We start from the raw sequence: 123,629 nt of genomic DNA, 5'->3' as shown, positions 1-123,629 counted from the left end.
CTCCTCCCCACTGAGCACCTCTGGGCCAGCAGCTGGTGGCAATGTGCTCATGACCCAGCAGCAGTGTCAGGTCTGCTGCTGGCTTGTGCAAAGTCCTGCCCAGACTCATGGGATGCCCCCAGAACCCTGTGTCTAGGTCTGGCAGCTCCTCCCCAGCACAGCATCCACAAGGCCATGTACACACGTGGGTACCAACTCACCCTCCTGCAGAAGTCATCTTCTCCATCTTTTCCAGAGCTTCTCCTCCTCCTCCAGCTGGTGATGGTGGCAGCAGGGGATGAACCCCGGGTGCTGCTGGCATCAGATCTGTGTGGACAGGGACAGGCAACGTGGTCCCATTTGCCACGGGTCCTTTTCCTGGTGCTCTCCACGACGCCAAAACATCCCTGTGGTCCTGGCTGCAGAGGGAACAGCTGATCCCCATAGATCACACCCACAGCCCTTCCCCAGGGCTGACCCCAGGCACCCCAGCCCCCCAGCTCCCAGGGGATTCGCTTTCACTGAGGGATTGCTGTAACAGAAGTGCAATACCAGCAAAAGCTGGCGGGGGATCCAGGGGCCAAGCCTGGAGTAAAATTCTGATAATGCTGTGTTTATATCAGGAATTTCTTTGGCTGATAAATCACGTGAGTGAAGTAACAGATGGGAACTAGCTGGAGACACTAACAGGAATTTCACTGCAGGGACAGCTCACCCTTGGCAATGCCACTGCCGGGGCCACCTCTGCCCACCAGAAGCCAGGAGTTTAAACAGGGACTGAGCAAAGCAGCACCCAGAGGCAAAGCTTCCTCCATCAGCCAGAAAACAAGAAATCAAAATTCCCCTGGGAGCAGAGGAGGGCTCAGGCAGGGCATGAGGCTCTGGCATGTCAGGCAGCGGGGGCAGATGCCAACCACCACCACCTTTGCTTTCCATTTCCCCCTGGCTGGGGTTCCCAGCTCCTCCTGGGCTGGGCAATGATTCCCAGTCAGCCACTCAGGAACATGCCACATGCTTGTTTGAACAGCACCAGCCCACAGCTGTGCCTGCATGCCCAGCATCCCCAGAGGCTGCCCCAAGGAGCCACCAGCTGCCAAGTCTGGCAAAGGGGAGGGAGCAGATGTGCCGGGAGGTGAGACCACAGAGGAAAGTGTGGGAAACACTTCCCTGGCCGCAGACGCTGTCTGCAAGAGGCAGTGGCCTTCCCATCACTTCCTTCTTCTCTTGGAGGGGAACAGGATGGTTCTGATTTCTATAAGTGCAACAAACCAAAACTCACCCTCAGCAGCAACACACGGACAGGAAGGCAGCACCAGTCCCTCCAGAAATGGTGAAGACAAAAGGCCCAGGAAAAAAGCTTTCCCCCACTTCTGCATCAGCACAGCTCTTGTAGCAGCACACACATTGTCAGGAGTTACTCCACGATGAGCTCTTTATGCTGTAGGTCCTGGGAAGGAACTTGTTCCAGCTGTGTGAGTGTCTCTGTGGCAGCACCCATGGGCAGAGGTGGGAACAGCCAGCCAGGAGCCTGGTGCCCTGGGAGGACCTGGTCCACACCTGCTGGAGTCCTGGTTCAACTGCTCCCCAGGTCCTTGCCATAGCTTCTGCAATAAAACTACCCACATTTTCACTAAGAGTGATTTATGTGTGCCACTGAGTTGTTTCAGTGACACTGCTGCCCTGCCCCAGCTCCACGGACAGCTCTGGGGACTCAGGTCCTGGAGCCAGCCCTGGGGCCCAACACCATTCAGGGTGAGCTCCTCAGGCTGCAGCAGTGGAACATATGGGACCTGTTAGCTGGAAGCATATAAAATTCAAAGCTGTATTAGTCATCAGCTCTGTCATGTTCGTTCCACCACTGGTAGACACTACTCTTGCAGAAGCGACCGACCACTGCTTGTGTTTCTACTGTCAGCTCCAATAAACAACTGTGTTTAATGCTGGGGGAGGGGGGGGCTTAGGGGCTCGGGAACTTGATCCAAAAATAACAATATTTAAGCACAATATCCTCACCACCCTCACCTCTCCCCCAGTTTGTCGTGCTGAGCAAGGGGGAAGCATGGTCTGGAAGCTGAGATGATCCACCACCAATAAATTACTGACCCCCCGTGTGCTGTCCCTGCAGCCCTCCCCGGGAGCCCTCTGCCTGTTCCAGCACGCAGGGCCCCGTGAATCATGTGCCATTAACATTCTCAGAGTGACATCTCCAAAATACTTCAGGGATAAATTGGTTGCTGGCTGATTTGCAAAGCATTTAGGCAAAAATTGTTAGGAGGCACCTTGGTGAGGAGCCAAGGGCCGGACCCCACCGGGGCTGCGCTCCCACGGTCACTTGGATGCTCACCCTGGGGAGCTCAGCAGGGTCCAGCTCACAGACAGCATCACCAGTGGGTACCCACGGCACAGCTCTGACCCTCAGGAGTGCCCTAGCACTGCTCGATAAGCAGGACAATGCTGAAAGCACAGGGCAGCTTGGCTGAGGCTCTTAAGGCACCTCGGTGTCTCCCCAAGCCCTCCCATGCTCTGCACAGCCACCACCAAGGACCCAGACCCCTATTCCCACTGCCCTGGCCACGGCCCTGCCACCCCCATAAAGGGGGACAGTGGAAGAAAAAGTGGTTTCCAGGAGTATCTTCCTTATGTTTTGGAGGCAATGGGGAGTTCTGAGCTGTTAGATGGCTGGGCAGAGCTGCTGGAAAACCTGAGTTAGGGAGAAATGTCACCCCAAATTTATTGTATTTACTTTCTCCAGTGTTTTCAGAATATTTTACCTTTCAATAGTTTATATTACACACATTTATCAGCTTGCCTTCAGGCTTTTAACCCCAGATCCACTGTCTCAGGTTATAGCAGAGTGATGAACTGGGTATTCCTGGGGCTAAGCTCTGGCATCCACTCAGAGAACTGGCTGTGGCCAAAGTTTAAATCATCCAAGGGACAAAACAGACCCAAAACAAGGGCTGCTGCACACTGAAATCATATGTGTACCTGTCACTGTTGGTGTCCCATGGATCTTCTCACCTCCTCTCTGGTGTGAGACTTCACAGCTCCTAGAAACACCCATGCATTGTATTACTGGCTCCATTGACATATTTCTTATTCATCAGCACTAGATGTTTTTCTTGTTAGGGAAGGGATGGGCAAAATCATATAACGCCCAAAGAGTTTTGTCACTAAAATGTCTTATTTTGTAGAAATCTTATTTTTAAAAACTACTTACAGCCCTCTAAGAAACCAAGGCAGCCACCAGTGCAACAAACCCCAGTGGGTGAAACCCGGTCAGGAGAAATCACAGAAGTCAAGGGAGAACGCGAGGAAAAATAGCATTTAAAGCCTGGCAGGAGGCATAGGTAACGAGTAAAAATAACTCCCTGGCTGTGAAACCATAGAACGCTGCAGCCCCGGGAGCGGACAAAGGGATGAAATCCGGGATTTCCCCGTGCTCCATCCATCCCCAGCACAGCGCCCGGGGGTGCCGGGCTGCCTGCCCACCTCCAGCTACTCAGGAAAGAGCCAAGGAGCCCACCCAGCCTCGCACCCTCCCGGGAGGTACACAGTGCCCGGGCTGCCCAAAGGGAAGGAGGTAACGGGGCTGGAAACACCCGCAGTGAGCACAGTGCCTGGAGGGGCCGGGGAACCCTCCCGGGCAGGGGATAATGCGCGCTCCCGCTGGCAGGATTAGCCATGGAGCAGGACAGCTGAATTAACAGGATTAGGCTCCCGGGAACGCCAGTGGAGATCCAGCTCAGCGTGCCCTGCAGCCCCCTCCCTTCCCACAGCCTCCTCCCGGTCCCCGGGCTGGGGTTTTGCTCCTGGTCTGTTTGAAAGGTGAAAATTCGGTGTTGGGCTGAGCTCCACACACACGCACAGGGAAGAGGCTCAGCTGTCCACCAGCCACAGGGGATTTGGGGGCCCCCCGGTATTCTCCCAATGGACAGCACATGGCAGTGCCCTTGGAGCTGGGATCCCATCCCAACACCTCCAGCAGAGCCCACTGGGAGCACAGGGGCTGTTCCTCAAGGCACTGCTGAGCACAGGGCAGGGAAGGGGCAGCCCATCACCAGGCACCACAACCAGACAGAAAATGAGCAGGACTGGAGCTGGAGAGTCCTCTCCACTTCCAGGTTTGATGCACCTGCTATCAAGGGCAAGTCCGTCCAGGAACTCTGGATCAAACCCTCAGTTTCCATGGAAACACCAGCCTTCAGGTGTCCAACATAAGGGTCTGTTCCACATTCCTCCAGGGAGCACAGATGCTTCCCAAGACACACTCCTCACCCACCAGGATCAGCTGGATGATCTGGTCAGGAGTGAATCCCAAAGGCAGCTCCATGAGGTGCTGCTCTCTATTTCCTTAACAGCAGATCTGCACCAGACCAGAGATTTTTAGGGCACGGGGGAAGCACTGAGTCAAACAGAGATGCCCAATTTCCAGCTTAACAATGATTTTTGCCTGCAACCCCCACAATAGCTCTAACACAGCAGCACACAGGTTATCAGAGCAGAAGCTCTGTTCTTGGCACACTGGGCTGAAAGCACAGCTTGCTGTCCTGGCTCCTTGTTGGGTTTCAGAGAGGCTGGCAACTGAAAAGCTGATCCAATTTAGCCACAGTTCATTATCTGACATAGCATGACACTGGGACACTTGCAGGCATAATCCAGCTTCCTCCTGCCCTGCAAGACAGGTTGACCAAAGGCAAGAAAAACGGAGCATTAATAGCTCTCTGCTGTGCAGATGAATCCGAGCAGCAGCAATGAGATTCTTTGGGCTATTTCTATCCCATCTCAGACAAGAGTAAATCAGAAGCTTCTACAGACTTCCATTGAATTTTTCTCCATTAATAGCAATGTAACAGGATCCTAATTTGTCCTTTTTTTTTTTTTTTTTTTTTTTTTTTATGCTTTTCTGGTATTTTAAAAACGGTAAAACTCTTCAGCTTCTAACTGAGCTTAGGATAAAAGTTAACCTCTGAACCATGCCAGCATCTTTCATGTTCAGCACAATGCAGAGAGGGCTTTTCACAGCGACTTTACATCTGTAACACATTCCAGCCTCTCTCTGTGTGTCCCCATCCTCACCTGGCTCCAGGAGCCAGGGAACAAGGACAACACCAGCTTCATGCTGTGCTGCAGAGGGGCTCAATCCTGCAGGGCTGCACAGGGGGCAGAATGAGCACCCAATGGTAAAGAAAAAGCAGCTCCAGGTTGGTGGGTGCCCCAGCATGGCCAGGGATTGGGTCCCAGAGGGTGAGCTGGGCTCCCTGTGCTGCCAGGGATTTAGCAGAGCTGGGAGGTTCCCACCTCCCCCCAGGCAAAGGTGAATTCCCCATCACAGAGCCCTGGAGGAGTCGAGCACACAGTGTGGGTTCATGGCAGCAGCACTAAATCCTCATCAATGTCAGGCACATGTCCGAGCTGCATCCGCAGCTCAGCAGCATCCCCCTCCCTATCAGCTGTGTAGGATAAGGAACTTGCCTTACATTAGTGAAATGATTATTCTTAATACTTAGACACCGATCATATTCCTGAGGAAAAGGAAACATAAATCCCTACTCATGCTGACAGTGACAATCTACATCCCTAGATACCAGGGAGCTAATTAAGCCTGGTCCCTCCAGCCAAAGCCCAACACTGTTTGCACAAGCTTTGTGGTCAAAGTATGTGCAGGATTTGGCCCTGTTTCCCTATTTTTATTAATCACAGGAAAAATATCTCCATTTAGAAACAATGCTAGAGATATACCTGATAGGTGTTTTTTTTTCTTGGCCACTTACCACTTGGCAACGGAGATGAAGTTCTGGCTCTGCAAAACATTTCAAAACCTGTTTCTGTTCCAATTCAGCATCACCCACCCCAAAGCTTACCAGGTTATCTGTAAAAGAAAACCCAGCGAAATGGATGGCTTGAAATGTTTCATCTGATAAACTCTAAATATATTATTTTAACTGTAATTTTGTTTTGCATTACAAGGAGGAATGAAAATGTTAACAGCCACAGGAACAAGAAGCCATTGGAAATGGCAAAGGTTGCTTTGCAAATGAAGAAACAGAACATTTCTGTGCCCTGGGGAGCACCCTCCCTGCTCCCCAAAGTTCAACAGAGTTTCACAAAATATTTTGAGTTTGATGTGCCATTTTCTGGGGGTAGCTGAACTTTCCCTGCTGAGAAGGGTGAGGGAAAGCTCCAGGAGCAAAGAAAACATCTGGAACCCCTGACATGGCACCCCAGAGCTGCAGCAGTCCCTCCAGCCAGGTCACGCTGGGCTTTCAGGGGAGGTTTGGTCCTCTTGAGGCCAGTTCCAGCTGCTCCAGCAGTGTCTGGATCAGGCAGGGATGTCCCAACAACATGAGATGGTGTCCTCCCTGGGACATGGGACAGAGAGGACAGAGGCTGCTCCACTCCCATGAAAACCCACCCCAAACCTTTGTCTGGTTATAAATAAAGCTGCCACTGACCTCGAAGATTAATCAGTGGGCTGGTGTCTCTGTGGGATGTCACCCCATGTTTTTCCACAGGCCTGTCAAGTTTCAGCCCTGTCTGCTCTGTTGATGACAGCCGTGCTCACGCCTGCCAGACAGCACTGGGACGGCCACGGCCGGCGGGAGGGAGAAGCAGGGAGCAGAGCCCAGCAGGATTTATGGCTGGTTTCTCCCTGGCGTGCCTCCTGCCACACACACCATACACAGATGCCTCTGGAGGATGATGGAAACCGGGGCTGCTTGCCGTGGTGCAGGTATTTTTAGGTGTTTTTGCTCCATTTCTGGCCTTTGGTGACTTTCTGACTAATGCAGCTGGATGTGCACATCAATCTGAACCTGGTCACTGAGCACCCAGCTGCCTCTCCCAGGCCAAGAGAAGCCCACCAGGAAGGGAGGGAGGGATGAGGCCATGTCCAGGATGATGCTGCAGCATGGGATGGGTCCCACAGTGGGGAACCAGCTCTTCCCAGGGCACCACAGCTGGCAAACACCTCTGGAAAGAAACAAAACCTCCTGGGTGTAAACCTGGGTCTGACACCTGGCAGGCTTTTATTTCCTCTATTCAACATTTACCCCTGATTGCAGCTGGACCTGCTGCCCCAACACCTTCCCACATTTACTAGCAGGAGTAGCCCACCTCCAGCTGGACACCAGCAGCACTCAGGGAAGGGGGGACTGTCCCCATATTGTGTGTCCCCCGTTATCAACAGCAGTCAAGGGTTTTACCAACACCACGTGGCTGCAAGGCCGGGTGCTGCGTGTCCACACAGCAATGCATCAATTAATCCGAGAAGGAACAAAGCAATTAACAGGGGAACCAGGGGATAGACTAACAAAGCCTGTGCCTTCCCTTTAGGAAAGGTCTGGCTTGTGCCTGTTTGTTTGGCTCCTGTTTCTATGGTGGTGAAGGCAGTCATGAAGGGTCAATTCATCGTTCCGGTTATTTGTAGCTATCCAAAATGTATTCTTAGCCTCTCAGACCTGGGAGAGATAGCCGGGGGCTAACCAGGGGGCTTGGCCATTGGGAGCTGTCATTCTTTTAGGGGATGAAAGACCTTCCTTTCATAACCAAGGACTGAAGTCATCAGGGCTCAGCACAGGTCCCCCACAGTGCCCCAGCTCCTGCAGGCAACTACAGGGCAGTTGGTCAGGGCAGGGGATGCCCCAGACTGTCCCCACCTCTGCCTTTCCCCCCCCCCCCCAGCAGTAACACCAACCCTGAGCTGTCCCTGTGCCCCTCACCACAGATCCATGCTGTGCAGGTGTGACACCAGTGCCTCCAGCAGCTCCCTGGCATGAGTAGCCACCACCTTCACCACTGGAGCGAGTCCCCAGTGACTGACATGCAAAGAAAATAGAGAGCTCATTCCTTTGAGATTAATGAATCATGAAAGCCTTTGAAAGCAGAGCCTTGTTTGTTTACTTGCCACAACTCATGGACGAGGTGCACAGACATCCTCAGCGTTCCTGATGTGGATGGAAGATCAGATGCAGGTCTCTGCCTGGCTGAGCCACAGCCAGAAGATCCAGGGCTGCCTTGGAAAGAGAAAAGTTCATGAAACAGCAACAGCAGAGACCCCAGACCAGGCCTGCTGTCTGGTGGGTCTTCAAAACAAAGCCCAGCCTTCCACGTGAGTCTGGAGACACCAGCCCTTTCCAGTGCAAGCATTTTCTCCATCAGCCCTACCACAATATTCCATGCAGGCTCTCAGACAAAGAGACAGCACCCCACCAGCACCAGCTTTGTGTCACTTCATTTTTCAGAGTTATAATTGGATTAGAACCAAGTGTGAGTTTCTAGTCCCAGTTTCCCTCTGATCTGCAACAACAGGAATGGGAAGGAAAGAGCAGAATGAGCTGAGCTGGGCAGAGAAGAGGAGGCAGCTGAGGGCTTGGGCAGTACCAGAAGGACATTGGTGGACCGTGAGATTTGCAATCCCAGATAATAAGGCATATCGGAAAGTGCCAGCAGTGAGAGGTTGCTCACTGCAGACTGCTGCCCTCTCACCAGTAAGGTGGGCAAGGAGCAGCCAGCCTGGGACCGGCAGAGGCAGGGCAGGCGTAGGAGACCCCTCCCGAAATCGGTGTGAAGAGGTGTGAGCCTCACCTGGGTATGGCCCTGGCCGGGGACATCACTGTCCCAGGGAGTACGTGTCCCAAGAACAGCAACTCTGTCCCCCGGAGAACAGCGGGGCGGGGGGTACAGCGCGCCTGGCGGTCCCCCGGGCTGGTCGCGTAGCCCCACGGAGCTCAGCCGGCACTTTCCCACCCTGCAGTGACCCCTGGTGGGGGCGAGAGCTGGAGGGGCCGCCCCAGCCCCCGCCCCGAGCATCCCGCCGAGCTGCTGCGCCCCTTCTCCCGGAGGGTCCCGACGGGGCGGCCGCCGGCTCCGCGCAGCGTCCCTGCGGGTGCGGGCGCGGCAGCGGGAGGCGGGGGGGAGGCAGGAGGCCAGGGTGGGCAGAAGCCCGGCGGAGGGAAAGGGGGCAGGAGCCCGGGGGGGGGGCTGTCCGACCTGCCCCCGGGGAGGTGGGGGTCGGTCCGGCCGGAGCGGCGGCTCCGCGCCTCTGACTCTGCCCAATGAGAGCCCGCAGCCCGCCGGGCGCTGTCAATATTTGGCCGCGGCCCCCGCGCTCCCAGCCCCAGTCCTCGCCCTCCGCCCAAGGCCCCTCCATGGCCCGTCCCGCGACGCTCGGGGGGTGCCGGCCCCGCTGAGCCCCCCGGTCCGGCACCCCGCGGGGAGCCCCGCCGCCCGGCCCGGCCCGGCCCTACCAGCCGCCCCCCGCCCAGCAGCATGAACCCGGCAGCGGGGGCCCAGCCGGGGCTCGCTCAGCGCGGAGCCGGCAGCCGCGCCGCGGGGCCGTGACGGGCAGTGCCCCCGAGGGGAGCGCGGGCGGGACCCCCTCGCCGGTCATTTCTCCGTCTGGACGTCGCCCCGGAGAGATATGCTCAGCCCAAACCGCCTGGAAGCGTCTCCTGGGATTGCCTTGGCCCCCGGGCGTGCGGAGTGCGGAGCCTTCCCTCGGACGGCGGGCGCGGCCCCCCGGTTTTGCCTCCCCCTCGTCCTCCTCCTGCTCGCCCTGACGCCCCGCGCCGACTCCTCGTGGTGGTAAGTGCCCGGGCTGCGGGATGGGGATGGGAGCGCAGCGAGCCCCGCCGAAACGGAGCCCGACGTGAGGCCGGGGCAGCCCCGAGCGGGGCTGCGGGAGCCACCGGGGAGCGGCCGGGGCTGCGCGGGAGCATCGCGGGTCCCGGTCTCGGTCGGGAGCCCTGCAGCAGGAGGGGGAAAGGCAGATGGGGAAAGGCAACGTTCTGTTCCTACCCGCCGCGATGCCGGGGCCGGTACCGGAGCTTTCCCCCGGTGCAGCGGTCGCTGGGCTCCCCGGGAGCCCCGAAGGCGCCGTCGCCACCTGCGGCTGAGAGACCCCCTGGCTGCAGCCGCGTTTGCCGGCGACCCCACGGAAAGCCATCCTTCCCCGTGCAGCGGCAGGGAACCGGATTAGCCCCTCGGAAGGGTTTAGACCTGGGAAGTGGCAGCAGCGAGCAGCTCTCCCGATCCACCCTCTGCATCCCGGGTTTCCTCTGGAGCTCCCGGATCCCCTCCGGGCTGCCCCGCGCACCGGTGTTACAGCTCCTCGTAAACCGCGATTAGCAGTTCTCCGTCTTTTCGGTAAATCGAGGCTTTGTAACATATCGAATGATGCCACAGAAAATACCCGCCTTCTAGAAATTAATTTTCTCCCAGCAATGAAAATTTATGTATACAGAATGACAGTAATTAGGAAAACAAGGACTGGGAAGTTTCCTAAGTGCCCCTCTGCTGCTTGAGTGGGTCAGTAACACTGATAAAAAAAACCTGTGCTGCAGAAAAGTTTCCCCCCCACCCTATAAAAGTCCTCTCTTATCTTGTGGAAAACACTGTTTTCCACACCAATCTCGTCATCATTAGCACATCACTGCAGATGAAGCTGAACTTAATCAAATTCAACCCATCTGCCACCGAAAGAGAACGGCGGTTTCTGGAATTCCTCCACTGCAGTGGAGTACATGGCGAGGGAGCACTTCACCGTCATGCCGATAGCTCAGGTATTCCGGGTGTTTGAGAGCGCGTCTGGGCGTGCGGCCGTCCTGGCCCCGCTGGCATCCATGGCAGAGCTGTTCCAGGGGGAGGAAGGAGATGAGAAGAGCTGTGAGTGGAGCAGGGAGCCCAGGGGACGAGCTCCTGGGGCAGCGGGATGCAACCAGGCACAAAAAGTGGAAGGTATGAGTATGAGGAGACTTTTTCCAGCGGGCTTGGGGGGGACACACAGAATGCAAACCAGCACGGCCATGCCCAGGGGACATGTCCTGCAGCCTGATTCAGTTCCACGGGGAACTGAGATCACTGGGCGAGAAAATGCGTCAGGGCGGGCGAGTGTCAGGTTGGTACAGGCGCTGGGCTGGATGCTCCCACCCCGCCGGGCAGGCGAGGGCAGGACAGCGGCTGTGCCCGGGTGCTGCTCCTACGCTGAAGGCCGAGGGAGGAGGCAAGTCTTAGAGCCGTGGAGAAACTGAATTATTTCACTTAATTGCCGAGGAGGCAAGAGAAGGAAGGGTAGGCTCGTTAGAGCTGAGAGGGTGCCTGGGGAAAAGACGAGGTGAGAGCAGTCAGAGCATCAGCTGCCTGAAGCTGGACACTCTGGTGTCACACTTGGATGCTGGCTGAAGGGTAGAAATCCTTTCTTCAGGAGGAGTGTGAAAAACACCTCTTTTCCTTGCTGTTACACCTCACTTCTCCCCACGCTGACTCCACCACAGTGCCTGCCCTAATTCCAATCGCACGTCGCTTCCCAACAAGCGGGAGGAAAACCGCCACATTTTAAGCCTCGGTAGCTGTGGCTTCTTTGGAGGGAGCTAGAATTAGCTCCCGCAGTAGTTTGTGTTCTCAGCTTGCAGACTGGCTCCCTGGCTGGCAGCCCCTGCTTCGAGGGAGGGAACTGAGCAGGAACAGGAGCTCAGGACCAGGCAGCTCCTCCGTGTAGCCCCGCTGGTTCCTCAGCCATGGGGCAGCCAGGCACGATGACTTTGAACATTTTCGGCAAGCAGAATTGGCCTCGGGGATCTTAACTACATGACTTTTAAACAAAACAAATTTAGAAATCAAATACAGTAAATTCTACAGTTCATATTTTCAATCCTACTTTCTCCTCTGTTGACCAGAACATTCCTAAGAAAAGCCTTAGCTGAAGTGAGTGCTATTCTGCTGGACATGTTAGTTGTGATAAAACAGCATGTTTAGATGAAACTGGGCTTTACTGAAAACTGTTTCAACCAGCTGTGGTTTGGGAAAAAGTTGTTCAGTGATTTACAGAGGTTTCCAAGCACATCTTTAGCACTACTGATATTGCAATAAATACATTTGGTGGTGCATCATCGTTCCTTATTTTTATTATTATTGCCAAATTCTTCTAGGGATTCACACACAATAAACTTGTGGAGCTAGAGGAAATGATTCTCATTTTCAGAGTCGACTTTTAAAGTAGATTAATAGAAAAAAATGGGTCAGTTCTGATCAGAGTACACGGCAAGGAAATATCAACCAAATGTTTCTTCTAAACAACTGCAAATTATTAATTTGCAGTGACGTCAGGCACGGCCAGCACTGCCTCACAAAAACGCCAGGAATTGGTGAACTCAGAAGTGTCTCTGGGTGCGTGTTTGTGTGCATGAGCTCAGAGCACGTAGCTGCTGGCAGGGGCAGAGGGGACAGCACGGTGATGGGTGCTGGGGATGGCCATGGTGAGCAGCACCCATGCAGAAAGGCTCCCAAACCATAACGTGTTACTTAGCAACAAAATACCAGCTGAAACACAGACGGAAATTAAGAAGGAATGCAATGGGAAAATCCCTAAATCCCGTTTACACTTGAGCACGCCGGGGCAGGGTGAGCGGCATCGTCCTGGGAAGGCAGCTCTGGGCTGGCAGGGCTGTGCCCCGTGTGCTGTGAGAGGACAGAGGGCCCCAAAAACGGCCTCTGAAATTCCTTCTGAAAGATTTGGGAGATGAGACAAATGCTGCTTATAAACATCAACTGTGCAATAAACAAACTTGGTGTAAATAACTAAGTAGGGTTTACTCAGGACTGAGAGCCCCGCTAGCTGCTCTGGTGTGGAAAGCCATTTTAGATCGAAGGTTTGGTTAAAGAAAAATGTACACAAAGCTGTGTGCACACACCCCTGCACCCCACCCTCACACATACCCACTCGCCTGAGGGCCCACATGAACCCCCCCAAACCCCAGCGCACCAAATCCTCATTTGCTAACTTGTTTATTGCTAACCACAGCCCTTGGAAACTACAAATATTTAATTTCATCTGGCATTGGAGCAGATGGGAGGCATCAGGCTCCCAAAGAGATAAAACAAATCTGTGGAAGGAAGACTAATGCGAGCTTGGGTGCGGGTCAGGGAGCGTGCAGAAGTCTGGCGGCCACGTGGGGCTCCTCCAGACATTGGGGGGCCACGGGGGTCCTGGGGAGCTGCTGGTCCCTGGGCCACAGTGTCTGGATGGCCACTCTTAGGGATGCTCTGGGTGCTGTGCTCCAGCTCCCTTCCTGGGCCAGGGAAGATGCTCCAAGGGCAGATGGTGCCCATCACACCCTCCAGAGCAGCCTCAGGGGCTGGGGTCAGGCCCTTCCCAAGGGCTTCCCCACCTGCAGCATGTGGAGAAGGGGATGTTCTACCAGGATGGGCAGTGAGGAGCTGTGGCTCTGAGGTTTGCTATCGTGAGGCCAGAGCTGGGTCCTGGCCCAGGAGCAGTGGATGGGCACAGAAATGGAGAAATGGAGCCACGTGTGTGCGTGGGTACAGCAGAGAGGGGTTCATCTAAACAGGCAGCACACTGAGGTGTGTGGGAGGGAAAATAGCATCAACAGGAATGCTTGAAAGTAAGCCAAGGGGAAGCCAAGGGCTGCCTGGTGAGCAGAGCAGGCAGGGCTGGGACCCCCCGGGCACAGGGAGGGGGTGCATTACCTTCCCCCTACACCCATCCCAGCAGAGCAGTCCCCCCCCGGCCCCCCAGGGATGGACTAGCAGGGGGTTCGGGGGGCATGGGGCTCCAAGGACAGGGTGTCTGCAGGTCCTGATGCCATCCCATGCCACGAGCCCTCCTGGAGGGGAGGTGACAGTGCTCAGGGACCACCGGGGGCTCGCACCGGCTCCACGTTTGTTGTTGCAGAGTGCTTTGCATGGCAATAAAATCAGGAGGTCAGCGACCAGGAAGTCTTTATCCTGAGGCCTCTGCAGCTCTGGCTGTCCGGGCAGCTGAGCTTTGAAAAATAAGTTTTAAAGTAACATCAGACTGATGGAGAATGAACCCTGTGGCCTTTGCAGCAGCCCTGGTGTTCCTGGTCGGGGTGTACTCAACAGATGGGTTCTCTCAGTCACTCTGCACCATTATAATAACTCTAATTGTGTTTCTTAGTCCATTTTTCATTGGGGTCACTTTCACCTATAGGAGATCTTTCTTACAAAGAAACGCAAAAGAAAAAAACCCTTCTGCTCTTACAGAATCCTTAGCTTTGGCTGTAACTAACAGGGATTTCAGCCCACCCTGAGGAGGTCTGTGTGGGGCAAGGCCTCTGCTCTGAGCAGCTCCCACCCAGCACATGAGAAACACCAAGGACAAGAGAAGAATCATCCCTCCTGCCTTACCCCCAGAGACTGTCTGTCTGACACCCCTCAGCAAACACTGAGATTTTAGGAGGGGAAAAATTCATACTTCAGGATAAAGCACGTTTTTGGTGAGCAATATGTATTGTATTTGTACATTGCCAACAATGCCTGGAGGAGCAGCTCTCACCCAGCACTGAGCAAGGCTTTCCCACTATTGCACAGTAGAAAATGAAAAAAAAAAAAAAAAGTATCTTGAATGGCACTGGTAGTGGCTCAGCATTATGATATTAAAAATTATTCAAGTGAGACCAACACTCTCAACATACAGAGTAGTGGCTCTAAGTGAGGAAATTAGGACTATTAATCATTCCAAGGCGTTAACAATTCCAGCAGGCTAGGATGGCCCCGTTCCCAGTGAGGCTTAATAAAATACTCTGGGTTTATAATAATAAAATAATATCTCAAATGTCTGTAGCACCTTGCAACCCAAAATGCTTTGCAGTTGGCTATAAATTGTCTGCCCACAACCAGGGAGAGCCAAGGAAGGAAAGTGCAGCATCCCTGGGAAGTATGCAAAGAACTGGAGGAGGTGAAATGCTGCCAGGAGCACTGGAATTTGCTCTTTATCAGGCAAAGAGGCAGAGATGTTGGATCTGATCCTATCTGAACGAGGTGTCTCCAATAGCTGCCTAGGGCTTTCCAGCCTCCCACCAAAAGATTTCGAGTTGATTCAATGGGATGGGAAGAGAGCAGAAGCCAAGCAAATTTGGCTCCCAAGTGGATCTTTTAGGACTATCAGAGCAGTTATAGGAGCGATGGGGAGGTGAGCCAGTTTTCCCAGGGGAAGGACTCCAACAGCCTCCGACAGCACCAAGAAGCCAGATCACTCTCTCACCTCAACCTCAACCTTCAGAACTGCTTTTTCCAAGACATGTTTTCTACCTAACATCTCCTGGTGGGTCCAGATCACAGGCATGGCTGCATCTGAGCCTGTCCCAGCCTCGGGTCTCATCAGCAGCCCCCCACTGCAGGAGCCAATGTCACCACCCTGCAGAGCCAGGGCATGACCCACACCTGGGCTAAGGCCAAGACCATCCAACAAAACACCATCCAACGAGGCCAGCCCTGGGCTGGCACCAGGAGGAAGCACAGAGCCTTCCCTGATAGCCCCAACTGGCTGCTATTTCCTTGCACCCCAACCCTGTGCAAAGCAAGCAGGAGCTGGGCACACTGCAGGGGTGTGACGAGCAGGGCTGTGTCTCTTCCAGGCTGACTTATCCACTCCTGGAGACACTGCCAGCAGGGGCTGGGGATGCTGGAGCTGGGTGCACTCAGGGGCTTCGCTGCCATCACCACTGCAGGAGAGGAGGGCTCTGCCCAGACCTCTAGGTCAGTCTATTGGGTTTTATCAATTAAACAAAGCTGCCAACAGCTCTGAGTTACAAAATACCCACAAAAATCATGGCTACATTGCAGGGGGCAGGGTGGTCACAACAAAAGGAAAACTGAATTCCCCTTTGCAGCATCCTCCTGCTGTGGTCTGCAGAGTTAAGAGCTCCCTCTGACCATTCTGCTTTGCAGAGCAGCCCCAAGCCCCTAAAAACACAGGCTGGTGCTCCCAGGATCTGGAGAGACCCCTAAGCAGCTGCTGGCTCACCTGGCCAGGCTTAGGCTGACATGCCTGGGGCAGGCTGCCCCAGGATGAAGCAGAGGTCTCCTTTCTCTGCCCATCACTCAGGTGCCATGGACTCTGGCCAAGCTCTTCATCTCCCACTGCTACACGGGGCATGCTGCTTTCCTGTCTCTTGGTCTTTCCTATTAACAAGCAACCAGGAAGCCTCATACACTGTGTTAGGGCCAAAGCACAGCTTATTGATCCAGAAAAAGATTCCAGCACAGTGGAGATGTGCTGGTGTTGCAAGACAAACCTCTCTTAGTGTACGATGCTCCAAGGTCCAAGCAGGTGTTCCAGCCAAAACTCATGAACAGTGCTCTGAGCCTATAGCCCTCAGGGTTGACCAGCCTGGATCAGTGCTATTGCTCCAAGAGCAGCTGACCTCTCTGCTGGCTTGCTCTGGAGTGAGTTGAGCCTGTGCTTCAAGCCTCACCTTTTATTGGCCCCCTAATCCTGCTCATGTGCAGTGGGGGCCTGCCCTAATCAGGCACAGATGGGCTGAACACAAGCTCATGCCCACTACCTAGCAATTAGTGGCACCTGATTGCCTCATTTCACTACATGCTGGGATCTGAACCTCAGGACAGGAGGCAGAAGATCCCAGGAGCTCGCAGCCCACAGGGAGCTGCTGGGATCCTCTCCTCACCCAGAGGGTGGGAAGCTGCTGGGGAGGGAAGCTCTGGCTGCTGAGTTGGTCTGAGCTGAGGACAGAGGCATGACAGGGACCACACGGCTCTGTGAGAGCACCCTGAGGAGCCTGCAAATCCTTGGGGAAGGCAGGAAGGCTCTGGTGGGAAGCGCGGGAGCAGGACACGTCCAGCACGGAGGAAGCTGTGGAAGGGGGTTAGTGCAAAATGCACGCTGCCAAGTAAATAGATGCGTCTGCCTCTGATTTGCATGTTTATCTTAGAAGCAATTTAGGTTTCTCCTTGTTTACAAGAGCCGAAGTCAGCAGGCTCTCAGAACAAGAACAGCTCTGGGAGCCAACATGTGACAGTTGTCTCCTGTTCCCTTCCATCGTTGCTCCCGGGCTGTTGGCGAAAAGCTCAGCCCAGCAGCCCCGTGTCCGTGCCAGGGGTTTGTTCTGCAGGAGTCGAAGGAGGCTGCCAGGGAGCAGGGAGCACTCTGCCTCCCAGCTCTGGGAGCACCCGCCCTGTGGCACCTCTGCTGCTGCAGGAGGTGGAGATGGAGGATGGAGGGGATGGATGCGGAGTGCTGGTGGCACACACGATGGGTCCGGGACATCCCTTAGCAGCTGGAATCTGGCAGCAAATGGGAAACACGGCTGGTGTGCAAGGAGAAAAAGCTGCAGCATCCTGCAGCCAAGGCTGGGCACCAGCCCCAGCCCCACAGACAGCCCTCAGCAGTGTCCCGGGGGCTTAATGGACACTGTGAGAGGACCTCACAGGAGGCAGCAACCCCTGGACTGCCATCTGAGGGGCTGGAGGATCCTTATCCCCACATGCACCTAATTACTGACCCCCTCCCAGCTCCCACAGGCTGCTCCTGCCAACCATGCACAAACCTGAGCAATCTCCAGCATCAGGAGCAGTTCCCTCTCACAGACATTTCTGAACACAGGGCTTGGGGCTTGGGTTTGGTTTGCTTTTGTTTTGTTTTTTCTGCTGTAAAAATACAGATTCCCCAGGAGTACAGCATTTCATAGATATTTGCCACTTCCAGCACAGCTTCATTTTTTAGAAATGAAGTTCTGATAAGGCCGTGGGGACTTCTCAGAACATCCATTGTCTTTCCTATTCCAGTGTTTTTAAAATGTCATAGATTTTTAGAAATTAAATCGGAAGAGTTGCTTTCACCAATCCAAAACAAATGTTTGCATTTTCTCCCCTCCCAAAATTCTGCTTGGCAGAATTTTCTGATGTTCCTCGTCTTGCTCCATTTCAGATTAACTGAACCCAACTGGAGCCTTTCTCATGAAATGGAAGATCTGGGTCTTGCCGAGATAACCACAGACTTTCCAAGACACACAGGGAATTTTCCCCTTGTTGTGCCATGGCTCTGCCCAGCAGTGCAGCAATCGTGGGGCAGATTTTGATACACAATCTGCCACAGAGGTCTGTGGGTACCACAGCAAACATGCAGCTTGCTTGCGGCCCCAAGCAGGGGGGGATGCAGCCACCAACCCTGGACCATGGCTGGTGATGTGCTCCCTCAGCAGTCACTGCCCTCTGCCCTGCTCCCCTTCCACTTTCTCCTACTGATAATGTTTGCTCTGCTCTGGGTATTTGGCAGGAGAATTAAGGAGAAGTAATTACCTCACAGTGTGAAAAAGGGAGTGCCTGGTGTTTATCTTGTCTGGAGGGTTTCCCTTGATCGCAGTTTCCCAGGGGATGGCATTAGCCAGAGCTTTCTCTGCCAGCTCTCCCATCCCCAGGCAATTCCTCGTCTCCCTGAGGCCCCAGGACCAGCTCCACAGCCCAGTGCTGGAGGTGGGCAGGGGATGGGGTCCCCACAAGGTGGTGACCAGTCCCAGAGGATGGCACACTGCCTCCCAGTAGCCCTGCAGCCCCCTTGGGCCGCTGGCCCGTGCCAGCTCTGGACCAGTGGCTCCCACAGCCCAGCACGAGCAGGGCAATGAAATACTCACAGCTGGCATTGCTTGATGAGTTCCTGATGGTTTTTCTTCTCTGAATGGCTTCTGCCATCTCCCTCCTCATCCCACTGCTGCAGGAGGGAGGGCTGAGAGGAAGCCCGTGAAAATAAGGCTGTAGGCCCTTGGAGTGGGGGCTTGCAAAGCTATGGGGAGCCGGGTTTATTATCCTCAGCTCCAGCCTGAGATGACCCTGTGCTTCTGCCAGCATTTAAACAAAATATTTTAAAAGAGGGAACAGATCCCGTTGCTTTTTGTGCTCGCAGGGCTTTCCTGAGCCTGCGGATGATGGAAGTGACAGAGCATGGCCAGAGAGGACAATGAGATATTGCCCAAGCTTTATTGCTTTCTATTATTATTAAAAGGAGGATCTTAATTCCAGTCTGGGGGGGTTGAAAAATTTGAATCCCACCCAAACCTCATCCTTTCCAGGCAGAACCACAGCTCCATGCACTGTGACAAGCATCAACCTCCAGCAGCAGCAGCCGCTGCCTGGCCAGGATGCACAGGGCTGACCAGGATGGAAAATTCCACGGTGCCGCCGGTGTCCGGCGTGAGACTGCGGGGCAGAGCTCAGGGTCCCTCCCCCGTGTCTGTGGAAAGCTGCCCGTGGGGTCAGCCAGGCTCTACCAGACTGTTGTTTGGTCATTGTCTTCCCTCTCCAAGCTCTGCAGGGAGGGGACTGGGATGCAGGCAGGGTACAGGCAGGAGAGGAGACTCGGTTATTCAGCTTCAGGGTGTGATCATGGACGCTCATCAGTGCAAATGGAGCACAGAGACAGCCAGGGGACAACAGCCTGCACAGGGACTGCAGCAACAAGAGGTGATGCCTGCTCCTCTTCCTCCCTCCCTGCAGCGTTGTGCCATGGCCCATGGTCCCCACCGTGTGCCCCAGCCTGTGCTGGGCTCCATCCTGCTGTGCTCAGCAGGGCCGGGCTGGGGTGTTGGGAAGAGGGTGGGAGGCAGGTTTTGCACATCAGCAAGTTCCTCTGCTGCCACCCCAGGAGCTGACAGAGCACCCGGGCTCTCAGGGGTGTGGGTCCCACTTGCAGCACCCACAGATGGGTGTCCCTCAGGGGGCAGGGTTCCACAGGCTCCCTGCTCACCATCACAGAGCAGAGTTTACCCCTGCCCCTGGCTGGTGCAGCTCAGGATTATTTTGTTAAAGACAAAGCCCAAAGCCCAGTGGCCGTGATGGCTCAGCACTGTCACATCCCTGCTGACCCACAGCCTGCAGCCTGCACCCAGGGGGGCACACAGCCCATCACACAGCTGGAGAGGAAAGGGGGAAAGGTGGGCTTCAAGAGAAGACCCCTGCGGGTGGGCAAGGCCCTGGGGAGTCCAATTCCTGCCCCCCACCCCATCCCTGTGGGCAGCACAGTACCATGGCACCGGTGTCTCCCGCAGGTACATCGGGGCGCTGGGCGCCAGGGTGATCTGTGACAACATCCCCGGGCTGGTGAACAAGCAGAGGCAGCTGTGCCAGAGGTACCCCGACATCATGCAGTCCGTCGGGGAGGGAGCCAAGGAGTGGATCAGGGAATGCCAGCACCAGTTCCGGCACCACCGCTGGAACTGCAGCACCCTGGACCGGGACCACACCGTCTTCGGCCGCGTCATGCTGAGAAGTAGGTTCTGCCCTGTCCCCTTCCCACCACCACGGGCTGTGTCTCCCTGGGAGAGGCTCTCCTCCCGTTGAGCTGCCCTGCCCGCCGGCTTGGATTACTCCCTTAGGAGAGCTTTGCCTTTCCCTGTAAATTAATCAAGCAATAATGGGAGCAGAGCACTGCATTTGAAATAGCTGCACCAGATGAGATGGAGCAGGGGGAGCACTGGGGGAGAAGGGGGAAGGAGGAGACACCTCCAGAGAACAGTCTCATATGTAAACAGTAATGGGATATATAAATATTTGGAGAGCAGGGTTGGCCAGGACTCAGCAGTTCACGTGGGAATGGGCTGCTCCTTTGCATGGCAAGGGAGGCAAGGAAGAGCCACAGCTCCATCCTTACCATGGGCTGCGAGGTGGAGGAGGACAAGGGCTGAGGGCTGACACTGGCTCTGCGTGAAGGGTTGGACACTGCCCAGGAGGGACCTGCCTGCTCCTGAGAGGGATGGACACAGCAGAAGCAGGGACATGCCCCAGGAGTGAAGGGGAAAGGTGGGATGGGGACAGCAACAGGGCAGTCCCTGAGCAGGAGCAGCTCCAGCCACCCCTAGGCCTGGTGCTGCAGGACAGATGCTGCTGCACCCCGTGCCAGGGCACATCCCACCCCCAGCTCCAAATCAAAGGGGGTTGGAAGGGCCTTTCCATGGGCCAGGAGAGCCTCATCTGGAGGACACGTGGGCGCCCACCGAGCGAGCGGGGGGCTTGCTCCCAGCTGGCGGGGGGATGGGGCAGATGAGCAGTGGAGCCTGGCAGACAGACCCCCGGAGAGGAGCTGGCTGGAGGGGAGGGGGCTGCAAGCACCGGGATGCAGCACTCCCCACGCTGTGCTGCTGCCTGCCCGGACTCAGCCTCCGCATCCCGGTGACGGCACCTTCGCTCCTACCCGCATCCCCTCCTGGCAAAGGATGGGGAATGATGAAAGCTCCTCACATAGCCCCATCCTGTGAGGCCCAAAGAGAGCTCTGCCTTTGAAGTTGCTTTCAAAGGCTCTCAGAATGAAGATGAACATGGTTTTGATTTGCAGCTTCTTTTACAGCATTATAAAAACAGCTGCGAACTTGAAGCAGAGACATAAAATTGCTGGCAGCACGCTGTGCCGCGCAGGGAGAGCCCAGCCCAGCCAGAGCTGCTGCCAGCTCCTGCACTCAGCATCACCCCGCGAGGGGTGGATGAGGGATGGGACAGCCCTGGCTGAAGGTGCTGGGGCTGGTCCCATGACCTCAGCAGAGATGGGCATCCAGGGGAGGGGGACAGGCAGCCCCAAGAGCAGCCCAGCACCCCAGCTGCAGAGCGCTGGGTCTCAACCTCAAGCACCTCTCAGCTTGGATGGTGCCAGGGACGGGGAGGCTGGACTCAGCTTACCTGCAAGACATCTCACCCCCATCCACGAGGATGCTGCCCCCTTGGTGGGCTTTGGTGCCAGGCACAGGCTGGCACACTCAGTCCCCATCCCCATCTCTCTCCCGTGGCAGGCAGCAGGGAGGCTGCCTTTGTCTACGCCATCTCCTCGGCCGGAGTGGTCTATGCCATCACGCGGGCGTGCAGCCAAGGGGACCTGAAGGCCTGCAGCTGTGACCCACTCAAGAGGGGCCGTGCCAAGGACGAGCGTGGGGAGTTTGACTGGGGTGGCTGCAGTGACAACATCAACTATGGGATCCGGTTTGCCAAAGCCTTCGTGGATGCCAAGGAGAAGAAAGTGAAGGATGCCCGAGCGCTGATGAACCTGCACAACAACCGCTGCGGGAGGATGGTGAGTGCAGCCCCTGCCTGGACAGGCCCCCCCAGCACCAGGGGGGCAGAGGAGAGGGACCCTGGGTGGCCACAGAGGGCAGGACCATCCTTCCTTCCTTTCTTCCTTCCAATTTGTTGGGGAACAGCCCCTTGGAGATGGCAGGACCCTGCTTACCTTGCCCCAGCACATGTCCTCACTGATGCTGTGACAGAGAGGACGTGTCCTGGGCAGGCAGCACCCCATTCTGAGAGGAGCCATCCTTCTCCGGGGCAATCACCAGTCCTCACAGCATCCCATCCCTCTTCCCACAGGCTGTGAAGCGTTTCCTGAAGCTGGAGTGCAAATGCCATGGGGTCAGTGGCTCCTGCACACTAAGGACTTGTTGGCTGGCAATGTCAGACTTTCGGAAAACGGGGGATTACCTACGGAAGAAATACAACGGGGCCATCCAGGTGACCATGAACCAGGATGGCACTGGCTTCATGGTGGCCAACAAGAACTTCAGGAAGCCCACGAAAACAGATCTGGTGTATTTTGAGAACTCACCCGACTACTGCGTGATGGACAAGTCAGCAGGTAAAACCCAGAGCTCGGGTTGTTGCCCAGCAGCATCTCTTCCTTACTGGGGGGGTCACCTGGGGTGTTGGTGCTCACTGTAGCACCGTGTCCCCACACCACCTCCCGCTTGTGCAGACAGGCCTGGAATTGTCCAAAATCCCACCCTGCTGCAAGCCCTTAGCCCCAGCAGCCACTGCAGCCCCCATGCCCTCCCCACAGCCCCTTCCCCATGACTGTGACCGCCCAGAAACCACGATTCCACCCCCGCTGCAGGTGTCAGATCCCCCCCTCACCCAGCGGCTGCAGGAGGGGGTGGAGGAGGCCAGGGAAGGGTCGGGAGGGTCTGCAGCCCCTGACCCGCTCTCTCTTCCCCCCGCAGGCTCCCTGGGCACCGCCGGGCGCGTCTGCAGCAAAGCGTCCCGAGGGACGGACGGGTGTGAGGTGATGTGCTGCGGGAGGGGCTACGACACCACCCGTGTCACCCGCGTCACCAAGTGCGAGTGCAAGTTCCACTGGTGCTGCGCTGTGCGCTGCAAGGAGTGCGAGGACACTGTGGACGTGCACACGTGTAAAGCACCGAAACGGGCCGAGTGGTTGGACCAGACCTGAGGAGACGGCGGCACCAAGGGAAGAGCCCGCTGCCACCACCCCTTTTAAACCCTGTGCCCTCCTGAGGGCCGTGACGTTCTGGGAGCTGTAGTTCAACTGCATGGCTTTTATTTAATTAATTCTGCAAAGCACTAAAGAAAGGACTACATTTCCCAGGAGGTACCGTGGACCCTTCCATTTGCTCAGCAAAACTAATCCCCTGCCTAAGAGGAGTCTGCAATCTCTGCTTGAACTGTGGAGCTGCTGTTGCTCGTTGCCCTCTTCCCAAAGGGATGGTGCAAGCGGCAGGGAGATGGAGGACCCACGGTCAGGATGTGATGGCTGAGGACACCTGCACCTCCCCAGAGAATTTATATTGCAGTCAAGTTTCACCGGCAAAAAACACTAGTTCAGAATAACCCACTTTTGCCAAAAGCATTCTTGCTTTTACTTTTTTTTGCGAGGCCAGAGGAAAGGTGTTGAGAAGCCCTCGGGCAGTCCCCTGATCCCCACCTTCCCCTGGAGCAGACCTGGCCGCGCTGCTGACCCCGCTGAGCAAGAGCAACCTCTGCACCAGGCTTCTCCCCATCTCCCCTGCGAAGGTGACAAGTGGAGCTGAAAATTGGAACTGAAACCTGGACGACTGCACAGACAAGGGCCAGCCCCAGGTGCTGGCAGACACAGAGGGCTAGAGAAAGCAAACAAAATCTGTGAACTTACTGGTAGGTTCTGAAAGTCAACGGATACAGCAGCACCTCTGTAAAAGTCACTTGTATGTTGTGTATACTGCTTATTATTTTAAGTCAAAATTCATTATAAACCTGTATCAGAAAAATTATGTTCTTTGCTTTTTGAATTCCTACACAAAGCATCAGCCTGCAGCAGCATTCCTTCTCCCTGCAGCTCCCACTGTCCTGAAGCACAGACCTCCCCTCCAGGGTTACCTCTTGCTGCCCATAAGGCACCCAGGGTGCAAAGCCCCAGGGAATCCTGGCACACTCCATGACATCTCATGACACAGCACTGGGGTGAGCAGGAGGTGCTGGGTTGGCTTCCAAATCTTTCCCATAAAACAAGCAATGAAAAATAAAAAAACACCCCCTCCCCAAAACTCCAAAACTTAAACAATCAGCTAAAACTGAAGCTGCTTAAAGGACAGGCAGGCAGCTGCAGAGCTGCCAGCAGACACGTTACAGAGATCAACCCCTCTCGTATCTAGAAATGCCCTCAATTCTTTTTTCCCTCCATCTCGGGCAAGCAGTGGTCACAAGGATGCTTTATTTACAGAGCCTGGTCCAAAGGTACCAATCCACACAAACACATAATGTACAAGTAAGGCAGCTGAAGATGCAAACTAAATTGACCCAGGTAAAACAACAAACCAAAAAAGACCCATAATCACTGCAGTTGTGCACTTCCCTCCTAGAGCTGGGCTGCCCATTGCCCCAGGCAAGCTCTGCTTTCCCCCTGACCCAGGAAAAACACAGTTAAGTTTTCCTAACACTGATCCTCAATGTGCTGATGGGCAGGGAAGGGCCTTTAACACCTCCAAGCAAGTTTCATGAAAGTTACAAGCTGACAACAACAGGAAAGGTCAAGTCAATGTTAATATTCACCTGTAAATTCATTTAAGTGGGGTCTCCTCCATTCTGCTGTTGCTGCTGAAGCTCTCCCAGGTGCCAAGGTTTCCCTGGCAGCAGCAAGATGTGGGCAGAGGAGCTGAGCAGCTGCAGGAAGGTCGAAGCAGCAGGATGGGATTAAAGCAAAGATCATTCTCACCCTAAACCACCCATCAGCTACTGCACCAAGAGCACCTCTGGACACAGATTTACCCAGTGGCCCTGGGAAATACTAGTTTAGGTCCTGAGAGAAAATAACTTTGAAAACTGCTTTGCTGAGAACTGCTCAAGGATATTAACAAGTCTGCCACAGGCCAGATGAGAGCACCTTACACAGGGCCAGAACACCTAGATTCTCACCCAGAAAAAGGACCTTCATCAGAGCTGCTGCAGAGCCACAGCCGAGGAAAAAGGTGATGTTTTGTCAGAGCTCTTAACACAGCTACAGGAATCCCACCTCCCTGCTGCCTGACCCATTGCTTGCAGAATTAAGTCCTCTCTCTTCTGAATCCCGGAGTGACCGAGGACGAGAGGGCTGAGCAGCACCTTTTGCCCTCTCTGCTCTTGCAGAACTTGCACTCAAGCTGGTGTTCCCCTTGGAGCCCTCTGAATTTCAAGAAAAGGCAATTTCCCTGAAGATTTGCTCCGTCTCAGCTGTGCTGAGGAATGCTGGCAGGTGAGCAGGTCTGAGCCATGCCGAAGGCATTCCAAGCCTGCCATAGCACCATGTCCATCAGCATGCAGGGTAATCTGCTGGGGAGAGCTCCCTCATTTATCTTCATTACTGCTCCACCTACCATCAATTTACGACAGACTTTTAAAAAATGCTGCCCCCTCAGCAATCAATCCAGGCCTCCCTCCTGGAGCAGGACACACTCTGTGGGCTGGGAGGGACCCAGAGCCTGGGGACCCAGGGCCAGCTGTCAGTAAATCTCTGTCCCTCTCCAGAGGACCCCTGGGAGGTGTCTTCAAGCAGAGATGCTGCTCCGTAGCAGACCTGTTGACTCACCAGATGAATGACATCTTAATCAATGGCTGCTGCCAAAATACATATTCTTTTTGAATGCAGATGATCGATATTTTAAAACAAAGGAGAAAACTCCTGGGACGAGGTTGGCTGAGAACAATGGGATGCACCAGAGCATCAGAGGAGGAAAAAACCCTCGGTGCAGGTACCAGTGTTACCAAAGCACCTGGAGGAGGCATCCTGGAGAAGCCTGGCAAACTCAAGCTTACCCAACAGAAGAGGTGAGAATGTCTTCTGTAAAGAGCTATGCAAGACCACACTGACTCCTAGTTTATTATTAAGCAATTAGCAAAAGCCTGGGAACAAGAAACACACTGGTTAGCTGGAGCTAACTCCCAGTGCTTGTGTAAGATGACGTGCAGGGCTGCAGGGAATGCAGAGTGGTCTCTGTCTTCCCACAGATGAGCCCTACTGAGGCTCCCCTCCAGCACACTCATCCTCAGCAAGCAGATGGTTCCCATCTAGAAAGGTTTTTGAAGGCTGCAGCCTCATCAGGGAACACCCGGCTCCTCTCACAAGCCCCTGTTAAGTAAGTGATCTGCCTAAAACGTGCAGGAAGCCTTTTATGCAAGATCATCATCTGGTTGTCCTCCAGGCAAGTGTGTCTGAACTCAAGGACAAGGAGCAGAATTAATTGCCTAATGAGCTTCTGAATCAATTACCTTCTCCAAAGACACTGGGCAGGAGGAGGCAGAAGACTTTGGGAACATGGGATCAGGGTATTTTCTCTTTCTGAACAGTGAGAGCAGACCTTAGCCCAGGTGGCACCACTGTTTTCCTGGAGAGATGCAGTTTAAAATCAAGATTTTGAGAGCCATGAGGGCAGAGAGCACACACTGCTCAGCTACAGCCCCGTCCTAGGTGCTGCCATGGGCTGTTTCTGTTCCCCATCAGGTTCAGACCGAGGTGTGAGGCTCCTGTGCTGGGACAGGCACAGCTCTCAGGGACACATCCAGAAGGGCACTGCACTGACATTTGCACCACCTGTCAAGATGAGTGTGGGAGCTTTCCCTTCCCTTATTCCTGAGTCACAGAGGGCTGCTCTGGTGAGGAGGAGAGGGGGGTTACTGCTCTGGAATCTCAGCCAATGAGTCAATGCAGGAGAATGCAACAGGCACATTCCGTGTCACACTGCTTTATAGCTGATGGGAGCCTCCAGCCAGAGCAGAAAAGAAATCAAGAGGTTAAGAGAAGGATGAGAGTTGATGAGGCCACACTAGGATTGCACAATTCAATCCAACCAGAGGAGAAGGGAAATGTCATTGGGCAGCAATAGCCAAAGCAAGAAGATCCCCAGTGGGGAAACAGGCTCATCTTCACAGATGTACCCTGGGTGATGCAGTGAGGGTGGGTGGCTGTGTTAGCCCATATTCCCCAGTGACCAGACTCACCCAAGGGCCTACCCCAAAGCACAACACAATAGTTGAAGCTGGAAATTAGGAAAATTCCAAGCACATGAGCAGCATCCCTGATCACCATCTTCTTCCTCCAGTGCTGCAGGCTGGGGCGTGGGGAGGCTCCAGCAAGGGGGAAGGGAGGCTGGGTGATAGAGGCAGAGCTGGAAAACAAAGCTGCCTTTCCTCTCCATCCACCTTTATCAAAAGCTGGGTGAATTCAGACCACGGAAGACTGTACACAGAAGCCCACTTTAACTGGTGTTGTCAATGCTACCTGATGGTTGGAGACTTTTGAGCCATAAACAGATGAGATTAGCTCACACAACACCTACACAGCTGCAAAGGGAGAAGGGAGGAGTCTGTCTGTCTGTCTGTCCTTGTTAAAAGCAGAACAAGTCAAGCTGGGCACTGCTCAAGGGCTGGTAGAGCATGAGCCCCACCTGCCCTCCTCACACTGTCCTCTGCTAGGAGCTCTGCACCACTGCACATCTGCTCCCAGCTCCACAGCTGGGCCCATGCTGAAGCCTCAGCACAGCCCCACATGGCTCCTAACCACACACCCCATATATTTAGGAGTCTGGGAGGTGCATCTCCCCTCCGTGTATCATCTCTGGGCAGGGGGAAAGGCAGAATTAATTTATGTCTGTAAAAGACCTGTATGTATGTCTCCTTTTCTCTGGGGGAGTTTGCTCCATATTTAACCTCTTCAGGCTGCTGGCACCAGAGGTGGATGATGCAGTTTGTAGAGAGGTGTAGGCACTTCACTCTCCCCCACCCCCTGGAATCTTCCTCTCACTTGTGGTCCTTGGGATTCACCCAATGTTTCTCAGAAAAAAAAAAGAGGACCTCAAGACAAGTATGTATGTAATAAGCAGTGAGACAAATAAGCTCCAGTTATCCTAGCAGAATTACAACACCAGAGAACAATTTTCTGCATTCCTCTGAAGGCCTGAAGGAACCCAATTGCCTGCTCTCAGCCTAAATAGGTACCAGACACCAAGTGCTCCATAAGCAAACAGAGCCCCCAAAGTGCAAAAATGAAATAAGTAAAAAGCTTCACATTACATATAAACCAGCCGTTTGCACCTTGTTATTAATGGTCTTGACTATGACCTTTAAACCTTGCTCAGAGCCATGGATCTATGAGCCTTGGCACCCTCACAACAATTCCAGGACGAGGAGCAGGGAATAAACAAGCCTGGACAGTGCTGGAGATGTGGGAAGGAAACCAGCCTGTGACAGAGAGTGCAGCAGCCAGGGCACAGGGTGAGCATCTCACCATGGATTTGTCCACACAACCTCAGTGACCAGGGTTCTGATGATCCTGATCCACAAACACCTCTAGATGTTTTTCATTAAGATCAGTGGTGAGATGGGAAATTCACAGGAGTTTAGTTGCCCAATTGCCTCACAAACAGCCTTACAACATGCAGTAACACTTCCCTCTTCCCTTCCCTTCCTGTTCTTTTTGGGTATCACTTCTGGAAAAGCAAAAGGTTGGCAGGAAGAAATGCAGAATTCCTCTTCCTGGACATTCTGATCAAAAAATTATTCTGTTGGGACATGAAGAGACAAACATGGACCAAGAAACCAAACAAACCAAATCCTACCCAAACTCAAATCCAGCCTGAACACATGAGAGACTGTAACTCCCCTATTTTACAAACACACAAATTAACATCAGGGATATAAACGTGTCCTGATTTTACAGATTCTTGACTTTCACTGGCTGTTCTGAATGAAATGAAACTTTTAAGACATCTCCCAACACCACAAATGTCCTCATGGAAAGGCTTTTGCCATCCCAATGGCTCTAAGGCGACCCAAATTCATGCTTCAGGGAAATGGCAACAATCAATGCTTATCAGTCCTGGGCATAATTGCCATTTAAAAACAAATATATATATATGCATCCAACTTAATTGCATGTGGCTTGATATGGTATTGCTATAATGTGGATGAGGTGTCAAGTCCCTGCTCCTATGAGGCAAAAGCAGGTTCCAATACAGCAACAATCCCACCAGGAAATCACTCTGAGCTCCTCCTTCCCAAGAACTGCTGGAGACAGGAAGATTTTCATTACATCGACTGCTGCCAGCTATACTTGCAGCACAAGCCCATCCCCTTTCTGTTACAGTTATGTCAGGGGAGGACAGTGAAAGAAAGCAGCTCTTGGGATGATACATGGGAGGCAGTGCTTCATTTATAACCCCACACAAATGCTGGAAAATGTTCAACTTTAAAAAGCATTAGGTTGGTTACCTTATGGGCCCCTGTGGACCAAGATGTGAAATGACATGAACACAACATATCTATTAATCACCACAGTGATTCCACAGTGAGGAACAGCCCCAGTGCCATACACTGAAAGAAAGCTGAAAGAATTACCTGCTAGTACTTAGGCAACTCAAAAAAAATCTGGTAGTGCCTTTCTGTAGGGCTCACCTCTTGGCTCCTCAATGGATTCAAGTATTTAACTTGGATTAAAGCCCAGTTAATAGAAATATACAGTGAGGAATAACAACGGAATTTCTACCTGAACACCTGTGTTTCCTCTCAGCCACAAACAAGCTACACTTACATGAGATGCACAGGTGACTGTCTTCCTCATAGGACTTGGTTTATTAGGTAAAGAATTTACAAAAAAGGAAAAAAGTCATTCTTGATCTTCTGCACCAAGACAGATTACAGACCTGTAAATTGACCTGTAACTGATTAATTTAGGTATTATTTCAGAAAAGAGTAGATTACAGCAATCTGATTCCATCCAGAATTTAGAAACTAGAATAATTTACACCACCTTTGAAGGAAGGCACCAACCTCACAGCTTACATCAATCCTTCACAAAGATCAGTGAAGTTTAAAGATGTAAAATCTCCCTGGTTATGATGGGTTAAGTATTTTGTGTTTACCTGTAAAATGTTAGATGACTGACAGCTTTTCACATGCTCAGAATTACCATTTATCCACAAACCTGTGCTATTTTTACCATTTCCACTTTTAAGAAGCCTTAGCTAACATGACTCTGCTTCCTCAATAGTCTCCCAAAAAGACTCCCAGACAGACATCACAGTCACTTTTGGCTGTTTCAGAAACCATCCTGTTTTTCAAGGTAAAGTAATTTGAAAGACAAAAGATGCACAACTAGATCTAAGAAAGTAACAATGTGAAATAAAGGAGTTTTTGCTACCATTTCCTTGCATAACACAAGCTTACAAAGAAGAACCAAGTCTTTGTTTGCACACTATAATCTATATTAAACAGATGCTTAAGAAATCAACAAATTCAATGTGTTAAGCAGCAACCTTTTAATAAAGAAAGCAGAACCATACTTTGCTGTTAACAAATATTTTGAAAAAGGCTTATAAAATTAAATCTAAGCCAATCATCTGGTGCATCTGCAGCTGAGAAGGAAGTGTCAATACTCCAAACATCTGTTCAGCTCACATCCTCTCCTTACTTACAGAGGAAGTATTAGCTTCCAGTTGTACAAGCCATTAAGAGAGCAATAAGGTATTGCTCAACAAAAACTATTTTCTTAGATGATTACAGACTAAGGCCAAAGAAGAAATTTGTATCTGAAGCACCACGAGCAACATGGAAGTCTGTCAAAGACACCAATTTGAACAGCACAGTCTCTTTCCTTGTCCCCACACTTAGGGGTCAGCTAACCAGTGGGGTGTGAGGCTCCTGAGAACAAGGAAACTGCACAGACAGCAAACCCCAGTCACACTGCAGTCAGCCAGTGCCAGAGACTGGAGAGAAGGAGGATCTCAACATTTTCCAGAATGAAGCCGAAGGGTGAAGAGTCCCAAAGCACTGGAAGAAACAGAGAGCAAGAAATTAGCTCCCTTCCAAAACCAATATCCTTTTACAGGCTTGAAATATGAACACCAAACCACCCTCAAGGCAACAGAGCTGTGATCCCCTCGATGCTGACACCATGAAACTGGCTTGCAGTGATCATTAAACGTTAGTCAAGGAAAACCCCATGTGGAAAGCCAGGGCTCCAGCCTTGTCCACTCACCCTGGTTGGTCCACTCAGCTGGAGGTCAGAACACTGGGAGCACTCACTGGCCACAGCACCCTCAGCACCTGGGGACAAGGGCAGGAGGGGTTAGGACTCTGTTTCTCTGTGCTGCAGCTCTTCCAGCTGCCCTGAGCCCCGTTGTAGAGCAGAGTGGGGAAGAGGGTAGCAGACTTTCTTGGGTATTCAAGCAGGGATTATTTGTAGAACACAGAATGAAACATGTGAAAACTGAACAGAGCATGCAGCAAGCCCAGCCCGTGTTTCCAGACAGGATCCATGTCCTAGATGCCATTTAAATGGTTCCAGAAATAAAAATTAGGCTAAAACAAAAGATGCAACCCCCCCTGCAGCTTCTCAACCCATGCCCCAGGGATTCTGCTGGGACTTGAGTTATCCTCATACAAACCCTCTGTTCACCAGGCAGCAGTGACAGGACTCAATTGCTTTGAGGGTTTTCCTTCAGCCCTCCTGGATTCTATCATAACACCAAATATTACATTAAAAAGGCTTTTAAACCATAACATTCACAGCAGCTCAAGAGTCCTTCATTGCAGCCAGCTTCTTCCCTGCCCGTCTGTGTGTGGCACCTTCACATTAAGTGCATGAGTTAAGATGTAGATCAGCAAGGCAAGAAACCTTTGCCCTTGGCATTGACACTCAGCTGTGACAGGAAACTTCAGGCTTTTTTTTTTCTATGAAGTGTAGAACCACTCATTACACATTGGCAGGGAAGTGCACATCTCCAAACTATGCACATTTTCTCTTAGATAAGCAAAAGACTCAAGTGTTTATAAATATGAAAAGTTCAGCAGCTGGCTAAAAAGTTAATTCTCCAGCCTCACTTAATGAGCTTTGGGGAAAGTGGTAGGAGGATTTGCCCAGAAAGCAGAGCAGAGTGTCAGGGAAAGCAGGGCCTGCCAGACAGGGTTCTGCTTAGTCCTATTCACTGTCTCTAGATGGCTGCTATCAAGCAAAGTGGCAAGGAAGGAAAAGGAGGACAGGGAATTACAGAACAACCAGGATGAGAAATGTTTCCTCTTAATCTTGGAATCATAAAAATTAGCCAATTTTTAATGTAAGTCTCATGACTTGTTTCTTTGCTGTGAAAATACCAGGCGATCCATATCAATCTGGAATATGCACTTAGGATTTTGTCCAATTCCCTGAACAAGGGAGTTGTTTTCAGTAGGATTCATCAGGAACACTGCTGCAATATTTTTCCAATACTTCAATATTAACCAATACAGGTCTATTCCAGTAGCATAAGGTTTGGACTTTCAAAATGGGATTGATTTGCTTGGAAGGCAAGCATGTTAGCTGATTTCAGGAGCTTCTGAGCAGACTATTTTGAAGTGCCTGCTGTCACTCTGCATCTCCAGTGTTCTTCAAGGCAGGCTTCTCAGTGTCTTTGTAGGATATTACAGAAGGAATTGTGCAACAGCACTTTTGGAAGATGATATATAGCCACCCAGATCTCCAACTATGTAATTAATAAAAAAATAAAAAATTATACTGAATGGAAAAATAATCAGACCCTTTTGTCTGCAGTTTCTGTGACACAACAGAAGTTGTTTTATGTAACAGAGTATTTTTCAGCTTGCTCAGTGAACTGTGTAATTATTGTCATCCCTTTCACATACCTCCTCCCTTCTGTCACTTACTGAGCAAATTCTGAACAGCAACTACTTAGGAAACAGAGCTGCCTCTGAAGATCAAGAACAGAGATCAGAAATAACTGGAACAAACAGCAAGGCTGAGCTCTTGCCCAGTGCAAGCACTGGTGCTGATACTGCAGGTCACTGGGAGCTCTGTGCCACCTCCTGCTCCTCTGCCCTCACCAGCTGATGGGTTACATCAACCCCTTGGCAAAGAAAATCAAAAGTCCAAGTTGAAGGGAACCAGTATACCACAGCTGGCTCTAACTGGAGGGGTGAGTGCTAAATGCTGCTGCCAGTGCCAGTCCCCAGTGCCCACAAACCCTTCCACCTGGGCAGCACAAGGAAAACTCCCTGGGGCACCACTCCAGAGGAGCCCTGCCAGCACTCCAGTGGATCACACTGTATACATTGGAACCAGTAAATGCTTCATTGTGATTATTGGCCACTTGGAATGGTTTTAGCAATTTGCCAAGGCTTACCCTGTGATTTATTATGGAGGAAACAAACTCAAGCACTAACAAATGAAAATATGTAAACTCAGACTTTTCAAGTCAATAGAAAGGTATTCAACTCCTTAAAGCCCTTTAGAGGCATGCAGCTTGCTGTGGATCCAACTGCTGGAAACAACAGTTTGATTAAGAAGCAACTGAAATGTAATCTAAGTCATATTTAAGTCACCCAGAGATTTACAGTGAAAAATTCCATATTCACAACACTTTACAATTATCACTCCTAGAACTGTGCTCTAGATTTGTTGGCAATTCAACAACTTGCTGGAAATACATTTTGTATCACTTTTTCCTGACACTAAAGCACTCGGGGTACCTACCATCTAGAACTTCATTAACTCAAACTAAGTGAAAACACAGTATCATGGAAAAAAATCTGGAAATAGTGAAATACACAGTAAACAGATTTTCATGTAGAAAAGTTCCCACTTTCCCCAATATTAAACTAGCAGAGAGAATAGCAAGAACCCCTTTTTGCCTGTCTCCACTGTGAGTAGGTTGGTGACAGCAATAGGCATGCCCCTGGATCATCTAATCTGAACAGACATTATCTATCCTTTCCTATAGAAAGTAAGTGAAATAAACACACTGCCAAATGCCCAAGCCCTGGGAGTTTTTTCCCCACATGTTTGGACATGTCACTTGACATTCAAAATGCCATTATGCAAAGCCAACTAACTTGTACAGTCTTTTTTTTTTTTTTTTTTTTTTGATACAAGAAACCCAGCAGAGAGAACTTCACCAAGCAATTCTTTGTTAGCATAACATTTGACCTTGTATCTCTTTGGAAATCATACAACTTTGCTAATGCAGTCCTTACAGAATTAATCAAGCAGATAGTTAGACCCCAGTTACTATGAACCCAGCCAATTAAAAGCAGCACTGAAATTTGTCACTGGCATGTCCAACTGCATTTTCCAACATAAAGATCAACAGAACTGTGTGGAAAAGGGGCCCCACTCTGAGACCTGCATGATTTGGACATCGTAGACTAGAATCACAAGCAAAGCCAACACTTTTAGGAACAAAGTATTCTGAAGAAAAAAGCCTTACCTCCTGGGTCTCCCTTACCTGCTGCACTACAGCAGCAAGAAAGCATAACTCCTTCCACCCTCTCTTTTGACCAGTAAACCTAGAAAAAGTGATTCACTGAGAGTTCAGAGTTCTTTATTTGCCACTCAGCTCTACTGCATGAGATCCACAGTTCCATGAAGGCCAAACATGCAGCATGGCTGTTTGAGGAGTTGGGAGGGGAAGCTGCCTGTGCAGTTTCTCCCTCTGTCCAAGTCAGTCAGTACAGCTTCCAGAGGCCAGGAAAAGATGAGAGGGTTACAGCCAGCAGCAATGTTCATAGATAAGGCAAAGAAACCCTAAAAAGAGCAGGGCAGAGAGGGAGAAAGTAGATGGGAACCAGAACCTACTTCACCAGGGACCTCAAAACTCCCAGATCCCCAGGTCACCTAAACAAACCCCTTGACACAGACAATACTTACAGACTTAGCAAAAATGACCATCAGCTCAGGAAACTGGTGTGTGAGCAGGGCAAGCATTGCAGAGAAGGAACACAGGCCTGCTGTGAAGTGGATGAAAAAGGGAAGCTCCTTCTGTGGGTAAACGGAGACTTCGTGAAATGCTGAAAGGAAAAAAAAATTCAGAATATTGACTTTTGATTATCAATGACATTTCTCAGTTTCTGAGTTATTTAGTCTTGCAACTCTGTTCTAGATTTTCAGAAGGGGTAAGTGCAGACTCAAGACTGTTGCACAGCACATGTGAGGCCCTTGTAATTAAATAAAAAAAATTCCCCCTACAATAAATGCTCATTATTGACAGTCATTACATCTTTTCAGTCTCTTAGGGACATGGCTTAGTGGTGAACTTGGCAGTGTGCTAAGGTTAACTGTTGGACTTGATATTCCTTCTCCAACCAAAAGGATCCCATGATTCCATGATTTTCTCACTGCACAGGCATTTCATCAGACTTTGGTTTTGGTAGCTACTATTTTATTCACCAGGTGTCAAAATTACCTACACCAATTTAAACAATTCAGGTGGTTTTGCTCCTCTGAAGCATTAATCCTGTTACCTGAAGGGCACAGTGAATTTCCCCATCCTGGGATAAGCTCAGCAAGTATAAAACAACCATCATGTTATATATACATGCAAGGTAGCTCTAAATATTTTTCCAAGACTCCTGCTTGGTAGCCTACAGTTAATTTTTGCAGAGCAGCTGACAGAGTAGACCTCAAAGAAAACAGTACCAGGACTGGGTTATAAATTCTGTACATAGCAGCTCCTTCCAATTTCCAATCTCTGGTAACAAAATCAAAAGAAGGTGATTAGACAGGCCAAGGGCTGGCATATGGAGCTTTCAGCACTCAAGACACTACTACTGGTTACTAGCAGAGGACCTGCTTGGTACATTTGCAATTACTGGCCCTGAATACCTGCAGCTCTGACTTTTATCCTGTGATTTTTAAATGAATTAAAAAACAGTTTCTACAGCCATAAGTAATGATGAAAGAGCTGCAGACTTCTTAACAAGTAATTTTAAAAATCTGACAAAAATCTCAAAACTTAAGCAAGCCCTTTTGTAAAACAAGAAAATACAATTGTATTCCTCTTTAAACTGAAGCCTGGGGAGAACAGAGACACTCTACCCTTCTAGTTACTGTCTCTGAATGATAGCACCCAAAAGTTCCCATTGCAAGAGGAGGCTTGGGTTTCGTTTGGCTTTTAAGTATATGGTTTTGAAGCACAACTAAGTGGAACAGTAGGAGTGTCTAATACCCAGAGATATTTAATGCTATTCCAGAGATAACAGTTCACCTTCTCAGCATGCAGGCAGCCATGGAAAATTAAAATAAAATCCAAAACAGATAAGCAAAACTAAAGATAATTCTATACTTTCACAGCCATTTGAGAGTAGTCACTAGTCAGACAAACACAAGATTTTTGAATCATTGATTTGGTGAACGTTATTTTAAACAGATAAACTTTTAAGAAATTAAGTGTCAAGATTTCTCAAGGAAGTACTGCAATAAAAGTGTTAAGATGAATTTATTTATGGGTAGTTTTATATTTAAAACATAACAGGAATGCGCGAGTGATCGTGTTGAAATATCTGCATGTGTTGGTGTTTAATTATGCTGGGAAGTCTACAATTTAGGGTTAGTTGCTAACCAAGGAATTCCTTGTGCAATATCCTGCATAAGTGAGAAATGAGTAATTTAAAACAGTCTGGGGGCAAATTTAAATTACACATTTTATATATAACTTCAGGCTTTTAAATAGAAACATGTATGTGCAGTTTTCCTTTCCACAGCTGTGGTCTCAGTGGGTCTGCTGGTGCTTTTGCAGTAGCCCTTTCCAGTCCCATGGGACTTGCATTTTTTCATGATGTGGACACTTACCCCCAAAGAAATTCTATTAACATGTACAATTAGCAGTCCAATTCTCATCTAAATTAATACTGTTTTCCTAAACATGATGAGCACTGGCCCCACTCATTTTTTTGCCTTACCTAAAGAAAAAAAACCATGTAGCCTCAAAGTAATGGGCAGCTGGAGAAGGCTTACTTTTCAGTGTCAAGTGTTAGTATAAATCCATAAAAACACCTGCATGGATACAAATTTCCAGGAATACTGTGCAGCAGACACATATGTACCAAGGAATTAATGACAGAAAGCAATAAATGTTCATAATGTGTTCATGTACATAATACATTAATACAGAAAGCAAAACTAGAGATGAACCAAGGAGTCTCTGCAAGATCACAGCCAGGCTCTGCTGAAGGCAGGACTGGAACCATGGATTTATTCCTTGCTGAAAGGAAACAGCTCCTCAACAACAGGAGACAACTCCATGGCTTCTTTCAAAAGAAGTAATTTAAAGAACCGACCCATTTTGTTTTTCCCAAAGCTGACCAAACCCAGCTAAATGCACTGCACACAGACTTCATCTCTGCAGGACCTGGTTACCAGAGCCAAGCCAACACACACCAAGTGCTTGGGAGGGACATCAACAAATAGCTGAGCCCCCTTCACAGGAAGCTCAAACTAAAATATCACAGTAAGGTAAATAGAGAATACCACAAACTGCACATGTGCTTAGCTTCTGTTTTATTATCATTACTGCTTGGAAACCACTTACTTGGCAACAGTTCTCTGTCTGCTGTCTCTGTGCAGCTCGGGTAGGGATAGAAAAGATGACCTTTCTCTAATGGGTACGGGATCATCCTAAATGCTGAAAAAAGAGTGAGTGGCATCAGATCTAAACCAAGCGACCAGCTTCTCACAAAGAGAGACAATCACACTGGAGGGGAATAAAGGCAGAGAGATTAGTCTACTGTACAGAAAAAAATACAACAAGGAGAGATACTTACTGCCTTCCCATGTGCAGTGCAGCAGATTTAGAGCCCCTTCTATCCTCTTCCAGTGCTGAAGGTGAAAAAAAGCATATGCTACAGCCTCACTGTCCCCTCGCTTCAGAATATGCTCTGGAGGCAGCACCAAGCTTTTCATTTCTAGTAAATACTGAGAGTAAAAGCAGAAAGCACACTTGGTTACACAGAATATTCCAAAGTCTTTAACTGTGAAACATAAACTATCATTTGAGGCATAACTAAGCTCATCACACAGGGACCAACTTCTGACATAGCATGAGCAGCCTGGGATGGGAAAAGCAGCAAAACACAACCTTGTCAGACTCTGAAATTGGGGCTTTCACACACAAAACGTGTGAAAAACCTCTTTAGTGTGGAAAAATAAAAATACATTCTCGTGGAATATGCATTGCATGTAATGCTGTGGGTACAAAATCAATGAGCTGTGAGCTCAGGCTGACAGAAACAATGGTATTTTTGCTCATTATTTAATTACTGAAAGGCTCAGTGTAGGAGGCTAAGTGCTTGTTAGCACTCACATATGAACAGCAAACCAGAAAGTGTCAGTGTGCCAGCCAAAGGAAGAATAATAAACCAAACTCAGGAAAACCTTGTTTTAATGTGGTTTTCCTGGACTACCACAAAGTATCTCTGATTTCATATTTTTTAAGATTCAGCCTTCTCCCTACATCAGCAGAATAGCCAATGCTCAGAAGGGTCAAAGAGCACAGGGATTAATCATTTTCCATTTCCCTTGAAACACAAGAGAGGCAATTTTGCTTTCTTTTGGTACATGAAAAAAAAGACAGGTATTCATTTTAACTTAGCTTTTAAAAGCAGATGAGTAATTTTTACAAGAATGAAATGACAGTTTTGGCTCCACTATTTACCTGTGAGTTGTTCTCTGCTAGCATATAGTGTCTCATTCAATAACAGCCAAAGTTAATCCACATCTTTGATCAATGTAGCTGGCAATTCCTTTGACTGTCTCCCAAAGTGTAAGAATGCAGCCAACTCACCGATTTATTTCAGCAGATGCCACGAACTATGAGATTATTTACTAATCCAGTTTGAGGACTTAACTTTTCCCATTCAGGTTCTTGAAGGAATGCAGGAGGGGTTGTGCCCCAGCCAAATAAAGCACATTTACTGCCTGGCTAGGTTCTTCTCTTAGTGCCTTGGGCCTGCACTCTGGAGGGTAATATTCTTGTTAATCCCCTCTAATCCTCTTCAATTTTTTTTTTTTCCCCAATTTTTTTTTTCTCCTTTTTAACACAGTAAAGGATCACTCACACAGGGCTGCTGTGGGAAAATGGTCTCAAATATCTGACCCCTGCCCTGACTCCTGATGCTCTGCAGTGCCCACTCTGCTATCACCCCCAGTGCACAGAGCCAGGGAATTCCAGCACGGGGTGGGTGATGCCAGAGCAGCCACAACAACCCCTGCTCAGCTCCCTGCCTTGGCTGTCTCTGTGCCCATCTCACCACATCAAAATCCCACAGACTGGCAGGTTTTCACATCCCTGTTTAACCACAAAACAGGCAAGGCATCAGTACTGAAAACATCTCAGATTTTGCAGTATTATACGCAATAAAAAACAGAAAAGATACTCAGATGAGGACTGGGAAAGGTTGCTTCATGCATCCTCCAAATGCAGCTACAGATCTCTAATTTGGAATGGCTCGAGTACCATTTTTTTTTTGCTTTCCTAACTTTCCAAACAAACCCCATCCTTGTAAAAGCATAACTCAGAACAAAGAGAAACAAACATTATTTTATTTTCCTTATGCAAAATGATGTGCAAAGACAACTGCTGTCATCAGCTGCAAGAACAAAGGCATTTCTACATTACATATTCATTTATTTTTAGTCCAAGGGACAGAATAGATAAACTCAAAAACCAGATTTACTTCCCCACTGCTCCACTGTTACCCACCAGCCAAGTTACTTCCCTTGTTTGTGCCCTTGTTCACTTCTCTGCTTTGACTAGGAGCATTTCAGAGGTCTAGGCAGCCAGCACAAATAAAATTCTGCCCTGCCACCTAACAAGGCAGTATTGTAATAAAATAAAAAAGATAATGAAAATGACTGGATAGGTATACAATTATAAGATGAAATCACTTGCAACCTGGAATTGGTTCCTGTGATTGGCTGTAGAACTACAGAACCTTTTTTGCAAACAGCCTGTTTGAAATAATATCTAACTTCTTTAAAAAGGTACACGAGGCTCCTGAAACAACTGGAGGATATAGAAAATAAAAGAACTCTCAGATAATGATAATGCGTTTATAATCTTCTGCCCCTAAAGGCAGAGGCTAAAGAAAAATCTGTCTGAGACTGTCTGAAATGAACTTGCTGTGCTCTTGATCAGTCATGCACACAAGCAGCAATTTCTCCCAGCAATTAGCTTTCTCAGTGCACATTCTATTGGATTGGACAGGCAGACAGAGCAGAGCAGCTGGATAATTCAAGCCTTCACAGCAATAGTCACTCGGACTCCATCATCATTTGCAGAGGATTAGACCCAGGACTAAGCCAACCTTCTGCACTCAGGCTCTCAAACTGAATGCATCACCAGCACCAGTACAGTAAAAAGCAACATAAGATTTTATTCTTAGCCAGTGCTTGGTGTAATCTGTATCCTGGCCACTTCAAATTAATGCCAGACATTAAATGGCTGCAGCAATACTGACTCTTAATCTTGTTTACATGTGGATGAAGAAAATAATAATCTTTCAATAACCAGAGCTCTGGAGATGTGCTTGGAAGCAGAGCAGAAAAAAACTATTTTGAAATACTATGAGTATTGTTTAGAGAACTTGATTTGACTTTAGGGAGTTTAAATATATAAATTTGCCTTTATTAATGCTTCCCCTTCCCCAATAAAGGACCTTCATTCATACATTACTGGATTTTCCAATGAGTCAGAAAATTGAGTTTAATTTTTTTGCAGAAAACCATGTTCTATCATCACCTATTGCAAATAATTAATTCTGTCCACCATTTACAAAATAAATACCCGTGTGTTTAACAACTCAGTAGCTGGAGTAATAACCAATTTCAAGAAAACATGGGTCTAGAAAGGCTCCAATAATGAGATGACAACATACCATGGCTTTTTCCAGAAGACAATAAAAAGTGGTCAGTATGAAATAAAATAACCTTACCTTTGGAACATGAGGGTTAAATTCCACAGCTCTGTGAATTGCTTCCACAGCATTAATTTCTGCTGTACTGAGCCCTCTTTTAGAGGCAGTTTCTGGGGAGAACCTGAAGGGAAAAACCCATGCTGAACAAATGTAATAAATGCTAACCAGGTGTTTATTTGCACTGCAAGATTGGAGTTCATTAAAAATTGACTGATTTATCAAGAAAAATAAACAAAACCCTCTGAGAGACAAATGTTCATGTTAATTTACATATCTCACCCATGCCCATATGATGAAGTTCTCTAACTTTTTGAAACTTCATGTCAGTCACATGAGGGATCTGAGTGCCCAGTCCTACATCAGGTTGCTGTATCACCCACTGAAGACAGAGCCACAATCAGCTGAGCAAACAGACCAGGATGAAGTGAAATGCCAGCATGAGAAACCAGACAGCCTGCACCCAACCCACCCAAAGCATGGCTGAACATCACAAGACACTGAAAACAACACTGATACAAAAGCACGTGTGTACATGGGCTCTTGAAAAAACATCTTCACCTTTATTAAGCTTCTGGGGATGCTCAAGAGAACTTTTATGTTACACTGAACCACACACACTCATGTATAAACACACTTAACTTGCTCTTAGAAATGTTACTCCTAATTACTAGATTTGGACTTTTTTAGTTCATATTTTACAGCACAACTTAAGATGAGCAACAAACCACTGCTCTCACAAATGTGCCTGCTTACCTTTCTGAAACAGCTCTGGCTTTTAACAGTGCTGCTGTGTAACATATTGCTGCTGATTTTGGAAGACTGATATCTATAATAAAATAAAACAATTAAGCTGTAAGATTCTAAGGCAAGACAAACATTTTAAATGCACACCCTTTGAGCTATAAGATTTTTACTTGAGCAGACAATGAATGTAACATCTGGGACATTTCAGCTGTGATGAGAAGCTCTGAACTCTTCACACAGCCTTTTTCCTGATCACCAGTCAGCCTCAGACTAAAGTCTTGGAGTTGTAGTTAGTTGGTAAAGAGTAATTTTTTCCTTGTGTAATTACACACTATGGGTAAATACACACTTTGGAACAATGTATTTTTCCTGGGTTAGCCTGTGAAGGTTTAAAATAAGCTTCTAATCTTTACTCAACTTTGTAATATTACATTAAGACAGAGTTTTACAAAACACTGAGAAACTGACAAGAAGCTGACCAAAAAAATTACAATGGAGACAGGTAGACAAATTTGAATGAAAATGCACTTTCCATTCTTTCTCAGTTCTGTGGGGAAAAATTCTCTTAGTTGTAAGTTTTGTAGAATATCTGAGGCCAAGTTTGAGCTGACAATTATAGATTGGAAGGTTAGCACTCCACAGTACAAGTTTACTTTAAAAGCAGACAAAGTCTGGGGTCTAATTCCCAAGTACCATGTTGTGTATAGTCAGATGGCTCTTGCTTTTTTTGTAAATCCCATCCTGGGTTTGTCCATCACTTACTAGAAGTCTGGCTGTCGTGTCAAGCAAAACACAGAGGCACTGTAGAGAGTTTGAAACTCATACTCATTTTTCCAGATGCTTAGAAAAAGAATCAGCAACTCTTTCTTAAGAAAGTGTTGCAACTCCTGATGTTAAAATAAAGAAGCAGCAGGAAAAGAGCAAATGGTTTTGTTAAATTACTAAGAGTTTAGAGTCAAGTAACAGGACAGCCAAATAACAGAAGCAGGCTGCTAGGGTGGCCACACACAAGGGCACAGAATTTGGGCAAGAATATCATAGTTCTGATACTTTGGTAGCACCTATTCATTACCAGTGAGGGGAATCTGGTCAGTGAGCTGAGACCAGGGGCAGGGATCTGCTTTTGGGCAGGCACAGTGTGCCCTCTGCTCTGCCCCACATCACACAGCCTTTCCCAATCTTTGGGTCACTTACCATCATACTTTGCTAAAACTGCCTGGACATCTGCATAAGCCTGTAACTCCAGCAGTGCCTCCAGGAGGTTTTCATGAATATTCAGCATGCTGAGAAGTGGAAATTCTTTCATCAACTGCAAATCAGTAAAGGGAAACAAATTAGGTAGATCCAAAACTGCACTTGAACCCCTGAAACACTTTATTACAAATCAGTACAATAATGTCAGCTTTTCCAGTGTTCTGTCCTCTCAGTTAGAAACTGCCATGTAGGCAGAATGAAAAGAATCACATTGTTTCTACCTTCAAGGCATTGTTTTTCTCCTATCTCCATCCACTAGAAAACAAGCATCCTGAGGTTCATACAACATGCTCTTAGCCCCAGTTTGCACCCCTCCCATAGTGTGTTGCCTAAGAAGCAACTTCAGAGATCAATTTGGACAAAAAAAAAAAAAAAAAAAAAAACAGGAGTTGCTCACTTTTTTTTTTTTACTTACATCTCTCATCATTTTTACTGCTTCTCGTATTCTTCCAAGTTTTCTTGCACACATAGCTAGTCTCCTTTTCACATATACCAATACATTGGTATCTCTTCCTGATTAAAAAGACAAAAATAAAAATAAGCCCATCAGTTTCAGTCCTTACCTCACCCTCCCTCTCTCAACACTTCTCCCAAGAAAACCCCACAACTTCTTTCCTAACCACTTGTGAAAGCACAAAATAATTCCTCCTAGAAGCAAGGCCCATCTAGACCCCCATCAGCAACTTTTAACCAGGTCAACTGACAAAAAATTCTGCTATTTTTCAGTAATGTTGGGCAGAACAAAAGAAAGTGCTACTGACACTACTGACTAAAACAGTGGGAACTGCCTCACTGAACTGGGAATCAAATTAGAATCATGAATTATAACTAGTGTTTCATTTCTGCTCACACAAAACCAAGAGTTTATGTGATTCAGAGGAGCTTACTCAGCTGTGCTTCATGCTGGGGACTCTGGGAATGGCAGTTCTGAGACTTTCTGTAAATCATTTCTCCTGCTTTCAGAGCCTGTTTGAAATACCTCTCAGCATCCACAATAGTTGTTGCTTCTTCTTCAGCCAGGAGAACATATGCAGTGGCACAACTGTAACAAGGAAAAAAACCCACCAAAGGGACAAAACATGCATTTTTAAGAGTGCTAGAAGCAGCAGGATTGAGCAGTTTTTACCTAGGCTTAATATCAAAACATTCACAATATTAAAGTACCAAAATATTGACTAGAGTTCAAATGATGTCAGAAAACAAAAACCTTTTCCATTTTACAAACAAAGCACACATTTGGAGGAAAAAACAAACAAAGAATTGTAACAGTAAGTCAAATTGTTTTCCTTGAAATATTACAACTGTTCTGGTAATTGTCTGGAGAGGGTTTTTTACTTTTTAAAACTAGGAAGTAGACATTCTGCACAAAAACAACCAGACTACATAACAAAACAGATCACATGTGAGTTCATAATCAATTCAGAGTGTTCCACATTTAAGTAATACTTCTCATGTGTTACTGCTACTGATACAAAGATTTGAAATCTCTTCCAAGAAAAAGGGAGAATAAAAGCTACTTTTTGATGGAACAGTTCAATACTTCAGTGGAACTGACAGCCCTGTGTGCAACCCTCACAGTGACAGAAGGCTCCACTTAAGCTCTGCGCAACTTCGCCAGAATTATTGCAACACGAAGCTGATTGTGAGCTCAGTATCACTCCACTTCATCATTCACACCACAAATACAGCAATTTAACTCTTATACTCTCAACGTACTCATTGTTCAGCTCCAAAGCTTGATAGGCTGCTTTGATCCGGGCTTGGGGGTTCCTCTCTCGCCAGGCTTTCTGCATAACTGGTGCAAAAACATTGGAGAGGTGGTGAGGGACTGAGGTGGGGAACACACCTGGGAGCCAGAGGGGGACACGCTGGCTGCTTGTCCCTCTGCTCCACAGGAACACTCTCTTCCATTTTGCAAGTTCCTGTTTGCTACAGGATTGTTATAAGGAAGAGTAAACAGGTCTTTTAACTCCAGCATTGGTTTCTACCTCAAGCATCAGAATCTCGCAACTTCTCATCACGCCCCAGATTTCATTTGAGAACACAACAACACCAGGGAGATCATTCACTGCCCACTTCAGAACTCCTGCACGAGGAGCAAAGACAGCTTACATAACCAGGCAGATGTACAATTTCTAAACTGCTACAGATTTTTGGAAACACTTCCCAAGACTTGTGGAAAGCTTGGCAGGAGCTATTGTTAAACACAGGTTCTTGGACAGACCTGCACAGAATTTTGATTTAAGCTTTCAAACAGAACTTCAGAGAAAACAGGGACAGAGTAAGCTGTGTCTTGCACAGGTATAGCTTCATATTGGAGTATTTAGGCAACTACCAGATCAGCAAGAGTTAAGTAATTTATTTTTAAATTTACAAGGCACATTTGAGTGGCACAACATAAGACAGGCTATAACAATAACAATTTATCACCTTATCAGAAAGTGTTCTAGGAGACAATTAAAAAGGGTGAAATCTATTCAAAAGAGTAATTTGAATTACAACTTGAATTCAGAACTACAGTCAGATAAAGAGCAAACAAAAGTTCAATGCAATGACTCTAAACCTGACCCCATCACATTTCTGTTATGAAAACATGGAAATCCCAACTTACAGCAAAGAAAATACATTCCTGTAGCTACCCTCTTCTGTGCAGGACTAGTAGCTCTCACACTAAGTAACAGTTCTGAAAGCACTCCAAAACCTTACATTCGTGGAGTTCCATATCTGGCCTATCTCAAGTATGATAAGAAAACTGAAGAATCTATACATGTTTCTTTTGGAACAAAACCTTTGCTGTCCAGCAAGAATAACGTGGAAAAATGTTGGAGTTTTCTTTTGGAAACAAAATATTACTCTTGGCTTCACAAGTGAGACAATACACTCCATTTGTGAAACAAAAACACATCCTTCATATCAGGCAGGTCACAGCCAGCTGACAAGTAACCAGAAGGTGACAGACTGACAACAGTTCACACCTAGTCTGACAATAACCAGGTAGAGAACATTTTCTGCACCAAACACATGGGACACAATGAAAAAAATCTGGAGACTGAACTATTCATTACTAAGGTTTAAAAGAAGAGCACATCTTTGGCTGTTGGGAATACAACCCAGGGTTTCAGTATTGTGCTGAAAAGATCTTGAAACATGTCAGGATCCTGACAGCCAACAGAGGGGACCCAAGGGGAAAAAACATCACTAAATACATCTATTAATCCTCCTTCTTGCAGTAAAGGGCATAATTTCACAAAATAATTGACATAACTTGTGCTAAACAAAGTCTCTTACAAATCCCTTCAGCCCCTCCAGCAGTTCCCTCCCTCACACACACAGCTGGTACCTGTATCTGAAGGGCGAAGGGCGTCCGTGTCACACGTGAAGAAGTTCTGATGATCTTGAGCAGATAAATTCATGTCATAGTATGTCAGGGGCTCCTTCCCAGTCACCCACATGTATCTTTAAGAGGAGAAATTTCAGTAAGACACTGCTAAGAAGTAGCAATGCTGATACCAAGGGGATATCTGATGCACAGAACAACCAAAGCTACTGCAGACAATTTGTATGAAGAGACTGGAGCCCCTAGCAAGGAATTTTCAGGTACTACCATTCCATAATCTGTACAGGTTGCCAGAGGCCTTTCTGCAGAGGTTAAAAAGAGTCTTTTTGATCCTAAAGTTCTAAGCAACTTGAGAACTAGCTTCCTGGAAGCAGCTTTTCCTACAGAATAGCACATAGAGACTTACAACACAGCCACAACAATTTAATAGAAGTGAATGTAGATACAGAATCACTGGCAAACCTTTGAAAATGAATTTTCAAGTTTTTGAAAAGAGGAAGAAAGCAATTCTGGGCATATATTTCTCCTACTTTGCTCTCAAAATACCTGATGATGTTACAGTAATATTTGCATTCTTAACACCAAAACTGCCAAAGCTTGGATAAATGCCTTTTAAACATAGGACTGGCTTGAATCACCCCTACCACCTTACAAATCTCAGCTGCCTCCCCATGTTACTAGAGCAAGCAGTATGAAGAAGCCATGTGTACACTCACCACTAGCTTTAACAATAGGCAATGGAAAGGAAGATAATTAATACCTGCTATACTCTGCCCCTCTGAAAAGATTGAGAGGATTTCGCCACACTTTGCACTCTGAAAAAAAAAAAAAGTCTGATGTTACTGGAACAGTTTTAGCTAAATATGTAATAGATTTTCTAATTTAATTTTACATCAAAGATTCATTATTACTTTATCCTTCCTATTATTAAAGAAATACACTGTAAAATGTAAGTCTTTCCCCTGCTGCTGCAAGCACTAATGCAGAGTCAAAGCCACTGAAAAGCCAGCTCATCTGAGCCAGCCTCCCTGAAGCTTGAGACAAGCTTCTGGGACACAGGAACACTCACCTGGCATGCTCTGCCTGCTGCTCTCACTCTCTCCAGCTGAGAAGGCAGCAGGGGCTGCAGGGCTGCTCTCCACCCCCCCGATCAGGGGCCTGAGGTGGCTGACAGAAACCTGCTCGATGAAGGACGTGCCGTATTTTCGGAAATGCCACCACTCAAACACCTGTCAGGGGAGAAAGAAAGCACCAGAAATTTCCTGAGGCAACACCCTTCCAATATCAACACAGGCAAACCTGTAAAACCTACACAAAAGGCCTATGGCAAGTAAGATCCTTCTCCTTTTATGACTTTCCCTCAAATCTTTCAATCAAAACCCAAGCGACGCTGCTGACAGCAAGCGAGTTGTTTCTTGCCACACAAAAACGTTGTTGGTTTTCTAAATGGCACCTGCAAAAATGAAATCCCCCCGTTTCTATGAAGAAACAGATTTTTAACATTCTTGTGAACGGGTTTAATTGATGATAAGAGAGGCTTTTTATACTGAAAGTAAGGATTAACCCAAAGGATTGTTTGCAGTGCCACAGCCTGCACCAGAGGCAGATGATTGTCAGAGCAGACAGAGCTGTGCTGGCAGAACTGACAGTGCAAGTGTGGCCTGTTGGTTTGGTGCAAAGCCAGCCCAGTCTGTGCACACTCATCTGAGGATGAGTTGAATGACTGGCACAAAAGCCCCCCAGAAATAACTGTTGGAAGCTGAACTCTTTATCTTAAAAAAGATAAAAATCTCAGTGTTGTCGTGCAGTGCTTGCATGTATAGTTCATGTTCTTTATGAACATCTATACAGACATGTATGTACACACCATGTGGACAAAGACCTCCTGAAAAGAGGCCTGGCTTTTTAAAAACAGGTACATGTTATTTTCCATAGATTAAACTCAATGTACAACACACACAGCAAGAGTAGATACATCAGAAAAGCTGCAAAGTAACGAGTTCCTTCCTAGTGCAAAGGCACCCTCTAGAGTCTGATCAAAAAAAGCCAATTGCATTTACCCCTAGTGAAAGAATCCCAGAGGTGCTGGAATTGGTTAAAAAAAAAAATAAATAAATTGCACTACTTACAAATATCAGTCCAGATATAAAAGATGAAGTCACTGTAAGAGCAAAGTAGAATTTTGGAGTCAAAGTGCTTAGGAACACAGTCACTGTAAAGAGAAACAAAACCAAGGGTTTAACAGGCAGAACTGAAAACACAAACAGCTCTTTATTAAACGATATTATGCAAATATATAACATGCCACTGGAAACTTCACAGATAACATTACTTTGTTAGAGAATCCTTCCCATCTCTGACTTTCATCTCTTAACTGTGGCAGTGAACTCGGTTCTGTACCCGACCCAAACAACTCGGTGTCAGACCCTGCCCCAAGCAGCTGCAGGTTTCAGCCGCACTCTGCCTGCTGGACCCCAACAAACCCATTCCCGGCATTATTTCACTTTAACGCAGAACGGAACCGTTTCGATGTGGGTTCTGCACACACTCGTCCCACAGCCGCTCCTTCGGGACTTGGGCCCTGTCCAGCGCTGCCCTGCCCGCGGTTCTGACCCAACCCGCACCTCAGCTCGGTCACCGGGTCGGCCCAAGGCAGCGGCCCCGCTCCTCGCCGCCGTGACCCGGGTTCCCGCAGCCCCCCCGCCCGGGCACAGCCCGCAGCCCCGGCCCGCAGCTCCGTCTCACCGCCCGCCAGGCTGTCCCGGACCCGCAGCGGGACCCGCAGCACCGCGTAGCAGAGTCCGAGCCCGGCGGCCACCGCCAGCAGCCCCCGAGCCCAGGGCGCCGCCGCCGCCGCCGCCCGCAGCCGCTCCCATCGCCTCAGCACCCCGGGGCTCGCTGCCCCCCGCGCGTTGCCGCCGCCATCCGCCATGGCCGCCACCGGGGGCCGCCGGGACAGGGGCGTGACGGCGGGCGGGGCGGGAAGGCTCCGACGGCGCGGGCAGCCCGCTGCCCAGGCCCGTCACCGCTGCCCCGCCGGCGGAGCGCGGCCCCGGTGTCTCCCCTCCCCGCTGCCGCGGAGCCCCCCCCCGGAGCTCCCCGCCCGCTCCATCCCATCCCGGGGGTCCCGCCCGGCCCCGCCATGGCCGCCGCGATGCCTCTGCCCGCACCCGACATGGCGCCCGCCGCGCTTCCGGCCCGGTGCGGTGCTCCCGGGATGCACCACGCGGGGCCGGGGCAGAGCCGCAGCCATGGCTGATGCGGAGGAGCGGGTGTCGGATGAGGAGAAGGTAGGGACGGGACGGGAGCGCTGCCCCAGCACCGCGCCCGGGCTGCAGGACAAGCAGCGGCGGGGAGGTTCCTCCGGGTCGGCCTGCGGCTTCCCGCTGCCTCGGTGCGGGCGAGCCCCCCGGTCCCCGCCGGGCCTCTCGGCCGGGCCTCGGCCGCTGCTCCTCCGTTCAGCGCTTTGCAGTTCGGGTTCCTCGCTGCCTCCGCACCTCCCTGCTCGCGGAGTTGCGTTTTGTGCTCTCGGGATCGCTGCTCCCCAGCTCGGCAAAGTTCGCGGCGGCGTCAAAGGCGCAAAGTCTCCTGAGCACCCTCAGAGCCTTCACGGGCTCTGCTGGGCCCGGCTGCTGGCAGAGCCTCTGGTGTGGGTCCTGCGGGTTATACCGGGTGGAAGGGACGAGGCAGAAGCACAGAGAGCAGCGTTTGTTTTAGGAAAGGGGAAAACTGCTGGAATTGGGGTGGATCATTTTGCAGCTCTGACTTCTCGGGTTCGCTTTGGCACTGCCCGTCGCCTCCCTATTCCTGTCAGTTCCCATCTTTTTCTCTCCACACCTTTGCTGCACTCTGAGCACAGCAGTGGCTGCTCCAGGTCCGTGAGGTGTCATTAACCCTGGCAGCACTAATTGATGGACTGCTCCATCCCAGAGGGATCAGCTCTCATCCTGCACACAGGGACAGCAAGCAGGGCAGCACCTCTGCTGCAGTTTGTGGCAGACACTGCTCAGCTGTGTGGCTGTGCTCTGGGTCACCATCCCCTTGCAGTGTCACTTCTGCTGCAGGGGTTTCTTTGTGTACAGTGGTATTCAGGTTTCTGGTTACTAGAAAGGATGAGAAACAAACATTGTTTAGGGCTGTCACCATGAGCAGCAGCCAGCCAGCAGTCATGCTCTGTAAACACCTTGGACAGCAGATTTTTGCCCAGTTTGCACTTCTGCCTGACTACATTTGGAATTCTGCTTGGTTGCACTGAAAAAAAATAAAAATCTTGAGAATATTTCCATTTTGACAAAGCATGCCTCAGTTTCCCCCCCCAAATCTGGTACTTCCTGTCACTACCAGAATGGGTGTTGTTGGTTCAGTGTAGGTTGGGGTATGTGTGACCTCAGTAAATTATCTTTTGGTTTTAGTTTAATTGCTTTTCTGCTTCATTATAGGTGCGTATAGCTGCAAAATTCATCACTCATGCACCCCCTGGGGAATTTAATGAAGTATTCAATGGTAAGAAGCCAAGGGAAAATGATCTCTGGTGGTTCTTGACCTCTCATCTGTTACAGGAGTCTCAGGCCGTGCTTTTAAGGTTAAAAAGCAATGAGGGAAAAGCATGCTGCCCTTCTGTGACTACATATTCTTAATGAAACAATTTAATAATTGTAATATTTGCATTCGTACACTTGAAATTAAGATAAAGAGAAACATTTGATAAATCAATCCAATAACCTCCCTGCCCCCCTCTCCTCCAGATGTCCGGTTACTGCTCAGCAATGACAATCTTCTCAGGGAAGGAGCAGCACAGTAAGTCCTGATGGTTTAAACACAAAGCATGTTTTCTTGCACCCATCATTCTGCAACAAAGGAGGTTTTTTTTATTTAGAGCAATCTTCTCTAGTTCCTCATTCCCCCCTCCCCAACAAAACACATCATGAAAGGCATGGAGGATTCTTTTAAAAAGCCCTAATTGGGAATTTGTGCTGTAGAGGCCATATAAAGAAGTGACAGGAAGGCACTCTGCCAAAAAGTTTAACTCTGCAGCAGCAGCAGCAATGCCTGATCTTGTCAAAGCATGATTTGTAAAGCAAACAAAGCCTGAAATACTGAGTAATCCTGAGCTGAAGTTAAAAAAAAAAAACACCAAAACAAAACCACTCTTGAAAAAATAATGTTTCAAATTGTCTTGTTTACTGCACAGGCTCATCAGAAGGTGCTTAGAGGTTATGCATATAGGCTTTCTGATGCTAAGATTTTACTTCAAGCTGGGTGAGGTGTCAGTCAGCAGGTCTTTGCATAAGAAATTGTAGTAGATGTGAGTCTACTCATCTGTTTACCTTGGTGCTGTCTAAATTATAGTTAGGGTGTTCCTGTTTTGTCTTGGCTTGCTCCTGTTCCCCCAGGCTGCCTGTTATTCTACTTTTGAACTCTGTTCATTCCTGATCATCTCTAAATAAACCTGGCCTTAGACCTGGGCTTTTATAGCCATCACCAAAAAAAAGGTATTGAAAAAACCCTTTAAGAGTGCTTGCATGGATTTTGTAGCAAATTCAGTTGAAATTTTCTGCAATATAAATCACACCAGGTCAGAATAAAGGAGTTGAAACAAACCTGCATGTAGAGCTAACATTCATGTTCCTTCAATTCCTAACAGTGCTTTTGCACAGTACAACATGGATCAGTTCACTCCAGTGAAGATAGAAGGGTATGATGACCAGGTAAGGAAAGAACTTTTACTGGTGAGCTTGGTGTTACTGTGCTGTGCAAAACCAATAAATCCATTGTGTCATCCAGATGTTTCATCCTGGTTTCATCCTCCTGACACATTATCACCTCTTTTCCCTCCCACACACACCATTGTATTACCACACTTTTGTGCTTATAGAGGAAGCACAGGTGAGATGTTCTCTTTAAGTATTGTCTGGTACTACCTAGTAATTCTTAATTCACCATGCCTCATGTAAAGCTCTGTGCTGAAGTCTCTGGTATTCTGTTTAGAATGTGAATGATTAAAGATTACTGCTCACAACTCCTTATGTTGCTTCCTGCTTACAGTTCCTGCCCACAGCTGGTGGTAGAATCTTAATAGTTTTGTGGGGTTTTTTATTTTTCTGCACTTTTAATCCAATCCAGTTACCCTAAAAACATACCATGTCATTGAGAATACCAAGCCAATACAACCCACTCTGTCAGCAAAACTATTCTTTTTTTGAGAGCAAGCAGCAAGTCCCACAGAAGACAGAAAGCCTGACCATCTGGTTGGTTCTCTGAGCCCAGTACTGACCTGGCTTTTCTGGTGTCCCAGATATGTTCATGGGAGGCAGAGGGCTGTTCACAGAAATAGCTTTGACATGAAAGTTACAGCCTCACTACAACTACTCCTAGTTGAAATTGTTGCTGAAAATCCTTGTTTCTTTATGTGGTATAAAGCTCAATGAAAGAACCTGTTGAAACACTGCTCTCTGCTCAGATAGTCAGGGAAAAATGTAAGGCAGCACATGTAGAGCAGCATAAGTGTATCTTAATTTTCACTTCTTTTACAGGTCTTAATCACAGAACATGGTGATCTGGGCAATGGCAGATTTTTGGACCCAAGAAACAAACTTTCTTTCAAGTTTGATCACTTAAGGAAAGAAGCAAGTGACCCCCAACCTGAGGACACAGAATCAGCTTTAAAGCAATGGAGAGATGCCTGTGACAGTGCACTGAGAGCTTATGTGAAAGATCATTACCCCAATGGCTTCTGCACTGTTGAGTATCCATCTTGTTTCCATTGCTCCCTCTCAGTCCCTCACGTGCTGGATGGTGCAGCTTGGAGTCTCCGTGCTCATTAGTGGTTTGGCTAATTTTGGAACAAGTTCCAAAGAGGGGGCGAATATCTTGGTATGCACACAGTGTCAAAGATGTTTTAGACCTTATTTTTCATAGTCATGAATGCCAAGCACCTCTACACCTGCAGTTACTAAAAAGGAGGCATTATCTGCACATATGTGCAGGTGGAGGTGGTGTCCAGTGTAATCACTGCTACATGTGGGGTGCCATGACAGCAAGTCTCCACAATGCTGACAAGAACAGGAATTAAGATTGCCTTATCTCAGCTCTTGGGCCTTTTTAACTCTGTTTTTAAACACAGGTTTATGGTAAATCTATAGATGGGCAGCAGACAATTATTGCCTGTATTGAGAGCCACCAGTTCCAGCCCAAAAACTTCTGGTAAGACCATTTCAAATAGTGTCTTTTCTTTCTTTACCAGTCCTCAAAGAACCACATCCTCTCTGTCTTCTGATTTAGTCTGAAGGGGAAGCAGCCTTGGGCTTCCTTTCAGCCCCTTGGCACTTCCCTAAAGCCTTCAGTGTGGCCCAGTGACCTACCCAGAGAGGAGGGCCCTGGCAGAGCTAGACAGACCCCCCTGGCACCTTCCCAGCAGGGCTGAAGCTGCTGTGCTTCTGAAATTCAGTTCAGTGCCACACAAGGCACTGTAATATTGGTCATAAGACACCAGTAGAAGCAAGTTGTTGTTGTTAAATTTGATTATTTGTGTTGTTGGGGCTTTTAGGAAACAGTTTTCTTACTTTGATTGTCTTTAGGAATGGTCGTTGGAGATCAGAGTGGAAGTTCACCATCACACCACCAACAGCTCAAGTGGCTGCAGTGCTTAAGATCCAGGTGAGCTACTTTTTCTGGCAATAACAGCAGAGTCTGCATGGTGCTTCTCTTACACTAATGCACTCAGAGTGAGATGCTGAAACACTCTTGGCTGAAACACAGCCAAGATGTCCTTCTCAATTCAAGATGCTATTAAACTATACAGTTAAAAAGTTAATTTGTAAAACTGGTGTTTTGGATATCATCTACAGTGTGGCCTTTGGTGTCTTAGTTAGCATTACCCTATATGCCTCCAAGTCTGCTTCACTTTACAGGGCTAAAACCTATACTATGAATTCTTTTATAATTGCTCTTATTTCAACTCTAGGCGTTTACTGCATTAACATAATCTTGAACAGTCTTGACAAAGAATGAAACCTTTTAGAAAATCCATCCTGCTTTTAGTCTCCACGTAAGCAGAGAAGACTGGCACAACAGTGCTGTTGTAGCATTTGGGGGCTCTAGGGATTATAAAATAAGTGATAGTGATAACCTGCCTTTTGTCTCTCTGTTCAGGTTCATTATTATGAAGATGGCAATGTTCAGCTGGTTAGTCATAAAGACATCCAGGACTCTATACAGGTTTCAGTAAGTATGCTGGAAGATCTTTTTTTGTTATAAAGCAACTATTTTATTCCTTAAACTTCTCACTAAGCCTGAACATCTTTAATTACATTCTCTTGATTTTGAAGTAATGTAATTTTAGAGTGAATAGTCACTGTAGTTACAGAGTCAGACTGGAACCCCAGATTCTCAGTTGCTTCAAGTTAGGCTGTGTTACAAAGTACAGTCTCTATTGGAAAGTTATCTGGAATATCACACTGTTTATTCCAGCTAGAGAGCAGAAAGAACTTTCTCCCTGCTTGCAAGGGAAAGGAACAGCAAGAGCAGTGTACTAAGGGAAAATCAGAAGCCTTACACAACAATAGAAGGAGCAACAGTAGCAAAATTCTGATCTACACCATGAAGCTCTGCTTCCCTGTGCTCACTAGGGTGCAGTCCTGTGTCAGTGTCTTGAACCTCAGTTGGGAGGAAAAGGAATACAGCTACAAACATGAAACTGCTGGTGTTACCCACTTCATCTATCTTTAGCCTAGCACTTAAGAAATCTGTTGTGTAGCTTTGTAATTTGCTCTTAAACATACAAAAGATTTCTTTTTCCTCTTTGTAGAGTGATGTCCAGACAGCTAAGGAATTTATTAAGATAATAGAACATGCAGAAAACGAGTATCAGGTAAGATCAGTGGTTATTAAATATGATGGATTCATATCAGCCTCCATTTACAATTCATGGGAACACTAAAAACTGAACTCCAGTTGTTTCTGGCCAAGTCTGGTATTGACTGTGAGAATTACTTAGAAAAGTAATCTTTGGTTAAAGAACATAGTTGTAAGGCTTTGTGTGCAGGGTGACAAATGGTGCCTGGAACAAGCATGGAAGGGGAGAGGGTGACTCTAAACGTTTTCCTCTGGCATTTAAAAACACTGAAGAGGAAATGTGTGTGACAGCTTTTTACACTGTCCCAGCCTGTGAGAGGAGGCTCAGCAGACAAGGCAGTGAAACACCTGAGCAGACACTGCTGCATCACAGGGGAGTTCCATCACAGGGAGTCCATTCCTTGTAATTGCATACACATTAGTGACCACGTTGTTAATTGAGTTAATAGTGTGCCTTCACCTTGTAGAAAGGGTTTTGTGGCTTTAACACCCTGTTGTGCCTTCTCAGAGTATCTTACTGCTGCTGTAACTGTGTCTCCTTGCCCTTGCAGACAGCAATCAGTGAGAACTACCAGACAATGTCAGACACCACCTTCAAAGCCTTACGCCGGCAGCTCCCCGTCACCCGCACCAAGATCGACTGGAACAAAATCCTCAGCTACAAGATTGGCAAAGAAATGCAGAATGCTTAAGGTGGAAGCAAGGAGATGGATTAAATGTTTGTGTGCAAAAGGAAAAAAAAAAACAAAAACAAATGTGGTCCTATGCCAAGTAGATGGTTTCTAAACCAGTGCAGCATTTTTCTAGGGCTTGCAAAGTTAACAGGTTTCCTAGCCTCAGAGAGAACTGTGGAACAAGTAGCCTTGTCTTTGTGTTTTGTGTTTCCTGCCATATCAACTCCCTGTTGTGACTGCATTTACTGCTAGGTCATTTTAATCAAGCCACGTTCATGGTTCAGAAGTAGCTGTTTTCAATCACGGATTGTACTGGCTGGAAAACTTCCTAGCTGGAAAAGCCCTACTGCAAATAGAGCTGAGGGTGCAGAGCATCCCCTTCACCCACACACAGCACTCCAGGTACTCCAGTCAGTCTGTCCAGTCTGCCAACAGCTCAAGGCTATGCTGCAAGATAGAGTAAGTGCAAAGACAACAAGTCCTCATGTATCCTTATTAGTGACCTCCACAAAGCAACAAGCCTGCAGGCTTTGATTTTACTATAGAAAATGAGTTTACAAGATACTTTACAGAAATCCCTCTGAAGCCAGATCTTCCAGGGACATAATTTCTTTTTCTTTTCCTAAAGATTTGAGCCATGTTCTTTAAAAGTGAACGTTTTTGCTCTCCCCTTCCTTGTGTATGTACGGTTATCAGACATCTGCATTTTTATAGAACTTCAAGTTCCTGTCACTGCTGATCCATCCTCATAGGCTGGATGGCAACTAAAAATGCAAATGTCTACAGAATAATAGGTATGTTGTGCTTTAATGCTTTGTGGCAGGTTCATAGAATTTGTATTACAGGTGTATGGATGGATAGTGTACAAAATAAATAAACTTGCACCAAAGTGAGAGAAAAAAACCTTCCAATTTTGTCTCACTCGTGGCCATTTTCTTGTCATCATACCTAAAGGAGATGTTGAGATTAATCTCTTTGTTGCTCTCTCAGTCCTTGGTCTGTCTTGCTGTGTTTTTCTGTAAAGTCACCAGCTGCAGTCCTAGCAGTTTCCTTTATGGGGAGGCTGAGGGGACATTTGTGCTTTTCTCAGTCTGAACTGGGAATGTGGATTCAGTGCAAAATGAGACCCCTCTGGTGAACTGTGCTTCATTTGCACTTGGTTAGCCCTGGGCTTTCTTGCAGACTCTTGTTTTTAAACTGGCTAGTGTCTTCCTATTCTTAAATATACAGAGAAGGGGGCTGGGAAGGTAGTGGTGGGACTGCCTGTGCATTACACTTCAGGTTTTGCACAGTAACACCACAAAATAAGTGTCTGTCCTTTGTGAGAAGTTTTGTCTAAATAAAATCTATTTGTATTTGCTGTTGACACTGATCATTCATCTTACAGGCATCTTCTGCACCAAGTAGTCTAGTAGAAATACACCAGTTTCTCTTTTAAAACCATTTGTGTCTTTTCCTTCATGGTCTCACTTCTGTCAGCTCCAGAGGAAGGCAGATTACAGGTAACAGCCTGAAGGCAGGGGGTGTTGCTTGCAAACCCAGTCTGCTCCCCCACACCCCAGTGTGCAGACCAGGGGTCTGGAGGTCTAAGAACTTCCAAATTAAAACAGCCACACAGCTCTAACGGGGCACTCCAGCCCAGGGAAAACACAAGGTGATTCCACTCATCATCTGTGTCTTACAGTAACACATCACCTCTTCTGCTCAGGTTGAGAAGCCCTGAGCTGGTGGGACCCTGCAGGGGTGCCCCTGGCAGCAGGACCCTCTGCTGGGGGTTTGCAGAGCTGCTCAAGGACAGTGCTCTGCCCGTGGGTGTTTGTGGACAGCTTCCTCCCCTCCAGCAGGGCCTGGAGATGAAAGGGTCTGTGTCCCTGGGCACATCCAGCCAAGCTCTGTAGCGACTGCAGGAATGTGGAGCCCAAGATAAGGCTGTGCACACAGGAGGGTTTTATCTGCCTCAAGGCTAGCCTGCATTTTCCCACTCCGCCTTAGCTCCTGCCGCTCCTTCCAGCCTTAAGACCATTTTTATCTCGTTGTCCTTCTCCAAATCTTTAGTTAATCATCCTTTAGGCCTCCCTGTGTCCTGTGACTTCTCACCCACAGGCCATCCCTACAGCAGGCTCAGCTATCCCATCCTTACCCCCTTCCAGCTCCTGTTTCAGAGAAGCAGCCCTTGCTATGACTCCCCACCACTTAACTAGTGCCAGCCCAGAGGCCTCTGAATCCTTAAAGCCACCGGGTATTGTTTGCTGGAGATCAGAAGGCTCAGCAGACTGCAGCCAGCTCCAGAGCTATGTGTGTCCTGGGCTGGCCCTGGTGAAGTGTTCCAGAGCCCAGCACCTGACCCCAGGTGAATCACAGTGCAATGTGACAGTCCTGACCCTGCTGCCCCCCACAGGACGGGCTCTCTCTCCTGTTTGCAAGAGCAAAGCTTAAAGCTTGAGGATTCTGCCAGCAACACGTGGCAGAAAGACTTGCAGGTCACTTCCCCAAAGGCAACAGCCCCATTTTTTCAAAGCCTCAGTCTGCACAGGGCCCTGCACCACCGCAGTCCATCAGCCACCCCCAGACAGTGGGGGGGGTCACAAGCAGAGCTTGGCACAGAGGAAAAACCACCCGAGCTAAGGTGGGGAGCACAGCAGACTTACCCCAACATCCTCGGGCTGCAGGGAAGGCAGGAGCAGCCCCAGGGGCTCGAGTGGTTGCAGGGAGCAGATTAGAGAGCACAAGGGGAGGGGGCAGGGGAAGGGGCACAGGACAAACCCCAACTTTGCTACTGCTGCTGCTGCTCAATTTATGGAGCAGCCCTGGGAGCTCTTTTCCTCATCATTGGCTACAGCGATTCAACACACCTGGGCACCACTCCTGCCCTGACACCACGGCCAAGTGTCCCTCACTGCCGGGGGAGCCCTGCAGGGGGGTGCGCACACCTTAGGGGGGGGATGCAGGACCCCCATGCAAAGGGGCGATGCCTCGGGGCTGCGGGGTCAGAGGGGTCAGGCAGGAGCCGCCCCGGCCCCCTCGGCCTCGGTGGGCGGGACCAGAGGGCGAGCGGTACCTTTCGCTTTCGTTTCCCGTGGAAGGAGCCCCAGAACCGCCCCGCCCCGGGCACGGCACGGACCGGCACAGCTCCAGGCGTTGCACGGACCGGCACGGCCCAGCTCGGCTCGGTACGGTACAGCCCAGAACAACCCAGGATAGCCCAGGGCACGGCACAGCCCGGGACACCTTGACACAGCCCGGTTCGGCACAGCCCAGTTCGGCCATGCCGCGGTTCAGCCTGGAGGAGAGCAGGCGGTGTGGGGATCAGTTCGTGCAGTTCCTGCAGGACACGGGGCGGCATCAGGAGAGCCAGCGGGACACACTGCGGAGCATTTACACCCAGGAGTTTCGGGGCAGGTGAGAGCCCTCGGCCAGACCCGAGCAACATCGCCCGGGACGGTCCGTCCGCCCGTATTAACCATTCTCCGGCCAGTATCACTGGGGCTTCACGGGGGTGTCAAGCCAGCTCTGTCCAGTACCAGTTCCTTGCAGGAGCTGGGTGTGAGCAGCACTGGGGAGCAGGTGGGGACCTGGGGGCTGTCCTTCATCCCCTGCCCGGGGGACACGGGCAGAGCGTGCTTTCCGAGCAGCAAGGACCACCTGGACCTGCGAAACACTGGGACTGGGCTCAGCTCTTTGCAGGCTCTAAGGAAACCGCAGCAATGCTGGGGCATCCCGTGTCCTGCTGGGCTGCGAATGAAGCGAGAGGCCGATCCGGCTTCCCAGCCACCGGCCCCAACATGTCCCCACATGTCTTCCTCTCACCGTGGCCCTGCTGGGACGTTCCCCAGCTGCAGAGACCTCCGGCATCCTCCCTGACCCCAGGCACCCACCTCACCCCGCCGGTACCGGTCACACTGGCCCTGTGCAATGTCACCGCTGTTAATCATTGGCAAAGCCAAGGTTCAGCCCACTGGGCTATGGGACGTGACCCCCAGTTTGTGGGAGGAGGTGGCTGGGGAGGCAGTGCTGCAACCTCCTTCTCTTGTCTGTGCAGAACTGGTACCAAAGCACCCAACTTCTCTTGTGTCTTGTACGCACTGAGGGTGAACCACCAGGCGCTGGTGCACGGGCAGTCGGTGCACTTCAAGAAGGTGAGGTAGGGGCTTGGGCCATGCACCCACCGGGACTGGGTCTGCAAAAGCCCCCAGCCCCTGGCAAGGACCCCTTGGCTACGCTGATGTTGGCTGCTCCTCGCAGGCGAAGAAGCGTGTGGTGGTAGCAGACCAGTACCGGAGACCCAGAACAAATGCAGAGGCATTGGTGCCCACATCTGCCCCAGGGGAGCAGCTCAGATCTGGTCCACAAGTTCCCCAGAACCTTACCAAGAAGTGGTATGACCAGCAGCACCCTACCCATGCCTGCCCCTGCCCAGCCCCGGGCATTCCAGCCCTGGCTGGGAAAGCCTGAGCCCCGCTTCCCGCAGGGCCAAGTTGATCCGTGGGAAGCACGGGGTGAAGATCACCTCAGAGCACGACCAAGGCAATGGGCACATCCGCTTCCCAGTGGTGCCCAGTGAGCCCCAGACCATCACCATCCTGGTGCAGAACTGTGGGGCAGAGGCAGTGACACTGCAGCGCTGCCAGCCCTACAAACAGGTGCCCGAGCTCTCATTCACCGACGAGCAAGGGGCAACGCAGGGTCAGTCCCTGCTGCTGCACCCAGGTAGGGTCCCGGCCCTTGCCCTGTGCCCTGCCCTGCTGAGGGAGATGCAGGACCCAGCTCTTGGCTCTTCACCTTGCAGATGGCACATACCCTATCCAGGTGAGGTGCCTGACCTCCTACAATGGACACTTCCCTGCCACGGTGGCTTTCATGTTCACCAAGGAGCCAGAGGAGCCCTTCAGCATCTGGCGCCACATCACTGCTGTGGCTGAGAGCCAACTGGCCAAGGACCTGGGGCCCTCGGCACCTTACCAGCCTTACCAGAGGAGGCTCCAGCACCCTGTCACCATCATCACCGAGGAGGGCATCCCCCCTGACAGGTATGTGACGTCACCCGCTGCCGCCCTGCACGGAGGACCCTGGCTCGTTGTCCATCTGGGGCAAGGCTCGGCTCCTTGGGACCCAGGTGTCTGGCACCCTGGGACAGTGCTTTATCCTCATGTGATGGCTGGTGACAGCAGGGCTGGGGACACTCTGCCTGATGAGGCCTTGGGGAACCCCAGCCCTGCAATCCTTGTGGCACTGCTGTTCCCTCTGCCCAGCTTCCAGAAATATGAACTGGAGATGGAAATCCCTCTGCGCTTCTGCAAGTACCCCAAGAGCCTTAAGGACGCAATCCTGCATGGACTCAACACCAGTGCCAGATGGGCTTACTGGCAGTGAGTGCCAAGGGGCGGGGGCAAGGCCACACCAAGCTCTGCATCTCCCACCTGCTGCCCCTTGGCTGAGGTGTCCCTTGGGCACAGTGACATCCCTGCTGCCCACAGGTCACTGCTGGAGGCTCCTCTGCAGGCTGAGAACTACCATCGGAAGTTCCAGCTGCTGCTGCACCTGGAGGAGATCCAGATGGAGGTGGACATCCATCGTTATGACATGCAGGATGTGCCCATGGTGCAGGACAGGGAGCTGCTGGTCCTCGACGTTAGTAGGAGGAGTGGGAGGACAGGGGGTGTCAGGACTCCTGGGTGCCTAGGAGTCACATTGCCCGTTTGGCACAGGTGCCCGGCGTGGCTGAGAGCCGCCCGTCTGTGCTGAAGGGAGACCACCTCCTCGTCAACTTGAGCAGAGAGCGGGACCACTCCCCACTCACCCAGTACAAGGGCTACGTGCACAGCGTGGAGCTGGAGAAAGTCCGGCTGGGCTTCTCCCCCAAGTGAGTGGTGTTCATCCCCAGCTGGGATGGGAGTCCTGTCAGCCCCACTCAGATGTGGTGAAGGCTGGGCATGGGCTGGGGAGGGTGTGGGGTCCATCCCTGTGCCCTGCTCACACCGCTCCTTCCCAGGCTGCTGAAGAAGTTTGTGAAAAACATGAAGTTTGATGTGACCTTCACCATCAACCGGCTGCCACTGCAAGTCCAGCACCGGGCTGCAGCCCTGGCCATGCAGTCTGGGCTGTCCAGCCTCCTCTTCCCCTCTGCCTCCTGCAACAGTTCCCTCTTCACAGGCACCTTCCAGCTCCAGTGAGTCCTCGTGCCAGCTGGGATGGGTGCGGAGGGGACGCTGTGCTCAGCCTCTGCTCCACAGGTGGTTCGACCGCAAGCTGCAGGCAAACGAGGAGCAGTGCAGAGCTGTGAGACACATCGTGACAGGGATGTCCAGGCCAGCCCCCTACCTCATCTTTGGCCCCCCTGGGACTGGCAAAACCGTCACCCTGGTGGAGGCCATCAAGCAGGTGAGTGGCTGGAGCCCAGGTACAGCACCGCTGCCCACCCCAGCCCCTGGAGCTCAGTGCTGTTGCCCCCTCCTCCCACCTAGGTATGGAAGTGCTTTAAGGATGCCCGGATCTTGGCCTGTGCCCCTTCCTATACTGCTGCAAACCTCCTGTGCCAGCGCCTCATCCAGGACATCAACCCCAAGCACATCTACAGGATCATTGCCAGCTCCAGGAACTACCAGGAGGTGCCTTCTGAGATCAGGGTAGGTCCCTGCCCGTGGCACAGATGGGCTGGCAGCCCCAGGGAGAGCAGGATCCCACCCTACCCCCATGTTTCAGCCCTGCTGCAACTGGGACGATGAGCAGAGCTGCTATGTGTACCCAAGCAAGAAGGTCCTGGGGCGATATCGGATCCTCATCACCACCCTGGTGACAGCAGGAAGGTCAGAGGACCTGGGATTGTCCCCACCACCCATGGCAGGTGGACCTTGGGGTTGCCCTTGACCAGAGCAACACTTCTGAAGTGTGGGTGGAGGGTGGGCAGCAGGGGTGACCCTTCCTCTGTGGGAGAAAGAACAGCCAGCCAGAGCAGGGATGCCTGGGCAGCCTCGCTCCACCTCTTCTCCAGGCTGGTGTCGGCCAACTTTCCCCCAGGGTTTTTCTCCCACGTCTTCATCGACGAGTGTGGGCAGGCAGCAGAGACAGAGAGCGTGGTCCCCATTGCGGGTGAGTGGTTCCCAGCTCCCATCTCAGGGACCAGCATCTTTGCATGGCCTAGAGACCCCCCCTACCCCCCACTGAGCTCTCCCTCTGCCCAGGGCTCCTGAGCGCCATGGACCAGAAGACCAACCCCAAAGGGGGGCAGCTGGTACTGGCAGGAGACCCCCAGCAGCTGGGCCCCATCCTGAGGTCACCACTGGCCATCGAGCACGGCTTGGGTGAGCAGGGAGAGGGGTGGGAGTGCAGCCAGTGCCTGGGGGCTCAGGGCGAGCCACAGGGTCTGGCTGGGCACAGGCACCTCGCTGCTGGAGAGGCTGATGCTGCACAATCCCCTGTACAAGAAATCGAGAGAAGGATACAACCCACAGTTTGTCACCAAACTGCTCTGGAACTACAGGTGGGGATGGGCAGCAGCAGGGACGGGGTGGCTCTGCTGAGATGGGTGCAGGGTCTGTGCCAGCACCCCACGTCTCATAGCACCCCAGCCAGGGTGGGAGCACACCCCAGGCACTGTCCTGCATCCACCAGGTCCCACGAGGCCATCCTCAGGATCCCCAACGAGCTCTTCTACGACAGTGAGCTGAAGCCCTGTGAGAGCAACGGGCTTGACATCCGGAATGTGTATTGCACCTGGGATGAGCTTCCCAAAAAAGTGAGGGGGGCAGCAGGTGGGAGCCTGGGGGGAGCCCCGAGGCACAGGTGGAGCAGAGTCCAATGCTCTCCACCCCCAGGGTTTCCCCATCATCTTCCATGGAGTTCGTGGGGAAGACCAGAGAGAGGCCAAGAGCCCCTCGTTCTTCAACACATCTGAGATTGAGGTGCTGGTCGACTACCTCAAAAAGCTGCTGCAGAGCCAGGGCAAGGGGGGCTGCCCCAGTGTCTCTCCCAAGGAGATCGGCATCATCTCACCCTACAGGAAGCAGGTGAGGGGCATGGCTGTGCGGGCAGGGGGTGGGCAGAGACCTCCACAGGGCACTGGGATGGATGGGCAGGGTGGCTCCATGGCAGCTGGATTGTGCTGCATCCCTCCCCCCAGGTGGAGAAGATCAGAAAAGCCATCACATCCCTGGACCCTGTTCTGCGGGCAATGCCAGACATCAATCTGCTGAAGGTACAGTCCTAGGTGCATGTTGGGGATGAGCCCACCCTGCCAGCCCCAGCCCGTGGTGCTCCCTGTCCCCTTACCTGGTGTCACCTCCCAGGTGGGCTCTGTAGAGGCATTCCAGGGCCAGGAACGACGTGTCATCCTCGTTTCCACTGTGCGCAGCTGCAGCGAGTACTTCAAGCTTGACCAAAACTTCAGTCTGGGCTTCCTCATGAACTTCAAGGTGCTGTGCTGCCCCGGGCAGACTCCCCGTGGAGATGGGGCAAGAGCTGATGCTGTAGGGTGAAACTCCTCTTCTCTTTTCAGAGGTTCAATGTGGCCATCACCAGGGCCAAGGCTCTGCTGATTGTGGTGGGTAACCCAGCTGTGCTCAGCAAGGACCAGCACTGGCAGAGGTGAGCCCTGCCCATCCTGCAGGCAGTGCCCAGCCATGCCCAGGGCTGAGGAGGTGGCAAGGCCACCACAGGCAGCGAGGACATCAACACCTCCTGCCCACACTCCCCTTGCCTGCAGGTTCCTCAGGTATTGCAGGGAGGAGGGTGGCTACAGAGGCTGCCCCTATGAGGAGGAGAGCTCTGCAGAGGATGGCCTCACCAGCGAGTTCCAGGAGCTGCACCTTGGCCATTAGCAGCCAGGTAAGCAGTGCTGGGAGCTGCCAGAGCAGCCCTGGTGAGGACCAGCATTGCCCACTCTGCCCACCCTGCACTGGGTGCCCCTGAGAAGCTGCTCCTGCAGCAATGTGTCAGGGACCAGGAGGAGTTCTCATTTAGGAGCTGCCTGTCCCCTCCCAAGTCCTGCCCAGCTCTGTCACAGGGTTCCTCTGCAGTAAATCTTCCTGGGAAAAGAGAAGAAGCGCAGTGGAGCTCCAGCCCCCAGCCTGCCCCTGGCCTGCTCTCCCCTGCCTGGCTCCCCTGGGCTCTGGTGCTGTGCATCCCTGGGAGATGGGGCTCCTGCCAGCCTTGAGCCCCAGCATGGACCCATGGCAGCCACCTCCCTTCACAGAGCAGGACAGCACCAGCACTGGACCGGGAGCAACCTCCATGTCAAGCAGTTTTGGGCATATCCATGTAGAAGCTCATTCCCTGGGACCAGTCTCACCGTTCAGTGAATGGCTAAAGTCAGAGTCCAGCCTTGGAGAGCATCAGGGCGTGCAGGGGAGCTCAGTGCTGCTGCAGTGGGTGAGGGGGGAGCTGGCAGCAGGCAGGGACCCAGCTGGGCCTCCCTGCCACACAGCTGCCTGGCCTCAGCCACACAGGCATGCTTCTCTGTCTTCCCTGGAATAAATGTTTAGAGAAAGAAATGGTACCTTGATGTTCAGTCCCGGGCCCTGCCACCACGGCTGGTGCTGCTGCAGCAGGGACAGGGTCACTGCAGCCCTGCTCTGCTCCAGGAGGTGACAGAGGAGGGATGGCTCCAGCAGCACCCATCACACCCGGGTCTTACCAAGCACATGGGGACAAGACCTGAAGCAAAGGGGCTGGGGGCTGAGCAATCCCCCCACCCTGCAGTGCACGGAGCCCAGACCAGCACAGGGGCACAAAGAATGCCACGCAAGCAGAGTTACAATTACCAAAATACCAGTTTGCATTTATTCTCCCGATTATGCAGTTCAGTTTACTGGTGCTAAGTCCATGACCAACGCAGACTCAAAGAAGGCACCAGGGGCAGAGCTGGGCAGAGGGTCCCAGGAGCTGCTGGCAGCGGCTGAGCTCAGCTCTGTGCCCACGGGGCTGAGTCCCTGTCAGAGGTTGGTGAGAGCTGCCGGGGAGTGGGCAGAGCACCCCAGGGCTCAGCAGACCCAGACCAGCCAGCAGCACCTCCCAGAGCTGGGGAGGCAAAGTGAACACCACAGCAATCCCCACAGGAAAGGCAAAACCAGGGGAGATCGGTACAAAACGGGGCAATGTGGGGAGCTACGCGAATGCCCGGCCCGTGGAGGGTGGGGGGCACTGAAGGCACTGGTTCCTTGTGACCCTGGAGCCCGGCAGGGACGCCCTGGGCGCTCGGGTGGCAGCTCTGGTGCAGAGGGGTTGGGGCAGGTCCCGCTGTGGCCGTGTGCCACCTCCCACGGGTGTGGGGGTCTGGGCTCACAGCAGGGGACAGCCTCGGCGCTTCTTGTTCTTCCGGACCTGCAGCCCCGCCCGGGTGGCCATCTCAAACACCTCCCGCACCCCCTCCTTGGTCTTGGCCGAGCACTCGAGGTAGCCAAAGGCATTGATCCTGTTGGCCATGTCCCTCCCCTCCTCCGGCTTCACTGGCTCCTAGAAAGGATCAAAAGGAGGGATCAGAACCATCGCTAGCGAACAGCAGCAAAAGCACAGGGACTGTCCTTGGGGTCCCCGACCCCCAGCACCGGGACCTGGCAGGGCAAAGGGAAGCCCTGGGGAGGGAGCACAGGGAGAAGCCGAGACAGTGGGATGGGGGCTGCCCCACCTGCTTCATCTTGGCCAACTCCCGTCGCGTGTGCTCGTCGTTCCGCAGGTCCTTCTTGTTCCCCACCAGGATGATGGGCACATTGGGGCAGAAGTGCTTCACCTCTGGTGTCCACTTCTCGGGGATGTTCTCTGCAACGAGCAAGTTGCACACAGCCCTTAGCTGTGGGGCTTCTCCCCCCAGACCCACTCACAGCCATGGGAACCAGCACTGGGCTCTTCCCATGGGAAGAGCTCACCCATAGCACCCTCCTCTCCCACCACCCCCACCAAGCCAGCAAGTTCCCAGCGTTATCCTGGAGCACACACACAGCCAGGAGATGAGGGGTGGGTGACTGGCATCCCCCAGGGTGTGGGCACAGGGTTTAGCAGCATCACCCAGTCCTGCAGGAGCCCCAGGTCCCCCCAGACTCCCTGGTCCCTACCGAGGCTATCCGGGCTGTCGATAGAAAAGCACATGAGGATAACATCTGTGTCTGGGTAGGAGAGGGGCCGCAGCCTGTCGTAGTCCTCCTGTCCCGCCGTGTCCCACAGGGCCAGCTCCACCTGGGAGGGGAGGGACGTGGCTCAGCAGCTCACAGAAGGCTCAGCAGGCCAGGACTGAGCAGGTTTGTCCTCCTCAAACTGGGGCAAGTTCAGGGTGACCCAGAAACGGAGCCGTGGGGCTTCCCGGCAGTGCCCCGCACACCAACCCATGGGCATGGGAACAGCTCCAGCACCCCACAGCAGTCCCTACCTGCTTCCCATCCACCTCGATGTCGGCGATGTAGTTCTCAAACACAGTTGGTACATAGACCTCGGGGAACTGGTCCTTGCTGAACACGATCAGCAGACACGTCTTCCCGCAGGCGCCGTCTCCCACAATCACCAACTTCTTCCTGATGGCTGCCATGGCTGTGGGGACAGGAGTGGGTGAGTGGGACACAGCAGCTGCAAGCAGCCCTCACTTCTGGCCCCTCCTGAACCCCCATGCCACAAAGCCTCCCACACCACTGCCCAGGAAGGTGCCAGGCACAGGAGAGCAGCCAGAGACAGAGGCTCTCCTGGTGCCTCAGACATCCAAGCCCCTGCCCTGGGCTTCTTGCTGTGCTACCACCCCAGGAAAATGCTTTTCTGACAGCCTCAGGGTCACACACACCCACTGGTTTTATTTCAGATTATAAATTCTTCAAGGCAGAACTGTACTCCAGGCTTCACCTGGGCACACTCATCAGCTCCCTAATAATCCACTGAGCTCCAGGAATGCACCAAGATGGGCAAGCACGACCCTCACGCCTAGCACCAGGTGCCAGACTGGCCCGGTCCCAGCCCGTTTGACAAAGGAGCCTTTGCCACATAACCCCTGAGAGCTGACACTGGCACCAGTGGCAGGAGAGGCTGCCAGCCATCACTCAGCAAACTGAGCCAAAACCCTACTGTAAAGCTGGCTGCTTTCTGCCCCAAGAAAGAGGATGCAGCAGTCCTGCAAGTAAAACTCTGCCTTTGCATCCCTGGGCTTCAAAAACTGAGCCTGGGAATTGCCCAGGATTATGCCACAAAACCTCTGCCATGGCATCTGAACCCCTCTGCCCAGAGTGGCCAAGCTGGAAGGGGTAGTTTGTGCTTAAAGCACTGGGGAGGTGCAAGGGAAATGAGGGTGCACACACCAAGGCTGCTGCATGGGAGGCTTTACACTGAACCAGGGCACAGCCACCAAGCCCAAGGCAGGCCTGTCCTCTCCCGGGGTCATCCCACCCTCCCCCTTCTCTAAAATAAATAGAAGGAAAAGAAAAAAGCCGAGTAAGGCTGCATCATAATCAACTGCAACTGAAGGATTAAGAAATTAGACTGATGGCTGACTTGCATTTCAAAAGCAGACTGAAGAGTGCTCCTCTCCTCTGCATACTTAGTAAGTCACTGCTAAGCTCTCCCCAGAGTTGTCACACAAACCCCTGAGCAGCCTCAGGTGCCACCCCAGCTCTCACAAACTAAACTTTCCAACTGACCTTGTAGTCTCACACAGATCCGGGCCAGACCCTGCCATGGCCCCAGATCTCTGCAGGTTACAAGCACCTTGGGTCACATAAACACAGTAAACTGGCCCTCGTAAGGTGAGATGAGGGAGGACAAAGAGCTGTGTCCAGTGGGACCAGACACTCCTCAAGCAGGAGCCTTGGTGTTCAGCACACTCCTTGTTTACTTAGGGAGTTCCTTTGCCCACAGCAGGATGTGATCTGCTGCTGTGTGGCTCTGCATCTCAAAGCCCAGGGGAAGCAGAAAGGCAGCGTGGGGCTCGCTGCTATCTTATCCCCAAGGCATGGGAGACACATCTACAGCACAAGGAACAGAAGGTGCCCAGGGACACAAACAGCCCTGCTCCCAGACACCGAGTCCTGGCTGTGCCCAGCCTGGCAGACATCAGATCCCAAACCCAAACAACCGGAGTGTTGGAGCACACAGCAGCCCCCACGTCTCCTCCACTGCTCCCCTGCCCACACGCTGTCCCAGCCAGGAGCACTGCAGCTGCCCAGTCTATTGCAGCTCCAAACCAAGAGAATCACCACACCCAGAGCTCCTTCCCACGGCCCCCTGTGTCCAACCCCATCCTGGGACAGCTCCTCAGCAGGGCCTGAGCCCAGCGTGATGCCGAGCAGTGATTCAGCGGGCAGAGGCACTGTCCCCACCCAACATCTCAGCACGATTCATTCCATTACTCACAAGAGTGGCCCAGAAATAGCCCATTACTGATCCAGAGCTGGCGTGCAAAGGGGAGTGGGCTGGGAGCACCGTGCTCCTGGCTGGCCAGCTGGGCTGGCTCGATCCATGCCCCTGCCCCAAGCCAGCCAGCTCAACACAACACCAACACCAACACACACCAACACACACAAACACCAACACCAGATGCTGGTGGCACTCTGCTTGGGAGAGACCAGCACCTCTTCAAGGGAAGCTGTGACCCTCAGCCAGTCCCTGGGATTGGGCTGCCCAATGCCAAGGGTCTTGTGCTGTTCCCGGATCCTGAGTGGATAAAAGAGAGTGGAAAACGTGGAGGCAGTTTCAGGAGGACAGCTTACTACCACTGCCAGCAGGCCAAATGATTAAAAGGACACAGCCACATCAGCCATGGAAATGTAGATTTTAAACTCTGCTGAGCAATAACCATCCTGAGTCCCAGCAAAGGAAAGTGCCCGTGCTGGCAGCAAGAGCCTGACCCTGAGCTGGCAGCTCCTTCGTGCCAAGAAACTGCAAAGTGAAACTAAGCCACTCTGCTCTCCAAGCAGCTTCTCAAAAGCTATAACCATAAAACCAGCCAGTGCTGCAGGACAGCCCTTGCATTATTGGCCTTTCCCAGCTTTGTGCCTCAAAATGTGAAGTTCCTGCTGAGCAGGAAAAGGGGAATTCCTCTGGCAGCAGGATGTGTCCATCATCCAGTGTCAGCTAGGGGATCTCAGGAAATGGCAGAGAAAGGCGTTAATGCTTTGAAGAAGGACTGCAACTGGGGACAGAAATCTTTCAATGAACCTCCTCGATGAGGCCCAAGCTCCTGAGCCAACAGAGGGGTTTTGTTGTAAAGCAGAAATTCCCAAGAGCTGGGCCACACCCTGGCTGGACCCATGACACAACCCATCAGCAAAATCCGCTGAATTTCTGCTCTGCCCACAGCCCTGGCTGGAGGCACAACCTCAAAGCCTGGGCAGGGCTGGGCGGGTGGGGATGAAGCCTTGCAGGGAGCAGCCCCCCCGCAGGGGCATCCCCACAGCTCCCGATCCCAGCAGACATCCCACTGCAAACAAAACCTCCTCATCCTGAACCAACAGGGCAGAGAGGAGCAAGGAGGAGAGTGAAGCCCCCAGGCAGCACTGGTGCAGTGATCTTATGGACCAGAGACGGCAGAACAGAGCTGGGGCTGTTGTTCTGTTGTTCTGCCTTGCCTCTCAGATGATCAGAAAACCTCTCTCTGCCCTGGCAGCTCTCTGGTTGCTCTCCTGGGACTGGAGGTGAGGGAATGACCAGTCCACCACCCCCAGCCCCACACCACCTGCCTGGAGCCCTCTGCACTGCGACACAACCACCAGGGGAAAACCACTTCTCTGGACAGAGCCAAAGCTTCCTGGCACGGCTGTGTCTCCAGCTCCGCTAAACTGCAGCAGCTTAACAAACAAAAGTTGAACTGTTTGGATTTAACTCCTGTTGAGGAAAGAGCTGGGCTGACAAAGCTCAAGGCTCCCACAGCCCTGAGGCAGGGAACAGCATTTAAAGAACCCCAGGACAGCTCAGGCTGCGCAGCCCGTACCGAGGCATCCCGGAGCACTCGCAGGGAACACAGAAAACGTTCTCTGGCCAGAGCAGCCAAGGACACGCTGTCTCCACTTCTAAACATGGCCGTGTGTGTGCACAGGGCTGCTGCCACGGCCACAGCACGCCAGGCAAGGGCACTTGGGGACAGGGCACAGAGATAGGCCTCTGGGCAAACAGGAGCTGCTTTGGATGGCCACGGGCCACCATGGGGCTGCCAGAGCCCAGGAGACGGGGGGCATGGGGGTGCCTCCCTCCACAACCCCCAGGAGAGGTTCCCTCCTGCCCCACCACAGCTTCAGTCAACACGAGCAGGGAGCCCCAAAAAAGTCAGGGCCACAGCTGCCCCTGGGTTAAGGTGACAGGAAGGGGACAGAGGGGGCAGAATGAGGGAGGGACAGGGCTCCTCCCCAGGCACTCCCAGCTGAGCCCCCCGCAGCGATGCTTCACAACAGAGATGGCTGCAGCCCGGAGGACTCCCTGGCACAGCTGGTGCAGTGAAAAAGAAACTCAGCTTCCAGATGGAAGTCTGACAGGGGACCCTGATCTGCTGATACATCTAAATCACAGCCAAGGTAGCACAGGACAAGTGTCTCGGGTATCAGAGGGACTCGTATGCAGAAGAAAGTTCCAAAAACAACTCGAAACCAACAGCAATGCCAAAGGGAACCGCAAAGGCCAGGGCAGAACTCAGGCTCCCAGTTCCTGGGCGGGTCACAGCAGATCAAAGTGGGTCTGGTTTTGGCACTGCAGCATCTGCCATTTCACGCTCAGGGAAGGCCAAGCTGCACATTCATTCCTGTGCAGCACCGAGGAGACCAGGCTTCAGCCCTTGATGACACCCAGAGCAGGACCCACACCCCCCAGCAGTCCTGGCGCCCACTCCCAGAGCCCCCCTGCCCCTCTGCCACCACTACCAGAAATAAAGGAAGTGCCTGCATTTACTCCAGGGACACTGCCTGAGACCCTCTCAAGACTTAGACCCACCATATCCAACAATGGATAATCATAAAAAAAAAAGGAGCTCCAACTCAGTGCTTCAGTTTTAGATATTAACTTTTTTTTTTTTTCTTTTTCTAAAATTGCAAGCTATTCTTTGGGCATGAGGAGGCAGCCTGGGCTTACAGCAAGCTGCAGCACAGCACCAAAGTGCAACTGCCCAGATCCAGAGCTGGAGCAGAGCAGCCAGGCTGGCTTGTTTTCATTGCTAAATCCCACAAAAACATCCACAAGCAAAACAGAGAAAGGGACTTGGAACAGAAGAATTTTAAAGCCTAAACAAAGCTTGAACCACAAGTGCTTGAGCTTTGTGGGAAAATGCTGCCTGCCCTTACCTCCTTTTCCAAAGGACATCATGCCATGTTCTTATTTTACCTCCCGCGGAAGTGACAGCCTTCCCAGGCTCACAGCAGTACAAGTGTCTCGCTGAAAGCTTCAAATAACATCCCACAATCTCAGCAGATGCCTGTACTTGGGCAATGCCTGACTGTCGCTGCCCCAGGGCCGATCAATATTTGCTAATACATTCCTTACTTTTCATGTCAATACGCCTCTCCAGTGCAAACAGCAAGTTAGGAGGTGAGCCTGGTTAAATGCTCCCGATAACCTGTTGGAAGACAGTGACTTGGCTTATTTTCCACTTAAAAAAAACCCCACAAAACGAACCAACAAAACAAAAAAACAAAACAAAACAAAACAAAACAAAAAAACCAAACCCACAACCCAAAAACCAACAACACGTTACCCTGGAGAAGCAGTAGCTCTCAGAAACATGGGTTCCATATTTAAACACTCAGAAAGTCCCTCCCTGTACTACCTGTAGCAAGAACTGAAACTGTTCGGACACCAAAAGGCACCAAAAGGCAAAATGAAAATAAAATGCAACTGGTCTCAGTGAAATCCAGACAGCCGAAGCTGCTACCTCCTGTACCCGGCTTCACAGCCTGACCCGACCTGGCTGGGGATGTGACACCGCTGCTGCCCGACCGGGGTCCTTGCTCCCACCCCCTCCCACCCCCAGCCAAGCAACCCAAGGAAGCAGTGCCGGGCTGACGGGGGGGTCGAGAGGCTGGGGCAGGATTTAGGGGGGTTGGCGGCCGCCGGGAGGACTTGGCTGCAGGATTGTTAGTGCTGGAAAGGGCCGCGCAGTCATGCTTTTGGAATGCTCCCCTGTTCCTAAGGCATTACACAATTATTTCTCCTCCCCACAAGCCCCCCTAGTATAAATGTTTAAAAATGAGCTCAGCAGTAAGCAAAGGAAACTTTTGTCCTTTTTCTGAAGAAAACACAGAACGGCAGCTCCACGAGCAAAGCCGCGCACGGGGACGCTGCTGGAGCGGGGGCCGTGGGGAGAGACAGCGAGGTGGAGGGGGGAGCAGCCCCCCTGCTCTCACCCCGGCCCGGGTCTGTCCCTGACTCGGGGGCAGCGGGGACCCCCGACTGGGTGGTACTCGCGAATTGGGACCCGCAGCCCATGGCCACCCCCGACGGTGCGGTGGCTGCTGACCCAATCCTGCCCCACGCCCAGAGACCCCCACCCCATCCCAGGCACATCCACTGCGCTGAGCCCACCCAGCCTGACAGGGGCATCCACCCCCCCGTGCCCGGCTCAGCACTGACCCCACACCCCAGCAGCCCAGACCACAGCACTGACGGCAGCCCCTGCTCCCCCTCGCCCCAGCACTGACTCCCCCAACCCAGCAGTGCCGCCGCCCCAGGCCTCCACACCCGAAGCCCAACTCAGCCGAACCCAGACCGCACCTCTCTCCGCCGCTGCCCTGGTCCCGCTCCCGGTCCCAGCCCCGGTCCCGGCTTCGCAGCGCGGCTCGGGCGGTACCGCCCCGTCCGGAGGCGGACGCGGAGGGAGGAGCGGGAGCGCTGTGGTCCCGGCCCAGCCCGGTCGAGGGGCCGTGCCCCTCCCCAGAGCCTCCGCTCAGCAGCAGCCGCTGGGGATGAGCCGGGGATCCGCCCCGGGGTGGTCCCGGGTCCCACCCTGCAGACACGGGGGGGCAGCGGACATGCGCTGTGCCCAGGATCTGATGTCCCCGCCACGCCGTGTCCTCAGAGCTGCTGGAGGGGTCTTTAGCTCCCCTAGCCCCATCACGGACATTCAGGGAGGGGGACACAGCAGGGGGACTGCTCCCCGCAGCAGGGCTAAGGAGCTGTCACTCAGCCAGGCGAAGGCAGCCCCAAGGTCCTGGCTCAGACCCAGGCTCATAAACTGCTGCTATTTTAAGGTCTCCGAGACAATTTTTCTTAATTTATCAAGCCCCAGGCCAGGAGCTGGTTCCAAAGGAAATGTTTCCTTAGTAAAAAAGGGAACCGCAAAGGAAGCTTTAAATGCAGCCTTTGCCTGCTTGCCTCATCCAGCAGCTCCCAAGCTGTGACCCGGAAAAGCAGAGACAGTTGTCAGCCACCAGCACGAAGAGCATCGTGCCAGGGGCACGGGGCGGTGCAAACAGCTGTGGGGGGAGCTGGGGGCAGGAGCACCAGGGGTCCCGGGTGGCAGTCAGGGGGACGTGGGACAGCAGGGACACTTCCAGCAGACACCCCACTCTAGGGGCAGAGGGGAGCTGCTGCTGGGATGTCCGTGCTCCCAGAGCAGGGTCCTGCCTCTCCAGCACAGACACGGACCCCCAGGAGCTGTGAACCCCCTGCCAGCCCCCGGGTAGCACTGCAAAGGTTCTCACTCCCTGTGGGCAAGGGAGGGAGGGATGCTCTGTGGGGTCTGGGCAATGCCAAGGGCAGAGGGACACCAGCTCACATGGCTCTGTTTGGACCAATTTGCTACCAAGCCCGCCTACATAAATTAATCAGAGCTAATTGGCTTTTAGGTAAGTCTTATTTGCAGGAGAGCTGCAAGAAAGACTTTGAAGTGGGATTGTGAGTGGCAAAACCTTTATTTAAACACACAGTGCTATGCAAGGACAGGCTCCCAGCCCTGCTACCACACCCTACTCCCTTCAGCACAGAAGATGTCAAGTTTAAAATCTTGCTGGATAACTTTCACTTCCTATTAAGTGCACCCCGTTAATTTACATCTCACTGATTATAAGAGGCAAACATACAGCAGAGGTGACACTTGACAAGAGCTGGCTGCACCCAGTGGCAGCAGGACATGAACAACTGGTGCCACCGAGCCTTTCCAAACCAAGGGACCATGGCCCTGCAATCCCCATAACCACGCTGCCAGGATGGGACTATTCCTCAGTATTTTTTTTTTGGGGGGGAAGCAACACTCTGCAGAGGCTCAGGAAACACATCCTCCAGGCAAAAGGTTTGTGTGATGCAAAATAAGCCCCTGAGCAGAGATCAACTGCTGCAACAGCTCTGCTCAGCACTATGAGATTAGTAAGAAAAAGGAGGGAGTTGTCTTTCCCCCCTGCCCCAGCCACAACCAAGCTGCTTTTATTTGAGTACCCAGCACTCTGCTAAGCAGATCCATGCAGCACATTTAAGCTGTTAAGCTTGGCTGAATAGGGCTGCTGCTCTGCGTGCAGCTGCTGCCAACTTAGAACCACTCAAAAATATAGACATATATTCATACTGACTGACCACACCAAGAAAGGATTTAGACATTTTCCAGCTCGGCTCTCCAGTTAATAATAAATAATTGGCTCCAGAAACACAGCAGTGATCCAAGGCAGGAAGAAGGGTGGGGGCAGAACGTGTGGCACAGCCACTGCAAGTGCAATAGCTTGATCCTTCCTGGGGCTCTGGGTGCACTGCGGGAACTCAGCACCACTCTGTCCTCCCAGACCAGAGGCTCAGACAAGGTACGTGGCTGGGACAAAGGCGTGGGGGGCCAGAGAGGGTGAGTGCAGAGCTGAGATGTCAGTTGTAGGGCTCACACACCACCCACCACCCAACTTCTGCTGTGCTGAGCATTGCCCAGCTGCCAGCAGGGCTGAACCCCTGCCACAGCCCAGCCCAGCCCCACAGCAGCTTCACTGTCCCTGATGCAAGTGTCACAGTGCAGAGGGAGAGATGACTGCAGCAGTAGGCACAGGCTTCTCCAGGTATTTGTGCTCCACCAGCTCAGTGGCTGCTGGACGCTGCTGGAACCAGTACACCCAGGCCCAGGGAGAGGTGAAAAGCAATGAGAATCCAGGGGGGGGGAGGTCTTTCACAGCAACAAAGACAGAGGCCTGGACCCCAGTCCCCACTCTCTGTCCATCTCCACCAGGGGCTGTGATCCAGCAGGTGGAGCAGGATGCTCAGAGCAGGGGCACAGACAGGCTCCAGGTTTCTTGTGGCTGGCTCAGGAAACAAGTGCTGAGGGGAGAGGTGGCCCTGAGGCAGCACCAGAGTCCCTCTCATCCCTGTCCAGACATGGTGAGCCCTGCTGCCCCAAGATCATGTGTAGTTGCCTGGACCACCCAGAGGGATCACAAAGACAGAGATGTCATCGCCAGAGCCCAGCTTGTCATTTGCCATCCGCCAGCCCCGCTGCTTCAGCACCCCTCGGGACCGGACCACGAGCTCCTGGGCCACCATGGTGTACCTGGGGGCACAGCACAGCACAGCTCAGCTCAGCAAGGACTCCAGACCCTGCAGGATTCCAGGTGGAGCATCCTGCAGTCTTCGGCAAGGAAGGAGAAGCTGGAATGGCTCAAGGTACAGAAAGGGACCAGGAGAGAATTGCACAGCTCACCTGCATGGGTCGTTGGGCTCATAGTTCGTCAGCACCTCCATCACTGTGCTGGCCACCTCCTTGTCATTGGTGACATCCCAGAGCCCATCAGTGCCCAAGACCAGAACATCATCGGGGCAGTGCTCGTACTGCGTGAGGTCATAAACCCTGACCTGGGAAGGAACAGAGCAAGAGGTGAGGGTGAGGGGCAGGGAGGCAGAGGAGGTCCAGTCAGCTGAGCACTGGAATTGCCCTGAGCTGTTGTACTGGGAATAACCATGGATCTGGTCACCCTGAACCCCTGGGCAGGAGCAGCCAGCAGCCAGGCTCACCTCTGGGAAGCAGGACAGGAAAGGCTTGATGTGGATATTAGAGCTGAACACCTTGAGGTCGTGGTCTCCCAGGCCCCGTGTGACCCCAATTGTGGCCATTGCCCGTGCCTGGAGAATGGTGAAATCAAGAGAAAACTTTAAACTTCATCTACACCTCCACTCCCAGCTGAGAATGACTGGCACTGGAGCAGTGCCAGCACTAGGAAAAACAGACTGGAACCCCTGATAAAAGGGGGAAGTGATCCCCACATAGCTCCTGCCACAGCACTTCACCTTTTTGCCTTCCCCGTAGACAAGTGGAAACTTCAGATCATCCTCTTCTATCTTTTTGTAAGCCCTGGTTAAAATAAGCCAGAGAGAAGGTGTCAGAGGGTGAAGGCTTCCAGCACCTCCCCCCTGCCCACTTGGAACACAGCATCCCCTGGGATAAGACCCCTCCAGGACCCGGTACCCAACGTGCCACAGCCCCCTACCCCCACGAGGGGATGCTGGAGCCACACAGTGGGACCTCAGCCCCTCAGCACAGCCCCAGCTGGAGGGTTACCATCCACTCATGCTCTGGTCTCGGTACAGCATCTTCTTCCCCAGTTCCTTGGGGTGGATCCTGCGGGGGAACTCGAGGTGTGTAAACTCTTTCCCCAGCAGCTCTGGCCTCAGGAATGCCTGTGGGATGGATGGAGCAGCAGCTCAGCTGTGGGGCCAAGAGAGAGGGATCTGCAGCTGCAGCACCTCGCTGAGCACCACCACCATGGCACAGAACCCACCACCCTGCTGGGACCTCAGCTCGGGTGTTTCATGGTGGGGATAGCATCAGCTGTTCTGCTGCAACTCCAACAGTAGAAGCAGCTTCAAACCATCTCTGCTATGCCCAGAGGGAAGGCAAGAGCTGGGCACAGGCATGCTTCCACCCAGCTTTTGCATGGAAGAGTTTGTGGAAATAAGGAGCCCAAAAGGGATCAAACCCCAGCAAATTCCAGGAGAAGCTGGAATTTGCCCAGGAGGGAGTCAGAACTTCAAAGCTCCTGGGGCCCCAGGCTCAGCAGAGAACAGGGCACTCGCCCGAGGGAAAGAGCTGATGGCTCTGCTCAGAAAATGTGTCCCGTGTGTCCCTGAGGAGAAGCACAGAGCCCACCCGTGGGGTCACCAGCAGCCCCCGAGCATCCCAGCATGCAGGGGACTGGGAATAGGGACAGAGATGGAAAATGTAGGTGAGGAAAGAAAGAGCTGAAAGGAAGGAAGGAGAAAAGCTCTCGGTGCAGAGGTGTGGAGAGCCCCATCCTGCTCTGCGGGGCTCTGATCACGACCTGGGCACCATGGAGCAGAGCAAGCGTCTGCCTGGCCCTGCCCCTGGCAGCTGGCTGCAGAGGATCCTGCTCACAGCAGCTTCCTCCTCTCGGTCATTCAAAAATAGACCCAAGGAAAAACGTCTCAGTGTTTTTCCAAGTACGCTGCAAGCCAGGAAATCGCATCTAGCAAGACCTCCTCCAACACAAACGCCTCCTCCTTGGAGCTGCCGTCAGAGAGGTCTTTATAACCTTCAAAAGTCTTCCTGTGTGGCACAGAGCTTTGCCCAGGCCAGGCAGGAGATGGTGCTTTAGGCAGAAAGCTGGAAACCCGCTGGCACACTTCAGCTCCTGACCTCCCCAAGGAGGAGCCCAGGACCGGGGTGGGAGCTGCACCCCCCGGGCTGCAGGAGGGAGCAGGGTGTGGGTCACCCCTCCAGCCAGCCTGGAGTTCCCCCCCCTGCAGCAGGAGGGTGATGCTGCCTGTTCCCTGGGCAGGAGCAGGACCAGATGGACAGAACTGGATGCACATAACCACACCAAAGCAGCCCCACACTGAGAGCCCAGGGCTCCTGGTCCTGGCCAGGCTGGCAGGCATAGCCCCTTGCCCTGGCCCTGCAGCAACCAGGGCTCCACCAGCCAGGAGATGAGTAGGGGCAACTCCCTGCCCCCCAGACACCTCTGCCCAGCCCAATGAGCTGGCTGGAGGGATAAAACCCATCAGCAGGTCCCAGCCCTGGGGCTGTCCTCAGCCCCACTGTCCGGTTGCAGGGGGGAGGAGGCTGCAAAGGGGCCAGGAAGTGGTTCAGTGGGTATGGGGTTAGAAGAAAGGTCTTTCTTACTAAAAACTGCAGCCTCTGCCTCTCTGTCTCTGGAGTAAACTCCCTGGACATTGGAATGATTTCCCCGTTACGGATGATAATGGCCCTGCAATGAAACATGGAAGGATGAAATTAGAGAGGAAAGGAGAGGAGGCAGGGTCCTTGGACATGAGACAGGGTGGGGAGAAAGAGAAAATGGAGGAAAAGCATGGGGTGGGGGGATGAAGAAGAGCAAACCAAAGGACAGATTATGGTTAGAAAAAGAGCAGCACAAAGGTAGTGAATGCCCCTGACTGGTCCTGCTTGCCTGGCACAGGTCAGGGATGGAGCTGGGTGCTCCTCCAGCACCACCCTTCACCACCAGCTGCTCCCCCATCACTGGGCCAAGGGTGGGGGTCCCTAGGGGGGCTGTACCTGCTGTCACCAGCATTGGCCACGTAGAACTTGCCCATGAGGTAGACGGCAGCCAGGGCACAGCAGCCCCCAGACAGGCGCTGGGACACCCTCTCCCGCTCGATCTGCTCATCCTGGGGAGACAGAGAGGGTCTCAGGAAGAGCAGGTGAGCCCACAGCAGTGAGCAGAGCTGCCTTGTGCCAGGGGAGAGAAGCCAGCACTGACACAGACAGCAAAGAAATGCTGCCCAACAACACCTGAGGGTTCCCATGGGTGAGGGGTCACTCACCATGTGCTTAAAGGCATTCTCGATGGCTCCGATCACCAAGCTCTCATGAGAGACCACTTTCTCCAGGTGAAATCGTGGCACAGCATCATTGGGGACCTCCCCATCATCCTCAGGAAGGGACATCCTGCTGGGCTCTGCAGGGCCAGCCCTCGGGTCAGGTGGGAGGCAGATGGGAGGTGGAGAGGGGTCCTGCAGGATATCCACGAGGTCACGGAGCTGCTCGCAGATGTGCAGGTGGAGCCTCTGGGATGCCATGACAGCAGCACCACTGCCCGCATGGCCATCAAACAGGGCCCAGTAGTGGAAGTAAAAACCCTTCCTGCCCTGCAGGGAGAGACAGGCAGGTTCAGCCAGGCTGAGAGGAAGCAGATGGGATAGGGAATTTGGAGCAGCTGGGGTCACCAGCTGAGGACAGTGACACAGGGCTTTGCCTCTGGCTTGCAGGCCCCAGCCCATCATGGGCAGCTGGTCAAGGGTGTCTGGACATGGCTGGTCCCTGGCTGGAGCCCAGCCCTGCATCAGACACCTCGTGCTGCCAGCAGCACAGCCCTGGCAGTCAGCTCCTCTGAAAAGGAGGCACCATGGGGCCAGCATGGCAGCCACCTCCACAGCCCACTAGGGCTTGTGGGCCAGCAAGGATGATGCAGAAGCAGCTGGTCTGGGGCCCCAGGGAATCCCCAGGGAGGCAGCAGTCTGTACACACCACTCTGTGCACCATCTCATGTCCCTCCCTGTCATGTTCCTGCCTTCTCCTGCTGGCTCTCACCCCATCCAGCTCCCCAGCACCTTCCCGGGACAGCAGCCGGCCCCTTGGGCTGGGCCTCCTCTCCACACACACCACCTCGCAGCATGCCTGGTCCTCATTGTGCTGGCTCTTCCCCGCATTTATCACCCTGCCGGGAAGAAACAAGGTATAAAGGCTCTTTCTTCCACACCCTGCTCCATTGGAGGTCACCCCACAGCACCTCATGCCCCATAACCCTGATTTGTGTCCCCAGGGATGCTCTCTGCAGTGCTCCTGCCCTGTCTGGGGCAGCAGCAGATTCACTTTAAGTTTTCACAGCCTGTGCTGGCACGGCAGATCTCAGGTCTAAATTGCAAAACCTGCTCACAGCAGGAAGCTGCAAACACACATGACAGGACAAGTTCCTTGGGCACAGACTTCTTGTGGTTTGCAGAAAGAGGTCGCGAGAGACAGGAGTTTTACTTCTGAACAGAGGGTGGGTTTTGCTTTGGGTGTTTTTTCATCTTGATGCTTCCACCCTGGTATCTCCTGGGGCAAATTAACACTGTCTTCCTCGGGTATCAGGGAGATCAGCCTGAGCAAGGGATGTGAGAGTGGATGGATGGATGGATGGATGGAGAGTTCCGAGCAGCAGATCAGCCTTCAGAACCTTCCCCACCTGCCCTCTGCTAAGGGTGAAAGGGGCCGTGAGTAAAACGAGAATCAGGCCCATTGAAGGGGAAGTCGAAATCAGGTCCCACTCCCAAGACAGCTTCAAATCCCTCCTCCCCTGAGTCCTGCAGCAGTCCCTTCACCCCTCAGTGTCAGTTCCCCTTCAGTGACACCGGGCATTGTGCAGATAAGCCCGGAAAACAAAACAAAACAAAAAAAAGACAGAAGAGCTTGAAAGCCTCAGGGATGGGTAAGAGGATAAACCCACGCTGACAGCTTTCCCAGCAGCGGACATTTAAAGAGCAAACTCCCGATCTGTGCTCACGCCGGCTGCCTGCGACCCAGTTTAGCTCCTCAGGGTCACAGACTGGTTTAGGTTGGAAGGGACCTCAAAGATCCTCTACTGCCACCCCCTGCCATGGGCAGGGACACCTTCCACCGTCCCAGCTTGCTCCAAACCCCATCCAACCTGGCCTTGCACAACTCCAGGGATGGGTCACGCTCCGGTACCCAGCGCGGCCCCCCCCACCCTCCCCCGGATGCAAATCCCCTGCCTACCGCGTCCGGCGGCGAAGACCCCGGGCATGAGGGACCCCCGCCCCAAGGGACGCCCCCGCCCCGCTCCGAGGAACCGCTCCCCACACCGTCCCGGCTCCAAGGCCCCCGCCCCGCAACCCGGCCCCGCTCACTCGGCGTAGCCCGTGCTCCAGGGCAGGCGGCGGCGGCCGTCGCGGGGGCTCTGCACCGCCCGGCCCGCGTGGTCGTCGGCGCGGCGGAGTTCCTCGGGGCTCAGCTGGAGGAAGGCCGGTCGGCAGAACGAACCGCCCGCTGAACCGGCCCCGCCGCCCCGGGGCTCCGCGGGGGGCTGCCCACCCGCCCCCAGCCCCGCCGCCAGCTGCCCCAGGGCGGCGCGCACCCGCAGCAGCATCCCGAGCCCCCCCAAGCCCGGCCCACAAAGCCTCAAGCCCGGCCCGGCCCTGTCCACCGCTCCGCCCCGGGTCCCGCCCCGCCGGGGAGGGGATGAAGTGGGGGGGCCGCTCAGTGCATCCCCCCGCGGGCATCCGGAGCGGAACCGGGACGCCCCCGGTGTCTCGGCGCCCAGCCCCGTCGGAGCGGGAGCCCGTACCGGGGGGACAACCCGTACCGGGGGGACAGCACGTACCGGCGTCTCCCGAAGGGCAGCGGGGACTCCGGTGGGGACCGTCAGCCCGGCCTGAGGGGACGAACCGGAGCCGCGGCCCGCGAGGAGCGGTTCTGGGAAAGTCCTTTACCGGCTGAGGGAAAACAGGGACCTGAGTCTGCAGCAGAGCCGGGGTCACCCTGCCCACGAGTAGCTGTTCCCCTCCCAGCTGTGCCGGCAGACGGTGTCCTGCCTGGATCTTCCCAGGATTCCAGCAGAGCCACCTTCTCTGCTCCCACATCCCCTTCCAGCGGCAGGTGCTTTGTCACCCTTTGGAAACCCAGCCCACTCGCAGCCATGCCAGGCTATTAATAATCAGCCGGCCTGAGGAGGAGCGAGGAATTATGTTGATAGGCCTGAGCTGAACCTGTCCCTCCCACCCGGGCTGCTGCACTCCAGCACTGATCAGGATGCGGATTTGGCTGACCCAGAACAACACATTCCCACTGTCTGGGAGGGGAAGATCTGGCAGTTTGAACAGTCACTGGCACAGCCCAACCCCAGCACCTCTTAAGGAAAAAAGGAAAAAATAAAAATATTTTTAAAACAGACAAACAAAAAACTGCTGAAAAAACACAGTATTTTTCTAGTGTGAAGTAAAAATGAGGCTATTTCCCAAGACTTGTGTACGCCAGTGCTCTCAGCTCCCCAGAGGAATCATTTACTCCTTCCCATGCAGGGCTTCTGTGCTGCAAGGTCAGATCTGTGCTCTCCTTGCCAGCTCTGGAGCCTGTCATGGAGCTGCCTTCTCCTTCAGCCAGAGCTCTTCTTACTGTACCAGGCCACTGACAAGTTATTCAGTACTTTCTCTAGTCCCATCTTCTAGCCCCCAGCTTTAAGCTATTTGACATGCTGCATTTTTAAGGTCATGACACTACCATATCCCCTCTCCTGCCCCTCTCACACCCCTCCTTGAAGCAGCTCCCTCTTTTTCTGTCCTGCTTTGCACCCACTGCTCACCTGGGTGTCCCAGCTGGGGCTTGGCTGCAATTAAAGTGTTCCCCAATAAAAACGTCCCTGCTCCCCAAGAGTGGGTGCTGCAAGTCTGAGGTAAAGGGAGCAAGAAAAGGCTCTGACCTGTAGCTCTTTGCACTAGCTGAATAGATTTTCTTTGCATATATACAGGGGAATAAACAATGTATATAGCAGGGCTGTGTATGTTTCTTCCTTGCATCTCGTGAAAGCCAAAGCTTTGTATCAAGTGTTGTAGTGGTCCCTGAGCCCCTCCACAACTGCTGCCAGCCCCGACCTGCCCAGGTAGGAACAATCTCCAGCTTCGGGCTTTTGTTCCTCTGCCTCCCCACAGGAGCTGTGTGGCCTTGTGCTTCAGGGTGGGCTTCAGTCGCCCCCTGTCCCTCCGCCATCCCCTCGCTGCTACCCCAGCACCGCTGCCGTCCATCCCCCCTTGGTCCCAGGCCGGGCTCTGCCCGGGGACGCTGCAGGGAGCCGAGGAGGCGCTGGATGGCGACACAGCCCGCGACACAGCCCCGGGCCCGTCCCGTCCCGCCCCGACGGCGCAACCCGCTCGGTGTCCCCATCCCCAGGGACCGCTCGGGCAGGAACTGCTGGGGAGGGGGGGGAGCAGGGTGGCAGCCCCCTCTGTCATGCGGGGTGGCGAAGGTGAAAGTCCAAGTGCCCCGGGAGTAGCCAAGTACAAGTGATTTCAGAGTTCCGCTGCTCTTCCAGCTCAGTACAGCTCTCCAGAAGCTGCTCCCACGCGGGAGGCCCCGTGGTGCTGCCCCAGCACGGCCAGGAGCTGGGGTGGGCAGGGGAGAGGTGGCCCAGAGGCCACCACTCCTCTGGTTCCTCTCCAGCAACCTTGGCTCCTCTCTCTCTGCTGCAGATGCCTTCCCCGTTGTGGCATTTCTCTCCTGCTGATGCTCACGCAGGGGAAGACGGGCAAGGAGTTTCTCAAATGCCACGAGTGCAATATCCTTTGTGTTATTAAGGTTGAAAATCACCGGATTCTCCATGGGGTGTTTGTCTCCTCTTGTAGGGCTGCCAGTCCGCTCTGTTCTGCTGAGTCACCAGGATGCTTTCCTTGAAAAGAAGGAAATGACAGTTTCCAGAACGATTTCTGCATGATGCTGATCCTATTCCACGTTTGTTGTTTCCTCTACACCAAGCACAGAAAGAATGAATTGACATAAAAACACGCTGCAAGCACAATCCCTGAAACAATACCACGCTAGTAGCTGTTTTCCAAGAAAGAGAACTCCATTTCCCACCATTCATCCCACCTGCCAGTGCAATGGGGACTTTCCTCTTGGCTGCGAGGCTGATGCTGCCCTTCACAAGGCTGCCTGGGGATGTCAGACCACGGGCATGCCAGTGCCACTCAGTGGACGGTTCGGATGTCAGCGGCTGTGTTCTTGCCCCATCCCATCCTGTGCCAGGGGTGCCGGAGCTTTTCAATGCCCCCACCTCACCCCGTGTCTCTCCCTGCCTGGGTACAAGGCCGGGGACTCATCAAAGGAGGAAGAATGAAGCCAGGGATATTTCTTTTGAAAGAATGACATGTTGGTGGCATTTAAGACAGAACAGAAATAAATTAAGCATCTAGATCATAAAAGTACCAGAGGATGTTTTAAAATAGGCTCTTTGCAGTAGTGCATTAGTTGACTGCACAGCTTTACTGTGTAATGAGCAATATATTAATTTATAATTAGTGTAATACAGTGAAGCTCAGCAAAGAGCTCTGTGCACTCGGAATAATTCATCAACAGAAGAAGCAGCTCCTAATGGTTTCCAAGGTTTGCCTGTCCCCTGTAATTGGGAAGTTCAGAATTTATTGTTGTTTCTTTTAAGGGATAATTTGATTGCAACCACACATCTCGATGCTGTCTGCTCCTGCTCGAGTGCAGAAAAGCCTCTGGAGCAGCTCAGGGTCTGTGCCTTTTCTCAGGTTACTGCAGTTGTTTAGCACACCAGAGGACCCGGTGCTGATTTTCTGCAGGCGTTTTCCCCCATCCCTCCCTGCTGGGGGGGGAAGGTGGGCAGATGAATCTGGGGTCATTTGGCTTTTCCATCTCTGCTGCTTCCCGAACTCCCACATCACCCCAGGGATCTGCATCCCAAATTCTGCTTTCAAAGGCTTCATGACTCATAGAGCACCACCTGACAGTAGAAATACAGAAGGACAGTCATAAATGTGTGACAATAAGGCTAATGGGAATTTATGGAGCCTTTGGGGATTTTATTTTTTGGTTTTCATCCCAGAGGATGCAAGGACCCTGAGCAGGACTAGTCTGCTGTGCCCACCTGCCTCAGCACAACCATCTAACCCAAGCCCTTGTCTAAACCTGAGTTTTCTTCCCCAAAAAAGCAGGTTGGTCATCTAGAGAGTACAGAGGGTCCAGGTGTGTTGACAGCCACCCAGATATGGGAAAATGATTCCTTGCATGGCAGCAGGAGTATTCATCACTACCATTTCCTAGTGCAGTTTCTTTCCTTGCCAGGTTTGCCTTCTTACAGATCCTAAGAACTCGAACAAGAAGTCAGGAGGGAGGAGGAATTATTGTGCTCACTTCCAGTGGAATTTAAATGAAATCAGTTTTACTGAAGTCTTAATTTTCCCCTTGCATTGGAATGCTGTTATCCGGAAAGCAGCAGGTTTGTATTTCTGTACCATTACATCAGTGAAGAGCTGGGTTTCGTAGGCTTCCTTATTGAATAATCTTGCCTAATTTAATTGGGATTTGGCTAGTGAGAAAGATAATTGTGATTGCATTTAGTTTTCATAATTTCCATTACAACTTTGTGATCTGAAAATAATATGTATTTACTTATCATAACAATAGAAATCAGAACTGGCAGATCCTCTATCAAGTTACCTGATGAAAATAAACAGTAGATTTAATTTAGCTTCATATTGATTTTTCCCATTATTATTAAAACCCTTTGATCTGAAGAACGAGATGCTTTAATATCTTGTTACTGGGGTTTGGGTTGATCTTCTCTTTTGAGCAACGAGCAAATTTGATGCTATAAAGAGGGAAGAAGGACTCAGCTCTCTTCGATGAAATAGGCAAGAAGCTCATTCTTATCGTGAGCCTCTTAAAGTCGGGGTACTTTTCCTTGGCTCCCTGTGTGTGTTTTGGAGTGAGTCTTATCCCAGAAGCTGGTGGGGTGGCTGTGCCGGGAGGGACCCTGCCCCACGCTCTGCTTTCACTGACGGGAACCAGAGCCGAGATTAAAGAGGGACGAGCCCAGATTCCTGTTGCGGATGCATCAGAGGGAGAGGAACCTCCCGGGGGGGAGGAGGGAACGAGATCCTCCTGCGCTTCTCGGCTCCAGGAAAGCTGCGAGTTTTGGTGGGTTGACCCCAAAGTGCTGGGACAATCGGGGCGCTGCGGGAGCGGATCTGTCCATCCATCTGTTCCCGCACCGCGCCTTGCTCACCGGGGCCATCGCACCTTCTTATGGGGTGGAAATCGGTTTCGCTGTGAATTGCCTCTGATCCGCGCCCTCCACTGCCCGTCCCGATGAGCCGGGGGTCGGAGCGGGGCCGAATGGAAGGGCCGGTACCGGTGCCGGTGCCAAGACGGGTGGCAGGGGGCGCTGCGCCCCTTTGCGCGGGCACCGGCCCCGCCCCGCGCCCCGGTACCGCCACCGCCCGGCCCCGGTACCGGCCCCGCCCCGCCCGGCGCTGCCAGCGGGCCCGGCCGCAGCAGCCCGCGGAGGCGGCGCTGACCCGGCGGACGGCGGCCATGGGCAGCGGCGGCCCCGGGCCGCACCGACGGCACCGGCAGGTACGTGCGGCCCGGACGGAAAGTTTGGGGGAGGGCGATGTGGGGACGGGACCCCGGGACGTCCCCGGGGCCGAGCGCGGCGGCAGCGCCGTCGGGGCCCCGCATCCCTGCCTGTTGTCTCGGTTCCCGGGGCAGTGCGAGGGGACACCGCGCCTGTGCCGCTGCGGGCTGACCCCTCCGAGGGTAGGACCGGCACCGGGCTTGGTGTGACCGGGCGGATCCGGCGGCGCCGCTTCAGGACCCCGCAGCCGAGTGCGCTCCCGGCCCGGCCCGTCTCTGCACGGTGCAGCGGGTCCCTGTTCCTGTGCTGCGGGTCTCGGTCTTCTGTCGCCTCCGGGGCGGTGCGGTCCTCCTCGAGCTCCCGCGCTGCTCTGCCCCCTCGGCGGCCCGTTGTGGAGTGGCTCCGATGGAAGTTTCTCAGTGCGGGTCCTGCGCCGGGCTCGGTTGCCTGTGGCTCCGGGAGAATCGGTCACCCCCAGCCAGTGATCCCCAAGGGATGCTCGCCCCGAGCGGGGCCCGGGTCTGTCCGCTGGGTCTGTATGCTGGGTCTGGCAGGATCGTGCTGCCGTGACGAGCTCTGCCCTGGGCGCAGTTTACCCCTGAACTGATGCTGCCAGCCCCGCGGAGCCACTTGCAGCTCTGGGAGGAGAAGCGTTGTGGGAGAGCACCCGGGGCGCAGCAGCCGAAAAGGCTTCATCACCCTGGGAGGGGACATTGGGACCAACCCTTGGTGGGAGCTGTCCCCGGCTGTCAGGGCTTCAGCCTTCCTCTGCTTTGCTCCTCTCTGCTTCAGTTCCTTCAGTGTGGCATGAGGCTGGGGGTGCCCCTGCCCTGGGAGAGTCCCCCTGTGATGGGGGAGCCTGTGCAGGTGGGATGTTGTACCTCCTGGGACAATTATTTGGGCTGTCATCTGTGTTCCTCTGCTGGCAAGACCAATGGAGCTGCTGTTGACCTCAGGTTTCAACACCCCTGATGAGTGTCCATGCTCTGCCAGGAAGGGGTTCCTGGCACTGGATGATTGAGGTTTGAGCTGTCAGAAGAGCTCACCTGCAAAATGCCAGTGGGGCAATGGGATTCACCGGGTGAGAGAGCAGGAACAGGCCTGTGCTTGGGTGGAATTAGAGTTGAAAACCTCTCGTGCTCACCTTGTCTGGGAAGGAAATGCTGCAGACACTGGAGCTGGAAATAAATCAGCCAGAGGAGCATATGAGGCTGCACACTTTGGAGAAGGAGTCCCCTGAATTTCTGTGTGCTCCCCTGCCACCTCTTTGCCAGGTTGGGGGACACATGCCTCACACTGAGCACATCTGTCAGGCTGCACTGCTGCAAGCACATCCTGAACAAGAGTTAAGATGAAGTGTGCAACAGGACCCAGCTCAGCCTGGAACTCAGGCCAGGCTTCTCTGTGGTGGAGTTTCCCTTTAGGATGATCCATCTGAAGCTGTGGGAATGGAGGTTGCTGCTGCTGCTGCTCTGTGCTCAGGGGATGGCAGCATCTTGCTGACCAGCCTCTCCAGGGACCCCCAGCTGCCTCAGCACTCATGGTTTGTTCTCAGGACAGGCAGCAGTGGAGTGTCGTGGAGGTCCTGGGTGCAAACTGAGATTATCTCCAGTGATTTGGGCACTTTACGGTGTCCTCAGCTGCCAGCTCAGACCCCGAAGGCGGAAAGAAGCTGACAAAAAAAATGTTAATGAAAAATCCCACAGAATTCCAAACAGAACAGAGAATACTGATATTTTCAATCATAATTAACTGCTTTGACATGCCAGAACACCACTCGTCGTTTCAAAATGACACTCCAGGCTGAAAAAACCCCTCAAGTCAGACCAAACATTTGTGCAGTTGAAGTCTCATGATGATGGAGGTTGATAACTGTCAAAACAGCAATTTCTGCAGAGCTGTGCTTTCTGGCGGGAGTCTGTGCAAGAGTGGGAGCCCAGTGTGCCTGTGCCAGCCCTGCTCCAGGGGGTGCATGGTTCCCAGGATGCTGCAGGGATGGAGCCTCTTGGGCTCCTGCTCCTCCCGGACGCCCACTCGGCTCCGCTGCTCGGCGCGGTCGCTTCCCCCTGAGTGCAGGGTGGGCAGTGCTGGCTGCATTATTGATAACTCTGTGGTTTATTTATGCTTTCTTGGCTATAGCAAGCAGCCTCTCTGAGCTAAATATAGTTTGCACTGGGAGAGTGTCTCCATCCCGTGTGGGGTGGAGGGGACCAGTGGAGCAGCTGCAGGATACAGGGATCTCTCCTGGGGACCTCACATGGCCCGGAGGGTCCCAGGGGTGAGGGCTGGGGCTGGGCACTCCTGGCTCGTCCAGAGGGGCTCTGGTATGGGCTGTGGGGCTTGGGCTCCAGACAGCAGCTGGGAGACCAGGGACTCTGGGTGCTGGCTACTTTTCTGGGCATTGCATAAGGTATGTGGTTTTTTGTCAGGATAGCTTTCTGTTTTTCTGGGCAAATGTCAACATTTTTGGTGACATTTTATGTTTTGTTTTGTTGGATTTGTTTTTTTTTTCCATCTGGGAGAAGCAAAATGGTAAATATTTTAAATCAGCATATTTGGAATGAAACCCTTTTCATTTTGAAATGTCAGTTTAAAAACTGAACAATTCATTTTTAAATGCTTCAAAACTAGAAATGCCCTTTTACCACCACAAATCACTTTGTTTTCATTAAAAATGCCAACATTTTCTGTTCTGGCACTTCATTATACAGATCCATTTCACTGTCTCAGCCTGGTCCAGAGCAGAGAGAAACTTAGAAGATGGTTGAAAATTAAAGATTTCTTCTCTGAGCAGCCCCGGGTCATCGTGCCCACTTGTCTTCATAACCTCCTGTTAATGTATTATGATCCAGCACTGATGTTTTAAGGGGAACATGGTTATTTGCCCTGGACACAGGGCAAATGGACACAGGGCAGATCTCTGCAGGCCATAATCAAAGCTGGGAAGTTGTCACCTCACCTGAGCGCAGATGGTGGTGTCACCACTGTCCCCGGTGTCACCACTGTCACTGCTCCTGCTCTGCCTGCAGAGCCCTGAGCCCTTCCCACGCAGAGCTGCGGCTGGTGAATGCTCCAGAGAACGTCTGGAAAGCAGGAGACAGGAAAACACTGAGTCCTGGGGGATTTAAGCTTTTTCTTTAGGGCTCCAGATGATGTCAAACTGCTCCTTCCCAGCACGGCGGGGGAGGGGTTGTCCCTCCCTGGATGTGGCATTTAACACCCCGGGTACTCAGCGCAGTTTTCCTTCCCGTGTCTCTCTCCTTCCCGGTCCAGGAGCGCTGATGTCTGCCCCGAGCAGAGCCCGGGCCGGCCCCAGCCCGGCGGATGCGCAGGTGCTGCTGTGAAGCCCCAGTAAGAGGTGAGTCCCTGTCCTGCTGCTGGGGTCCCTCTGCCATGGCCCCCCTGCCAGGGAAGTCTGACCCAGCCAGGGGTGGTGGGTTATCCCAGCACGTCTCCTGTTTCCCAGGGTCTTGTCCCCACAGCCAGGCCACCCCAGTCCCTGGGTCTGTGCATTCAAGAGGGTTGGTGCTGGGGGCTGCACCTCCTGGCCCTCCTCAGCTCCTCTCCCTCTGGGATCTCTTCTTGTTTTTGGTAGAATGAGTGAGAGAGACATACAAAGCCTGAGCAGATGGGTTTTTGTGCTCACTCTCTGCCTTACCACGCTGTGGGGAAGACTGACCCTGGCCTCCACCCACCACAGAAGCCATTCAGGTAGGCGAAGCAACGTCCTCACTTCGTGTGTCCCTCTCCTGCACAATCCCCCTGGGCACCATGGCATGGTGACACCTCAGGGTCTCCATGGGCTGCCCCAGGGTGGGGTTCCATGGGGCTGAGGGTTCAGTGAGGGCACACCAGAGCAAATACTAAAAACTGTGACCCTGCTCTGTGTTCATATCAACACCATTTCTCTCTGCACATCCTGGTTCATGGCACTGTCAGAAGTTTGGGTGACTGCACTGGCTGCTGCCTCCCCTCCTGGGTTGGACTTCCAAGCTTTCAGCATTTAGAGCATTGTGTTTATTCCAGTTAAACCAGATGTGGCTTCTAAAAAAGGGAGAAATGGCCAAGGAACACCTTTTATTGTGACAATGGGGCCAGAAGTTTTCAGAGACCCTAGACTCCCTAATTTCTTGAGCAGATACCCCATGCACAGACCCTCCATTAGCTACCCCAGTCTTGAGGTTACAAGGCAGCAAAAAATCCCAACTGACAGGCAATGTTAATGAGCAATAAAAACAAGCCTTCTTCTCTCCAAAATGCTCTTAAATAATACATGGATCTAAGGCAGAAGTGATTTTAAGACTTTAATTATTTAGTGAATATTAGTAGTGGAGTTGTTGGAGGGCACAGAGTACAGATGGCTCCCCGTGCCCTGGGGCTGAGCTGCCCTCCAGCCCGTGGCTCTGCTCACGCTGGAGTCTGGACCTCTGCCTCTTGCCTGGCTTCTGTCGGGCTGCTTAACCTCCTCCAGACACCTGGACCTATTTCAGAGTTTCAGTGCCCGGGAGGAAGGGTTTTGTGCAGTTGGTGCATCCTTTGTGCAGTGCCCCAGCAGGGAGCAGAGCGATGTGTGGAGCAGTGCCCACGCCTCCCCGAGACATTCAAGATGTGTCATTTCAGGTCGTGCCATAAAAAAACGTGTTCTGTTGCTCACTTAAAGGTCAGCCAGGATGGTGTTTTTATTTTTGCATGCAGGATTCAAAAACCATCTGCTCTTACAATGCTTTCATGGTTCCATGAGATAAGATTATTGAAGAAAAAAAAAAAAAAGTTCCAATGGGGAAATACCAGTTAAATGGGAGGGAGAAGCATGCCAGCTCTGGAACTTAGTCCAGGCTCTCTGGGGCTTTCCTGCACTCGGTGTTAAACACACCATCCATCTAATATGCATTTTGAGTCCTATCTGGTCCAGTTTTCTGCTGCTCAGTAGAAGGAGAAGCACCCGCAGGAACCTGGAGGAGCCCCTTGCTCTTCCTATGCTGGGGATCCAGTTCTCTCCTGGCTCTTCCCAAGTGTGTGACATGCCCAGGGCCGGCAGGTTTGGGGCACAAAGCAGCATTTTGATGGCTGAGACAGAAACCATCTCTGTCTGCCTGGGGCTTTGTCTTCCCCAGGCCTGCCCACAGCGCTGGGGCAAGGTGAGCTGGACCCTGTGTCCCTCTGTCCTGCCCCCTCTTTTCTGCACACCCAGAGACCCCCAGGTCCCCTGGGCTCAGCCGTGCTCAGCAGCCATGGGCAGGCACAGGAGGGGTGGGTTCTGCTTTATCTCCGTGCTGCACCTTTTTGAGCAAATTAAAAGGACTTTGGCATGTTAGTGAACTCGTATTGCATGGCTGTAATAAGCGATTTCTCGCCCTGTCTGGCTCTCCCTCAGCTGAACCTTTTTAAATTGGCTGAAAATGAGAAGCTGGGGTGCAGGAGTGAGCGGGAGCAGAGGGGTCATCTGGGCCATCCTCCTGGGAAGAGCTCTGCTAGTGAAGCTTTATGTGGAGGCTTTTATAAAAACGAGTAAAAATCACAAATAGCCGTGAGCACTGAAGTTGGAGGGTATAAAATCCCCTGTGAGGGTCTGTGTTGGGGTGCATGGGGTGGGTCAGGGATTCCTTCTGGTCCTGGAATGTGGAATTATAGTCATCCAAAGACCTCTGCATATCCCACTAGCCATAAAACCAGAGCAAAACAGTCACATTTGTTCTGTTATGAGTTGCTTTCCTTCTCGCTTTCACCAGTCTACCATTTCTGCATACAAAAAGAATAGAAATTGCCATTAAAGCTGAATTACGATGGCATTTAAAAGGAAGGATATCATTTATGGCCAGAGATGCTATTACAGAATACCAGGATAGGTAATTGTGTAATTATTATGGGCAGGAGTGAAAGTGATGGTTCATTAAAATAAAATTACCATGAAATAACAATAAATAAAGACAGATTAAAGCTGTAGCAATTGCAGGGCCCATCCTGCCCCCGTGGGTGCAGGGGACAGGGTGCATGGCTCCTGCTGCAGCTCTGTGGGGGAGCAGATTGTGAGGATTTCTGACACAGGCTGTGACAGGTCTGTGTCACTGTGGGGCAGAGACACTGGGGCTGGGTCCTCCCTCCTCCAGCCTGGGGATGGTGTGTGTTGGTGGGGGGAGTGGGAGGTGTTGGTGGGGGGAGTGGGAGGTGTTGGTGGGGGGAGTGGGAGGTGTTGGTACTGTGAAGCGAAAGGCAGCACCACAAACCATCCCTTCTTGTAGCAAACTTGCATCTCATTACCACCTGCAATTAGCGGACGTGCTTGTTCACCCCAGTAAAGTCAGGACAGTGCGGGGTCAGCCCATGCCAGGCTCCCCTGGTCCCTCTGTCACAACACACGTGGGGTGGTTAGCAGGGGGTGTCCAGGGGGGCTCTGGGGCACCCTGTGTTTGACAGTGGCCACTTCTCCTCCTGCAGTGCACGTCGAGCCCGGCACGTGCGAAGTGATCGCAGCTCACCGGTGCTGCAACAAGAACAAGATCGAGGAGCGCTCCCAGACAGTGAAATGTTCCTGCTTCCCGGGACAAGTGGCAGGGACCACGAGGGCAGCTCCCTCCTGCGTGGATGGTGAGTGCCCTGGTAGCCCCCGACTGCCCTGAGCAAACAGCTCGTCTGTGCCCCCACCATGGGGACCCTGCCTGCGTCCCCCACGCTGGAGGTGCTGGGGGGACAGTCGTGGTGCTCCCTCCCTTTGCCCGGGTATGAGGGCAGGGTTGGCATCATCCCCTGTGCTGCCAGCCCAGGGCAGCCCCCCTGCTCACCCCCCTGCTCCCCCAGCCTCCATCGTGCTGCAGAAGTGGTGGTGCCAGATGGAGCCTTGCCTCGACGGCGAGGAGTGCAAGGTGCTGCCCGACCTCTCGGGATGGAGCTGCAGTAGCGGCAACAAAGTGAAGACAACGAAGGTATGAGCCGTGGAGGGGATGGGGGGAGTGGGGCTGTGTCTGTCTCAGCCTGGAGCAGATAAAACCTCGGGAAGTCTCCAGAAAGGAAGAGCTCCAGCTCCTCCAGGGTTTGTGCTGGTTTTTATGGATGCACGCAGCTGAGCTGTTGCTGGAGGGGACAGTGGGGTAGCACAAACAGGAGTCTCGGCTGCTCTGGGGCAGGCGCCTCATCCCTGAGTCCCTCATGGCTTCCCCGTTTGAGGCAATCATCTGTGACAGAGTGCTACATGATTATTATTTTCATGGCTTGCTGAATGCCCCAAAGAACAAGGTATAATTAAAATTTTATCAAACTCATTAGTAATTACGTATATGCCATGGTTAATCAGTTGCATAATTTTGTAATCATTGTTCATACTGTTGAGTGTAATTATTCCTTATGCTTTAGTTTGTCTCACCCCACATCCCCTTCCATAAAATTATCGTATTGAGCAATGCTGGGATTTTTTTTCATTATTTTTGTGCACACTTTCATTCTCAAGTGTTTCTGTGGATGTCCAAGAAGGTTCCTCTGGTCCTGAGCATCCATCACTAACCAGTTACTGCAGCACTACACTTACCTCATTGTCTTTTTCCCACTCTTTCTACTTTTTCCCCTAACTTAGTCCAAAACCTCTTCTCTGGCTTTGTGGACCTGGGCTCTCACTGGGGACTGTTCCTGTCTGCAGGACCCCAGGGCTCCTGCTTTCCCCCTTTCCCTTGCCAGGGTCCTGCCCACCCCTCTCTGCCCACAGGTCACTCGGTAGCCACCCACAACCCTGATGGGCCCCACTGCTGGGCAGAACCAGGGGCAGCAGGACGGGTCTGGCCAGTCCTTTGGAGGTGGGATGCTCCGGGGCTGCCATGCTGGAGGCACCAGGCTGGGGACTGGATAAGAGGAGCCCTGAATTCCCTGGGGGCTGCAAGTTTGGGACCCCAGCACAGCTGCAAGACTCCTGCGACTCCATGGTCCCCTCCTGTCCCGGGGACACACTGACCAAGAACTGGGCTCATCTTCCCATCCTCTGAAATAAAATAATGCAAACCTGTTGACAATGTAGAGACCTCCTGTCCCCCAGGGGCTGCTCCCACCCCCAGGGCATCCTGCTTTCCCTGCCTAGTTACCTGGCTGCTGCAACCACCCATGGTGGGTGCCAGGGGAGCCTGACACCCTTTCAGCCCCCGGAGATGGCGAAGTGTCCCCATGGAGCATGCTGCTGGTTTCTCCTTCCTCAGTAATTGTATTAATCAGGTTGTGAGTATAATATCTGTTCTCTGGTATGCAAATCCCAGGCACCAAGTTACTGCTTGTGTTTGCACTTGGGATTCAGAATAATGTGGAGGGGGAAAGCCCTTGGGTCTGGTGAGCCTGACACCCTGCAGATGCCCAGCCAGAGGCCCAGACTGAGCCAGGCTTCATGGCATTAATTAAAAATAAAGAAAAAGGAACCATCTCCTGGCCCTGAGCTTGTGACTTTCTCCAGGACACACTGTTTCCCCTGGTGTGGCAGCTTGAGGGGGAGAGGACAGGATCCCCTTGGTCCTGGTGCCAGCGGGGATGGGGAACCCGGGACTGGTGGCACATGGCCAGAGCAGGAACATCACTGTGAGGACCAGGGCCAACACCACCCCAGCCCTGCTCTGTCACCTGCAGGGGACATCCCAGCTCAGGAGGGGCTGGAGCTGTCTGCCTGCCACCCCTGACTCCTTATTGGGACGTTTTTGTACCAGGGTACATGGTACCTGCTCCAGATGTGATGTAAATATCAGCCTGTGAAATAATAAATTAATTTTAATCTCTGCAAAGGATCTTTTCATTCCCCAGTGAAAGGAGGGTTTGGGAGCACTTCTCTTGATGGCTGGATCTGAGGTGTGGGACTGGGGTCTGCCCTGGCCACTCCAATCCCAACTGATCACCCTCATTACTCATGCAGCTGCCTAATTCTCTGCCTCAATAAAATCTTTTGGCTGTGACTTACACTCTCTAATTACACGTTGTATTAAAAAAGCAAACACTTTCACTTAGCCAGCCCACAGAGGAACAGTTTGGGCAATGCTCAACGAGCTGAGTTACATCTTGATTTCCCTGATGCTGCCACAGGGAAACCCTCCCTGGTGACAGGTAACCAAGCCTCGGGGCTGCAGCCCCCCATGTGCTCCTAGCACGGGGTTTGTCCCCAGAAACTGCTGCTCCCCAGGACGAGGAAGGAGCTGGGGGCAGAGGAGCCATGTGGCCCTGGAGCTGGGGATGGGGAGGGGTTAAACTCTGCATGGCAAAGGTAGCTGAGGGCAATTGGTCCTGCAGGGCTTAAATAGGAGATATGGGGCCTGTTGGAAGGATGGTGGTCCTGCTCCAGGAGGAGATCCTGCTTTTTTGCTTTCCTGGCAGTTTCTGTTGCAGGAGCAGGGCTGTCCCTGCTGCTGGGGATGCCTTGGGCACACACTGCTCTCCTGCAGCTCCCTGCTGCCAGCACTCGTGTGTGTGTCTGGGTCTGCAGAGCTGTCCCGGGCTCAGCACAGATGCTGAGAGGTGAGGAGTGTCCCTCCAGCTGCTCCCAGGGCTCTGGCAGTGTCATTCCCAGCTGTTATTCCTTGCTGGGGTTCCTGCTGTCAAGTCTGTACATGAGTGAATTCTGGCTGGGGAAGATGGGAATGCCCAAATATTTGGGTGTCCCCCCACCAGACCTGATCCCTGTTAGCTCAGGCTGTGACTGGGCTCTGCTTTATTTCTAGTAACAAACACGGTGCTGCTGCTGGGAGCAGCTCTGCTTGGCTCAGCATGTTGGTAGCTGGCTTGTAATGTGAAGAATCCACTCTGCAGAAGTGTTGAGCTCGACACCTACACTGATAGAAAACCATTTTATTGTCTGCATAATAGCCACCCTTAGTGCTTTTTTTTTCACTTACTGTGATGCATGGTTTAGTAGGAAAACAGCCCCTCAGTGTCCCTGCTGACCTCCCCTGTTCTGTGCAGCTGTGGTGGGAAAACATTTGGAGATGGGAAATCTCTGCTGCCCTCCTGGCAGATGGATGTTTTCCAGGGGGAATCACTGCAGCCTGGTGCTGGATTTATCCCCAGATCTTGGTGTCCCTCAATGCCACCCCTGTGGCCCTCAGCTGCTCCAGGCACCCCATCCCCTTTCCCCTCTCCCTGGGTCCATGCTGTTGGCCCCTGGAGAGCAGGGAAGGTTTGGAGACCTGGAGCTCCTGGCTCAGGGGCTTGCACAGCCAAGATGTGCTGGTTGCCAAAGGGGCAATTAGTCAGAGGAAACTGTCACGGTTAGGGTGCTTTCAATGTAATCTCCCTGGGTATTATAATTACACCCCATTCAATTAGTCTTCAGGAAAAAAAAAAACACCTTTTGTATTAAGGTTTGTTGGAGAATTATTATAGACTGAATTAAAAGACTAGGATTCGATTTTACTTCACAATAATAAAGGCATAATGTATAAAATACCCCCAAATTACAAGTTGACTAAATTTAGAGCTGTACTAGGAGGTGAAATGAAAGGTAAAATGAAACTCTTTGAATGGCTATGATGTGCAGTACAAGGGGGGTATTATCAGAGAAATAAGATAGAAACATAATTAACCACCCGGCTTTATGCTGAAAGATGGCAAATTGAAATGGGAGACAAAACTAGGTGAAATTGCAGAGCAGACTCATTTATTTCTGCTTTATAAATCAGTGCTGCCTGTCAGCAGCAGTTCAGAGCCTCTCCAGATCAGGAGCTGGTGTCCCCAAGAGCCAGTGGCACCTGCTGGGCTGTACCCTTCCCCAGGTCCTCTGTGCTTTCCCTGTTATCTTCCTGCTGTGACCACCCTTGTGACTTAGGGCACTCTGACACCATTTTACTGAGGACCTGCCTGCAGTGGCCTCTCACAGCCTCAGGTTTGGGCTGAAGGAATGTTTTCTTTCACTGACTTTAGATTTCCTCTGAGAAGTCACCTCTGCCACCCCATCCTCCTGCTGTCACCCAGCTTCCTCCTCTCTGGACATTTGCTTTATTGCTGCTCGTACAAGGAATTCAAACGAGGACAAGAAAAAAAACCCCACTGTTGTTTCCAGAAGCAGCAAGATTTTTGCTAGAATCACTGAGATTGTGGAAGAAGAAGAACTGTGTCTGCACAGTAATTCTGTTCTGTGGCTTAGGTTTCCTACATTCCTAAATATGTCCTGGCCAATGAAGCAAGTGGCTCCAGACTGACAGACCATCCCATCCCACCCCATCCCATCCCATCCCATCCCATCCCATCCCATCCCATCCCATCCCATCCCACCAGCACTGGGAGCCAAAGGCAGCCCCAGCTCCAGCCCCTGTAGGGCCCCTCTGCCAGGACATGGGGCTATGGGCACCTTCCCATCCCCTGGGACTCCATTAGAGTCTCCAAGACAAAAATACAAATGTCCAGAGTTTGCTCTGGTTAATAAACTGTAATGGGGCTGTTTGAACCATTAGATGGTTCTTCACATCCTCATGTTTTATTAAACCCTGCATTTGCGGAGATGTTCTTAAAGAGATGAATAAAATATTCATTCAGATATTTCTGTGCAATAAAAGCAGAGTTGGCACAAACTGCACCGCCGGGGGTCCCAGTCTCCTGCCCTGCCCAGGGTGGGGGTCTCTGGGGACAGCGTTCCTGCTGCTGCCTGCTGAGGAGACCCCAGTGTGTCCCGTGGTAGGACACAGCCCGGGGGCTGCTCTGGGGTCTCCTTTTTCTTTCAGTGACTCCTGACCCTCGGGGGAGCTGCAGTGACAGCAACAGAAATGGAGCCATTGGCCTGGGCAGAGCAGCCAGGGGATTGCAATTTAATTTGTGCATTTCCCAGCTTGCTGTTAATCTCCTGATTTACTGCTGGTATTTGATTTCTGTAGCATTACCTCTTAACAAAGGGATTAGCTAGGACCAGAGCTGGTCTCTGCGATGCTTATCTCATCGGGGGATTACTGGGAAATTTTGTAGTTAGTTAATGGGTCAGACAGGTAAAAACAAAAGCATCCCCAGATGATGTTTTGGTGAGATGAGACCCACAATGTGTGCAGCGTGCCCAGGGGTGGCACTGACAAGTGGGGGGCAGGTGGCCACGCTGCCAGTCAGGAGAAGCCTTGGGGCAGCACCTCAAATCCCAGCAAAGCGTGGTTTGCGTTTTTCCTGTGTGCATCAGTGGCAAGAGAGGTTAATATAATATTAACACGTTGACCTGAATATGAATAAGTCAGGCATCCCTAATAAATGCCTGCAAACTGCAGACTTGGACAAATCAGCACATGCTCCATTGCCCTCTAATGATGTGCTTCCCTCTGGTCCCCTGGGTGCTGGGAGACAGCTGAGCCCTGAGTCCCATGGCATGGGACCAGACACCTCCCATCCCTTTCTCCCCCTCCCCACCACAGTGCTGCCCACCCCAGCCTGGTCCTCTGAGCCACCAGGAGAGAGATTCTGGGAGCAGAGAGTTGTGCCACTGATTTATTGGTAATGTGAAACACTGCACAGAGCCAGGACCAGTAATGATCCAATTAAATACTTGTGGATGCATTCATATTAGCAAGCTCTAAGTCAATCAATTATTTAAATACACTGGGAATCACATCCTGTGATTATTAAAGGGGCTGAAATCATGTGCATTAATAACAATAATAAATACTGTGGATACTCAGTACTTGAAGAAAATTATTCCTTGTGAAATCTTTGCAGGAGATGCAAGGCTGGGAGGATATGAATATGGATCAGTGGGATTATTACACATACCAGCACCAAGGGACAAAATTAAAGAGAGTTTAAAACTGTCTGCAAAGACAAAATGTAGAATATGAAAATTTTTGCAATCATTTATAACAATGAAATTTTGATTAGAAAGCCAGGATTGTGTGTAAGCAACTCCATCAGCTCTCTGTGCCAAAGAGACCAGAGAAGGGTGAACTCAGTGGGAAGGTTTTGGGTATAAAGCTGCTGCCCAGGGTTTCCTGACCCAGTCAGAAAGCTGGATGGGCACTGGGCTGAGCTTGTGCTGCTGGGGGATTGAGTGGACAAAATGAAGGGACCTGTTGGAGGAGGAAGAGGAGGAAGAAGAGGCAGCCCTGGGTCAGAGGTGTCTTCCTGCAGCACCCTCCAGCAGTGCTGGCAGCTCAGCCCCCTGAACCAGGCAGAGGAAGGGAACCTTTCTGCTCTGTTTTCTGGTCTTACATAGTGGAGGAAAACAGCGTATAAATTATTTAAGCAAGCAGAAGATAATTAACTCTAATCAATCTGGATTCTGCCCAGGTTATAGCTCTGCAACAGAATTAATCTTACTAATTACTTAATATTATTAACAGAGTTTTCAATGAGTTCAACAAAGGATTCAGTGAATCCAGCATTGAGTAATAGATGTAAAGTGATTGATTCTGAGTTTGAAAGCCCTTTGGTACTGCCAATCTGACCATTTTATTAATCAAATTATCACTCTAAGGCATTCAAGAAGTAGCAGCTCAGTCTTGCATGGAAATTTTTTTCATTACACTGATGGGTTGTTATGGGTATAGAGAGGATGTTATTTCAAGAACATTAAGAAAGAAGAATTTAGACTAAATTAACAGTGTCTCTGATAAACAGTTATTTAGATTACAGGGTTAAAAGCCTGGTGGAATTGGACCTTGTGTCCAAGCCTGCTGCCTGGACAAAATGGGCTCCTGAGCTTGAGGAGCTCTGTGCCAGCCCTGCAGAGGAGCAGGGAAGGCACTGGGATGGATTAACTCCCCAGCACCTCCCTGTCCAACAACTTATTTTTCAGTCATTTCATGCTGTGAGTCACAAAGCCTAAGGAAATGAAAAGGTGAGAATGCATTATTGATTAATTACTTAGTCATCTCCAATCAGTTATTGAGCAGGACTGTGACTTTGACAAATTGCTGCTCAGTTTTTGTGGCTGATATGCAATGTGATTAATACAGTTTTACAGTCCTGCTGTCAGAGGGTGAAGTGGGGTCTGATCCCAGGGCCTCACAAAAGGCAGGGGTGTCATGTTTGCAGTAACTGATGGCATTTGCAAATGGTTAGCCAAAAAAAAAAAATAATTAAGTGCTGTGATATTTTGTTTGAAAGGAACATTGGGTTAATAACTTCAGCTGGAGGTGGAATATCAATCTTGTGTAGTTGTGGTGACAAGATCTGTACAGAGCTGAGCAGGCTCCTCATGGCAGGGAGAGCAGATGAGGTGGTGTAACAATGACCAGGGACACATCTGCAGCATCCCCCAGCCAAGGGTCCCCTCTGACTGGCCCCAGCCTGGGCACAAGAAGCTGCAGCAGAGCCTGGCCATGGGCACAGAGCCCAGTGAGAAATCAAGGACCACACACAGGGAAGCAGGAATACTGAAGGTGGCAAGGCCAGGGATGAATATTGTCACTGTTTTGCTGAAGTGAATTCAGCTTTAAGGAAATAAACTGAAGCCAATGGCCTGATGCAGAGTGAGGGTGAATACAGCTCAGGTCAGGCTGTAATGGGGGTGTTTGAAGAAACCCAGTGTTCCAGGCAGCATGAGCTCCAGATGCTCTCCCTTGCACCACTTCCCAGTGTTTTTCTTGGAGCCAGAACCTGGGGATGTGCCACCAGATGCTGGGAATGAAAGAGAACAAACAAATCTGCCTCTTAAAAAATCAACCATTCTTATTTGGGGTGGGGCCATGGGACTTAGCATCGTGTTCCCTCTTCTACTGATCAGTATTTGTGTTGGGTTTAATTGGATTTGATTGAAGTCTGCAAATGTAAATGTGTCTCCCCTGACATCTCCCTCACCTCCTGGGAACATGAAATGAGTGTTTAGTGTAACAGCATCGAGCTGTGCATAGGAAGGAAAACAAACAGAAAAGCTGTTGCACATCCAAGGGGTTGGGGTGCTTCCTGGGGATCTCCAGCTCAGGCTGGGGTTGGTGCCAGCAGATCAAGGGGAGAAGATCCTCAGAAGAAAATCCTTCTTTTGGGCAGTGCTGAGGGCTCCCAACACCCACTGCCTCCTCACCCCTGACGACAGAACAGTCCCAGATTTACACCTGGGGTTTAGGCACAAACCACCCCCTCGGGGGACCCTCTGCTGGGGTGTGTGAGCCAGGGGGTGCCCCCAGCCAACTCATGAGTTAGGACTCAACTCTGTGACTTATTTCAGTCAGTCAGAGTTCAGAGTCAGCCCATAACTCAGACCCATCATGTATTCATCAGTGACACAGGACTTGGGTAACTCAGGGACAACTTCAGAATTAATTGTGTTACTTATGAGGTTGCTGACACAACTTATAAATCACCCCATGGCCAATAAATCAGTGTGGCACCTGGGAAATTCATCATACTTCCTTTTTCAGTCAGAAACTTCATCTGCCTTATAATTCAGACATTGGAACAGCTTATTGTGCATCACACACACCCTAGCAAAACAGATTTTTTTGGTGGACATATATGGAGTATCTGTCCTGAACTTCTTAACAGGGTGGGAGGAAACTCTGTTGTCCCCAAGGCACACATGGGAATGACCTTTGTGTTCTCTGGGCTGCACACAAAATACATCCTTCCTATTTTCTGCTTGTTTAAGGTGTGTATGACAAGCACATGGAGGCTGGGGATGCTCAAAGCAGTGCCAGGACCCCCAAGGAGATGAGGGCAGAGCTGCAGCCCCAGCAGCTGCTGCTCCTGTCAGCCCCCTGCCCAGAATGCCAGACAAATATTCCCTTAATGATAACAATCAATATATTTGATGAGGAATTGGATTTTATTTAATTTGCAGTTCACTTAGAGCCTGACACAGCTATTCAGATTTATGAAAGCAATTCTTGTACATTGACTCAGTGCTGATTGATTCCCTGGAATATATCTGGGGGGGCTTTAAAATCCCAGCAAGACAGACATTTCCTATATCCTGCACTTGAACCACTACAAATGCAGCACACTCTTATCAGTAGGTGTCCCTTTAGAATACAGAATCAGCCTATTTTTGTTCTATGTAAAATGTAAGAAAGAATATTCAGGATGTACCTAAAGGATGGGGGCTTAATGAATCTGTGGGCAATTTACCATAAATTACACATGGAAATGTAAAATCTAATCAACCAGTTGCATAAGCACAGCCATATGTGCAAGAGTTCCGCTCCTGCAAGAAAAGCAAATTAAATTAATACATTGGAGATTATTTGGATACATCAAGCAGATTTTCAAAGTATTTCCCTAAGAAACACAGCCTGCACAAAGCCCTGCCACGAATAGAATGGGAATAGTTGCCAGTAAATATTTACATTTGTAGCTTTTAATGGAAAAAAACTCCAGGCAAAGCATCTCAGTTTCCCACCAGCTGCAGCTCTCAGACTCACTCCTGTGCTGCTCTCCACAGGGGAAGGGGGTTCTTGGGCAGCTCTGCTCAGCTCCTTCAGAGGAGTTGGGGCAGCCCTGGGGTCCCTGTGCCCTGGAGAGGTCACCCATGGAGAGCTGGGACACCAGTGGAGATGCTCAGGGGGTTCCACCAGCCCTGGCACAGCTTCACTGCTACCCAGAGGGAGGTGAGGGCTGCAGCTGCTGCTGCTCTGAGTTTCTGTGCCAGGAAAAGTTCTCACTGAGAAGCACTCAGCAACCAGAGAAGCAGTGAATGCTTGTGGGCAGCAGATGCAAGAGGTGAAGCTGCTGCTGGAATAGATTCGTGGGATGCAAATGTTGACAGCGACCCTTGAGCAGCTTCCCCAGGGGCTGTGCAGAGCAGCACTCACAGCCTGGTTCTGTTTTCTACTGATGCTCAAGGCAGAAGGGCTGTGCCCAATTCCTGTTATCCTTGTGGCTTTCCTAGGGGTAGAGTAAGGGTCTAATAGTAACTTTAAAAGCCCCAGAAGCTGTGACGCTGTGGTGATGTGCTGCTTGGTTTCTATGGGAACAGCCTGAGCTGGTTGATTAGAAAACCACGTGCAAAAGAGGCAGGAAAAGAAGTGAGTGGGGCTGCTGATGCAGAGATTAATTGGTGTGACTCAGACTGGGCTTTTATATAATTTGCAGCCATCCCAAAAAGAGCCTCAGTGCCTGAGCTGGGGTGTAATGAGGGGATGTTCAGAGGAGAACAATCTCCTTGGCTGTTGCAGTGATTGTAGCTCCTACTCACAAGGAACTGGGTGGGTGATTTATTTTTGTCTCTTGGTTTCTAAATCACCTGTAACTTCCCTTGCAAAGGTCCCTGCTAAGGCTTGGGCAGCTCCTGCTGCCAGTGGGAAGGAAAAGGCTGTTCCTCCCTTGGATGTTCAAGGTTTGGATGCTCCTTTCAGGATGTTGGAAGGACAGGAGGTGGCCTGGGAGCAGGTGGAGGATTTGCCAAGCATGCATAAAGTTCTTTGCTTCAGTCACTGAGAAATGATGAGCACAGCTATAGCCTCAATGGGAAAGAAAAACACATTTGGATACCAGAATCAGACGCAAAGCTGAAAGATAAACTCTGCTGTAAGCACTTGTAAGAAAGAGTTTAAGAAAAGGATTAAATGGGATTTGTTGGGTCTCCGAGGCAGAGGAGCTCCATCAGTAAATCTGATTATCAGCTCTGTGTAGTACTCAGTGGCTTAAAATGCCAAAGGGCTGATGCTGGAAATGAAGTGGATTTTGAGAGGCACTGCCCCCATCCCAGTGGTGATCACAGGGGCTGGGCAGGGTGATGGCCCCCACACCCCCTCTGGAGAGGTTACTTGGGGAGGGGGCACATCGTGTCACCAAGGCCCAGCAGGGAGCTGGTGGGTGGGTGAGGTTTTCATCCTCTTTGTAATGAACGATGCACAATGCAAATGGGGAGATATTACTTATGTGTCAGTGGCTGATGAATAATTCATTGGTGAAAAAAATCACCAGGGACCAGCCAAAGGAAAGCACAGTAAGCAATTAACTGCCTTCATTGGTGCTGCCTGCCTCTCATTAGTCTGTGTTCCTGCCACCAATGGTTCTTCCCAGGGATGTGTTTGGCTCAGGAAGGAGCAGCCTGCAGAGCACAGGGTAATGCCTGCTGGTATTTCCTGGCGAGGGGAAGAAGATTTCTCTTTGGCCCTGTATGGCTTTGACTGGTTCTTTGGGGTCTGTTTTATTTGGCTTCTTCTTGTGTGGTGGTTTTCTTTCAGGAACTGCTGACTTCTGGCAGTGCTGAAGGGAGCAATCCCACTCTGCAGATGTGCCTAGCCTTGCTCACTGCTCCCTCAGCACCTCTCCCTGCTGCACAGACCCTGTACTGGGGGGGTCCACCCCTTCCCCCAGGTGTACCCACCTCCGAGGGCTCTCCTGGGGCAGCTTGGGGCTGGAAGGAACCTCAGAAGCCCAGCTTCTCCCTCTCCTCCATGCTGAGTGATGCCAAGGGGTGTGAGCAGAGCACTGGGCACTGCTCCTCCATCAGCACCATTGTCCCAGGGGGTTGTTTGCCCACCCCAGGGCTCCCCCCCCCCCAAAAAGATGAGACACTGACCCTTGGGCTCAGGCTAACCAGGGACAGCTCAACACCTCAGTGGTTCCAGTGTCTGGGTGAGGTTTTTTTTCTTTTCACAATGATATATGCTTCTAATGAGCTGGTTAAACATTGAAGATCAATAGAAAACACTTCTTAATTAAATTTACATACCAAAAATTGGCTGCAATTGCAACAGTTAGCTTGCTGTGGAGATTGTGTGGAGAGGACAAAAATGTTCTTGCAAAGAAAAGGACAGAAAATTCCCAATCACACTTGCAGGAATAATCTCCTTAAATCTATCCCTTTGACTTCAATACTGTGCTTTTAATGCCTGTGTGACACCCCAAGGGTTTGCTCAGTGCCTGACTGACACACAGGATAAAAACCTCAGAGCTGCAGGAGGTGTTCTGAAGTCCCTGCTCTGTCAGTTGTGTCCCCTACCCTTTAACCCCCTGCTTCACCTCTTGGGTAGAGACACCAATGCTTGCTGGAAGATTGAGGCCCCTTGGAGATCATTGTGGGAAAGTGGTGATGGTTCTTTTTAGGGAAGAAAAAAAGCAGCTGGAACAAAGTACTTGTGATTTAAACTTGAAACGTTTTGCATCCCTGAGGAGCAGAACACATGTCCCAAAGCAGGTCGGTTCTGAAGGTGAGGAAACAGACATTGAGGGGGCTCTCCAGGATGGACATCATCAGCTGAGGAAAAAGGGTCAGAATTCTGTTTGATCTCTTTACAATTTTACATATTTTATTGGTCCTGATGAGGTCTGCAAAAAAAATAACACAGTGCAGTGTAATAAGTGGGGAGACAAGAGGGGGTAAATCCATAGATGTTTCTTGGCCTGTTGACACCAGGGAGAGCCACCAGCACTTCTTTTAACATTCTGTTAATAACTGGCTTTGTCCTCTGCTATTAAGACCAGTGAAATTACACATCCTCTTCCATCTCTGACTGTTCCCACCCCCTGCTTCACCTTTCTGCACCAGACCTGCAATTTGAGTTCATTTTCAACAGCAAGCAGCATTTATTTGTAATTTGCTGGGTGGTGTTAGCTGGGGAGAGCCCCAGCTCAGCCCTGGGGGATTCTCCCTGCAGCCCCCCAGCATTTCCACTCCAGGGCACCTTGCAGGCTTCCCTCCTGCATCCTTATTAAGCAGGAATATCTCTGTCACTAGCAAATGAAGTGGATAATAATTACATTTATGCACGGGGTTGAGTTCATTTATTTGGAGGTATGAGTGAACCCATCTGATGTTTGCCCCAGTGAGCACTGGTGCAGGTTCTCACCAGCCTGGGGGTCCCACAGGGGCTGTGGGTTGAGGCTGCAGTGGAAAAAAAAGATCCTGGATTCAGCAGACAGTGTCTCATCATCCCACTGCTGCTGGCAGAGGCACACGGTCTGCAGAGCTGTGCCATCTCCCCCTTTAGTTAATAGAGCAAAGCTATTTAAATGAAATTCAATGAAAACAACATTTGCAGTGCTGCCAGAGGGGCTGCTCCAAGCCCCTGGCTGGGGCTGGGGATGGTGTTGGGCTGGGCTGAGGGCAGGAAACGGTCCTTAGAAGTTACATTTTGTTTAGAACAACTGTAGCCTGATCAAAATGACTCTGAAAAATGCAAATGAACAACGGTTTCTTTTCATTTTTCCCCCTTTAACTGCAGTTATTCTGTCGCTGGTGGATTTATGTCGTTTGGCTGCAGGTTTTAATTGCTGTTTGCATACACAGCAGTGCTCTATCCAGGCACTAAAAGTATATTTCCCTTTTATATCCAAATTCAAACCACTGCAGAAAAATTATTGGTGTGTGTGTTTTGATACCAGCTACAGCCTGACCTACCCTCAGCCCTGCTGTGCTGTCCCACCAAGCCCCAGGGAGAGCAGAGTTGGCTCTGGGACCCCTGCCCAAACCCCCTCCTCTGGTCACCAGCCTCATCCAGGGCCAGAGATGCAAACCCCAGTGTCTCCTCCCCAGCCCTGCACACCAGCCACGTGCCTTTCTTCCCTTCTTTTTTCTGTTTCTCTTTTTTTCCCCTCTTTCTTACTCCCTGGTTGATCAATTATTTAATACATTTCATCCTAGTTCAGAGCTCCCTGAAGTGAGTTGTTTTAAATTAAATACATTTCTCTTTGAATCAGCTTGAGTCCCTGGGAAATTTTTAGCTCTGCAAATGAGCTCATTTGAATTTTGGAGGTGTACCTGAAGCTTGCCCATGTGTTTTTTCTTATTTTTATTATTTCAGATCTCATTCTGCTTTGTTCTGAGTTCAATCTTTTCCCTGCAGTACTGCCCTCTGCTCTGACTTATCTGAATAATTTCAAAAAGAGCATACTAAAGGGCCCAACATGAAATATCCTTAGAGGATTGCTGTGGGTTAACTGTCTGTAACTTATTGTGCTGGCTTGTTTGGAAGGCTTCTAGCAACCAGCAATTATAGGTATAATGCTGAATGATGACTACAGTTACACTAGAAAATGAAGGGTAGAAAAAAACCAAACCAACCCACAAACCCATTTTGTGTGAAGAACTGGGAAGTCCACTGGGGTCCCTAAACACTTCTGGCCACACTCTCCAGGCTTTTCCAGGGGACACAATCCCCCGCCTGAAGCTCTGCTGCTTCCCCCTCTCCCTCACAAAACCAAGACAAGGGTTAACAAAAGCAAAGCCAGGCAGGTTTACACTGAAATCCCCCCTGCAGATCCCCAAACAGAAGCTGCAAAAAAATGCCATGAATAAATTTCTTTCCATTTGGCTGCTTCTCCAGTGTTAAACGTTCTATTTATGTGCTTCAGTTACCCCAGCGGGGAGAGGTCTGGTGTGTTTGCAGAGTGAAGGCAGCTCAGCCTGCCTTCTGCTGTGGTGTGATTTCATTTTATTACTGGTTTAAAGACCCCACAACCACAGATCAGCTTGAGCCAAGTCTTGGTAAAGCCAGCAGGTAAATAACCAGCAGGTAAATAACCAGCTCTGAGTGGCAGCAGCCGTGGGGTGAGCCTGGCCAGGGACTGGGGAGGGATTAGGGATCATGTCCCTCTGTCCAGCTGCCTCCCCACACTCCAGGAGATGATCCACCACCAGTAAAAAAATGAACAGTCCAATTGGAAATTTAGGCCAGGCTAATTTCTGTCAAACAGAATAATTTGCTGTTTGTTCAGTGTTTTAACACCAAACCCTTTCCCTGATTATTCTCTGGATTTGCCATTGAGACAAAAGAGCCAACTCCTTTGTTCAGCAGCAGCATGGGCTTCCTGCTGCAGCTTGTTCTTAATGGGAAGAAAGATCAAAGAACAGGAAAATATCCAAAACAGGGCTCTGTCTCCAAAGGGAATAGCACTCTCACACCAGCACCCATGGGTCTGGGGGAATGTGTGACCACCTCATATGTAGAAAGGAGAGAAGGAGGATGAAGATGGTGGGGTTAAAGCAAACACCTCCGAGATGTCTGGCCTCCACCCCACACAGTTAAAATGAGTGGGTGATGTCCAAGGGCCTCTCCCTCGTGACCATCTGGGTGGCTTTGAGGAACCAGCAGGATCTGGGTGTTGGGAAGGACCATCCCCTGCCAGTGTGGCCAAGGTGGGCACCAGCCCTGGTGCTCCTGTCCCGATGGTCATTCCCCTCGGGACAGGGATCATTATTTTGGAGGCAGCCATGTGCCTGTGGTGCGGGATCTGCCAGGGACCCACAGGGACAGGCAGCTTGGGGATGCTCAGCCACGGCACCCAAAGCTGCTCTCCAGGCCCAAGATTCACAGACCCTGCATGGGAAAGGATCGTACAGTGAAGGCAAAACACCGGGTGGTGTTTCCCATGGCATGGCTGTCCCTGCACCCACAGCTATTTCTCTCCCGTGGAGCTGAGGTGGGAGGGAGGAGCGATGCCAGCAGCAGGGTCAGGAGCCTTTCTGGCTCCTCATCTCTTACTGCTGAGCCCAGAAGGAGCCAACTGCCTTATTTATTTATTTATCAGTCAGTCATGAGTGCATAAGATGCCTTTGAAGCTCTCTTAAGTTATCTCTCTGGCTGGCAAGGAAATATTGCACATCTTGCTATTTTATTCCCTTTGATCTCACTGCCGTGGTTTTCACTCCCCCTGCCAAGCCGCTTGCTCGGGCCTCCATCTTTGATGTAGGTTAACAATGCCTTCTCCAGCCCTTTGATGCTCCTTTGTGCTGTTGCTTTTGCCTTTTCCAGCAGCAGAGCACATGGCTCCTGAGGCAGGAGTGGGGCTGAGCTGCCCTGGCCCCCTCCCTGCTCCCCCTCAGTGAGGTCAGGGGGAGCTGCACCCCGGGGCCCTCAGCATCCCTGACAGACGAGGCCTCAGGGTGCTCAGCCAGGAGCTTTTCTTTGATGTTAAAGCCACGCAGCCCGTGGTGTGCTCTGTGCTGGTCACTGCCACCCCTGAGCTGGGGTCACCTCCCCTGTGCCAACAGCCACCGAACATCACCCGAGGAGCTAACAACCCCCCGTCTGCGGCTGTTCCTCCAGAGCCTGTCCTGGTGTGCGGGTACCGGGCTCCCTTTCCCGCCTCTCACCGGGCCGGTGTTGGGGGGTGAGGTGGCCCAGGGAGGGGAGCAGCCCTGGCAGGGAGCACGAGGAGTCCCTCAGGAGCTGCCAGTAGTCACTCCTGAGGGGTTTTGTCCCCCACTTCTGGGCTTCTTCAGCAGCGGGTGCCCTGAGCAGGATTCTGGGGTGTGAGCTGCATGGGGGCATCCACAGAAACCTCTTCCTCCCGGTGGGCAATCCTCATTGAAGGGGGAGAAGGAGGCGGAGGAGAACAGAAGAGGAAAAGTTACCAGAGAAAGATGCTTTGAAGAAAAGTGTCCCCTCCGGAGGGCTGAGCAGCATTTTCTGCTGCTGAGCTCAGACTCTGGGCCCCACATGGCAGAGATCAGCGCAGCGCTGCGGGAGAGCCTGGGGCTGGCTGGCCAGGGGCTGACTGCTTAGGGAGGAATTGAATTCCTCCAAAGGCAAATTTAAGGCATTTTTCTGCTTTGTGGTTTGCTATCTGGCCCTTGGCCTGTGCTGTCCAGGGCTGTGGAAGCATTGCTGGGGTGAGGGAGGGCTGTGCAAGCCAGCACCCACCCAGTACCCCTTGCTCAGTGCCAGGAGCCTCTGTTTTGACTCAAATGTGCCTTCCAGGAGGACATCCCACCTACCCACTGCTCCATGGCGTGGGCTCGGGCAGCCCCAGGGACACCAGCTCCTGCCAGGGAGCTCCAAGGGGGATCAGGCATTCCTTGTGCCTAATGAAACATCCCGAGCAGAGCAGTGTCAGCACATCAAGGGCACCACTGACCTTGCAAGAAGGCAGGGAGCATTCTTGGCTTATTATTACTCTGCTTTCCTAGTGCTGCTCCTGGTTCAAACCCTGATTCAACACCAGACTATCTGTGTTATGACCCTGTGTGGGTCACTGGGCTCCTCAGGACTGTCTGCTGCTGCCACCCCCATGGGCAACCAAACCTGTGGCTGCTGCTCTTCCCTACGAGGCACCTGGGCAGCTGGTAAGTAGCTGCTGCTTAAAAAAATGTTGTGTTTGATTAGTGAAGCTAGGCTGGAACTTTGTACCAGTGTTGTTCTTGAGCCAAAAAATGTCCTGGTTGCCTTCAGGCTGGAAAAGGCTACCTGGAACTCAGTCATGCAAGATGGAAAATGAGGAAGAGCCTGGGCTGCAATCTCTCATGAGATGTGCCTCAGACAGAAACCACTGATGTAGTGAAATGAGGCAACCAGGTGCCACTTATTGCCAGGGAGTGAGCATGAGCTTGTGTCAAGCCCACTTGTGCCTAATTAGGGTGGACCCCACTGCGCATGAGCAGGACCAGGGGGCCAACCCTAATTAGGCACAGATGGGCTTGACACAAGCTCATGCTCACTCCCTGGCAATTAGTGGAACCTGGTTGCCTCATTTCACTACAGATGGATAAGTGCCAGCCCTGGGCTGCTGGGCTGGAGCATCAGCACTGCCCCAGCTGACATACACTGCACTTCTTACACATCTCCAAAAGTGAGAAGACATTAGGGCTATAGATCATGTAAAATTAGCAGCATGAGCCTCTGTCAGCCTGGAGGGACACAGAAGAATCTTGCAGAAGTGACAGATTCTTGCCTTAACAGGTTGGATGGTGACTGTAAATCTCTGCAGGAGAGGGGCTTTGGCAGGGCTCCATCAGCTGTTTGGAGGCTTGCACAAAGGCCATGCCAAGAGGTGCCCAGACTCCATGTAGGGACCCTGGTGATGCCCGAGCTCCAGAGGTGGGAGTCAGAGCCTCTTGATCTCTACAGGGCACGTAAGGTCATGGATGGAGAGTGGGCTGTACCTCAGCCCTGGGAAGCCACAAAATTTGTTATTTTAACCATTGAAAGCAGCAGTTTTCTTAAAATATGTTCTTACAAGCTATTCGTTTTAATTTGCTGCATCCTTGAAGGTGAATTTAATACCATTCATACATTTTCATTTATAAATTTGTCAGTAATAAGAGTGCTGGCACATGGGAGAAAGTAACTGCATAATTGCAACTTACACGCTTGTCTTACTGAAAAACTGCTAGCTCAGGCTCTGGCCACACCTGTGAGTCATGCATGAAATTGCAAATAGAATTTAATTTGCCCTTGTATCCTGTAGGATCAGCTTAAAATGATTAATGCAGGAGAGAATGTTGTCAAGATTTTATTCATTGCAGTCTCAGAGGGCTGCTGTGCAAAACCATCATGTATAACATGATAATGTGCAATATGCAGCTTTCTCAACTGCTTTCTTATGGCAAACAATTGTATTTCTGCTCTTTAAGGCCAGTGCTGAGGCAGGGGGGATTCATAACTCATGTGTTGCTGTGATCAGGGCTGATTTATCCCAGCGAGTTCAGTCTTTGCAAGACTGAAAGTTTTTGCAAAAGGCTTCTGAAGGGGGGTGTGTTCTTCTGCTGAAAGTTCCCTTCCCACTGCTGATGAGTAGCCAGTAAGAAAAATACCTTTCTGCTCTGTTGCTACTGGTCTAATTGGCTTAACATGGTGAGAGTAATGATTGGATTGTTCTCTTTTAAAAATCATTTTAGTGATGGGTTTGTGAGGAGGTTATGGCTTAGAAACTGTTCTAATCAGAACAGTAATTGAGGGATGAAATATGGGTTGTGATTATATTATTGAAATGGATTGTCTGGTAATTATATTAATACACCAGAATTACTGTAGATCCCATGTAAACTGGAGTCAAGAGCATTCCTGTCTCAGAGGAGTATCCCCTCCCACCTCAGAGTTAATCACTGCATTATTAAAATGAGAAAGGGCTCTCCCAATCCTCTGAATGAGACACGAATGCCCTTTTTCCTTGGCCAGAAATCTGTTTTTAACTTCTGATTTCTTGCTGGGTGATTTACCACCAGCTGCTGGAGCAGAATTTCCAGCAGAGTGAGGAGATGTGGTCCTTTCCCACTGGTGATCCCAGGGCTGGCAGCTCCATCCCTGTCTAGAGGGGGTGTCAGCCACTGTCCCCTCCCCAGGCTCCTGGGCATCCTCACACTGCCTGTGCCTGCCAGCCTGGACAGGCTTGGGATGTGTCTCTGCTTGATAGGTTCCACTTTCACATTAATTTACAAAACTGCTGCAGGCAGTCGTTCTGCCTGAGCCCCTTTGCAAGCCTCGTGCCACGTTTCTGTAATTAATTATCAGCAAAGAGAAACACATCAGGCTTGAAGAAGCCAACTGGACCTCCTGGAAGGAGCCCACGGACTAATGCCTTATTGCTTTAGCTGCCAGTTAGAATGAGATAAATCAATGTTAATTTCATTGTATTACAACAATATTGATTTCCTATTAAACAACAGACACAGCAGGTTATGGCTTTAGGAAAGCTATTAGGAGTTATAGAACGTTTTTTATTGAGAATAAATGGGAAATTAGTGTTTAATACTGCTGAGTCTGGAGAGTCAGAGGAGGAGGAGGGTATTGCCTGGGAGGTTAAGGAGAGGAAGGGGTCAGAGTCAAGCCCAGCAATGCTATGGACAACTGTCCCAGAGAGGGGCTGCTTGCTCTGCTCTTTATCTTGGCTTCTACCACAGCAGAAACCCCTGAGGAATCTCACTGCAGAGCAAACCTCCCTGCAGCCAAACAAAAGGGTTAAACTGGCAGCTGCCAGGGGCTAAGATAAATAGTTATTAATTGAATGAATAGTGATAAAGCAACCAAAGTGAAGTTATTAAGTATGAATCGTAGAACGCCAGCTGAAGCAAAAGCATCCAGGCATGAAAGAACGTGAGCAGTGCTGGCTGGCTGATAAACCCAGCCCGGCAGGAGCTGCAGCAGAAAGCTGAATACTGAGCTCTCATCTTTCTCAATTAAAAAAAAATGCAGTTATAAAACTGGGCTTTCAGGCAAATCCAGTCGGTGTGCTTGGGAGGAAACAGGTTCAGAGCCTTCCCTGCATGAGCAGCTGCATCAGGAGCTCAGGGTACAGAGAGGACAGTGCTGCTCTCCTCCTCCCCTTGGTCCCTGCTCAAATTCCTCTTGGTTTCCATGCACCAGCCATGGGCTGTCTGCTTGGGTCTGTGTTTGTCTGAGGGTTGCACAAGGCAGAGAACTTATTTGGAGCTTAGCAAGCGATTTAAAAAAAATATTCAAGAGGGATAAGGACAAGACACAAAAGCTGGAAAGAGACTATAAAAGAGCAGGGAATTAAATGGGAAGACAAAAGATCTAATTACAAATGACATTATTCACATTCTCATCAACCTAATTCAATTTTATTTTCTTGTTGCTTTAATCTTTGAGCTTAATTCAGTGGAACACAGTGTGTGGAGCAGGCAGTGAGACTGCACAGGGTGTGTTCAGGGCAGGCTGGGCCCAGCTCAGTCCTGGAGGTTCCAGTTCAAAAAAGGGTGATAAAAATTCAATATTCCTCTCTATGCTTATGTGAAATGGGATCTGAAACAGCTTGAGCTTTGATTGGATCCCCAGTGTGACATGACATTTAATTGAGGATGGGAAATCACAGGTATCTTTAAGAACAGGAGGAAAATAATTCTGACATTGTGCTCTTGATAAGGAAATAGCATTTTTCAGATTACCTCATGCATTACCTTACCTTACAAGTACTGCACAAGTGATGCTCAGGGAGAAACACATTTGGACTTCCAGAGGCAGCTTGTGATGCTTTGAGGATTCACATGAATTTTAAATTAAATTATTAAGCACAAATCTGGCCCAAAGCTTGAGGACTATAACACATATCAGTTTTTAAAAATTCTTTGAAATCGTGCTCTCAGTCAGCAGGCTGCTGTAATGAAGTAGTAATTAGTCTGAAACAAATTAAGTTATCTAAATAGCTAAAGCAACAAAACATGGGTAATGCTGCTCATGGGAAATAACACACTTGACAGCCTAACCAGTCCTTGTGCCTCCCTGCCCGCTGCTCGCTGGGCTCCTGCCTGCTCCAGCAAAGCCTGACCTTTCATTCCAGCTCCCAGAGAAGCAGGAACATTCACATTTTAAATTACAGATATTTCAGCCCAACAGCCTATTTGTGTTCAGCCTTTATTATCATCTTACAGTGTTCTGCAATTGACTAAAAATGGACCTGGGTTTATTTGGGGGTATCTATAATGCGAGGTACATGCAGCCAACATATCTCCATGCATTGATTTTTGGGGCCAGCTCTGAGAAAGGCAATTCAACAGACAATTAAATTAGCAGCTACATTTGTCATTTTTGGCCCAAATGAGATCCAGAGAAGAAATTACACCACTATCTGCTCAGGGTTCATCACTCTGTAGGGAACATTGCACATTAAAGCCTGAGCTGAACTGCGTCTCCATCAGCCTCAGAGCCTGCCTGTGATCTTCATTCTCTCTGCAGATGACCCAGCAATGTGCCTTGGGAGAGAGTTATTGACTATAACCAAAATAGGAGCTTGGTCCAGTGTCTTTCAAGACAAAATTAGGCAGGGCTTTTAGTATGAATTTGGGTGTTTTCCTCTTGGTTTGTGTTACAACTGTTCCTGCACCCACTCTGTGCCAGTGTAGTGGAGCTGAAGCAGAAACAGGGTCACATTTACAGTTCAGTGGATGAGGAGAGCAATAGGATTTCTGCACACCCTGCTGGGATAACATGCTGCATCCATCAAGACCAAATGTCACCACTTCATGGTTGGTTTTCATGGAGATCTCCACATCTGCTATGCACAGTGTTTCGTTTCCTCTGTCGATCTCCATCAGAAGCTCTGGCACCAGAGCCCACCCTTCAGCCACCCCTTTGGAGAAACCTTCTGGGGCAGAGGACACAGAGCTGTCCTCACAGGCTGCTATTTGGCAGGATTTGACCATTTCTGTGGGATCTGAAACACTCCCCACCCCAGAGGCTCACAGCCAACAAGGAAAACACCCTCAGGTTTGCCACATTGGCACTAAACATTTTATGTCCCATTTTATTCCCCAGCATTTATGGACTGTGTCAAGCACCACCTTGCTGAAGAGTAACACTCAGAAAACACAACTGACAATAATGTGGCTGGTTACTAACAGGGCAACAGAAAGCAACAGCAAAATGGTTTTAGCCTTCATTAAAAAAAAAAAAAAAAAAAAATGAAAACACCCCAAGCCCTGAAAATCCCTTGAGCACACGAGCAACTGGAAAAGCTCCTTTTTTGTGCCATTCTTGGTACTTCTGCTTTCAGAACCAAGAGTGAATGTCAGGCACAAAAGCAGAGGGATGTAATATTAGTATCTCTGCTTTTGCTGAAGATTTTTTTCTCCAAACTGCTTGATTAGCCAGGTACACAAATAACCCTTTCTGGCTCGTGGCACAGTAATATCTGCCATCTGCTCCTGTACTCCAGGTTTGTGGGGGCACAGCTGCACACACAGTGCTTAGTGAAACAACTGCGAGATTTTATAGATACTTACAACTTCTGCAGCAATGAATCTGTTCTAATTAGCACTAGAAATAAATGTTTATGATGTAGGAAATGACAAAATGTATTTATCACCAAGCTAATAATTCACCGTAGAGGAAACTGAAGGCCAAGCCATAGGATGTGAATTGAAATGATCCTCTCTCTGTTTCAGTACAGAGGTGCAGTGATATTTGCAGGCAGTGAGCTAATAGAAGAAGAACCTGTAACAGCTCTGCATCCAGCACTGCCCCAGAGAGAGGAGCTGAAGGGATTCATGGCAGCTGAACTACTCCAGTAACACTTCCCAGGCCTTGATTTCTATCCCAGTGTTTGTCAATTAGCCAAAGGAATTTCTGCTGACTAATAAAGCAGTTGGTTAAGTGTATGTTCCAGTAAAAATTCACTTAATTTCAGCAAATAACAGTTTGAAAAAGAACTGATCAAAAGTATTTAAAACACCCAGCCCTGCCACCCCCAGGAGATTGCTCTGCTTGGCAGCAAATCCAGGGACCTTGCAGCCCAGGTCCTCCCTGCTGAGGTTTTGTGTGCCAGCAGGAGTGCCAGCCCACCAGAAACAAATGGACGTAGTTAAGTGAACTCTTCACATATTTAATGTCAGCTGTTGATATTAAATTGTGCTTTTCTGGGCTGTTACGTTGAGTCAGGGTTTTACCTGACCATCTCCTGATGGAAATCCAGCCATGACGTGTAGAGCAGGGCAGCCACCTCTTATCATGTGAGAGTTTTGGGAAAGGATATAAAAGATGTTTCTGCAGAGTATAAGTTCTGTGGGGAGAGAATCTCACCTCCTGGATGCTTGGTCTAACACGGTGCTGTTCCTCCAGATCCTTGTGGTTTTCATGTGCTGCTGGGCTCAGGTGGGGAATGTTCATGATCCTCAGCACTACTGTGTCTTGTTTGTGTTTGTAAATGCTTGCACAAGCTGTAAAGTTGCCTTTATTCCTTCTTAAGGATTCAGGATCACAGCTTTGTTTCACAAAACCTGTCTCTGTTTAGGTCTTTCACTTCTCTATTACAGAATGAGGGTGAGGTGTGTGTAAAAAGGATTCCTGTTGCACCTGCAGTCCAGGTGAAATGATTAATTGCCCAGTTAATGAGGACTTGCTCACCTAAATGTGATCAACTGCTAGAGAAGATGCAGAGCTGGAGGTGCCAAGGATCTGTTTCTTTTTAAAGAAAGCCTTAAAAATATTCATAGTTGTGTTAAAAGCCTGCTCTTTGGGTGTTCTTCTTGTGAATCCTGAAAAAGAGAAGATTTCAGAGCAGCCCTTTTATTGCTGTTAGTGCTCAATCACTGAAAGAGAAACGCAGGAGAGATAAATGAGTTCTCATTGTCACCTGGCGTTTCTCAATTTATTTCCTGGGGTATATTTCCTCACTCTTCTCTCCAGACAGCACTTTATCTCTGCTTTTCTTCCATTACTTCTCTCCCATTTTTCATTTTTTTTTTTTCAGTTCTCTTTAGTTCTATCCAATGGCTTCTCAAGACCATCTGATTAGAAGTATAATAGGCAACCTTCTTCTGGAATACTTTCTGGTGAGATCTTAGGTTTCAGGCAACAACTGCTGTGCCTAGGGACCCACCTTTAAATCATAAACAATTACAAGTTTCACCAAAAGAACATCAGAACTTGAGATTAGTTTTCTGACCATCCATCTCTGCCCCAAAGGCCATCAGCCCTGGCAGAGGACATGGCTGGGGTCCCAGGGTTCATGTCCCACCAGCACTGATTCCAACCCCATTGGAATCCCATTGCTGCATGGATGACTTCCAAAACCAGCAGTTTCTGATCCCCCTGAGTGCCAGCACCCTGTTGAGTTCTAGACAGTGAATTCACTGCTCCTAAACTTCAGTCCAAGCCCCTGACAAAGTACACAGAAGTGTTTTGTTGTTAGAGGAGATAACAGAACCTCTGTGAAATTATCTCCCTTCTCTCTTCTTATTACAATGCAGTTGCACAAATAACTTCAGATTAAATAAACACATCTGCATACAAATTGCTCCAAATATCTCTTGATGATCCCCATGACCTCAAATAAAGGTTCAGTTTTAAGTGATTGAATGGTTTCCACTGAAGTTTATTTGGCTGAGGAGCTGGTGCAGTTCCCTGGAGCAGCTGAGCTGGCAGGGAGGAGCTGTGCTGAATTCTGAGCAGGCTCCTTCCCAGGGGCTGAGCAGCAGGAATATGCAGCCCATGGTAAATATCCCACACCGTCAGACTCCAAAGGTTATTTCAATGCAAACATCTGAAACAGCATGCTAGGAACTTGAATATTTCCTGACTTCTAATTCATCTTGGTCAGCTGTGGGCAGAGGAGCAGCTGGGTACATGGAAGCCTTTGGGCTGCTGGCACTTGGCAAGTGTTCCTGTGGCTGTTTTGTTGTTTTGGGGCTTTGTGGGGTTTTTTTGTTGGTTGGTTGATTGTTGGGTTTTTTTTAGCTAAGTGGAAGACTGCTCTGTAAATGGAAGTTTGTCATGGACAGTAAATATTGTTCTTCTAAGGGAACATCAACACTTGGCAAGAGCTCCTATGGCTGTTTGGGTTTGGTTTGGTTTTGTTTTCTAAACAGAAAACTGTTTTCCTAAACAAAGGTTTCTCCTTGACAGTAAATATTGTTCTTCTAAGGGAAAGTAAACACTGAGCTGGGGGATAAGTAGCAGGGGAAGTTCAGCTCCATAGGTGCCTGGTACATCACTATGAAAATAAGAAGAAATTCCTATCAGAGTGAATAATGATCTCCCACTAATCCCAAGGGATGGTGTGGGGTTCTTTGGCTAATTGTCCCTGTAACTGATGGCAGATCAGGTACCTGTACACTCTCCTTGTCCAGTCAGAGAGACATCCATGTAAATAGTGACAGGGATCCTCTATCCAAATCCCACAAAGATTTATCTGAATCCCAATGAAACCAGAGTAACAGGGAAAAGAATACTGCAGAAACCTTTTGCTAGGGAAAGGGTCTGCCAGGAGCTGGGGCAAAGCTCCCAGGGTGCTGCTGGCACAGTCAGAACTAAGTTACTTTTGCCCTCCAAGAATTCCAACATTACTGACAGCAACCTTGGTTTTCTGAAAAGAAAATGTTAATTGCTGTAGCTGGGTTTCAGAATCATTTGTATCACTGGCAGAGGGGCTCCTGATTGCATTATTATTTATCTAGCTATTGATTATAAAATATTAAAAGCGAATCTGACAGAACTAAAAATTGCTTTGCAACACTAATTATAATGGAAAGAGTGCTCAGCATATTTCTGCAAGAATGTTCAAGCCAACATATTAAAACCTTAATGGTTGCAAATAAACCTGAAATTACAAACGTCCTGGGTTTAAATTAGGAAAGATTGAGTAAGTATAAACAGAGCTGGGGCTCCACTACACCAGGAGAAATTAATGCAGTTTGCTTTCATCTGGAAAGAGAAGAAGCTTAAGTGAGAAGGAAGGAATGACTTAACCCATGCCCAACCCCAGCTGGAGTGTGCACAAATCCTCTGCTCCCCAGCTCGGGGCAGCTGGAGCACAACCAGACCCCCACCTGCTCCATGGCCTGACAGATTTGGGGTGTGTGTCCTTCTGAAATGCAGAAAAACACCTTGCTAAACCCCTTCCTTTCTGCTTGGCAGTGCGTGGCAGCAGCCATGGGTCCTGTGAGTGAACACGGGGATGCTCTGGTGTAGCTTAAAGTGAGAAATTGAAGTTGCTCTCCTAGCTCCATTTACTGCAGCACAATTCAGTGGTGCCATCTGTCTTAGTCCTTTTTAAGTGGCAGCTCTTCTGGACTGATTGGCAAGTGAATGGATTTCCTGCCACAGAGTTTTGAGGTCAATCAATCACTTATGTGTATTAATTACAAAGATCTTGAAGTTGCAGTGTGCAGGTTTTTTTACTTCATTGAGCTACACGTACAGAGTTGCTTAGGATTGTTTTAAAAAGCTTATTTTTTTACCATTAGTCAGGATTCTGGCCTGGCAAACACGAAGAGGAGCTGGCATCTCCTCTGAGATGGAGGGGTGTCAGCAGCCCCCACTGTTAGGGTTGTGTGGGTATTGGAGTGATCGGGCAGAGGGACTCAGAGACCATGGGGATCTGGATCCCCTTCTCCAGAGAAGGAAAGGACCCAGGTATTCAGGCAATTAAAGACTTTATTTGCAAGAGTGAGGGTATAGACTGAGGAACCAATGATGGATGTCGTGGTCAATCTCTACCTGAAGGCCTCTGTGTGACACAGACACAGCCCTGCTGCCCCAGCTCCCTGGGACACAGCAGTCAGAAAAGAAAGGAAGTTGTTACCTTGGGAAATACAGCACTGGCTTAGCTAATGGCAACTTCTGCAAATGCTGAAGTGAATGAAATTTTTAAGTGTATTTTGAAGGACATTTAAAATGCTTTATTGTCTTCAGGATGGGGTATTAATGCATCCATAAATTCCCCCAGCTTCAGCTCCAGCAGGAAAGGCACCGTAATATCCACCTTGGAAATGCGTGAGGTGTAATTAACACTGATACTCTGCCTCAGATGCAGTGGAGGCTTCCAGAAAAAGCCAAATGCCTCAATGCAGCCATCGGGGCTCCTCTCCTGTGCTGTGCACAGCTTCCACCCTGCCAGCTCCCCCTGAGCATCCCCTGGGCTGTGGGTGCCCCTCTTCCTGCAGAGCCAGCGCTGGGGCAGCTCCTGCATGGGCAGAGGGGACCCTGGCACTGCTGGGGTGTTCAAGCTCTGCTGCACCAGGGGGTTTGTAGATGATGAAATTACAGCAAGTTGTATGGCAACCAGCCCTTCCTTCAGCTCTACAGTCAGTGCAGCCTGTTGAAATTCCCAGTCTCTTCTTAGGACAATAGCTGGAAAGAAAACCCAAGGCTGCAGAGCCACCTGTGCTTGTAGGTTTCCATTTATTGCCAAACAATTTCCCACCCCTGTTTTCTAAACTGCATTGACAGAAACAAAGCAGCAGGTCAGAGCACTGGCTTCACTCAGCAGCAGCTGTGTGGAATTGCAGGTTTGACCTCATTTTATCCTCCAAGTATTTAGAGATTGCTTTCATGCCCAGGAACCGTATGAGAAGAATATAGATTCTTTCCAGAGCACATTGAACTTGGAAACAATAAGTGACCTCTAAAGTTGAATTCTGTAGTCACAAGAATAAAGAATTTCTCTCGGAACAAAAGAAACAGGTTTTATATCAACACAAGAGGAACAGCTGCTCAACGAAAAATAACCAATAAAGTAGAAATAGAAAAGCTATTTCCAAATTATATCCTTTTGGAGAAATCATTATGCCATTTCTGTGATTCTCTTATGCTTTCCATAACAACCTCGCTATCTGCAGAGTCTGGAGAAGTTGAGGGATCTTCTTTATTTCTTGGCATTTCTCTTTTCTTTTGGCAGTTATGGAAAATAAGTGAAAGGAAGGAGAGAAAATCTGATATCAAAAAGAAAGGGAAAATACATCAACTTTATACACCTGAAAGTTTCCTTTTGTTTTGTTTTGTTTTGTTTTCTTTTGGCAAGACCCCTAAAATAACCCGTCCTGGAGGCTTGAGCTTGTAAAAAAAAAAACCAAAACAAAACCAAAACCAAAAAAACTTTGAGATGCTTTGGGAACAGCGAGCACTGAGCATTCCCTGCACGGAGCAGGACTGCTGCCACAGCTCCCTCACTGTCAGAAACGGTAATCAGGTGTCCCCAGACAACCTAATTAATTTGTTCTGAGTGGAAATAAATGTCTCTAGACTTCCTTTGTCATTTTCAATCTCTTTTCTACTCCCATCTGTTTCCTTCATGGTCTGTGAAGTAAAAAAGAAAGGGCAGGGGGGGGGGAATGGAGAGGATTTGATCTGAATTTTCCTTACCGAGTGCAGTTACCGTAGTTGGGCTCTGGGGAGCTCAGGGAAAGGTTGCACATGCCTCTGCTGAAACATAAACAGCTGTGGGAAATGCCCTTTAACTGTAAATGTTGCGTGGAAGTCATTAATAATCCAGAGTTTCATTCGATCTCTCCAGATGTTTAACTCCAGTCTTGTGTGAGAACAGCTGGAGGTCACCAGCAGAGATGGCAGAGCTGGGGGCAGAGATGGTTCTCTCCCAGCAGTGCCCAGTGTTGGTGACAAGAGCTGTGCCCTGCTCCCTGCCTCCTGCAGCCCAGGGGTCCTGGGGGACAGGGACAGCCCTGCCCTGGGTGCTGCTCCATGTCTGCTAGGGCAGGACCCCAAAGGTGCCCAGAAGGGTTGGGGATGCTCCCCTCTTCCTCCTCTTCCTCCCGTTGAGCCCCACTCGTGTCCTGTGGGAGCCACCACTGTCCCAGACCATCCCCATGACCACTTTTTTTTTTTTTTTTCTTTTTTTAATGGTGCATTAGCCAAGTAAGAAACCCTGATATAGTTTAATAATCCTTATTTGAGACAGAACAGCTTTGTTTCAGAGCTGGCTCATGTTCAAACAGGTGGCACAGACAGCCCAGATGCTCACTCGGGAAGCTTAGAAGTGACCTGAAAGCAAAAAGGGAACCCTAAATGGAGCAAGAAGCTCTTGCAAGGCAGGACTTGCCTGGGTTTGGGCTCACAGCTCAGTGTTGGGGTGATGCAGAGTGGGGCTGCTCCCTTCTGCTCACTGTGACCTTCTGTATCACTTCTGTTGCTGGCAAACTGAATTTACTCTCCATGTAATTATAGAAAGAAAATAGTTTTGACCTCAGCTTCATACTTTTCAGCTTAATGTGTATAATTGCTTTGCCAGCCATTTATTACTGTCAGCATTTCCCATCAGGGGCAGTGGGGATCAGCAGAGGGAGGGCACAGGGGACAGAGAGGTTGGAGGTGTGCAATAATAAAAAGCTGTTTACAATTGCATATTAATAATAGATACAGACCCATACTGTACAGCATCCTGCTGTCCTCAGGCACCAGAGGCTCACAGGGGACACAGGTCAGGGGGGTTGCTGGTGGCTGGTGGGGGGACACGGAGGGAAAATGGAGCAGCTATGGCCTGGCAGCATCCTCCCATGAGAGTTCTGGCCATGTGCAGACCTATGGGGGGAGCAGGAGCAGAGCCATGGCTGTGCTGGCACTCGTGTGGTGGTGAGAGGCTGCACAGCAAAGCCCTTTAACAGAGGAGGTGCAACAGCCCCTGGCTCTGCAAACATCCTGGTGTGGGAGCAGAGGGGTGGTGTGAGGAGGCTCTGTCCTGGCTGCTGGTGGTGGGGGGTGAGGGTGGGGGTCAAGGTGAGGCTGCAGACCCTGCCCTGCCTGCTGTGAGCTCCCTCCATGCAGGGCTGCTGTGAGATGGGTATGGCCAGGAGAAATGAGTTATCGACCAGCAGATAATAGGAGTAGCTTTATTTTTAATGACTCGATTGCTTATTGATCACATTCGCATATGGGGGGTGGAAGGACTGAATGTACACCCCTGTCATTGCCAACACATACCCTGGGTTAATTAACATCATTCTGGGCATTACTAGTGCTCACCTCTGTGAAAGTGTCTGATAGGAGAGGAGCTTGTGCCTGGGACAGGACCTGGGAGTGCCTGAAAATCCACCTATGGAACAAGCAGCTCTGCTCAGATCTCAGCAATGGGCTTGACCTTCATCACTTTAACTCCTTCAGTCATCTTGACAAGTGGATTGATGGGGTTTGCATGGCAAGGAAGGAACTCCCAGGCTGACATTTGTGAGGAGCTCACAGCTGAACAAATGCTGCCTGAGCACAGCTCCAAGGAGCAATCCAAACCCTGCTGGTGCTGCCACAGGGATGTACGGCCAGCAGGTACCCACTGGCAGATTGGGGAGGGGGCACGGGGACAAGAGAGGTTAATTATCTTCTGTGG

General features: G+C 51.0%; 7 protein-coding genes across 15 annotated transcripts; 4 read left to right on the top strand and 3 right to left on the bottom strand.

Annotated features, from left to right (window-relative positions):
• Positions 1-9,336: 9,336 nt before the first annotated feature.
• WNT2B (Wnt family member 2B) lies at positions 9,337-23,756 on the top strand. The gene is made up of 5 exons (XM_030465451.1): positions 9,337-9,564; positions 19,800-20,020; positions 21,531-21,808; positions 22,102-22,366; positions 22,728-23,756. Exons 1-5 carry the CDS (start codon positions 9,401-9,403, stop codon positions 22,955-22,957), a joined length of 1,158 nt encoding a protein of 385 aa, XP_030321311.1. The 5' UTR covers positions 9,337-9,400; the 3' UTR covers positions 22,958-23,756.
• A 6,518-nt stretch (positions 23,757-30,274) lies between these two features.
• Positions 30,275-49,237, bottom strand: ST7L (suppression of tumorigenicity 7 like). Of its 2 annotated transcripts, none has more exons than XM_030465339.1 (16): positions 49,216-49,237; positions 48,175-48,257; positions 47,115-47,274; positions 46,806-46,860; positions 46,049-46,164; positions 44,425-44,503; positions 43,596-43,750; positions 43,124-43,221; positions 42,649-42,763; positions 41,464-41,536; positions 40,729-40,831; positions 37,561-37,711; positions 37,329-37,421; positions 34,670-34,809; positions 31,007-31,074; positions 30,275-30,798 (listed from the first exon to the last, which is right to left on the bottom strand). In XM_030465339.1, the coding sequence occupies exons 1-15, from the start codon at positions 49,220-49,222 to the stop codon at positions 31,021-31,023; spliced, it is 1,482 nt and encodes a 493-aa protein (XP_030321199.1). In that variant the 5' UTR covers positions 49,223-49,237; the 3' UTR covers positions 30,275-30,798; positions 31,007-31,020. The 2 variants fall into 2 exon arrangements, with proteins under 2 accessions (XP_030321199.1, XP_030321198.1); XM_030465338.1 differs by lacking the exon at positions 49,216-49,237 and adding an exon at positions 48,791-49,022.
• CAPZA1 (capping actin protein of muscle Z-line subunit alpha 1) lies at positions 49,230-56,035 on the top strand. The gene is made up of 10 exons (XM_030465340.1): positions 49,230-49,335; positions 50,485-50,548; positions 50,791-50,842; positions 51,690-51,753; positions 52,579-52,785; positions 53,169-53,248; positions 53,623-53,701; positions 54,197-54,268; positions 54,852-54,914; positions 55,450-56,035. Exons 1-10 carry the CDS (start codon positions 49,297-49,299, stop codon positions 55,588-55,590), a joined length of 861 nt encoding a protein of 286 aa, XP_030321200.1. The 5' UTR covers positions 49,230-49,296; the 3' UTR covers positions 55,591-56,035.
• Positions 56,036-58,655: 2,620 nt separating this feature from the next.
• Positions 58,656-65,036, top strand: MOV10 (Mov10 RISC complex RNA helicase). 4 transcript variants are annotated; one of them, XM_030465336.1, is made up of 22 exons: positions 58,656-58,971; positions 59,612-59,708; positions 59,815-59,948; positions 60,041-60,279; positions 60,359-60,599; positions 60,822-60,938; positions 61,047-61,200; positions 61,278-61,432; positions 61,562-61,738; positions 61,803-61,950; positions 62,034-62,195; positions 62,272-62,375; positions 62,561-62,658; positions 62,751-62,870; positions 62,947-63,049; positions 63,181-63,304; positions 63,384-63,575; positions 63,689-63,763; positions 63,855-63,980; positions 64,064-64,152; positions 64,271-64,392; positions 64,584-65,036. In XM_030465336.1, the coding sequence occupies exons 1-21, from the start codon at positions 58,838-58,840 to the stop codon at positions 64,383-64,385; spliced, it is 2,904 nt and encodes a 967-aa protein (XP_030321196.1). In that variant the 5' UTR covers positions 58,656-58,837; the 3' UTR covers positions 64,386-64,392; positions 64,584-65,036. The 4 variants fall into 4 exon arrangements, with proteins under 4 accessions (XP_030321196.1, XP_030321197.1, XP_030321195.1 ...); XM_030465337.1 differs by having other exon boundaries at positions 64,571-65,036; XM_030465335.1 differs by having other exon boundaries at positions 64,528-65,036.
• Positions 65,037-65,457: 421 nt separating this feature from the next.
• On the bottom strand, positions 65,458-73,336 carry RHOC (ras homolog family member C). Of its 4 annotated transcripts, none has more exons than XM_030465468.1 (6): positions 73,225-73,336; positions 71,799-72,070; positions 66,926-67,083; positions 66,615-66,735; positions 66,191-66,321; positions 65,458-66,018 (listed from the first exon to the last, which is right to left on the bottom strand). In XM_030465468.1, the coding sequence occupies exons 2-6, from the start codon at positions 71,818-71,820 to the stop codon at positions 65,845-65,847; spliced, it is 606 nt and encodes a 201-aa protein (XP_030321328.1). In that variant the 5' UTR covers positions 71,821-72,070; positions 73,225-73,336; the 3' UTR covers positions 65,458-65,844. The 4 variants fall into 4 exon arrangements, with proteins under 4 accessions (XP_030321328.1, XP_030321329.1, XP_030321330.1 ...); XM_030465469.1 differs by having other exon boundaries at positions 71,998-72,070; XM_030465470.1 differs by lacking the exon at positions 73,225-73,336 and adding an exon at positions 72,418-72,473 and having other exon boundaries at positions 71,998-72,070.
• Positions 73,337-74,352: 1,016 nt separating this feature from the next.
• On the bottom strand, positions 74,353-81,539 carry PPM1J (protein phosphatase, Mg2+/Mn2+ dependent 1J). The gene is made up of 10 exons (XM_030465655.1): positions 81,301-81,539; positions 79,982-80,108; positions 79,216-79,539; positions 78,947-79,059; positions 78,554-78,638; positions 76,973-77,091; positions 76,702-76,765; positions 76,429-76,536; positions 76,118-76,269; positions 74,353-75,967 (listed from the first exon to the last, which is right to left on the bottom strand). The coding sequence occupies exons 1-10, from the start codon at positions 81,537-81,539 to the stop codon at positions 75,820-75,822; spliced, it is 1,479 nt and encodes a 492-aa protein (XP_030321515.1). The 3' UTR covers positions 74,353-75,819.
• A 4,933-nt stretch (positions 81,540-86,472) lies between these two features.
• Positions 86,473-95,250, top strand: TAFA3 (TAFA chemokine like family member 3). Of its 2 annotated transcripts, XM_030465514.1 has the most exons (6): positions 86,473-86,542; positions 89,817-89,901; positions 90,139-90,254; positions 92,979-93,128; positions 93,339-93,463; positions 94,237-95,250. In XM_030465514.1, exons 3-6 carry the CDS (start codon positions 90,140-90,142, stop codon positions 94,246-94,248), a joined length of 402 nt encoding a protein of 133 aa, XP_030321374.1. In that variant the 5' UTR covers positions 86,473-86,542; positions 89,817-89,901; position 90,139; the 3' UTR covers positions 94,249-95,250. The 2 variants fall into 2 exon arrangements, with proteins under 2 accessions (XP_030321374.1, XP_030321375.1); XM_030465515.1 differs by lacking the exon at positions 94,237-95,250 and having other exon boundaries at positions 93,339-93,469.
• Positions 95,251-123,629: the final 28,379 nt, after the last annotated feature.

Source organism: Calypte anna, chromosome 26, assembly GCF_003957555.1.
Source record: "Calypte anna isolate BGI_N300 chromosome 26, bCalAnn1_v1.p, whole genome shotgun sequence".
Classification (NCBI taxonomy): domain Eukaryota; kingdom Metazoa; phylum Chordata; class Aves; order Apodiformes; family Trochilidae; genus Calypte; species Calypte anna.
Note: the sequence above shows the minus strand (reverse complement) of the source record. Positions and strands in the feature narration are given on the sequence as shown.

Coding starts and splice junctions, on each gene's coding strand:
- WNT2B (XM_030465451.1), top strand. CDS start 9,401: ATGCTCAGCCCAAACCGCCTGGAAGCGTCTCCTGGGATTGCCTTGGCC. Junction 20,021..21,530: donor CGGCCGCGTCATGCTGAGAA/GTAGGTTCTGCC, acceptor CTCCCGTGGCAG/GCAGCAGGGAGGCTGCCTTT. Junction 22,367..22,727: donor CGTGATGGACAAGTCAGCAG/GTAAAACCCAGA, acceptor TTCCCCCCGCAG/GCTCCCTGGGCACCGCCGGG.
- ST7L (XM_030465338.1), bottom strand. CDS start 48,977: ATGGCGGATGGCGGCGGCAACGCGCGGGGGGCAGCGAGCCCCGGGGTG. Junction 47,275..48,174: donor TTATATCTGGACTGATATTT/GTAAGTAGTGCA, acceptor CTCCCCTGACAG/GTGTTTGAGTGGTGGCATTT. Junction 43,751..44,424: donor GCTTTGGAGCTGAACAATGA/GTACGTTGAGAG, acceptor TCCTTGTTACAG/TTGTGCCACTGCATATGTTC.
- CAPZA1 (XM_030465340.1), top strand. CDS start 49,297: ATGGCTGATGCGGAGGAGCGGGTGTCGGATGAGGAGAAG. Junction 50,549..50,790: donor ATTTAATGAAGTATTCAATG/GTAAGAAGCCAA, acceptor CCTCTCCTCCAG/ATGTCCGGTTACTGCTCAGC. Junction 51,754..52,578: donor TAGAAGGGTATGATGACCAG/GTAAGGAAAGAA, acceptor CTTCTTTTACAG/GTCTTAATCACAGAACATGG.
- MOV10 (XM_030465336.1), top strand. CDS start 58,838: ATGCCGCGGTTCAGCCTGGAGGAGAGCAGGCGGTGTGGGGATCAGTTC. Junction 61,433..61,561: donor CGGCTGGGCTTCTCCCCCAA/GTGAGTGGTGTT, acceptor GCTCCTTCCCAG/GCTGCTGAAGAAGTTTGTGA. Junction 64,153..64,270: donor AAGGACCAGCACTGGCAGAG/GTGAGCCCTGCC, acceptor CCTTGCCTGCAG/GTTCCTCAGGTATTGCAGGG.
- RHOC (XM_030465468.1), bottom strand. CDS start 71,820: ATGATGTCCTTTGGAAAAGGAG. Junction 66,322..66,614: donor CGACAGCCCGGATAGCCTCG/GTAGGGACCAGG, acceptor TGCTCGTTGCAG/AGAACATCCCCGAGAAGTGG. Junction 66,019..66,190: donor AGTTGGCCAAGATGAAGCAG/GTGGGGCAGCCC, acceptor GATCCTTTCTAG/GAGCCAGTGAAGCCGGAGGA.
- PPM1J (XM_030465655.1), bottom strand. CDS start 81,539: ATGCTGCTGCGGGTGCGCGCCGCCCTGGGGCAGCTGGCGGCGGGGCTG. Junction 80,109..81,300: donor TGGAGCACGGGCTACGCCGA/GTGAGCGGGGCC, acceptor TCTTCCCGGCAG/GGTGATAAATGCGGGGAAGA. Junction 79,540..79,981: donor GTGCTGGGGAGCTGGATGGG/GTGAGAGCCAGC, acceptor CTCTCCCTGCAG/GGCAGGAAGGGTTTTTACTT.
- TAFA3 (XM_030465514.1), top strand. CDS start 90,140: ATGAGTGAGAGAGACATACAAAGCCTGAGCAGATGGGTTTTTGTGCTC. Junction 90,255..92,978: donor CCACCACAGAAGCCATTCAG/GTAGGCGAAGCA, acceptor CTCCTCCTGCAG/TGCACGTCGAGCCCGGCACG. Junction 93,129..93,338: donor AGCTCCCTCCTGCGTGGATG/GTGAGTGCCCTG, acceptor CTGCTCCCCCAG/CCTCCATCGTGCTGCAGAAG.